This window comes from Thermobia domestica, chromosome 5, assembly GCF_964235325.1.
Source record: "Thermobia domestica chromosome 5, izTheDome1.hap1.1, whole genome shotgun sequence".
Lineage (NCBI taxonomy): Eukaryota > Metazoa > Arthropoda > Insecta > Zygentoma > Lepismatidae > Thermobia > Thermobia domestica.
In genome coordinates, this window is record NC_137458.1 from 58341226 (window position 1) to 58485404 (window position 144179).

Here is a 144179-nt window from a genome sequence, read left to right on the forward strand (position 1 = left end):
TTTTCCACTTGCACTGCACTTTGGTTACTCCCATTTACCACATCTTAGGTTGTTTCTACACTTTTAGACCACAGCACTCAAACATGGAATTAATCCTTTGTTTCGTGTGAGCTGTATATATATATATATATATATATATATATATATATATATATATAGGGCTATAGATATTATACGGGAGACACAGGTTCGAAACCCAGTAGTTGAGAATTCATCATTTAATAGTGAAGTCAGGATCTAATTATCATAATATTCAACAAAAACACATTCCTCAATTTTAGAAAAGGTGAAAGAGTATTGTCAAGCGTTAAGCTAATTTTTGTATTACGTTTCCAACTTTATTTTTAGGCCAAAGACCTAGGGTTACTATGTCAAACTTTAGAAAAGAGGATATTTCTAAAGTTTATAACTATACGTACCAGCGATCTGAGGCACAAGACTGACAATCGTGACGTGAATCCTGTTAGGGATTCGACCTCTTGTGAAGACTATGGGCGTTTTTTACTAATAGTGAATAAGGTTTTTGAAAACAGCAAAAGCTATCAGTCAATGTATTCGTACGTATCTATCAAAACAGCAAATGTAAGGAAAACCAAGTTTTGAGAAAAATGAGAAAAACTATACTACACAGTATAGTTTCTCCAAAAACGTCTATTTATTTAAAATATAGGCTACCAAGTGTAGCCAACACGTTGACAGGTGCAGACAAGGGCGCCGATCCTGGGGGGCCGGGGGCCCGGCCGCCCCAAAGCTCATGTGGGCCCTCTTATTGTATACATGGATATACAATATTTGGCATAATTTGAATACAATTTGTCTTAAAATCCTCATACATATTCCTTCTGCATCTGAACGGGCCCCCCAAATTTAAGAGAAATCGGTGCCCTTGGATCTCACAAAATGTGTATCTACGCGTAGTAAACACAATACAAGGTGGCCTATAACCGTCACCAGGCTATAGAAATAATTTTTGCGGACGCTCTGTATGTTTCGTAAATACAGCAATTATTCTTCGGTATATACTTTATTTCCGCGACGCAATAATTTCTGTCTTCGGTGGGAATTGCTTGCTTCCCACGCAATAGAACAAAAGAGTATTTCATCGTTCACTCATATATATATATATATATATATATCTGAAACGTTATTCTGTGGTGAGATAGAATATTTTAGTGAGCGACAAAGAACACGTTCATTTTCTGAAATATATATATATGGTACTTGTACCGATTATGGCCCGGATCCCTAATATGGCTCACCCACTATATCTCTGCAGATCTACGTTGTTGCTACTAGATGACAATATAAACTATGTCCTCTGAGCCGCGCAAATATGTATACGCTTTTCATAAGGACATAGTTTATATTGTCATCTAGTAGCACCAACGTAAATCTGCAGAGATATGGTGGGTGGGCCATATTAAGGACTCGGGTCATAATCGGTACAAGTACCATATATATATATACTTTGATATACCATACTTTGATTCTCAGTGTTTCTTCCTTACCTATTAATATGCAAAGACTACGTTATATAAGTGCTTACACGTTAGAACTAAATCAAGTGCACTCTTCAATCACTTATGGAAATACTAGCAGACCAGCTGCGATCCAGCCACAGGGGCGACAACTGTATCGTTCAGTCAATTTTTATCTGAAAGTTCTCATAACAAAGTTATAGCAATGTTTTGTGCATCGTGGCCAGTGAACTGTAAATTAATGCCAATTCTTTTAACATTTAATTTGCATATACATACAGGTGATTTAACCTGATTGCATTTTAGAATGAACTGCCAACATTGACCAGTCGGTCAATCCGGCTCGGACCTCGAACATCTTAACTCGAGGAGTTTACTCCACGTCTTCAGGTAAGTAACACGTTCGTTAGGTTTGATATAACAGTATGTAAAGGTGAAGCAGATAAAGGACTTCCACAACGGCTAGCCCCTAATTAGTGAAATCTTTGGTTCACAAACCCCGTGCTAATAAGAAGTAAACGGGCATACCAAATATTTAATTAGTAGTGAGAGTGTCTACATTCATTTGCTGGAAATCATAGTCAACTTTGCGGATTTTGCAGCAGCTACAAAACTACTTCGTGTGATTACCCCACTGTTACTTCACAGTGCTAATCCCCCACGTGCATCAGCTAATGGTGTGAGAAAAGTGTTCTAGTGAAACCCCAGTTATAATCTTTCATTCATACGTGACACAAAGGGCTATGATATAATAAAATGTGAAGTGTGATTTTGTTGTGGAAATAGTTAAGTGCTCAGTGCTTGGTGTAGTGATTGTTTTTTCTCCTATATTTTTTAAATAGTGATTTAATAAATAAGATAGTGTCATTTTATTTAATGTGTTTTTGTTACATATACGAATGATGTTTGTGTGCGCTGTGGTCTGAGCGATCATCTGAACGACCGTAAGGATTTCGAGACCAGACATCCCAACCTCTCGGTGCTCAATGCTCATCTCATTATTGAGATCGGAGGGCGATCCGGGAAAAGGTCTGTAATCCCTTTTTGGAAATGTTCTTTGATGTCTTAACCAGGTAGGTTCAGGTCTCCTGAAAGTACTGATTGGTGGGACAGCAGAAGGGCAGATCCTGAAAGCGGTTACAGGCCCACAACTACGTATACAGTCCCGTAGTGATCAACTCATTGCTTTTTATACCATTTCTTATTGTTATCCATCAGGTACACTTAGTTTCTTTAGTAGTTATTCTTAATGTGTTTTTACTTATATCTTAAGCGCGGAACAGCAGAAGCAAATAAACATATGAGCTAGAATGTTATACTTGATCAATGCAGGGGTGTATACCTATTTTTGGGTCACCCTATATTGTCGTTAACTTTGTGTCTGGCAAAACTTTATATGTGTCGTTTTACCAAAAAAAAAATGAATTCGAAGATCCATTGATTATACCAGTTATTACATTTTTACTTTCGAGCGACGGAAGGAGAGAAGAAGGTTTGGTGATCGTGAAAAAATCGAATTCTAGATTTCAACGGATTTACACGCCTTATGGCCCCATAGATACCGAAAAAGCGACTTTTCGAAATCTGTTCGTCTGTTCGTCCTGTAGTGGCGGCGTTAGACTCTTAATAGTAGGGGACAACAGAGGAGGCAAAAAAAATTTTGGGTTAGAGGGCGACCACAGTTGTTTTGCTTTGAATATTATTATTATCGGTTGTACATATTTTTATCATTATTCACTGGTTGTATATAGAAAAATGGGGGACGAAGAAGGAGCGAGAAAAAATATTGGGGTGGCGGTCGCCCCTTCTCGTCCCCCTGTAGCGCCGTCACTGTCGTACTGATGTACACTCATTTAGAAGTCTCAACCAAATTTTTAACTTTACATGTGATCCTCACGGGATGTTTTAAGATTTTCTTCCTGTCCCCAAAAAATAAGGATACAGTACTTTACTTAAGGGTAAAAATCAAAAACTATTTTTTTTTTTCAAAAACGGCTCTAACGATTTTTTTTATATTACATAAATCAATTCTAAATTATGGTATGTCATTTCTGTGGAAAAATTGAGAACGGGTAGTTTATTCTTAGGGTGAATTTTTGAGGCGATTATCATCATATTTCTTCAATAACCAGACAACATAGTATAATTCATTTGTCCTGGAAAAATGTACAAGGAGTAATTCGTTTTTAGGGGTGATTTTTTCGGACTATTTGCTGAAAAACGACAGGCAATTTTGTTCATATTTCATAAATACATATTTAATTAATAATTTATTTATTAATTAAATATATATTTATTTAATTATTTATTTATTTAAATAATTAAATATATATTTAATTAATAATTTGTTCTCTAAAAAATTACTAGTAGTAGTTTATTCTTGGGAGTGATTTTTTCCGGACGATTTTCTCAAGAATGAATCATGCGATTCTCCTTATATTTCATAAATAAATATGTCATCAACAACCTGACAATATAGTACTATACAATACTATACTATAGTACTATAGTAGTAGTATAGTTAATTATACAGTTGCGCTGTAAAATTCTACGATGGGTAGTTTATTCTTGATAGTATCTTCTTCGGACGATTTACTCAAAACTAAACTGGCGATTTTCTTGATATTTGATAAATAAACATTTCATTAAGAGTTATAATATTGTGTAAATTATTCCTTACGGAAACGATTACAAGGGGTACTTTTCTCTTGGGGACGAGTTTATTTTCAGACTACTTTTTGAAGAACGACATGAGTGATTTTGTTAATATTTCATACCGTAAATATTTTTTTTTTATTTTTTATTTTTATAATGTTGAATATGTCACTTCTATCAGAATATCTACAAAAGATAGTTTAATCTTGAGGTAATTCTTTTTCTGACAAATTTGTAAAATACCACTCATGCGATTTTTTTATAAATAGATATTTCATTAATAAACTTAATATGTGGCATATTAAAAAAATGTACAAGGGGTAGTTTACTTTAGAGGATGAGTTTTCTTTCAGTGAAATTTTCAGTAAACGCGTTATTCCACAAGTAGGTTCGTATTTCACAAGAAAATATTTCACGAATGACTGCAGTGCAACATGTTTTAGTTTAAGCAATTGGAGCGAGGAAGTTTAGTGCGGTAGCCCGTACCTTTTATTATTAGTTGAAGTAATCAATTTCAAATTTGTCCATTAAATATGATATAACAGAATATTCAGGGCTTGAATGCATTTATCAGCTATATCTAACAACGAATTCAATAAATATCGGACTAATATTGCCATAAATTAATTATTTTATGTATCGAATGTAGAAAGCACTTTTTTTCTTGTATTCGAACTCCTCCGTGGCTAAGCGGTTAGCGCACGCGCCTTTGGCGTGGAAGACCCGGGTTCGATTCCCAGCGAGCTCGTGTGGTTCGGATTCCACGTTAATTAGTAGGTCCACGTCTCGTATAGCCTCGCTGCTGAACGGGACTTTAAACTCAAAAATCAACTCAACTTATTGAACAGAGCATAGTGGTCACTGATTGAGGCTTTTGATCTCTTGTTTAATTAACTCAAATATTATTAATTATATTATGTAATTTCTCTTTGTACTATATTATGTCCGTTATTGGTAACTTTTAATTTTTATATTATTGTTTGCCATAAACTTACTAATATTATAGGAAAAACAATAAATAAATCATCCTATTTATAAAAGCATGATATGTCAGTGTGTTACGCTGATTTGTAATATCAGTCACGCTAAAAGGTCTCGCTGTCTGCGCTGTTTACCTCCTAACCCAAATAGGTGTCACTAGCATGCAGGCAAGTTTGGAAATTTAAAACTATTTTAACGATTTAATTGCAACTATAGCTACTGTTTTGATTTAATCATTTCAAACTAGATGGTGTTTATTCTGAACATGGCAATGCTTTGTTATTTATTATTAATAGGAACGCAGACAAGGTTGGACGACGACAAGCCTGGACACTTAATTTTGGTCGCTCCCGACAAGGTTGGACAACGACAAGCTTGGACACTTCTCAATTTATCCTCTTGCGCCAGACTCGAACGAATTCCTGAGGTGTCCAAGCTTGTCGTGGTCGATCCCGATAAGCCTGGGTACATCTCATTTTGGGTCGTTGACGACAAGGTTGGACGACGACAAGCCTGGACACATTCCACTGGGCCGATTTGGTGCATTCAAAGCACGTAGATCTGACAAATACAACTGTTTATTTACTTGTACGGGTGTACAAGGGCAGTTAGTGTTATCAATGTACAAGGGCAACTGTTCTCTCTGATTATACTGCAGTGTTATTTTTATACCACCGTGGTACTCAAAAAAATCGTAAGAAGTACCACAGACATGAGGGTTCAAACCTATTCAAGCCATCAGGCTTTGGGGCCGCTACGTTTCGACGACGCTGTTTCGGCGCCAGCTCAGTTCGGCGAAAATTTTATGTACAAGGGCACACATCCCATTTAATAATTATTTAAGTAAAACGAAAATTTTGTAAATAATAATAATCTCTTTTAATAAAAGATAAATAAATTTAAAATAATTCGAAAATCCTCTAGTAGAGGGCAGTAGCTGACTGGCGAGAATCAGCCAATAGCGATATAGATGCGAGCCATGCAACTCTATATTGAAGGGCATGTATGTATGAACTGGAAACGCCTTAACTGGTAGAGTTTGTTGGAACAGACATTTCAAATTGGATCGTTGACGACAAGCCTGGACACATTCCTGGGGTGTCCAGGTTTGTCGTGGTCGATCCCGACAAGCCCGGACATCTCATTTTGGGTCGCTGACGACAAGGTTGGCCAACGTCAAGCCTGGACACATTCCTGAAGGTGTCCAGGCTTGTCGGGATTGACCCCGAGATGCTTTGACATATCTCATTTTGGGTCGCTGACGACAAGGTTGGCCAACGACAAGCCTGGACACAAAAAGTGTCCAGGCTTGTCGTCGTCCAACCTTGTCGTCGTCCAACCCTGGCGCGGTCCCGAATAATAACAGGCGTAACTATATTTAGATTTTGAGAATTAATGTTTGCATAACCCCATGTTGGTTTGTGACATTTTTTTAATGTAAATTATTAGAGCTCTTAGTTAAGCACGGTTTTAGCCTATACAGTAGAGTGTCCAACGAGCCGAAGGCTCGAACGCAACAACTACTAATTCATATTTTTATGAGGCATATTTTTGGAACTGGGGGGCCAGAATATTTTGCTTAAAGTTCGTGCTTTCTTGCTATATTTTCTGCATTTTTTGATGGTTTAGGTTAGGTTAAGTCAGTTTAGGTTGGTTTGGGTTAGTTTAAGCTAAGTTAAGTTAGAATTATTGGATTTTGGAGGCCAGAATTCTTTGCTTAAAATTCGTACTTTCTTCGTATATTGTCTGTGTTTGATGGTTTAGGCTAGGTTAGGTTACGATAAATTAGGTTAGATTCTGTTATGTTAGTACTTAGTAATTACCCTTACGTAACATCAACTCATTTCTCCTGTAAAAATAGTGTTTTTTACCTGATTTTGCTCCTCCCCCCCCCCAATTCCAAAATGATCCCTTAAATAATTATGTATAGGGGAGGACATTGTAACTTTGAAACAATGTACCTTTGAACACCTGTGCTTTTCTCGAATTCAGAGCTATCTAGGTGCAGTGATTAAAATTCGTTTGAAAGATTAAATGAAAAGAAGCACTACAAACGCGTTTAGCTGTTGTTTACTGAGTGTTCTGCCGAGTAATGTTCCTTTTAATTTTTTCACCCCCAAAACGAAGACTTTTTTAGTTACCTTTTGAGTTTTGCTCTTCGATTTTCGCAACTTGTGATATTTATTTGTCCAAACTTGGGGTAGAATCATTGGTGAATATAGTAATATTTTTAGTTTTAACATCCGTTCAATATTTAAGCTAGTGGAGAACTTTTTTTCGTAATGGTGACCCTCTTGTACCTATGAATATTAATGTATTGTGTACCTTTGAACGATAAATAATACTGTTTAAAGCTACACAATGTAAGTAGTTAAAACAATTGATATATTTTATATAGGTTAGGTTAGGATATAAAGTTATTAATTATAATTTTAAGTAGTTTCTATATACTCGCATATTGTATAACAATGTTAAGAGTTGTATATGCTCAACTTTATTGTTCGCAAGTTTTTCTTAGAACTTCTCTTCATTTTTAATTTAATTAATAAAATTTCAATTCTGGGGAACTTTTATAGCTAAACCTGTTATTGCAATTTATAACTGTTAATATTTACGGTTTCTTTTTATATTATTGCCTCAGAAACGTTGTAATTATCACTTTGTACAAAGGTACAAGAGGGTCTGTTCAATGGTACACGACCATAATGTACCTGTGAACAAAACGGATATGCTCTTGTTATATTCTATAAAAGCTAATGTAATTATGTAACACTTTAAAAATCATTCTATCTGATAGCAAAGAGATGGCACTTCAAATATACGACAAAAATTGGGGAAAAAGTGCTGAATATTAGCACCAAAATTTCGAAGACTCTAAAAGTGTTCACAGGTACAACGCCTTCCCCTATACGTCTTCAAGAACTTCTGTACTATTATTAACATGCATTTTTCTTTTACAGGGAAAGCCTAAAATGATTTTGCCATGGATTGTTTGGCAGTCAATCGGAGTAATTCTCGTATGTATGTTGTATGTTTCGTTAGCAGCAGCCATATTTCAGGACAAAAAATCAGAAGCTGGTGGTGTAATAGTCCTTGCTTTGGTCATAAGTGAAGGTAATCACTCTTACAGCCATAATACCTAGAGCAGTATAAAAACAGCAATTTTTGGATCAAAAAATCCAATATATTTCAATCAAAATTTTTCTCATATGCCATTATATCCGGAGAACTACATATAGCGTAGCCAAGCCCAAACTATTACGTAACTCAGTATGATGTGCTTATTCCATTAAAAAAAAGAGAGAGAGAGAGAGAGAACTCGATTTATGGGCCATTCAAAAATTTTATGGCCCCTAATCCAAAAACTAAGATTGCAATGTTTTAATCCTTTTTTTTTTTTTTTTATCATTCCTAGAATTCTTGTTTTCACTCTGATAAAATTAATTTCTATGCAGTGAAATATGCTTTCTTTTATCTTTACAGTAATAACCTGCTACTGTTTACTCGTCGTTTACAGCTTCTATCGAGAGTTGAAGGAGAAATTAACAAGAACAAATCCTATCCCAGAAAGTGTATGGAATCTCACCTTCTTTCGGCAGGCCAAAAGGTGACGAAGGTATAAGTGATCTATTCCAAAACAAACCAATAGCATTATGGTACTAAGTTCCAAATCTGTGAAGTTAACAGTTTCAAATAAACACTATCATGAAGAAGCATTTGACAAATTTATTTCTTTAGTCCCTTAAAACACGTTGAAATTTATCACCCATCATTTTCTAAATTTGTAATCAATCTGAATATTTCATTTTAATATTTATTTAAGTCCTGACACTACAGTATGTTTATTTGTGAACAACGAAATTCAGGAATTTAAGAAGCTATATTAAGTATAAACTACGTATGGAAGATTCTCCTATGTACGAGCGTAAGTAGGAAAATAAGTTTCTTCTGGAGGTTTAGTCAAGATAATACAGGGTGTTTCAAAACAACACCGGAACGTTTGGGAGGTGATTCCTGACACCAAGATAAGACAAAAAGTATTGACCAACCTGGGCGCACAAATGATTCCTTTGTTATAGGCTGCCGAAAACATGAAAAAATGAACTTCAAAGGTCCATAGCTCCAATACCATAGGGCCTATCGTAGTCGGGTCAAATGGGGTCCTCGGTTTGATACGTAGTCGGGTCAAGATTTCACTGAGCAACTAATATGTGATCTATCCTAAAATGCATGTTTCAGAATCCTACGGTACTCACGAAGCAATTTTTATGGAGAAAGTTTGGCTACGGGTATATAATTTGAAGTACTCTCCAACTACCTCTATACAAATTGTTGCGGAAGTACCACAGGATTCTGTAACTTGGATATTTGGATAGAGCACATATTAGTTGTTCAGTGAAGTCTTGACCCGACTACGGTAGGCCCCATAGTTTTGGAGCTATGGACCTTTAAAGTTCATATTTTCATGTTTTCGGAAGCCTTTAACTCCGAAATAAAGCATTTGTGCACCCAGGTTGGTCATACCTTCAGTGGTAGAGCGTTCACCTCCGGTGCAGGGGTCCCTGGTTCGATCCCAGCTCACGCAGTGTGGACTTTGTGATGGACAAAGACCGTGCTCGTGGGTTTTTCTCCCGTTTCCTCCCACTTTCTTTATTCCGCCATTTTTTTTCATTTCTCACAATCACCGTCTCCTTTAGCCTAACCGGCATAAGCGTGTGACGTAAAACTTAAAATTTTCATTTCATTTTTGATACTGGAAACACTTAAATTATACTGGAATTTAATTTTGATACTGGAAATATACTGGAATTTTGATCCACATACTAATCATGAAACTGGTAATTTGTCAACAACACTTTTTTGTAATTGTTTTAATAGTCGTAGAAACAGTTTTGTATCCATTGAGATAGTAAATTTTTCCAAAGCAAGAGTTGTATACATTTTGTAATTAGACATTTAAAGCAATGGGCGGAGTGGAGGGCTGTAAGGGGAGTTGGAAGGGCCTTTAAAAAATGTTAAAAAATCATTTGTATTTCAAAAAAGTCAAGGATAACTAAATTTATTAAAAATAAAATATTCTTTTGATGGTAAAGCAATTACAAACATCCCAGTTTTTTGAGGCACAAAAATAATCTGACATTAGTTATATATTTTTGAAAATTTATAGTAAACTCATGATATACCTATCATAATCTGAGTTGTGACTGCCCCTCCCCAGTTTTAACCTTCTAGATCCGCCATTGGCTGAGCGTGTCTTGTATTGTTGTCCAAAAAGAGAACCCCATGTGTCAGTCTTGTCAGTGTCTGACATCATTGAGCATTGACTGATCCAACCTCTACATCTTGCGGGCGGAGAATGAATTGCTCATCCGACCTTTCCGCTAGTACTGCGATAGCGCCATCTGAAGGATCTTGATCGTTCTAAATTATGTATGGATGATTCTCGCACTAAACAAATATCTTACTTGCGTCATTGCTGTACGATTTCTCGAGAAAAAGAACAGAAAAGGAGTCTTATTTTTCGTCTTCCCCTCGTATTACAGAAACACGGATGGATGAAGCATATATCAAACTTTATCATAGACCATCATGATCTAGTCTACTGTGGCAGGTGCTCTTCCTCCTATTCCGATCAAAATATGCTTAAACATTGAACTAGGAAACATGTACAACTGATACATTTTATCATAAATCAGGGTTACTTTGATCATTAAAATTGTAATCGATAGTGTTTTTTTACGAATAGTGAATTTCTACGGATTCTTCTCTCTCTCTTTCGCTCTCGGAACCCTACTTCGACGTTGACCTACAGACAAAGAAAATTATAATTGCTGAATCACAACCACGCCTTTTAATTAACTCTAGTTATTATTATTATTATTATTATTATTATTATTATTATTATTATTATTATTATTATTCCAACTTCGATGGCAAGATTTATTTGGATTTCTATATGCAGAGCCACTAAGTCAGGATAGGATGACTAGTTCCCTTCTCTACACGGAATAAAGAATAAATTAAGTGAACTGAAATGAAATCTTTCAGTTTAACGTCTCACGATTATTCCCTTCAGACTAAAGGAGACAGATGATTACATTAAATGAATGATGATAGAAGAATTGGTAGAATAAGAAAGTGGGAGAAAACGGGAGTACCGCGAGAAAACCCACAGACACATTGTTGTTCACCACATAAACTTATTAGGCCGGGGATCAACCTACGGACCCCACACACCAGAAGTAAGCGCTCTACCACTGAGGCATCGTGTCCCCCTAAAGGATTAACTGAGAACTAGAATAAAGGATATTGTGTATAACAAAATCTGAGCAATGACGACGCCAGCTTCAATTTCTTGTGGGAGGGGCAAGTTGAGGAACAAACATTTTGGGGACAGCTATTTTCTGTATACCGAAAATAATAGTTTCATATCACTTGACCAACCTTACAATATAAAATATCTAGGGAGAAATCGGGGGACGGATAACCTCTAGTCTCGTCACTGGATCTGAGTTGAGGTGATTTTGAGTTTAACGTCCCGTTCAGCAGCGAGGCCATACGAGACGTGGACCTACTGATTAACGTGGAATCCGAACCACATGAGCTCCCGCCGGGAATCGAACCCGGGTCTCCCACGCCACAGGCGCGTGCGCTAACCGCTTAGCCATGAAGGAGCTCTATCACTGGATCTGAGTCATTAAAATTTCATTAGATTGAAGTTCAGATTACGTCAATGAACATCTCTGGATTTTTTTTATTTTAAATTTATTTATTTAAGTCTAATGAGACCAGATCCCTAGTAGAAGTTGTTCTGATCTTGGAAACACTATATTATAGATTGGAGTTGAACGTTCCTTTCAGTTATATGCAGCATGAGCAGTTGGCCTACAACTTAACCACAATCCACACCCAGTGATAGACCGCTCACCTCTGGTGCGTGGGGTCCCTGGTTCGATCCCAGCTTGCGCTAAGTGAGCTTCATGAAGGATAAATATCGTGTGCATGGAATTTGTTGGAGTTCCTTCATTTCTTCGAGTGGCTCATCTAAGTTCACTTACTCGGTTGAAGAAAATTTAAGGATGTTCAGATAATTGAATAACACTTTTTTTTTTAAACTTCACAATAAAAGTTTTACATGAATATTGAGATTTAAGTTTATAAATTTAGCTCGGAATATCAACATCAAGCTAGATATACTTGTAAGTGTAAGTCCAGGTAGCACAAGTAGGAACCAGTGGTGTATGCCGAAGGGGTTTAATGGGGCCTCCGTCCCTCTCGGCATTTTTAGAAAATCAACATTTTCAAGTGAATGAGTAAAAACCAGAAAAAACAGACAATGAGAAAACAGTCTTACCCTATCCCATTGCACTGAGGAAAATTTTCTATCGAATCATGTCCAGTATGTAAAAGAGGCAAAATTCAAGTAAATATATATTGGAATTATTATTTTAGTTCGTTCTTTGTACGCTTGCCAAAAAAATAAATAAATAAATAGGAGGGTACAAAAAGTACACAATTCAAGAAAGCAGCAGTTCCAATGGAAGCAGTACCTTTTATTGTGTTTTATTTTGTTTCATTCAACAAAAGTAATGCAGTCCGTAGGAAAAAAAGGCCTTGTTGTTCATAATTTAAATATAGGTAAAACTTCTGTAACTCCAGCACTAAACTAAAAGCAAAGGGATGGCATTTAGTATCTCCCCCAACTCTTTAATTTGCCTATTTTGTGTATTTTCTGGAAAATGGCTCTGATTTTGTTTACTCAGAGTGGATCAAAATAAAAAAACTACCGAAACCGAAACCGTGAATTGATAAGATTGATTTATTATTTTCTGGATTGTTTAAGTGCTTTTTGCATGGTTAATGTTAAATTGAACGTACCAGTGTACGTCGAATGGTGAAAAGCATTGGTACTTGTTCTTATAAAATACAGGTGCTTCAGCAGTTGAATCAAACAGATTTCCATGCTCGGTTGCAGTACTGTGGCGCAGTACATCTATAGTGGTTTTCAAAGCTAAACCAAGTTTTCTTATCAGCAGTAAAACTGTCATATGGTTGTTAGCGGCCACGTGCGGTTTGTCAACCAGTTGGATGTTGCCGGTATTACAAAAGCTTAGCCGCTCTCCCTGCCGCCAGGGTAAACAATGAAGTCTCGAACTATTTTTATCTGAGTGTTGCAAACCAATAAGCAGATACATAAAACCAGAATAACCATTTAAAATAGGGATAAAATACGTACAAGTCATTCAACAAGTAATTTACTCTCCTATTAATATAATAATAATAATAATAATAATAATAATAATAATAATAATAATAATAATAATAATATGATGTTTCCGAGCCATTTCGGGCTACTGTGCATTTGCGGTAATGCTCGAAAAATAGAATAGAAACTGGACCGCACGTTAGACCGATATTGTATTTTTACCCGTATGAATCGGGTTTGCCCGATTGAACCGTATGAATAAGGATGACCTGATAATCCCGTTTTTATGAAAACAAGCTTAGTCTGTCATTATTGTAAATGATGTGTTGTTTCACTTTATTATCATAACACAAATTGTTCTAATTATTATGTACGAACTCATAACGAGTCTATCGGTTCAAACGGTCCAAACAGGGCAAACACGGATCAAACGGGTTTATCAGGTCTAAGGATCGAGTAAACCAAACGCAATGGGTATCGGGCGGGTACAGTTTACCCGAAAAGTTCAAGCACTAATTATAGGTTAAAGTCAATACTTAAGAGCTCTAATTGTTTGCATTCACTTTTTTTCTTTTTTCTTTCTTTTTTTAAGGTATCCGACCAACGAACTTGCTGATACATAAATATAAATGCTCAAATCTAAATTATTGCATTATATTATTTGGTCTAGGAATTAATTCGTGCGGGTGGACAAGAGATGGCGCAACGAACGGAGCGTCCCACAGTTCCGTGTATCCACACATGTGTTGCAAACCCCTGTCATCGCGTATCGTTCGTAGTATAGGGCAGTGGATTAAAGCGTCAACAACACCAGTTTGTAGTTAAGTGAACATGGCGCAATTTGTGCCTGATAAAGTGTTTTTGCGGGGTGTCCTGCTGCATTACCTTAACATGCAGAAAAGTGCGACTGAAAGTCATCATATTTTGGTGGAAGTGTATGGTGACCATGCTCTAGCTGAGCGAACGTGTCAGAAGTGGTTTGCACGGTTTAGAAGTGGTGATTTCGGCTTGGCAGACCAAGAGCGAGCTGGACAGCCAAAAAAATTTCAAGACGAAGAATTGACAGCATTGCTCGAGCAGGATTCGTGTCAAACGCAGGAACAACTTGCAGCAGCATTAGGCGTTGATCAAACAACAGTCTCCAAACGCTTGAAAGCCATGGGAATGATTCAAAAGATGTCACATTGGATTCCACATGAATTGAAAGACAGAGACGTTGAAAGACGAAAAACCATTTGCGAATTGCTGCTTCAACGACAGAGCAGAAAGGGGTTTCTGCATCGAATTATTACGGGTGATGAGAAGTGGATCCATTACGAGAACCCTAAACGAAAAAAGGCCTGGGTGAAACCAGGTGAACCAGGTCCATCACAACCAAAACGAGATATTCACTGTGCAAAGGTTATGCTGTGCATATGGTGGGATATGAAAGGTGTGGTGTACTATGAGCTGCTGCAACCGGGTGAAACTATGAATGGAGAACGTTATCGACGACAATTAATGCGTTTGAAGCAAGCTCTGGCCAGAAAACGACCAGAATGGGAGAACAGGCATGATAAACTTATTGTTCAACATGATAACGCTCGCCCACATGTCGCAAAGCCGGTCAAAACCTATTTAGAAAATGTCGGATGGGAAGTTTTACCCCACCCGCCGTATTCACCAGACGTTGCTCCTTCGGACTACTACTTGTTCGATTGCATGAACAACGATTTGATTGGACAGCGGTTTACTTCTTCAGAAGATATCGAAACATGGGTCTCTGACTGGATCGCTTCCAAGGATGAGGACTTCTTTCGCCACGGAATCCGTACATTGCCTGACAGATGGGCGAAAGTGGTGGCTAGCGATGGACAATATTTTTCTTAAGGTATTTATGTATTTTGTGTTTGTACTACAGCTTCAATGTGTGCGTACCAACCGCACGAATTAATTCCTAGACCAAATATTGCAATGAGCATCAACGTGATTTACTATTAGGAGTTGGCGTGATGCACTAATGTTAGTCTTTTATAATAATAATAATAATAATAATAATAATAATAATAATAATAATAACAATAATAATAATAATAATATTTGTTTATGCCCTTCATGCAACTTAGAATCAATCTTACATAAAGCACTATATCAGACCTGATTGAACATTATTTTGAAAATTCTCACATAAATAGATAAAATAAACAATTGGAACTTAACACTTCAAGACTTCAAAACTGTCCTCGTTTTCGTTTTCCTCACTTTCTGAGGACGATTGATCTATCTCCATGACAACATGATCTTTGTCTCCATCAAAAATATTTTGCAAGACATAACTTTGTTCAGTGTCCTGGGAAAACATTATTATTATCATTATTATTATCATTATTATTATTATTATTATTATTATTATTATTATTATTATTATTATTATTATTATTATTATTATTATTATTATTATTATTATTATTATTCGACAGGCCATCTGTCTATAATGACAATTTAAAATTTTCTTTTCAAAAAAAGAAATGATTAAAATGCATTCCATTAAGTACCTAAATCCTCATATGTATTAATGTATGCAGGTTAATATCTGAGTAATAAAGCTATCACTATTATTTCCCTGTGTATAGTATCCTAATTTGTAGTTTGTCCAGTTTTTATATACGTGACGAATCACATTAGAAAGAAACTGATCAATTATATATTGACCTGTATAACTATATCTTAAAGTTAGAAATAATATACTTACAAGTAGAGCAGATAAACAGGCAGAATCTTTATTAAGCCTATTACTAATATTACATATTATTATTAGCAATAATAATAATGATAACTAAATTCCTGGCGCAACAGCCTTTAGAAGGCCTGGACTTATGGCACTCATTTCTGTGGGGTAATGTGTTTAGAAGTCTGCACGGGCTCGGGCTACTATGATAACCGTAATGGGGTTAGCCATACTGAGAGCTTTATACAGTTCTACCTGAGTTGGAGCGGCAACGCCGGAATCTAGTTACAATGAAGGATTTATGGTAGGGACAAGTAAACCCTTAGATCTTGACCTTCGAGGAAAAAATTGGTTATGTTTTGTCGCGAGCTATACATCAGAACTCACATTCATGGGCACTTGGTGGTTTGGTGATGTCATGTTCTTCTCAGTGGTCACGCAAACAAACATAACATGCTTTTTTTTTTACGTTGGGAGAGGCCCGATGAATGCGCACAAAGACTATTCCATCCGGCAAAAGTAACCGTATGGGCAATCATTTCAAGTCATGGTGTCATCATCAAACCTTATTTCATCAAAGATGATCAACATGGTAACACAACAACAGTTACAGATAAGAAATATAAAGAGCAGGTCATAGTCCGATTTCATACATATTTATAGACAAACATTTTGTGCTCTGCATGGCCTTGATTTCAATCAGTATATTTTTTTCTCTTCAACAAGACGGAGCCAACGTTCACTAAGGAGAATAAGAGGAGGCCAGCAGAATAAAGTAATGTTACAGGACTCTTTCCGGAATGACTTGTTCCCAGAAGCTTTCCTTTTCCCCATAGAAATCCATACCTCACGATATGTGACGTTTCGTAGACACACTGTACTTCGAACAAATTTATTCATCCTCAGAACAAATACGTAAAAAGTAAAAATAAAAACAATACGCAACATAGTTTCACCGTCCAAACAAAAAAAAAAGAGAAAAAGTAGAAATAAAATCAAAACAAAACAGTTTCACCGTCCATACAAAAAGAAAAAAAAGAAAAAGATGTAAGAACAAGGTAAAGCAGTTTCAACGTTCATACGAAGTTTCATAATTACTTCTATGTCTGTATATTCATAGGTAATGTATATGTTTGTTACTTCTACTATGTTCTTCTATGTTTGTATTACATTCTGCTTTTACCTCATAATTTTATCTCTGTGGTTTTTATTTCTTTGTCCTTTAGTCGTAACGATGAATGATTTTTATGAAATTTTGGAAGCCTCACAAAGTAAATAACTATCAGCCTCCTTTCGCCTTATTCCTGCATTAATAAGAATAAGAGAGTTCATTATTTTGAGACGATGATGATATTGAGATTACGAATTCACAGTGGAATAGTTCCAACATTTACGTGGCATTAAAATTTAGAAAGCACAGGAGTTTGCGGTACATGGTTGAACAGTACAGTCGATGATATGACAAAAAGTTCTCCATTTGTATAATCGAATTCGAGATTTCAATAGATTTGCCTATTGATAAGACATCAATTTCAACTTCTACAAGTAGAAACTTAGAAAAATACATTTCTCGATTGGAAACAGGGATGCTAAAGGGATAATGTTTTGTGAGAATTTCATGGAATAAAATAGTAAGCTGTAATAAAAAATATATATGTATATATATATTTACATTTAAAATATTAATATAGATACAATATATATGATCCACTTTATACATGTACGTTTTTTATATGAAGTCCTATTTACACATATAATACATAATTTCTACCATTCCACTCTTTAACTCAGCTACGTTCTTGTAAAACCAAGACACTTAAGTACTGATAGCACCTTCTATATTGAAAGTTTGGTATAGTCTGTATTAATCGAAACACAAAGGAATGGAAGAAAAGGGTAAAATTGGATTTGTAGTTTCCACTTCCAGCGCTGTCGCCATACAGTCACTGGCAGAATCAAATTCACCTAAAGATTCCAATACTTTTCCTAAGTTGTACCTAGAAAAGAAATGTATATTATTTTGATGCATCGTATTTGCGAACTGAGATTTTTTTTAAAATCTATTATTTACAGTTCACTTCTACAAGGAAAAACTTTTATCTTTATTATTGAAAATGTGACTTCGTTTTTTGAAGCGGAAAGCAAGAACATCACATACTATGAAGAGTTTTTACTAATAAATAGAACAAGCATAAATACAACGAAAAAATAGGGATGCCATACTGAAAGAAGACAACGCCGATCCAACTACTAGATTCAAATTACCAACCAAGGAATCTAAGAAGGCTGTCGGACATTGATCTTTTTTATTTCAAGGTATAGTAACTAAAGTGTACATATCAGATATAAGTATTGAATCTGTGGAGGTCAAAACTGATACTACTTTAATTTTGATTTAAAAATAACACTATGGCCTGAAAAAGCTGTTACATTTTCTCAACCGAATGCCCTACCGAAAATTGAAACCGGCCGCTTGCACCAAAGGCAAGAGAGTTAGCGTCTACGCTACGCGGGGCCACTACTCACTCACTAGATATGGCTTCCACAACAGAATTTAGAAATTTGCAACTACTTCTTACTTCAGATGTAAGTCCCGTTGGCCAATGTTATTTATATCGGAAGCCGAGGACTGGCGTTTAACAATAAACAAGAATATGCACCACAATACATTACGTATTTGCTTACCACGTTTGATGTGATACTGGATCTATCCTTGCTGCATCTCGAAGTGTCTTCTCTGCAAGACGTTCATTTCCTAGATAATGATATATCAAGCCCTGAAACAAATATTAAATAGTGTAACAAAATCACGTGCTGCTTCATGATTATATTGGTATTAATAACAAAAACAAAGATATGACCACACTACTACTTCAATATTGCAGTATTTAATGAAGAATATTCTTTTACGGAGTAATTATTTAATATACACAAGAAATAAGCATTAACTGAAAATATGTTACTTCCATAAAAATGGATCTTACATTCTAGTTAAATACCAGAGTATGTCATCTCCACAATTTTAAAAGCTCAGGATACAAATGCCATAATTCGTCTTTAACAGGTAATAACAGGGAACAAAAGCGAATGTTACATCTTAATATAATAAAATTCAAAGTGAAAAAGTGAGAGACCGAGTTGAGAATCGAGCCTGGGTATCTGGCTAATGATGGCGGTAAGCTAGAAACTACCCTATCCAGTCCATTCCCTGAACAGCCACGTACCTTTTACTCTTAAGAACGGAGATTAATACTGTTAAGATCAGGTTGTTCATAAGCAACACTGATGCGTCTAAGTACAACAGGAGTTGTGATGCACTACATGTGATCTATCACATCTAAAAACTATGAGCACCGAACTCAAGAGTAAAAAGTGTATGACTGAGCCGAAAATATTGAACATATAGTATAAGCAGAGTTCACAATGACTTTCCCCGAATTTCCATGAGTAAGTAAATTTTCCCTAATACGTGACACCACTATCATATGTGGCTAAATTTCGTGAATCAGGATTTTTTTTTTTAATTTCCCTTCGCCATCCCCAGAGCAACCCAAAGCTCTGGTTATTTTTTAAATACAGTATAAGCTTACTTTCTTACTGTAAATACTTATTATGAATAAAATTTCTTGGATCTGCAATACAACATAAGCGGTTAGCGTACGCGCCCTTGGCGTGGGAGGCCCGGGTTCGATTCCCGGCGGAAGCTCATGTGGTTCGGATTCCACGTTAATCAGTAGGTCCACGTCTCATATAGCCTCGCTGCTGAAAAGGAACGTTAAACTGAAAATCCAACTGCAATACAATACAACACTAGTACCCAACAATAATTACACACTAATATCTCAGCGTTCTGAATACACTCAAATAAAAAGTAAACATATATCATAATTTGGCCTATATCTTTGATTATCTACAACCAGCGCACACATTTTTTTCTTCCTTCTTCTCTGGCATTTGAATTTTTTAATTAATTTATTTTTCTTTCAAAGCTTGAAGTTTATTACTTTTATGCCCCTTAAAATTATTTCTGATGATAATTTTCTATTTTCAACCTTTTTTCTTATCAACTTTTTGAATCTGTCTTGATTCTCTGTGGCGTTCTTCTTATGGGCATATAGCTTAAAAAAAAAAAAAAAAAAAAAAAAATCCCTGACTTTTTCTCTGATCTCCCCAACTTTCTGTAACTCGTTTTAGTTTCCCAAAAGGTCAAAGTGAACCCTGTAAAGAAAATCTGCTGATTATATATTTATTTATTTAATTTATTTTATTTTATTTTATTTTCCCCCAGATAACATATCTTAATATACCTAACTTCTACAAGTAACAGAAATGTTGAAAGAGGGGGAAATATGAAAATGAAATTTCGTAACTTTTTCGTGACCTTTTCTTTACTCAGTCATAAAATTTCTTAACACTTTTAAGAGCGAATTTGGATGCGAATTAGGCCTAATTTTCATCCATGAGATAGAAACGTACTTTGCTTGCGATTTGATAGCGTCTAAAGTTTACCATAAACATTTTTGGTGGTGAAGTTTGACGTTTTACAGAACAAAATTTTCCGATCTGTACTTACATTTGCAGTTTTAAAAAAATCGTGACCCAAAAGCTAAATTTCGTGACTTTTTCGTGACTTTCATGACAGTTTTCTGATTTCGTGACTTTTTCGTGACATGCGTGACTTTCGTGACCGATAGACACCCTGGTATAGTCCCGATTTTGGTCTCAAAAGATGGTCCACTTGCGCTTTCAATCTTTACTTAAGCAAACAAGTGTAGTTTCTTACAGAAATAGACACTGCAAAATGAATAAAACAGTCCACTCTTTGAAAGTATTCTAACTGCAAATATAATCTCTCTGGAATTTATATATTTCACTAACATATCTAAATACCACAATTGTTAAATATTATTATCCACACCAAATAAATCTACCTCACTTTATATACTTCACACGCAAACAAAAATCATAGTGCTACTTCACTGAATATTAAGTCGAATTTAATCGATTATACAATTATCGAATGTTTACTCCCCTGTAGTGATTATCTTTAATTCGTGTTGATCCGGGGTTCGATGTATGGTGACAGTACAGAATATTTAGTATTAACTCGTAAGAAATCGCAAGGCAATTGGAGAATTAATTAGATTATAGAACAGCACAAATAACAACGACAGGATCAAATGTGCCACCCATGTATCACCCAACTGTCCCATCCCATTTATTTATTTTATCAAAACTGAAACAGATAAATGGTTTTCCTATATTTAAAGAAAATAAGGCATGAACTTGCGATATTCAAAATCTCATTCCATTTAATTTCACAAAATAAATGTTTTTTTTTAAGTTTTCAACGTTTTCAAATTATGTATCCATTACGACTTTCCAATAAAATAATCATATAAGAAGTTTCAAACCCGTTGATGACAATAGTACATTAGTTAACTGTAACTACTATTCAAAAGTGCTGTATCAATCCAAAAGATAAAAGATAAACTATGCTCCAATTCTTCAATAATAAAAATTATAGTTATTTTTAGAACATTATTTTTGCTTAAACCCTGCATAAATCTATTGGCTTTATGCAACGAGAATAATTTCTGAAGTTTCCAAGTAAAGAAACATCTTAAAATTAGGTGTAATGACAGTAAGTAACACTCGCCTATTATTATGCACTCTGAGAATCCTAATTGGATGATTGATTATATTACTGGTATGACTTCCGCAACCAACTGTGCTACCTTCGACAGCCAGACACTAATGAAGAGTGTCACAAATATTTCTGAATGTTCTTAACGGAGATTTTTTTTTTTCACAGGAAACACTAACATTAGCAATACCTTTTTAAAAATGTTTATGATCACCATACATACTAATTCACAACTTCATATAGAACAAAAAAGGATGCTACTATTAGCACACACTTTGTTCAATGTACAAAACGAAACGCTAAATCGTATAAAGCGTGTGTAAGTAGTAGCGTCTTACAGGGTGAGTTCACAAAGTTCCAAGACTGAGTGTTATCTGAGTAGGGGCGCGCACACAGACCCGTTTCACCGACAGGGTGCAGAACTGGAGGGTGTCAGCTAACCGACCGCACGAGCGTCAGTTGCCTCCGAGACGCGAGAGTGAGTAGATCGCCAGTGGCGTAAGTGCATGTTAGTGATCCCCATCGAAACCTGAGTGAGTGGAAAATGCAACGGCATTTGGAGCAGCGTTATGCTCTAAAGTTCTGTGCGAAATTGAACAAAACAGCTACAAAAACTTTTCGTGTGATTCTAGAGTCCTACAAAGAAGACGCTATGTAACATGCTATGGTTTTCATGTGGCACGAGATGTTCAAACAGAGCCTCAAGGACGTTGAAGACGATGACCGCTCTGGGAGATCTGCAATAAGCCGAACTGATGAAAATCTGATGAAAGTGCATGAAATCTTAAACACTGATTGTCGTCTTAGTGTAAGATTAATTGTTGATGAAGTAAGATTCGTTCCACTCTCACATGTCACTCGCCGCTGCCAAAGTTTTGGCGCAGTTCAACGTGGCAACACTGCCGCATCCACCCTACAGCTCCGACCTAGCTCACGGCGACTTTTTTTGTTCCCCCGAATCAAGAAAGATCTGAAAGGGGAGAAATTCGACACGATTCCAGCGGTCCAGGAGGATTCGACGAGGTCCCTTCACAGCCTTGTGCGCGAAGGGAGCTTATGAACAATTGAAAACATGCTGGCAGCGGTGTGTTGCTGCCCAAAGATCAGATTTTGAAGACTTTTAGTTCGCTATACAAAAACGTGTAATACATTTGTTATTCTGAGACCAATCTTGAAACTTTGTGAACGCACCCTGTATTTTTTGATAGATATATATTGGTAAATGTAGTGATAACCAAAATTTTAAAACGTTTCGCTAATTTTAGTGTTTTCTATGAGCAAGGGACTACGTTAAATAACAGGTAAAAATATCTGTGAAGCCGAAGCTCTTCATTGGTGTTTAGTTGTCGAAGGCAGTATAATAGGTTGCTGAAATCATACCAGGAATATAATTACTCGATTACGATTCCCAAAGCACGTAATAGGCAAGTGTTAAGTTAATCCTAATAAACTGTGTCACACTATATCAGTATTAGAGCATAACGATAGTAAATCCTGATCACACACAAAACTACTAATAGTACTTCCAAAGTGATTTTTTTCACTTACCAAATGTTGAAGGCTTTTTACATGAGTAGGATTAATTGCTATTGCATTCTGGAAACAAAGTTTTGCTTCTGCAAATTCTTGCTTATATTCATGAACTAAGCCTCTCTGAAAAAGAAGAAAAATGTTACAATTGTGGTCTGTAAAATAGATTTCTATACTTCAATACACATTTTATATATATATATATGTATGTATGTATGTATGTATGTATATATACACATGGTGTTTCAAAACAACACCGACAACGTTTGGGAAGTGATTCCTAACACCAAGATAAGAAAGAATAGACCAACTTCGGTGCACAAATGCTTCGTTTTGGAGTTATAGGCTGCCAGAAACATGAAAAAATGAACTTTAAAGGTCCATAGCTCGAATACGATGGGACCTACCGTAGTCGGGTCAAGACTTCACTTAGGAACTAGTATGTGCACTATCCAAATATGCATGTTTCAGAATCCTAAGGTACTCACGCAGCAGCTTTTATGGAGGCAGTTTGACTACGGGCATGTAATTTTAAATACTCACGAACTATCTCTTAAAAAATTGTTGCGGAAGTATATACTTTTGTAAATCTTACTTTTGAACTTTTGTGTGCGTAAAACATCAATACCTTACATTTCATTCAAAGAGCAAAACAGCATGAAAGAAAGAAATAAAAATAGTGAAATAACGAGAAACCTTGATTTCAAACGAATATTCAAAAATACAACCTTCAGGCATGTAAATATTATTACCAATATACGTACATACTACATCTAGAATGTTAAAAGTAGGATTTGATTTGCACATGATATCGGACAGTCCACATAGCTTCTGCTACTTACTCTTTTCACTTCAATGTAATATCTCGTCATATTACTGCTACTTATCCTCATATACATATTGATGCAGATTTATTTTCAAACACCATAATAATTTGGAACAAACCGCAACAATATACACATAACTATGCTTTTCTGGAAGGTGAACGCATATTTCACCATCAATTCTTTAATTATTATTGGCTATCAATCAATATTACACCGAACAAAAAAGTAAAAAATTGTAACAACATATGCAAATATTAAAGATTGAACATTGTGCAACACTCATTTGGCAACAATGACAATAGGTTCGTAATTTCAATCGCAATGTAGTTCCTTTCTTTGTACCGCTACATGAAAAAGTACGAAAATTCGTATATGGGAATTTCTTAATAATATTTTGAAAATTTAATCTCAGAAGTGATGCGAAAAAGTAGAGATGAATTTAGTATGAGGAATGCAAGGAAAGAGAAATAAGCTAGAAGCACAGACAGAAATTTGGCATCTCCGAGACTTTGGTATAGAGCTATCATTTCCAACTAGATGCCCTGTGAAGTTACAGTTTACTGCTTGTATTCTCAGTAAACAACACTGAGAGAGCAAGAATAAGATGGCATTGATAGAAGACGTGGTGATAGGTAAACGAGACTTTTTTTTTCAGATACACTACTCCTATTTCATGACTAATCGCACACTGTCAATACTAGTTTCATTCCACTTCATCTGTCGCATTTCCTCCCCTTTCTTACACAGCCCGTTCTCTCTGCCCTTTCCCTAGTCATAAAGGCCCGCTCCTACGTCATACATGGCCAGATGAAATTAGTGGCATAGAGAATACAAACACAAAGGAGTACAGATAAGTACCTAGAATAACATCATCCTGTTAAATAAAGGTCTCCTCCTACGTCATACATCGACCAGTTAAAATTATTAGTATACAGAATACGAACACGAAGGGGTAGAGATAAGTACTTAGAATATCCAGCCAAATCTGTTCTTCATTCATTACTCCAGCACTTTGTCATAAATTTACAGATTCAAGATATCAATAGCTTACAATTTAAACTTCAATATCAAATGACATACAATATCCTACAGATACAACACTGATTCACGCCTATTTTTATTGAATTCTTCGCGCAAAATCGCAAGACATACTCACCATATACATGATGTGGTGGGATAATGGAAAGATGGAAGCTGCTTCTTGAATGCACGCAACGGCGGATGCTGTCTGTTCCAGAGAGAGATAAATCTCCGCAAGTAAAAGCCAGATTTGCAACTGAAGTAGCCAAGCTCTCTGAGGGCCCGGTCGTGGTTGAAATGAACTTAGCGACGACGCCACTTCAGATAGTGCTTGTTCTACACGAGACACGACGAGGGAATGAGCATGAAGGGAACCTGGAAACATCATACACACATACACATCAATGTACGAAAACTGGCTTCTCTCATGCTTTTATATTTCACCTCCAACTTTAAAATACAAAAATGACAATTTACCCTGATATCATGTTAAAACTAGTCATCATAATACTTTACCTAAATCAGTTACACTTCAATATCTAATCTTCCAACAGTAGCTGCAACGTATACCCGTTACCCTGTTTTACGATTTTTCTAACGAAGCCTCACTAGATTAGGCATAATATTGTAATAGTTATATTTAACAATATCTATGTATGCTGCTTTCATATTTTTAAATTCACATTGATGATTTATTGTGTTTCAAAATTTGGTGCTATGCCATTGATCCTCTCTTTTAAACAACTACATTATTTTGAAGTGAAAAGTACTTTTACTGTGTTGATTGGAATAGACGAACTAAGACTCGTTCGGAAGGCCACCGATTTGACTCATGGTCCATTTTAATCTTAAGTATGTCTCGAGTCAGTTCACAGAAGGAAATTTTAGACTACAAGTGAGCATAGCTCCAAGACAATGAAACGCCCAATTGGCGTATTCGAGTTATTCTGTAGTATGTATCTAACACATCTATATCACGTATTTGTCTATATAAAAGAAGTACTGACTGACTGATCAACACCTAGGCGAAACTGCTTCAGCTAGAAACTTGAAAGTTAGATAGTACATAAGATTGGGACGTAAGATACCTTAAGAAAGGATTTTTAGAAATTTGACTTGGAAGGAAGGATAATGGGGATAATGGCCGTTGTAATATTATAATAAGATATCCATATCTCACAATCCCTTGGACACATGAAATTTGGTACTTAGACTTTTCATTTAAAACAATTCAACATGCGTTTCAGCGATTTTCGAGAGTTGATTAGAAGCAAAGAGAAAAGACGAAAAGAAACGAGTGGAGGTTACAATTATTGTTATAATAAGATCTCTATATATCGGAAACCCTTAGCGTTACATAAAATTAACCTTAACGAAACATAAAATTTCATATTTAAACTTTTAATTTAAAATAATTAAAGACTAGAAGAAAAAGAGGTGGAGATGGCTCACTAAGATGCCCATATGGGACATTCGCATTTTGTGTGACACTGAGTTTAGGTGAATTCCACATGAAAGGTGCGGAAGGAAGAAGTCAAAATACTGCCCGCAGAAACACGTGGTGGCATTTCCTAGTCGTTCTATAAAAGTAAAATTTCAAAATGCTCATTACCAACTAACAAATGTATACCTAGAAATTGTGCAAGTTTCTTGAAATCATTCAAGAAGATGATGATATTAACCACTAGTTAAAATATGAACAATGTACTATTTAAAAGTTAATGTACTTACATGGTTACACGTAATTAATATCAATTATGCTACGAAATCACACGTTACGGAAGAGATGTTACAGATAATTAGGAAAAGGATCTGGAAATAGGATAATATCAAGGAAGGCAAGAAGTTAAATAACGAATTACAGGGGGAAATGCACAAAGCGAGGGAAAATTTCTACTGAACAAAATGAGAAGATACAGAAAAATTACAGAACAGAGAAATGTTGGTAAATCGATATACGATAAAAGAAACCAGCTGAAAACAACATACTTTTTATACAATATGACTGTTTCTATACTGTTTTTATCCCGTGAACTGTTACGGGCGGTAACTCCTATTTATTTCTATCCGTTTATTCTACTTAGTGTTTAACTCTTACAGTATTTAAAAAAAAAAAAAAAAAAAAAAAAAACGAAATAAACTTTAATAATATACAAAGAGCGAAAAAGTGGATCTCGACGCCAGGATCCTGAACTGGAACTCGAAGCCAGAATTTTTGGCGTCCCGTGCTAATGCGTTTACCACTACGCTATTCAGTCCGCTTTCAGAGCAGTTATACACTTGATCATTCTTGAAGTCGATGTTCATTCACTCAGACCACATGGCTTGTTCCGTAACTACCTGTTGTGCTTCGACAACCCTGCGTTCATTCTGTAAAAACGCCCTCCTAGCCTAATTAATGTACGGAATTTAAGACTTTTCTCCTACAACGTTTTATCATCAAAATCCAGTCATATACAAGTAAAACACAACTATAACTGTGGCCCGTACACCAATAGGAACCCTTAAATTCGGTTGTTGGTGGTTAGTATGTCCCAGAGCCCAGTCGCAGCTAAGGAGTAGGTTAGGGTGATCTCATGGCCCATTCGCAGCCAAGAGATGGATGCATGACGTATCTCAAGGGTCAGGCGCAGCCGAGAGAGAGAAAGGAGTCCTCACAGTCCAGTCGCAGCCAGGGCCCAGGCAAGCCAAGGAAGAGGTAGGTAATCTCAAGACCAGCCGCAGTCAGGAGACTGGGTTAAGGTAGTTCTCCAGGCGAAGTCGCAGCCAAGAGAGAGCAGACAAGGTGATTTATGTCATTGGAGGTCGTGTGGCGACTTTTTAAACCCTCTTCTTGGCGGTGGTGGCGCCAATGTTCCTCTTCGTTCATGTGTCCTGTCGGTGAAGGCCGTCGCTGCTGGTAGTAGTGAAGCAGCATGTGTCTTTATTTACAAACATGAGGTACGTGTAGGATATAACCCCCCCCCCCCAAAAAAAAAACAGTTTTAAAAAGGTAAGACTGAGGGTTATTTTTTTGACTGCACTGGTGAGAAGCAATAGTTCTGAAGAGATGCACTAAAAAAAATATTATTCCACTGAACACAGACACTAGCACTGGTGAACGCTAACACTGTTGCCATAAAACGAAGGTTGTAAGAGAAAAAGCATTAAATAATTAGTTTTTTGCCCAAGACAGAATCTGTGACACACATTTCATTTCCCTCAAGGAAAAGGCTGTTTGAGCAGATAATTAATATAACGATACTAATCCACTAATGATGACGAGAAGTACTTGTAGATTGTATCTGCACATCAGTAATGACACTGTTATTAATAATGTCCAATGGAATTGGTTCGGAGAGGTCAAGTCTAGGACGATTTTGCACTAGTCGTCGCGAACGAAGTTGATGATACAGCACATTTAGGAAAATTAAAAATAAAATCATTACGAAAGTTGTACAAGTCACTGGTACAATTAATCTATTCATACTGGGAAAAGCAAAGGTTGGCTAACGATATGGACGCTAATGGGCCTGATTTTCTGGAAAGTTGTACAGCACAATGTCTTTGGCAACATGGAGGTCGCTCCAAGGAAGCGAACAAGTATTACTGCTGATCACATGTAGATCAGTGACTAGACGCGGAAAGAAAAATTGCTGAGACTGCAATTTGATCGTTGAATGAAATTGTAATTAAGCAGCCAATATGAAGAACAGATAGGGGTAAGCGTAAAAAGCAAAGTGTTAATTTTAGTGTGTTTCAATGGTAAGTACATTAATATTTGTTTTCTTTTCGACATATGATACTTCAGGATAAAAATGCGTTTATTATATTTTATTAATGTTTTTGTTTTTGCTAATAATTCAAGTAACATCTGTTGCTATCTACAGAAAGCGTGTTCCTTTTCTTTAGATCATCTTTTCTGTATGTTTGTTTTGATATTATGATCGTGTACTTTCGTTAAAAAAAAAAAAAAAAAAAAAAAAAAGTTTCAAACCGTCGACTGAAATGTTCTTAATTGTATTTTTAAATGAATCTGGCATTTGCACTTTATATAAATTCGGGTTTAAATTGAGATAATGGTTGTAGGTCCACAGTACCACTTAGACCAAACTTCAGCTTGACCTCGTTTGAGGAATGGGAAGAAAGTGAGGACTTCATCAGAAGGTTGGAAGTTACTTTGCTTGTGTCTTCTCTCAAAATACTGCTTCTGATGTTTATACGTTTGTGAAAGATTTTGTTTTACACTGTCTCTTATCTTCCAGAAGCACCCTTTCAATTCGCAGTTGGAGAGTTGTGTTTAACTTGCAGTCCGTTGTTCTGGGTTCGTACCCATGCATCAAAAACAAGGCAGATAAGGTAATTAGTCCCAGATAGAATAATGCTGTTAAAGGTGCTCCGGCAACTTTTATACCCTTTTCGTGGGAGATTGCGTTGCTAGTGTTCTAATTCAGTCATGTATCCTGTCGGTGAAGAAGCCTGTCGTCTGCTGGTTTGTAGTAGTAGTAAAGAAGCACGTGGCTTTACGAACATGAAGCATGCATAAGATATAACAATATCCAGAACACCTCTGACAGTTGTATTATCATTGTATTAACGAATGAAGAAAATAAATTTTCAACACACCAACTTCTCTAAAGGTGCGAATAAAAATACAACCGTCAGAGGTGTTCTGCAATATGGGCATTGGATTGTACAAACACAACAGGAAGTTGTAATACAAACTATGTAGTCTGAGTGAACGCTGACATCAAAAAAGAGAAAGTATATGGATGTTCTGGAAACAAACTGGATAGCGTAGTGGTTAATGCATCGGCACGCCACGCCAAAGATCCCAGGTTTAGGTCCCGGTCCAGTCGTGCACATTTTCACTCTTTGTGTATCATTGAATTCGCGCCTTAGAAAAGTTGGTGTGCTAGAAATCGGTTGTTTTCTCCATTTGTTAATACACGCTTTAATTAATTTATATGTTTATTAGCCAGAGTAAGATTACAAACTTATTCCTCAAACATAAATGTATTAACCCAAGTACTACAGTATGGTAGTAACGACAAGTTCCACACTGAAAATCAATTCTGCGATTCTGTGTGCTAAATGAAACTGTGCTCAGAACTCGAGAGAGAGAAAAAAAAAGGACTTTTAATAATGCATATTTTGGCCATTTCTAAAGACGTTATATTTAGTGTATGTCTATTACATTTTTCCCCTCTACTTACAAAAATAAATTTAATATCTGCTCTTCTCAAACATGCCGTTCTCTTGTAACCAGTAAAACTCATTTATTGCTATTGCATTGAATAATTACACTGTGCTTTTAGCATAATAAAATAATTTTAAAGCAAGAATAATTAACATAATACTCTTAAGAAGACTAGTAATATATTCTTTACAATTTCTTTGAACACAATCGAAAATTTATCTACAACGTGACAACTCTTACTTGAATCTTTATCCGACATTTCTGAAGAATACAACTGGAATACGCTTCTGCTGTCGCTCTTCTTTTCGGACTGATCTTGAATCTCGATATTGGTTTGATCTTCATATAATACTTTCCAAAGCCCCAACATATGTTTCGCCGTAAACAAAGCAACCTAGAGAAAACAGGAAAGATACTTAATGAAACAACAAGATGAATATCAAACTAATAATAACGAAAGTTCTACACTCACCTAAGCATCCGAGATCCAATCGCAGACTTTTTAGCGATAAATTTTTGCCATCAATAATGCGTATTAAAAAACTTTAGGAATTACATTTTTGATAAATTATCATTCTTGCAGAAATATTGGTTGCGGGTTAGTATAACATTGCTCTTGGATATTTTTGTTTCAAAATTTCTGTTGTATTTCTATTACCTGTACCCAGATTTTAAGTCGATAAAAGTAGACATATAGGACTATAGTGGTGTCGAACGTTTCAATGTTTTCGTGCACAGATGTGTAATACGTCGACTTCCATTCATTTCAAATCTGGACACAGGTAATAAGAATAAGGGATTTATGAAAATTCTAGTTCTTCGAGAGATTTTTTTTAATGCATTGCTGTTGAAAATTATAGCTGAAACGTTTGCGACTGGTTATCTGGTGCTTAGATGAGTATTGAGTTAACCTTTCGTTAAAATTTATTGTTACATTGCCTCAGTGTCACATTGGAGTAGGGTCATATACTAAAGTACAGCAGACAATAACTGTATGGCAATAATTAGAATCACGAATGAATTTATTCCATTTGGAGTAGATATAGAATTAGTTCACCTATCATTATGTTCTATTATTCAAATATTTCAAGATTCCAAAATTTCTTTTCGTACTATATCTATCTATTAAAATGCTACAATAGCAATTAACAGCGATTAAGCTCCAACCTATAACTTTAGCTTATAAACCTTTGATTTACGGTTATTTGTGATTTCACGTTTATAACAAAGACAAATATTTTTAAAAGGTATACTTTAAATAAATTACTTAAAGAGATCTTTTTCACAAAGCCTATCGTTTAAAATTATTATTCAAAGCCTTTGCATTTTAATAAGCCTTCTCCGAAATAAATGCAAATGAATTGTGCTGCCATCTCTGGAGTTTTTTAAACTATACGTTTGTGGACGTTTATATGTTTGTGGCAAATCCTTTCGACAGTGAGATCTCGGAAACTACAGGCTCTAGAAAGATGACGTTTTCAGTGATCGATTGCAAACTTTGCGTAGATTGTCCAGTTCAACTCAATATTTAAAAAAAAAAAATATGGTCATTATTTATTTATTACATTTTTACGGGTACACTGGAAGTGTCGAAATTTTAAAAAAAATCATATCCTACCTATTATACATTCCAAAACCATATAATTGTATATAGGGCCTGCATATCTCTCAGGTGTTTGTATCATGGTCAAATTATAATGAAATACGGAGGATAACCATTTCTCCAGTCTAAGTTGAATCTTTATTGTTTGGAGTGTTTTGCCCAATGAACACTGCATATCACTGACATTATAATTGATTGTATGTGTAATGTATTAGCTTATTTTAAAATGTATAAAACGATAATCATGCCTGTTATTCTGCATGGTTGCGAAATATGGTCTCTCACTCGGAACAAAAAACATAGATTGAAAGTATTTGAGAACAAGATCCTGACACGAATATTCGGACCCAAAAGAAACAGGAATAGGGAATGGCGGAATCTTCATAATGAGGAACTACATAATTTATACGGTTTATCCAACATTTTTAGGGTCATCAAATCTAGGAGGCTCAGGTGGGCAGGTCATGTAGCCAGGATGGAAGAACGAACGAACGCTTTCAAAATCTTAACTGGAAGACCAGCCGGAAAACGACCATTAGGAAGACGTAGGCGCAGATGGGAGGACAATATTAAGATGGATCTCGCAGAAATATGAATACAAAGTAGAAATTCGATCTAATTGGCTAAGGATAGAAGTCAGTGGAGAGCTTTTGTGAACGCGGCATTAAACCTCATAGGTCATAGAGTTACTTAGTTTATGTATTTGCTTATTACATACTACATGCAAGAAGAAAGAAAACACAGATCATACATAAATTAAAAACTGCAACCGAAAGTAGGCTCAAATCTTGCAAACGGTACGAGATACTGAAAAAGTAATCGAAAAAATCTCCTCTTTACGGTATTTCTTGCCGATTTTTACCAAAAGTTCTTTCACTTGTGTCTGCAACGGGACATGTACAGATGTGAGGAATAACAAGGAGATTTATACTCATATATGAATGATGCGCTGTGTAAAGAGCGCAGGTTCAGCTAGGCATATATTAAAATGCTAGGTTTATATGTTTGTCTCCATCATTTCAACAATGAGATTTCGAAAACCAAAAGTGCTAGGAATGTGCAGTTTTCACTGGTCTATTCCAAATTTTGTGTAGATTGTTCGGTTCTAATTGAATACGTAAAAAAGCATGGCCATTATTACTTCATTACATTTTTTGAGGTACACTGAAAGTGTTGAAATTTCAAAAAAGTAAAGCACTATATCCTACAAGTTATACTTCCACCACCACATATTCGTATACATGGGTTGTATATCTGTCATGTTTGTATCATGACCAAATGATGATAAAAAACTAAGGATAACCACTTCTCCAGTCTAAGATGAATCTTTATTGTTTGGAGTGTTTTGCCGAATGAAAACCATATATCACTGATATTATAATTAATTGTGTGTGTAATAGAATTTGCTTATTACATACTGCATGCAAGAAGAAAGAAAACACTTATGATACATAAATTAGAAACTCCAACCGGAAGTAAGCTCAGATCTTGCAAACTGTGCGAGATAATGAAAAAATAATCGAAAAAAATCTCCCCTTTATGATACCCCTTGCCGATTTTTATCAAGACGTCCTTCACTTGTGTCTTGTAATGGGACACGTACAGATGTGACGAATGACAAGGAGATTCATGCTCATATGTGAATGATGCACTGTGTAGAGAGCGCAGATTCAGCTAGTCGCGAATTAAAATCGACAGACGCTTCAGTTCTATTTGATCTGTAGAAGGTATATTTGCGTAACAACACACATACACACACAAAATAATAGTTGTGTTACACAAAATTGCAGAATTCAATGCCTACATTATAAGATTTAGTTTATATTACACAATTTACGTCTTGAAATAAACAAACATCCACGTCTAAAATTGAAAGTATTCTATCTGTTAAAATATTTAAGTTCTCTCTATAATTAATTGGTATCATTAACTTCGACCATAACGATGGAGGAGATAATATTAGCAGTAAACTGCGAATTTTTACGAGTCTGCACTGATGACAGAGTTTTATTTCATTTTTACTTCTTTTTCATTCTCCTGGTTATTCTTCTGATGCTGCCCTCGATAAAATACACTGATGCAGCATGAAACGTTGGAAAGTGCATATTTATGAAACAGAATGTAAAAATATAAAACAAAACTTGTTCTCTACGCATACAAGTTTTCGATTTTATCTCCAGTATCTGATTTGTAGGGTTTATTATTATTATTATTATTATTTAATTCTTTTTAATCATTTCCTAAAGTAGATCAACAATTACAGTCTCGACGTTACCAAATTATTTCCTAACATTACGAAGTTTACTCTAGAAGACTTGATTTACGATAAAGCAGCTCTGACTTCCTGAAATTCCTTTACACTAATGTTCCCACGTGTTCTCACTCATTATGTGTAACATTACAGAAAAGCTAAGTGACTTCCTCTTATGCATACACCTTTGAATTTTATACCTGTTATAGTTGGTGTTTTGCTGGGAACAGTATGTCCTCTCTCAAAATTTCATCAATCGAACACTGCTTACCTCACCTCCAATACAATTCTGTTCCAAGTGAGCTTTCACGTAGAGAAGATTCAAATTATCTGGATATTCTTCTAGCGCGGCCTCTACTAGTTGAAGGGCCTCCTGATTCTGTTTCTGAGCTGATAACAAAAGCACCAGAAGGTGTAAAGAAGGTACATGCTCTGGTCGCAAATTGAGAGCTACCTTCACGTGACTCATTGCCTCTCCTGTCTGTCTGCCATAAGCATATTGTAAGGCCAAGTAGTATTCAGAAAGATGATCATTCGGATCACATTGCTGAGCTCTGAGAATAGTAAAGAAATATAAATTATGAATAATCCGAGACAAGCAAAATATAACTAGGAACAAGTGCCTCACACTACAAACAAAATGTAACTTACTAAGATACCCTATTCGGCAAAGAACTTAGGAAATTTGGCACAAAAATCCATACTTTATAAGATGTAATAATGCAACAGATAACAAAGATTAGAAAGCTAGTAAATGATCGTAAGTTACATTTTATTTACAATAATTGAAAAATGGCTCCATGCAGGCCCGTATTTAGGTAAGTGCTATTCTGTACTCGAGCACAGGGCGGCAGAATTTAGGGGGCAGCAAAATTTTGGATTATTTTTAAAGATTCAAAATAAAGTAATATTTAAAATTAGCAACCCGCAGACTCCCGCGCAAGCACGAAAAAAATATGTTAATGAGTTTAATTCGCTCTAATTACAGTAGTTACTTTTTAAAAAGTCATCCTCTTCCACACTCACCCCCTCCTCAAGGACTGAGGATAAACTTGAACGTCATGAAAACTGATACCGTTAAACTTAGCGACCTCGAAATCTATTAATTCAACACTAATATCTGTCGTTTACGATTAGTTTTAAAATACCACCCCCTCCTTGGGGAATGGAGTATGACCTTGAAGTTGAATTAGGTTTAAAAATGTCACTATTCATCTCACCGACTCCAAAAACTATTAATTCAACTCTAATATTAATCGTTTCCGATTATTTTTAAAATTCCTCCATGTTATTCTTACGGGGACTTTACACCCCTATATCTCGGCTCAAGGGACCTGGAACAGGTCATTTTGATTATTTCATCGAGAGCCTTAAAACATATTATTAGAAATGCATCTATCTATCTATATTATGGTTCTCGAGTTGAAAAGCGCTACAGAGAGACAACTTATTGTATTATTAATACAGATGCTGTTAAACCTGTACTCATGGTGAATAATGTAAACGATTATTTTTCTTATCAGTTATCACAAATAATGATTGGTGTCTTACAGTGATGTCCACCAATGTATGTCAGCCAGTTCCAACTTCAAAACAACGCTCCAATTAGATCTCTAGTGGGCTGCTCTAGATAATATTTGATATATATATATATATATACAAAGTAAATATTTAAGAAATTCAAAGTAAATACTTAAGAAATTCAATCATAATTCAAATGAAATTATGAAATATAAAATGACATAACGGTTGATTAAGAATTAATAGAATACATTTTCTCCGGACAGTAAATTAAAACCTACATGAATAAATTACATGCCAGTATTGAGAAAATGTGTTCCCAATGGATGAGTGGTTAAGCTCGTTGTTTTGCAATAAAGGGATCCCGGGTTCAGTTCCCTGTGGGGACACAAGTGCTTCGGATTCCAAGTTAAGGTGTAGGTCCTGTCGTTGGTACTTCATCATCTTCCCATGAAAGGCAATGGCAAACTACGATGAGTTCACATTGGCCAGGGACCTTCGGGCAGAACACCACATCATAATCATCAATCATCATTGAGAGAATTAAGCCATTTAAAATTACGTTGTAACTTTTGAAACTTGTAATATCTAGTTATGCCTAGCTGGTATGTTTGCAAACAAGGAAACGGTTTGTTTCCTTGTTTGAGACATAAGTTTTTGTGTGTGTGTGGGGGGGGAAGATTTATTTATAGCACAGGGGTGCACAATATATAAATACGGGCCTGGCTCTATGTAGTACTTACACAGTAAACCCAAGTTCTATTTTTAAAAAATCAATTATTTCATATGACATTACCCTAGTCGCGCGTATCACATCTTTTCTTTTCCTTCTTTATTAAAAAAGAAAAGGAAAGAAAAGGCACGAAAGGAAGAAATTAAGAACACAAATTACATACACTGAGAAATACATGTACAGCTACTACTAGAAAAGTAAAAAGTTACAAGGCTGAGTCATAAATCTTGCAATATTCTGATACAGAACATATTTGTATTTATTACAGTACAATGAAAGCAGGTTAACATTCAAAGTATAGCTCCTTATGTTGGACTGTCTACAAACACCTTCCTGCCAGTTCCTCCATTCCACGTCGAGTTGAGTTCAGTTGATTTTGAGTTTAACGTCCCGTTCAGCAGCGAGACTATATGGAACGTGGACCCACTGATTAACGTAGACTCCGAACAACTTGAGCTCCCACCGGGAATCGAACCCAGGTCTCCCGCGTCGATTCCACGTCGATACCATGTATTGTCCTTAGAGGAAAAGAAGCAAGTCACTGGTGTTTCCACCTCCCTACTGGTTGGTTAGGCATTCTGCTTTCAGAAAGTTTGCCATGGACAGAAGCAGGTAGTAATCAAGGCCAACATTATATGCTGGATTTGACATTAGTTTGACATCATCTAGTTCCTGAATTTTTGGTTAAGTTTTTCGAGTCAAACGTGATTTTGCGTTAACCTGTTGCAGAAGGGCGCGCTTCCGGTTTACCAATGCAGGATATTTTTGGCGTAGTGCAACATACAATAGCTACAACTGTTTGGAATAAAAAGTACTCACTGATAGTACGATGGTTAGGAACGAACTCTTAAGTGAATTACCCCTTAAGTGAATTCCACCACACACAGAGCATAACTATGCTTGAAACGGCTCTGTTTGACAACTGGTTATGGAAGTTGGTCTGTGCTCAATTACTGCCTCTGCACGTTCGAATTTCGAAAAAAATTTCGTCGCATGTGACAATCAGTTTCAGGAAACGCAGATCATGTGGATTTTGTAGCAGTCATTGGCATATATCCACTCTCCTCTGGGCCTGAGCTGGGGTCAACTCATGAGGCAGTTTCTGAGGATTTCGTAAGCATGCGTAGGTGATGCAAAACAGTGGACTGGGACAAGCCGAGTTGATTTGACAATGGTAGTGTGCCGGTGGATTGCTTTTCCTCAATGGCGTTTCGTACGATCTTAAAATTTATCATCCTGGGGCGGCCCGACCTTGGCTGATCAACATTTCTACAACCTGCTCGAAATTTCTGGAATAAACGAGTTGCTGCTGCAGCATTGTGCTCTAGTTCGAACACACAGTAACAGTTCACGTATCAGACGTTGAGTATCTATCGTCACTGTCACTAAAACTGACAGAAGATATTGACGAAGTGGCGGACTCTATGTATTGATAAATATTAAGCTTGTCATACGCCTCTTGGGCTAGTTTGACATACAGTCGAGCACGGCGTATAGACGAACCTACTGCTTAAGTTGTGAAAATATTCCAAGACTTATGACTTATCCTTCTATTCAACACAATGGACACCCATTTTATAAAAATAAAATCTTACTAACAAGTATTTAATAGTACAGAATCAGGAGGTTACATTGTGCAATGCTACGTGCTGCATTCTTCATCTGGATGAAAACTAGTACAAATCGGAAATTTAAGATAATTTTGATTAATTTAAACATTGGACGATTCAGGAAAACGAAGCAGGATCACAGCTTCCAGGAACACGTCAATACATTTATTTTTAAATGTATTAACGTAATTCTTAAGTCATCCTATATTCGAACTACAAATTATCCTAAATCTGAAACTTATCCTAGTTCCGGCTCAAACGAAGAATGCAATAAGTAGCATAGGAAAATTTAACCTACTGGATTTGTACTGAACTTTTAAGATTTGTTCTACTACAAATACAAGTATATATCATATGTTACTTTATTTTTGCATAAAAAGACATTCTTAAAGGCAAATATAATACCAAAGATTGAGAACTCTATTAGTAATTTATTTATTATTAATGCTAGTGCTAGTGCTAGTGCTAGAAAGGTCAAATTACTTTACTAATTCTTTTCTGCGCTTACTCAGACTCTTTGTGCTGGTGCGAAAATAGTGTTTCAAGTGCTAGATATAAGTAAGAGATGCTCCTGTAATTTTTGTAATATTTATTAGACTTTTTTTTTTTTTAAATAAAATCATGTGGCATACATAAGAGAACACATTTTTTAAATCTAGGTCAAAATAAAGGGTACAGCTTATGCATGCTACAAATCAGACGTTAATTAAATGCTATAGCGATTGTTAGTGTAAAAGTACGTTATCTCCTGATATTTTGATGTAAATTACTGTTTCATTTTAAAATATATGTCTCAGCTTTAATGATAAAATAGGTATACCGAATATAAAATACGTTGCGTAGCTTAACGGAAAATTACTTATATCCGATGCGAAGCGCTGCAACTTAACTTTGATAGTGCGCTTCGCGGTGGGAAAATCACAATATCTTACAGTAGTTCAACTTACTTCCAATTCTTAACCATCTCGTCAATTTTTTCACCACGTATTTCCATTTATCATATATCTTTTTGAACTTGATTTGAAAAAAATAAAATTTAAATTTAAATAATTGTTGGTGAATATTCTTACATAGATATTAACTTCAGCATTCATCAGACCCCTACTACCTCCTTCGTGGCTAAGCGGTTAGCGTACGCGCCTTTGGCGTGGGAGACCCGGGTTCGATTCCCAGTAGGAGCTAATATGGTTCGGATTGCACGTTAATCAGTAGGTCCACGTCTCATATAGCCTCACTGCTGAAAGGAACGTAAAATCAAATCTATCAAATCAGATCCTACTGATAATAAGCCTGAACCTTGAATACAACTAATTAGCATATTAGGATCAATCAATTAGTAGTACCAAATACAGCTTATTAATATACATATATAGGAAAACTGTACTCACCACCACACCTTGTTAACAGAGTTTGAATAATAATTTCAGCATCACTTTGGCACTATTTTCGGGTCCAAACACTTATAGGCGCCTATGTAATGTCGATGGATTTACTTAAAAGATATGATGGGATATGTTTTAACTATTTAAGAAGATAGCTCTCTTGCTTGAAGCATCCGACAAAATATATTTGTGTGAACAGTTAAGGATCACTTCATTTCTTCATTCGCTGCTACATAAACAACATGTTACATAAATTCTCTCCTTATTCATCGTACGAACCAAATTTGGTGGAATAAACTTGAAATTTGTTACTACGTTAATTCCCATCTTCCTGAATTTTGTGAAACTAAATCTGTTGATAAATACTGCCCTTATTTGCTCAGAAACAATGGTTAATGTTTTAAACTGCGATGTACTAAAAATTAATAATACTACATTTGATTAATAAGAAAGTTTTACACACCGCGTCATTTATGTTGCAGCGAGTATTTTTTTTCATTACAATTAGGATTACAAATTACATTTCTCGTCTTTCGGCATCTATGGCCATGTTAGATTGTGACGTGAGAGGAACGACATCCCTCGGCAATCACACCGCCCCAGAGAACTGGGTGAAGAAGAAAGGAATGGGGAACGACAGACCTGGGACCATTGTGTGAGGTGCCTTGTGTAAATGTGGAAAACACAGCAAAACCTCACTCAGCATGGCTAGTCTGATAAAAACTTTTACATTTTTTTCCGTGTCTCCACAGGGAATCGAACCCTCCTGTGCTGACAAAGAAGTGAGAATGCTCAAAAACATTTCGCACGAATACATTACCGAACGCTTGAGGTAAGTAAAAGGTCTTCTCAATTAATGTCGATGAGTATTTTGGTAATGAGCACTGTTTTCGTCTAAAGAATTACGTAAGTTTTTATGAATGTTTACTAATCAAATACTTTTTATAAACTTTTAATTTTAGTGTAGGGTTTGTACAAATATGGATTGGTATCAAGCAGCTCTAACATGACTTACGATAATTGAAGGTAGAGGGGACGTATATTCAATTTGCTTTTTACATTTAAGAAATTGAAATTAAACTAAATCTTTGAGCTTTACGTCCCACGGTTATGCCGGTTAGGCTAAAGAAGACTGTGATGATGAGTAATGAATGAAATAGTGGAATGAAGAAAGTTGGAGGAAACGGGAGAACCGCCAGGAAATCCACGCACACGGTGTTTGTTCCACCACAAAGTTTACATGGTGGGGACTGGGATCGGACCCGGGACCCCAAGCACCAGAGGTGAACGTTCTACCACTGAGCCACCGCGTAAAGAAAATGTAAAAACAGGAATCAGAATTTCTAGTTTGTAACTATCTGGATTCGAAGATAGCATCAGGGTGATACTGAAATGATTAACCTAATAAAATTAACAATCCGAAGTCGAGAGTACTGTTTCTTTTTTGAAGCTAGCATTAAGCCCTCCTCTCGCGGAAAAAAATATTGAGGCAGAAACTCCTGTATCCTCTCTACTAAAATTTCATTTAAATTAATCCAATGATATAACGAAGAAACACATACGAACAAAGTATTGTTAAGAATACTATACTTTTGAAATGACTCCAACGCTGAATTCACAAGTATTTGTCTCTCGTTCTTCAGGTGCATATTGACAGCTTGCAAATTATACCCAATTCCAAGATACAAGTGGCACCGTGACTGCAGGCCCTGAGGACTAGCCACTTCACGAGCCAAAGCCTGCGCACTCCATTCAAGACCCTCAGCCACCTAAGGAAACAAAGAAAAACAATTTTAGAATAACCATCTACCTGAAGAAATATATACAGGGCGTTTCCAAACAACACCGACAACATATACGAAATTATTTCTGACACCAAGATAAGACGAAAAGTATAGAGTAACCTGGGTGCACAAATGCTTGCTTTCGGAGTTATAGGCTGCCGAAAACATGAGAAAATGAACTTTAAAGATTCATAGCTCCAAAAATATGCGACCTATCGTTTTCGGGTCATGACTTCACGTAGAAACTATTTGCGCCCTATCCAAATATCCAAGTTTCAGAATCCTGCGGTACTTCCGCAACAATTTTTATAGAGGTAGTTCGTGAGTACTTCAAATTATATGCCTGTAGCCTAACATCCCTCTATAAAAATTGCTGCATGAGTACTGCAGGTTTCTGAAACATGTATTATTGGATAGCGCACATATTATTTCCTAAGTGAAGTCTACACCCGACTACTCTAGGTCCCATAGTTTTGGAGCTACAGACCTTTAAAGTTCATTTTTCATGTTTTCGGCAGCCTAAAACTCCGAAAGGAAGAATTTATGTACCCAGGTTGGTCTATACTTTTTGTGTTATCTTGTAAGGAATCACCTCCCACACGTTGTTGTATTGTTTTGAAACACCCTGTATATAGAGGAAGATTATACTTTTTAAATAATTTTAGGATAGTACATTAGACTGCTTTTTGGCTTATATTAATGGTGATTCAAAAATTTAATATTCCTATTTTATTTTTTTTAATCTCTCCCCCAAAACGTCACCTTCTATCCAAAAAAAAAAAAATGCAAAATTTTATCAAAATTTCAATTTTATTAATATTTGGACATCGATCATCAATCATAAAGTATGTCAAACTAGAGCAACGCTTTGCATAGGTACAAAACGTTTCAGAACGTTGCACTTTGGTCAATCAAGTTTCATCAATCTTGACATCGATTGTCATAAATCTTTTTTGTAGTTTCATGCCTAAATGTTTAAACTTTCCTTTACATGTTTTTAGTTATTATTGGTAGTTATTATTTGTTTTATTTGTATTATTTTTAGTTATTACTTATTATTTGTCTACTTCTCATGGATCTGGCAATTACACTGAACAAGTGAAAAAAATGAAATGAAATCTTTAGTTTTACGTCCCACAGTTATGCCGGTTAGGCTAAAGGAGACGGTGATGATGAGAAATGAATGAAATGGTGGAATGAAGAAAGTGGGAGGAAACGGGAGAACCCTGAGAAAACCCACGAGCACGGTGTTTGTCTCGCACAAAGTCCACATGGCGCGAGCTGGGATCGAACCAGGAATCCCAAGCACCGGAGGTGAACGCTCTACCACTGAGCCACCGCGCTCCCAACACTGAACAAGTGCAAGTGCATGGAAGAAGAAAGTAGAAGAACGGCGTATGTATAAAGAAGTGAGTTAACGAGTTATTGGCAAATTTGTGTTTGGATTCAAGAAAATCAAGAAATTTTACTATATAACCGTCACCAGGTTATAGAAGTATTTTTTGTGAATGTTCTTTGTATTTCGTGAGGACCGTAATTATTTTTCGATTTATACTTTATTCTGTGACGCAATAAGTTCTTTCTTCGATGGGAACTGTTTTTCTTCCCACGCAACAGGACAAAGAAATTTTTCATCGTTTATTCATACATACGCGTATATCTGAAACGTTACCTTGTGGTGAGAACATTTTAGTGAGCGACGAAGGTTCTTAGTGTTTCTCCCTGACTTATTAATAAGTTAAGAATATGTTCTATAGTTATTTGGAACTGAATTAAGTGTATTCTCCAATCATTTATGGAAATACTGCGACCCAGAAGTTGGAGCGACAGAACGACGCCAGCCACATCGCTTTACCAGTTCGTTATCTAAATGTTCTTACAATCAAGTTTAACGCAATGTCTTGTGCGTCGTGGCCAGTGAACTAAAATTAACGCTAATTCTTTTTTATATTCTATTTGCATGTACACTCATGTCCAAAATTATTGTCGCATGTCTATAAATCTGTTGTTGTAGGAATATAAATTGATAACGAATTCGCCTAGTATTTCTTATAATGTTAGTATGTGTATAATCGGCGAAGACATGTATGTGGCAAATTTGATGTCAAAAGGGCAGTAAATAAGAACAATAAAACAAAAATAAAACTTTCTTGTCCTTTAGCAACATTTTGTTTAACTCATTATAACTTTCGTATTTATAATTCTTTTCCTATGAAATTTACCACAAATATACATTTCCTGATTATACACATAGTACCGGTATTAAAAGTACCCTGCAAAATTATTAAATTATATTCTTACAAGACGACAGTTATAGATATGCGACAATCATTTTGGACAAGAGTGTACATACAGGTGATTTAAACTGAGTGTTTTTGGAATGAACTGCCAATAATGATCAGGTGATCAGTGTAGCTCGTATCTCGAACCCCTGAGTTCGAGGTGTCTTACTCCGTAACTGTGAGCACTAACCACGTACGCTGCATCGGGCATCAAGTATAATGTTGTGCTAAGCGGCATACGTTATTAGCCAGTCAAGGACCTAGTTATGGCTAGCCACAGTCAGTGAAATCCCAGGTTCACATACCTAGTGCGTCTTAGTTATAAACGCGCCCTCCAACATTCTCATTCCATTTTGGCGACTGTCTACATACTTTTGTTGAAGACTAACGTCGACTTCCAAGGATTTTTTGGAGCAACAACCACATTACTTCGTGGAATTATCCCGATATTATTCCTACAGTGCTTATCCCCCATGTTCATTAACGGTGTGAGAAAAGTATCTATAGTGGAATCCCAATCATAATCTTCCATATATATATATATGGAAAATAAAAGTGATAAAGGACTGTAGTGTAGTGAAAAATCAGTGTGATTTTATTAATGAAAATAATTATATATATATTCAGTGTTAAGTGTTGTGATTGTTTTTCTACTACGTCATTTTTTAATAGTATTTTAATAAATAAGCACAGTATCGTTCAATCCAGTGTGTTTCTGTTATATTAATGAATAATGTTTGTGTGCATTGTAGTCTGAGTGACCCAAGTAAATGGAGCCCCAACAGGGACACTGTTATAACTACAACGCGATTTATAAAATTGGGAAACTTCACTCATTGAAGATCGACAAAACTCGTCAGATTCTGACCAAACCCGGAAGTTGTACACTTTGAGCAGGTTAGTACGCATGTACATTGTTTATTGTTCACTGAAATTGAAAAAATTGCCACACAAACAAATGTAATGTACATTGATATTCAAAAGATGAAGAGATATTTTGTACAGAAATCAACTTCCAATTCCTTATGAAGATTACCAATCAAAACACAACTTAGGTTGGAAATAGCAGACTTTTGCATGTATGAAAATACCTATATTGGCTAGCCTTTTATTGCATTGTATGACAATCACTGATGGACAATTTTTTCTCGCTTTAGTTGAACTTGTTTGTATAGGTAATTTATACTTTTAGCTATACAAATTTTACTTTTAAGAATGTTACTCTTATGAAAATTAGTTTCAATACCAAAAAGACTAAGTTAAAGTCAAAAACACTTCTAGTTTATCCTAAATCTAAAACCAAACGTTTTAAGCATTCGTCTGTAACAAGGATGTGTCCCACCTATAATAACCTTTTATCAAAATACAAGGATCTAGATTTCAGTCTTCCGTCTGACAAATAATTACAATTACTTAGGTCACCAATTAAGATGATACATAGGGACACGAGTTTTTCGCACTATGAATCTGAAAATTTCGCGTTTCGTTTATCGTATTTCGCGTTTTGTCGCATTTTCCAAATAAAGTTTCGCATTTTGTGGCTCTTGTGGAAAAGATATTTCCTGACATTTTTACAATTGTTCCTTTTATTCATAGATCACTACAGGAACAAACCATTAATTGCCTAAAAACAAAATATACTGAATATTTCATTTGACATTGTAAATTTCACTCATAGAAAATTATATTTTTTTAACAAAAATAAAGGAAAGTCAGTAAACTTACTATGAGTAGGAAAGTTTTGCTGTCTTCTGAAAATACATAGGCAAATGTTACATTTAAGCATTAAATATAAGCATACTTGGAAGAAAACATCTCACAATTGGCATTACTTGTTGGAAACCACACATGTGTAAGTGCACTCACAACAAACTTCAATCATCACTTCGGCACTTTTGTCCATTCAAAACATTCATTACACTGCACTTTCCAGACGAATCATTTGTCAAGAGTTCATAGGCCACTTTGTAAAACTCCAAATCCGGTACTTCATAATCAGATGCTTGCATTTTTTTAAATGAAGGCAAAGCTTTAAAAAATTTCCTTAACATTGTCTGGTTCACTACTGCATGCAGTTACAGAAGGATCAAACAGCTTTTCCAAAGCATCACATATTTCTGTAGTTTGGGAATCCTTTCTTTGGGGAGAAAGCTTCAAGAATGATCTTTCGGCACATTTTTTAAAGTCGCATTCAACACTAGCCCTCTTGTCACTTGGTAACAAACGTAAGTGTGTGCGTTAGTTTTTTCACCAGAGGTCCTGCAGAAAACCATCCAATTGATTACTGAGTCTGTCAAGATGACTACTCAATAAATGTGCTGTACGAGATTTGTCCGTTTCAGTGGAAGTTATAAAATCAACAAGGTTACTACAATTATCACTGACAAAATTTAACTGAGCCTTCAAAATTACCTTCTTGTCTTTCAAATGACTTTAGAGCGTTTTAGCTTGAGAATTTAGATCGTCGCATTTTGAAAGGAACTGATCTAGTAGTTTTAAGTATTTGTCTAAAAACGCAACAGTATGGAACCAACTACTCTACTTAGTCAGAACAGGCTCGGGAAACAACTTGGGTTCAAGATCAGGATACTTCTCTTTAAGGAAACTCTGGTACTTGCTTTTGAGTTTCCTTGCGTTCAAAAATGCATTTTTCATTTTGCACACAAAATTATTAAGTTCTTTCAAGTGTTGTGCCAAATATCTCCAATCAAGCTTACCTTGTGTGACCAGCACTGTACTGCACATGAACCATATGCGCTCCAATTATCACAGATAACATGTCGAAGCACTTGTACAATCCGCGGCAAAAAACCTGCAACATGAGCATATAAGTTTATTGTGAAATGACAAAGTCTTTTGCTCCAAAATAAGTGTGCACGGGAGGAGGCCGAGGTTTATCCTGGCGTGATTCGTTCCACTTAGACGTTATGTTCATTCTCTGTGCTGTTAGGCGTAGTTTCACAATAAACTTACATTCTCATGTTGCAGGTTTTTTGCCGCGGATTGTACATATAACGTGCACTGTCCGAGATAAAACTAAGAATATTCTCATACTCAATGCTGTAGCAGTGTGCTTACTATCACTTGAGAACATGTTGTTGCATTAACTGCATCCAGAAAAGTAACACTAAGCAAAAAACATTCTTGCTCCAACAGGGTTCCTACTAATCTGGAGAAATTCATTTTCCTGACTTCTCCCTGACCTTTGGCAGGAAATTCCCGGACTTTCATAAGTGTCGGATGACGCTGACATATAAGTAAGGAATAAATAATAAATAATAAATTCTCAATATTTATATATGAGAACATTTATTCTATAGAGTCAAAATAATAATCAATTGCTCATATATACTTTCCACTTACCATCCATAAAAATCTGAGCAACGTTCCATATTGTGATCATTAACGGTTTCCGTTTGCTAAGCTGAAACTGGTGTACAATTGCTGTTAGAAAAAATATTTTTTATAAAATTTCCCTGATTTCCAGTCTTTTTCCCTGAGTTTCCCTGACTTGCACCATTTTGTTTGACTTCCCTCACCAGTAGGAACCCTGTCCAATGTTCCATCCATTGTACGGGCCAAAATTACAAAGACAGCTCTTGCTTTGCAGTGGTCTCATCGCACATTACTGCCACTTTTTTCCCCCACGAAGGGATTCTCTGGCTAATTAATTAAAACGGCTCCTCCCCATCCAGCTACGATGGTGAAAGCAAATGCGCAACATGTTCTCTATAGCAGTGTTCGAATCACCCAAATTGCACCGTTCATGCCACATTCTACCGTTCCGTCAGCGAAAACTAGAGTTTTTAAATTAATGAAAACGTATTTTTAAAATTTCTCGTTATATCGCGTATTATTAGAAATTTCGCGCAAAGCTGACAACTTCGCGTTTTATCGCGCAACGGAAACCAATGAAAATGCACATAATATATCATAAAACGTCAAGAAACTGAAAACTACTTAATTCTGACGCATTTCGTTTTATCGCGCATTGCGAAAAACTCGTGCCGCTAATGATGCATATGCTTTGTAATACCCACAGCTACTTATTGTATTTTATGTATGTATTAATACAGTCAAACTTGCATAAGTGGGATCGCAAGTGGGTGCCAACTTAATCCCACTTTAGAGGTATCTTACTTGGCAGCTTCAAAAAGCCGATGTCTCACTTATAGAGGTAATGTTGAAGGACAAGATTCCCAGTAATAGAGATTTTTCAGTTATTTAAGTCCCACTTATTCAGGTTTGACTGTATCAGATTTTAATGTTCATTTTTAATTTCGGATCTTCTCTTTCCTAAGGGTAACATCCCAAACATGAGAAGTTTGTGAAGTACTTACTTTTTTTAAACAAATATTTTAAGCCAAATCTCCTCCTTTGAAGTTCCCTCCTCCCCTTTAAGATAAAGACCAAAACTTCTCTATAACTTAAGGTCTCTTCCAAACTATGGTGTCTTCGATAAAATTACTTTGGCGTGTACCAAGTTAACGGTGTATATTTGTATACCGGACAAACACAAAAACATATACTCATGTTTATATATAAGATTTGGATATGTGGAAATCGAAGTAAACCCTCTTTAAATAAAGTGATTTTTCTCTCAGAGTAGAGTTAAATAAATAAATTCTGGGTCCTTAACAGTGTAGAAGGTCAGTGCTTTATATCGGATCAAGATAAATTGATATATACAAGGAAAATGCCTGTGTAATAAATCTATAATTACATACTTCTTGTATATATGGTATCCCTAATTCTATTAATTCTCAACTAATTCTCTAATTTTTCCAATTTGCCAGAGCCCTTTTTAAACTACAGGAAAAAGGAACTAGTCATCCTACCCCTGTTTTACTGACTTATTGGACCCGCCTAGCTACATCAGAGTATGTGTGCTAGAACCTGCCTTCGGACAAAAGAGTCAAAGAAACAAAAAAATATACAAAAAAGTGAGAAGCGTTTTCTGGAAACTATTTTGAAGCACCCTTACAGACCTCATATCGTAATGTTTTCTTAGGAAGAGTAACGTATACACAGGATTTGTATTTTATTCCCTTTATCCTTTTCTTAAAAAAAAAAATCTATAATACAGATTCTTCTTTTCACAAGACTATGTCCGAAGCCTATTTATGTCCCTTATTTCAGGTTGTGGTCTTACCCCACATAGTTAAACAGGGTATAAAGAGTGTTAGCATAACTCCACGATCCCAGAGGTCGATTGGAGTGGATAATTTCGATAGGATGTTCCGACCCAAGCATTCGGAACATGGTTCTCCCGGCCCTCGCAGCCAAAGAGAGACATGAGGATTTTATCAAGATTCAAGCAACCAAGAGAGAAGTGAGGAATTTCTCAAGGTCCAAGCAACGAAGACAGGAACGGTCAATTCCAAGCAGACTGATCTCGAGGTGTTTGCTGCACCTGTTTGGTGGATTTTCAGGATTCTTCGTCCATTCTCGTTGCTGACGCTGCTAGCGCTAACGTATCCATATACTTCCGGATCATGTGATGGCTTGTTGATAGTTGAAGTGTCTTCTGCTATTGTTTATTGCCAACACATGGTCAAGATATTACAATATAGTTTATTGAACTGAAAGCGAGGTATAATGGAAATAGTTACCATAATACTAAATTAATAGTACGTCTATACAGATTTAAGATGGAGAAAGATTAATAAACATTGTATATTACGAGTAGAAGTAGCAGCGTGCCTTTTAGTAAAAAGTTTAGTAATTTAAAAAATTAATACATAGCAAGAAAGAAAAAAATGAAAAAATGAAATCTTTGAGTTTTACGACCCACGCTTATGCCGGTTAGGCTAAAGGAGATGGTGATGATGAGTAATGGATGAATGGTGGAATGAAGAAAGTGGGAGGAAACGGGAGAACCCCGAGGAAACCCACGCACACGGTGTTTGTCCACCACAAAGTTCATTTGGCCTCGGGACCCCAAACACCAGAGGTGAACGCTCTACCACTGAGCCACCGCGGCCCCCATAGCAAGAAAGGAGTCGTATATTACTTCAGCACATGATATCCTCTCTATAAGAACTTATGTGGTATAAAAGGTCACTACTAAGAAACTAACTTTATTAAGCGTGCATACTTATATTGTGAAAATTTTCAGGAACTCTTGTTCCCTTTGTCCGTCACGAGATACGCTAAAGCCAAAACAAAACTCTCATTTCTACTAGTCAAATGTACAGATTTCATGACTTAGTCATGCGTAAACAGAACATAGTACTCAAACTAATTTGTGAAGACCTGGAAGACATAAAAGTAGAATATAACTGAATAAAGCGAGCATTCACAGGGTATAAAGGCAGTAAGTGTTGCGTTTCACAATTCTCAATGTTCACTTGCAACTTTGAGAGAGAACATTTTTAAGTGTTTATTTTTACAAAACATCAAGGTGTGACGAACTGTTAATGGTACTATCTAAATACTTATCCAGATTTAATAGAGGTTTTTTGTCCTAATGAAATAATATTCATACAAGTTCCTGTCTATTGAAGAAATTGTCTGGTGGATAATTTTGACATTCTTAATACCGTGGTTGGACATCCCCAAATAATATCACTTTAATGAAGTTGGACATCGAATACTTTTCTCTCTCGTACATTGTGACTGACTAAGACAGTAGTTCTCAAGGAGGTCCGCGACGCCTAAAAATTGAAATGTAAATGTGTTGTAATAAAATGGAACTCTCAGCTGTCATGCAAGAAGTATTTTTTTCAGTTATTAAAAAGAAAGGAATTAGACATTATACCTACGTTTCTAAATTTTTGCCCTGTGAGTATGAAGAGTTGTCAAAAAAGGCATTGCAACATTTGATGCCTTTCCCTACCACTTACTTATGTCAGCAGGTCTTTTCTGCTCTTTGCAGTATTAAAATCTTAAAGCAAACTCGTCTTAATGCGGAATCGGATCTAAGATTGGCGGTGACAAACTTATTCAAATTGTAGAGAAACAGAATTTTATTCCTCACATTAGTGACCCCATATTTGAAAACATTGTGTATCAAGTGAATTTCCTTTTTTTCACAAAAACAACATTGATTTTCAGTCTTGAAAGTTACTGTATTTTCAATTGAAATTTCATTTACTAGGAAACAATCATGTATCTTTAGAATTAATTACTTATTGCAATATTTTTCTTGGCCTTTATCATGTCAGTGGTAACTCTAATTAGTATATTTTTTAACACCATGTGAAATTTCAGATAGCATTGCAAGGGGGCCCAGATCACTTTCCGAATGAACAGGGGGGTCCGCGTTATCGGAAAGTTTGAGAACCACTGGACTAACGGAACAGAAGAGTTTCTGAAAATTTTCACAAGATAAATATACAGACATTTAAAGTTTGTTTTTATTAAGTCACTTACGGTATGTTTTATATAAACTTTTTATACTAGTGAAGAACACATTCATGAACACACTGATATTCCTACCTGATTCAGATGTTCGTAACATATTCGAGCTGCTATCAGGCAAGGTATAACTTTAGTTGGAAGAAGGCGAGTGACTTCTTTTAACACTTTCAAGGCATGAGTATATTGTCCCAATCCAACTAAGCACATCGCATGCTGCATCCATACATGAGGTTCCTCGAAAGAAAACTTCATCGCTCTCTCGAACGACTATAATGAAAATGAACATAAACTGTGTTAACTATTCGTCGTCGGAAACATTTTAAGTAATATTTCAACTGAACTCCTGAACATATTTTATTTTCAAACTGTTAATATTAAAAAAAGAAAAATAATATAAAAAGCAACTTGTTTAGTTCTTCAAAACTGATGACTAATAATGGTTAATATTTCTAGGAGACCCCTCTTTCTTAAGTAATGTATGTGGTAAGTGAATTGTGTTGTAGTAATTTTGAGTACTGCTCAGTAAAGAGTAACTTGAGAAAAAAAAAAAAACTTCAATAGTATTCTTTAGTTTTGTCAGCTTGAAACTGAAAAAAAAAAAAAAAATATTGTGTGAATCTCAGTAAGTATCCTTAAGAATTTGTTTCTACATATTACAAAATGATATAATCAATAGAAGAAACATGAATCACTTACTGCATATCAATACATTAATACAAATGTTGAAGCAATCATTCACTTCTCACGATATTTTGTACTCTATTCACATATTAATTTCACATTTGATATTTTACATTTGTATTCATGACTCAGAAAATCTCTCATGTTTTACTATTAAGTAATCTTAGTTAATGTGCATTCAATTAAAAACAACTATTATATCTCGTATGGATTCTCATAAATTGCGTATATTGCGATGGTAAGATAGTTATTATTCATTTTATGTAATTGACACATTTCTCCGCTTTCACACAATGTTAGTGCATATGAAAATGAATGTACAAGCATAGAAACATCATCACTGAGATGATGATAAATTCTACCCTAGTTACCAAATTTCCATCTCTCATTTAACTACTGCTAACATGCTGAACTTTGTAAAACGAAATAAAATGAGATCTCTAGCTTAACGACCCGCAGCTAAGACACGTAGGCTAAATGGGACTAATCATGAATACAAACGGATGATTATGAAAGAATTGTTCAATGAAGACACGAAAGGGCATGGAAGAATACAAAGAAAGGCACGATTATAATTTATTCCACCACAATGCCACCCGATCTGAAATCAATTCACGCCATATATACACGAAACGAATGCTTTACCACTTAGCCACTTCCCTTCTCCATAACTTCTGCAGTCAGCTTTGTGTTTTTTGTTATTTATTCACTGGACCTCACAAACATTCAGATTCTGGTAATTAATTAAGACCACGAGAAAGAAGGAATGGCAATTATTTTCTTTAATTCAACGTACCACGGTTATGCCCTTTAAGCTAAAGGAGACTGATCACTAATGGAAGTTAATGACTGCAAAGTTAAATCTTCTGTGCTCTCTCACAGGAAATAGAGTCCAGTACCACGTGCATGAAACGCACAGACGCTAGCCATTAGACCAGGGGAGGACCAGAAAGAAAGAAAATGAAAGAAAACAAAGCTAAACCGGTTAATTCAGTGGTAGAACAAGTGACTTACGCTTCTGTGGAGACCAAGTTTGCCTAGCCACAGTCAACCAACCTGTATTTCTATTCTCCCAACATTTACGCTAATAAGTTTCTCTTTTTCCATCTTACAAATAATAATAAATACCTAACAAAAGAACTCACCTCGTGCAAAACTTTCAACTGGCCCCACCTAACTAATGCTATGGTTAATAAATCATACACTGCTGTTGCATTATCGTACGCATGAATCCTTGCTTCTTTAAATTCAGGAGATTGACTTAAAACAGCGTCTCGAACGGCCATCGCTTCGCTGAAAGCAACAATATTCGAAGTTAATAAATTAAAATGACTAATGTTAATCATAAGCTAAGTATAAAATGGCAAGAAGCATTACTACTAGTCCACCTCCCAGGACTAATTGTACCAAAAGTAAATTAGAAACAATTGATTTTCGTTTAACTTCGATTGTGAATCTACGACAGATTTTCTTAGAAGGGTTGGACGTCTTGAAAATCTAAAATGAATATTACTTTCTGTGAAATTGAAACATGTTGATATGTACTCCTGTTCACTCAGAAAGAATAGACATTCAATTAACGTTTTAGACTGCGAGGTTTGTATAAAATCTTCCCCTCTCTTTCATATACTATATAATGAACTTTCAGTGTATTGCATTAAGTGTCTATCATATTTGAGCGAACAGGAGTACAAATGAACAATTTCAATTAAAAAAAAAAAAAAAAAAAGAAGCTTACAAACAATCTCTTAAATATATTTCATCACATTCCGATTATAGGATGGATCATGAAAGAACTATATCATTTACATAGCAGCGAGTCTTCTACCGATGTGCGATGAAGGGGAACGAGTAATCCTAAACAGCTTGCAGGAACATATTTTGCTGGATGCTCGTTGTACGAGAGCTGTCATTTTACCTTACTATTATTATCTGTGTTTAAATACTATGTTTTAACAACCTAGTTCACAGAAATAAGGTTCTATTCCCTGAATCATCTAATTCAAATACGGTGGCATTCTCCGCGTTACCTAATTCAACGCGTTACAGGAAATTTTCCAAAGACTTGTGCTCCTCGAGTTAAAACATAAATAAATAAATAAATAAATAAATAAAAAATAAAATAAGTAACAACATAATAAGGTACTTCAGAGTCCATACTATACACTGAAAAGAAGAAAGCAAAAACTACTTATTACCCCCCAAAAAAAAAAAAAAAAAAATGGTGAGAATAGTTCATCGCCCCTTATTCTGAGTTGAAAACAAGCAAAAAAAAAAAAAAAAAAAAAAAAAAAAAAGAAAACAGATCCAGAACTTAAAACTAAGAAATAGTCGTGCAGTCAGAGCCTTTACACTTTTCTTAGTACGTCTCACGCTATATAAATCTGAAGGTCTCCGACTATATGGCTATTTCTTAGTTTTCAGTTCAGAACAAAGAGCGAGGAATTATTTTCGCCGTAGTGGGATTTTTTTTCTAATTTGTTAATTAAATTTACTTTCTCTTTTCAGTGTATAGTATGAACTATGAAGTACATAATAAAAGGAAAAGTTATTTAATAAATTAATAATCCCTTATGTACTACGGATGACTGTGGATAGTAAATTCTCTCTCTCAATTCAATTTTATCGATATCCTTTTCTCTCTTTACTAATATATATACCCTTTCTTTACTGAACTCCGCCATATTGACCGTTTTGTGATGTCAGCTAACCTATATTACGCGGAGTGTCACCACGATTCCAACGATAAGTCATTTATGAAAATCTGTTTTGGCACTTGAGCTCCACAGTGGAACTAATGAACATGAATACATATCTACATATGGGCATGCTAAACATAATTCAATCCTTTAGGTTTACCCGTGGTCGGGTAAAAATAATAGAAGCATATAAGCGAAAGTATATAGAAGAGAAAGTATACAGGGTGTTTCAAAAGAACGCCGACAATGTTTGGGAGGTGATTTCTGACAACAAGATAAGACGAACAGTATAGACCAACCTGAGTATACAAATGCTTCCTTTCGGAGTTATAGGCTGCCGAAAACATGAAAAAATAAAAATGAACTTTATAGGTCCATAGCTCCAATACTATGGGACCTACCGTAGTCAGGTTAAGACGTCACTTAGGAACTAGTATGTGCCCTATCCAAATATCCATGTTTCAGAATCATGCGCTACTTCCACAACAATTTTTATAAAGGTAGTTGGTGAGAAATTCAAATTATATAACCGAACCAAAATCACTCTATAAAAATTGTTGCGGAGGTACCACAGGATTCTGAAACATATTTGGATAGGGCACATAGTAGTTCGTAAGTGAAGTCTTGACTCGATTACGGTAGGTATCATAGTTTTGGAGTTATGGACTTTTAAACTTTTTTTCTTTTTTTTTCATTTCATGTTTTCGGCAGCCTATAACTTCGAAAGGAAGCATTTGTGTACCCAGACTGGTCTATACTTTTCGTCTTATCTTGGTGTCAGGAATCACCTCCCAAATGCTATCGGTGTTGTTTTGAAACACCCTGTATAAGCGATATAATCAATGTTACTTTGAATATGCATTTTTTTTTAGCTTAATGTCAATCAGAACAAAGGCTTATTTCGTTTGCAACAAAATCCTTCAGCTCTAGAACACAATACAGTATTATCTGTGTAAATTTATATATATATATATATATATATATATATATATATATATATATATATATATATATATATATATATATATATATATATATATATATATACCTTATCAATAGAAGCAATATTATTTCTTCATTTTCATTCTTTGGTATAAAGAGATTCAACCCAGTATATTTTCGAGGTTTCCACGGGCTTTCAGTACCTCTGTCTCGTCGATACTGAAGTTTCTTTGGTCCTGTAGAAGAAAGGAAACAAAATAATAAACTTAACATACGAAGAACATATAATGAACATTTGTTACTTGGTACCACAAACCAATCTATGAATTACGATAACTATTTACATTTATCTGTAGATCAACTCGAATTACATCAATCGAATTATTTTTCTCCTATGATTTTTATTTGAAGCACACATGTAAATATGTACCAATTAGCATCACCAAAACCGTGCACAAAAATAAGCGAATACTACAAGCTATAAGAAGTAATTAAAAAAAAAAAAAAAAGTGTATTAATACGTACAGGTTGAGCAGTAGTCTATGAAAGATCACTACATCCGAAGTCATGATTTGGTAGTAAGTGACATCAAGTACAACTATTATTTTTCAACGATTAAGACACGATAAGCAATTTATTCCTTTTTATTCCTACCTCATCTTTCTTATACTTAGAGAATACATTGTACAACTGCGTAAAAGATCAGCACAGACTATGGTGAGTAGTATGTGATTAGAATAAAAAGACAATTTTTATTCATTTATTTTTATTATTTTTTTAAGGTATAACCTGGACTTGCTAATTATGTTAAAAAATATTTGGACGATAGGGGAACATTCGCCTAAAGTGAAAGAGTTGTGTGGTGGAAGTAAGCCTCAGAGAATGGACCATGTCAGAGAATAAAAGAATAAAGTCGAACGTAGTAGCAATAGTCGGGAACATGTTTGATAGTTTATGTAAATTGAGATTAGTATTTAGTTAAGTTAACAGAAAGATGTGTGCATCAGCTTTATTAAGAATACGTGGAAGACTGCAACCCAGCCTCTTTCTACTTTATAACATACCTTTTTTCGGAAAGCCCCGCTAAACACAATTTTTGGAAATATCCATTAAACTCGTTTATCGTAAGAAAAGGGTTTCTAGAAAAGGAAGGAGCTTACATGCATTGTCAATCTGGCAGCGCAGTTGAGCAGACTGAGGATACCAGAGAGCATGGAAACTGTAAAGGTTTTTAATCCTTAGACACAATCTTTTAATCTTGAGTTGATGGAAATTATTTTAAAAAAACAGAGTGAGTAGTGACCAAAAAAATAAGTAAAAAATCCAAATGAACCACAAAAGCTTTGCTCGTTCAGCTCAACAAAGAAAGATACAATTTCACGCGTGAAGTGAACCATATGTGACAAACAGCAAAGCCACGTGCCAAAATATTACAAAAATCATTATATTTGGTCCGAAAAACGTTCCTTTTTTTTTTTTTTTTTTTTACTTTCTTTCTTTTTTTTTTCGGATAGAGGAGAATTGAAAACGTTGAATGAGTGAGCAAAGTCATTAAACACATATTTGCATCTCGTGACTTGTCTGAATAGTATCTTTCCAAGGATATTACAAGAATTACAGAAAATATATTTAAATGCTAAGAATGAAAAATTTTGGTGATATCGTTATTCTTTGCAAACTATTACTGACAACACAAGTTTTCTTCTAACTACTTACCTGGCTCACTTGCCATTTCTGGACTCGTATATACAGTTCCACTGACCCCTCTTAACAATACTTCAGCTAACTGTCGTGTAAGAGTAAGGCGCAAACTTTGTGTGGCACTTGATTCAACCGCACTTAACATAGTTCTAAAAAGGAAATAAACAGAATATGTTTTTGAAAGCTTTTACATATGTGGATTTTGTTTCACTTATCTATTCAAATATTAATTCACTTTAGGGGGTGGTTATAAAACCTGAGAAGAAATGTGCCTTTTTATCCAAAAATCATCCCTGTATTGGCAGTGTTGCCAATACAGGGATTTCCCACCAAACTAGTGTTCTTGCTTAATGAAAAATTAATTCAGACATTTTCACCCAGGGAGAAAATGAACCCTTCGAAGAGAAATAGAAGATTTTATCCTGTAAAAATTGTTACGATATTTAACCCTCAAAGGACGAAAGGTCAGCGCATTTCAGTGCGAAAAACGGGGAAACGAGGGAGTAAACGTGTTCACCGACATTTATTCAAGCGACATTTTAATATTGACAAATTTAGTTTAATTTAAAAAGTAGTACTTTTCGATTGAACACTGCCAACCATGTTTTATTCTTTCTACCCACTTCGTTTCCTTCCCTTTTTCGCCCACTCGCTCCTACGACATACACTGGCGAGTTGAACTGATTGATTGGTTGTTTCGGAGTTTAGCGCCCCGTTCAGCAGCGATGCTAAATGAGACGTGGACCTACAGCGTAACGTGGGATCAGAACCACATGAGCCTCTGCCAGCAATCGAATCCGGGTTTCCCGCGCCAACTGGTAAGTTGGAAATGACTGCAATCATATATCTTCCCGCTGAAGCTTCTTTTGTTAATACATACTGACTTAATTGATCTGCCATATCCTAATAGTTTCCACTCCTCTAGTGTAGTTAACTTTATTGAACTCTACAAGACATTAAGCCTACAAAACGAATAAAAGAGAGTATTTACTTTTCTTGATAAACTATATGAGTGGCCTGAACAAATAAGTGCTCACTTGATCTCCCATTCCCAATTATCGACTAGTCTTTTTTCATGTTCACTTCTTTACTTACGAACCTAAAGTAACTGGCGAAGATTACCTGTAACGATTAACCGCATTTAGAACTTTCCCTGCCTGGATATGAAGAATGGGAGCTCTTTGCAAAGCTGTTTCAAGGACTGGTCCTATTTGCCTTTCAGGACTTGGAGGCTGAGGAGAATTTGAACCTGAAAATATAAAAGAATATACTGCAAGTTACAGCTTTTATTCTTCATTAAACATCAGTAAATGTTATAATAATGAAAAAAATAAACTTATTTACCTTATAGTGAGAAATTCTTGGAGATTTCTGAGGAGAAAATATGGGAATAAACTAAATAACAACACATTATCAGGTAAATAAGTTTTATTGTTATAAAAAAAAGATTGCTTTATTTATCCGGTGATGCAGCATAACGTGAAGTATATGCTACCACTTTCAGTAAAACCTCTTATTACCAAGACTAATGAAAGAATTGAAACTACAAGTGGATAAAAAACATAACTCTAATCGTTGTATTCTATGGGTGTTATCGTTAATTAACCAAAAAATAAATAAATAAATAAAACGTAAAGATTTTTTAGCAACGAAATTTAAGTACATAAATAAATAAACGAAATTTAAGGTAAACATTTGCTGCAAAAAGAGATGGGTTTAACAAGCGGGTGAATGAAAATACAGAAAAATGTATAACTTCACAATAACTTAGGACTGCCAACAATTACTGAAAATAACAATACTTTTCACTGTTTTTTATGTGTCCTAGAGATTCTAATCTGATAGTAACTATCCTAGGCTGATTTTGGTAGGCAATGCTGCAGCCTTTAATTTCCAGACACTAAATGAAGAGCTTCGGTTTCACAAAGAGTTTCATGTACTGTTTCACTATTACTCCTTTCAAAGGAAACAATGAAATCAGCTAATAATCACCTAGACATACGAACTCACTACTTGGTAGCACCTATTATCTATATATATATATATATATATATATATATATATAAAACTAAGATTCTACTATTTACACACGCATTTATATTTTAAAATGTGAAACTGCACCTACCAATCTAACTACCACTTTTGTTCACAACAGCTTACCTGATTGACTCTGGGATTGTTGTATTTTATCCTTTTCTTGTAGGTAGAGTAGCGTAAGATCTCCAGCTAATTCAAAGCATTGGACTACTTGTTGCTCCCATTCCGCTTGTCTGTATTTTGATGATGATGAAGGAGGAACTTTCTCTAAACACAAACCTTGTAGGAAAAAAATACAATTAACAGCACAGGTTAAACAAAAAAAAAAAAAAAAAATGAAAAGAGAAAGAAAAGAAAAAACTTCAAAACTAACCCCTCTGTCCGAAAATATGGTAAATATTTGGAATTATTTTTGTTCTAAATTATGGTATACCTTTCAAACACTTAAGACTTACTAAGTAAATCTTAAGTGTATAAATGAAGTTTAATTGATGTTGAATTTTAGTTTATCCCGGGCTTGTTATGAATGCACTAAAATAGCTAGTAACCGTCTCTCATAACAAAGCTTAGTCTTATTAACATGAGGAACCTTATAGGAATTACCTCATTTAAGCATACAGCTCTGCAATGTCAGAAGAACATTATCAAGCGTCTCTTTCATTCGTTAAAGGCATTTGCAACACACATTCGACCAGTTCGTCAATTGTATGTGCCGAAACTTTATGTTGCAAAGATTGTACGAAACTGAAAAAGCAAGATTCAAAACGCATACATAAGGACTGTTAGGTAGTTAAGATTTAAACTGAATACGCCAGCCATCCTTAGAACCATTAGCTAGAAGTTGTTCATCGTCGTCATAAGAATGAGGATTTGCATTATTCTCTTGTACATGTTTTTCATTCTTCTTATGAGTTGCGGGAAACTTGGACTTGATCGCCGGAATTAAGTTCTCAAGAATCATTTTTTTTACATTCTTCTGAATTGAAGGACTCTACATTTTTTGTTACCAAGGTTCCTTTACTTCTTTTTCTCGAGTTTTCTTTACCGTATCTTGATAAACAGAAGATCATATACCAATTTTTTCATCAAGAAAGATTTTTCGATATGGATTATAACGTGGTCAGACAACAGCAGCCATAAAGATCACTTTGACTATAAAACTTTCGCCTTTGCAAGATCGGTGGGGTTCTTGGTCTAGCATGATTTAATAATATCTGTTCTGCGTTAAATAAAACTATTTCTCATCTATGTGGACATTACTCTTAAAATGTACAAACCTTCAAAACATTCACCCGCTTTCACTTTTGTTCAGCAAAACTTTAATCTCTTTAACTTGTTTTGATTTGTCAGCACAGGTTTAACCACGGATGTTATAAAATAGAGGATCTGCCCAGACGTATCTTCATCCTATGAATCAATGAAGCCAAAAATACAACCGAGCATCGTCTGAGCCGGCACGTCTGATTGGCTACTCTCGTTTCCGCCATGATTGTTGGCTCGAAACATTGCGATCTTAATGGCGCGGAACGGGCAGAGTAGGTGTTGCGAAACCATGACGTATTACTTCACGATTTTGTTTGTATGGGACAACACAAACCACAAATTGATTCTCGACGATCGTTCTTAACTTTGATTAACTGTTCAGAATAAGCCTTACGTTTCCGTCCACATTTGCTTCTTTCTTGAAGAAAGATGTGAACAGATTTGACTTTCTTCGTACTGATTTTGAACTGTGTCTGCAAAATTCTAGGCAGATGTGTTAATTCAAAATCAGCTGCAACTTTATTTATAGCATCATGTTTCAGATTCTGACCTTATTTCAATCGCAACAATTTTTGCAATATGCCATTATGCTGCTCAGCAGTTAATCGCTTGAACTTCGAATTCATTTTCAAGACTTTATTATTTGTATGAAAATTTTCCATTTTCTACGCAAGATTAGGATAACAGTAGAAATATTTAACTACTCACATAATTTTACACACCGAGCCGTCGAGATTCGACGAGCACGTGTCTTTACTCTCTATTGAATACGGATATCGAACCGGGTTTAGCAGGATGTTTGAAGGAAAACACAAGTTTTCCCTTCCACACCCGCGGGCAAACCCAACCCCCCCCCACCACCACCACCACCACCTGAGCAGTAGCGGGTCCTGCCTTATATCTTTCCATTCACAGCTCGCAACTCTGTTTACATTTTTGACGGATACAATCAAACACCTTGTCCGTTATTTGACTGAACTATGAATTTACAAATAAGAGCACTACATTCTGAGTAGTTCTTTGTGTCTCATAAATCTTTACAAACTTTTCAAATGTATACCGTATTTTCGGACAGAGGTAGTACAAATTTACAAACGTAAGTAACATTTTATCCATGTCTGAACCACCCACATATAAGAATTATCTTCATATTCGAACAACCACAATCAAGAACAGTTCAATTTATTTCTGTCTTAAGAGTCTTCTACACTAAAATCCTAATAATAAAAGATAAATGTCTCAGTCTGTCAGTGTGTATCTGTATGTTACGCTAATTTCTAATAGTAAACAGTCGCACTAATATACGTCAAATACCTGCACTACCTCTTGCTTGCCTTACGCTAATATATATCGTTAGCTGCTATCACATGCTACTCTATGATTTAAATCAACACAGTTACGTAGAATGACATCCTTAGATAACTGAATAAACATGGATGCAGTTTGGGGGGGTTGTTTGATTTGAAGTTAGCATTCCGTTCAGAACCGAGGCTATCTGATGTCGACCTACAGTTTAATGTGGGATACGAACCACATGAGCTACCACCGGGAATCGAACCTATGACTCCCGCGGCAAAGGCACATACGCAAACTCTATAGCCACTATGGAGATCTGGGGTGGTTGGTGGACAAACTCCAAATAAATAAATAAATAAATTTGTTGATTGTAAACAATTAGAGCTTTCGATTAAGCGTGATTTCAATCTACAATAAACAGCGAACCAAAGGCTTAGGGAAACACAGTATGTTTAAAAAAGAACAAATTGTAATCCAAAAGCGGAGATTCGAAAGACAAAACAGAATCTCCTATCAACTGTCAGAACTCTACATGGCGGTTTAACTACGTAACTATAAACTTACCCAAGGACTACAATATTTTAAACACGAATACACAGATTACAAAATAGAAAGTTATGTTACTTGAACAGGGCATATTTCGCGGAAAGAAGAAGCAGATAAGCCAAGCTTTCCACCTTAACGTACTATCCCGGAATTTCAGTGCTGACATTGTGGAATCACACCAAATCTAAAGAAGTAACCCCAAAACTCTAAAACCTAATACAGGAAGAAGAAAAAAAAAAAAAAAAAAACTTTGATACACTTGTAGCTTCATATTTAACGAATCTGCTTCTTTACGGACAATTTTAAGAATGCTAGAACAAGTCTGAACACTCGAACATCTGATAACTTTCTTTCCAAAACGGAAGATTGAATGCAGAAATCGCAGACGTCTTCTCAGAGAACTGTCTCAGAAATTAGTTTCTAAGGATGGGCATATGTACTGATGTACACGATTACGATTTTGAACGCGTACAAAGTTTTGTGAGATTCAAAACTTGTAAAAGTATCAATCAAAAAAAAAAAAAAAAAAAAAAAAACGTAACTAGCAGCGTAAGAAAGAAAAGGAGGAAGAGGGGATTAACCTCTTCCTTGCTGAGCTGGAAATTATGGAAAAATAAGCATTTACAGGGCTCATAGTGGTCTTGTCTCTTGTAAATAGTTAAAGTGACCAAAAGCACACGAAAAAGTGACCAAAAACACAAGAAAAAGTGCCCAAAATCTCATCATGCCCCTTTTTTCCTTTTTCAATTTCTCCATCACCTCTTTCTTTCTTGTTTTGTTTCATTTTTTTTTCTTTACTTTTTCTTTTTGAGCTTCCTCTTTTCTTAAGTTTTCTAAGTGTGCTTTGTAGTTACTGTAAGCAGACTTAACTTCTGAGTAAGTGGAACCAGTTCTGGCCTATTTCTGAATTTCTTCATCTCAGACATCATATTTAACTTAGCACTAAAAGTTTTCAAAGCCATGAAATATTCAAATTCACCACCTACTCTTAAGAAGAACATACAAGAAGCATAACACAAGACGAACATGATGAACCCCATAAACACACACAGACACAACGTTGAGCGGAGCGTTAACTATTACGAGAGAAAATTAAAAGACTATTATGATAGAAGAAAGAATAGACACAGAAGGATTCTCAGCCCCACCTTGAGAGCTTAAGCATGCACCAACCATCCACTGTGCTTTAGAAAGAACGAAAGTTAAAGTGGGAATAAAGCTGACTGTTTCACATGTGGCAGCAAGTACTGAAGCTTTCAGAAGAGTAATGAGTAACGAATTAATGCCTTTTTTCATTTATTTTTATATTTTTGTTAGAAAAGAGGCAATGAAAAACATAAATCACACGAAAAAGTCACTTTTAGTTAAAATAGTGACTCGCTATGAGCCCTGCATTTACTATAGTATGATACATATATATACTAAAATAAAAGTAAACTTGTCCTAAATGGACATGAGACTGATTGCTTGAAATCCCCCGCCTCCCCTGGTGAAATTCTCCGTCCGCAACTAGACATGACAATAGTGCTTTTGCATTGCGACAAACAAAGGCAACGAAAATAAACACTGTACACGTACGTTGGATACACCTTACTTTGAATGCATTCCAGTGGTTGGAAACGGGAAAACTGTTCAATAAATTTAGGAGCTCTAAAAGAAAAGTAATGAAATGAAGTGGAATTTCTAATTTTACGTTCCTTTATTAAGTTCTTTGGGGTAAAGCAGACGGATAATTACTGAACGTAAAGGAATTGCTGAAACGACAATGTGTGACGAAACAGAATAACTCAGAGATAACTCCTGGACAAAATGTTGACGCTACAAAATCACGAAGTTCTTTGGGGTAAAGCAAACGGATAATTACTGAACGTAAAGGAATTGCTGAAACGACAATGTGTGAGGAAACAGAATAACTCAGGGATAACTCCTGGACAAAACGTTGACGCTACAAAATCACGAAGTTCTTTGGGGTAAAGCAGACGGATAATTACTGAACGTAAAGGAATTGCTGAAACGACAATGTGTGAGGAAACAGAATAACTCAGAGATAACTCCTGGACACAATGTTGACGCTACAAAATCACGTGGCCGGGGATCGTACCAGGGACCTGCAGCACCAGGCGTGAGCGCTTTACGAGTGAGCCATCGTGACCCCGAAAATAACTTTACTGAAAGTACAGCACAACTGACATGTCTAAAACGAAAAGAATGGGCACAATAGCTCAATAGTAGAAGAGTCACCAACGTAGAAAACATTGTCCTTCCAGATTGGGTCATTCCTTTTACGCAACATACTCCCATCGAAAATGTACCAACAGTTCTTGAGTGCCAGTGGCAGTCGTATAATTCCATAAACTCTCAAAGAATGGCACTCCAGTCGCCTGTGTTAATTTATCGACTAACTCATATCTTCAGTCTACTTCTTCTTAAAATTCTAAACATTAGGAGTAAAATATTTACAAATGATTAATGTACTCACGTTGCAAAGTAAATCTCTACATCTATTCTTATTGGTAGATGACATAAAAGAATATAAGTATGAACCATATTGGTTTGAATGTAATTAGCACGTTGGATTTTAAAAATTATGACAATGTAACTATATCAAACCGAAACAAATATTTACTACGTACAATATGAAAATTCATGTTGTAGCACGGCTTTTTCTCTACATACATTGTTTATATGATATAAAATAATACTATGTAATTAAAGTTACTACATTAGAAATATCTATTGCCACCTATAATTTATTTTGCTACAAAAATACTCTGTCAAATTTCTGTCAATTGAGCATGTGTCTTAAGTTGGTCACTTCTACTGGAACCAGCAATGACCAACGCAGACATGTATGCTTACCTTTAATAGCATACGATTCCGCCACAATTCTTAAGCTTCTGCTTGGTAGCTGCTTCTCAGTAAGGGAATGCAATTCAGCTTTGTTGTAGCTATTTAATGATTCTTCGAACATACCCATGGCGAAGTTGAGCTTTCCCATTAACAAGTATGCATCCAGAGCAACGCCCACCTTTAAAATAAGTTACTGCAATTAGTACACTGTAATTAATTATTATTTAATTGTAAATTTAAAAATATTACCACAAAAATGTCGAAAAAGAAAGTATTATTTTATGTACAATATCATACTCAATGGCGGCTTTTAAGGGAGATCACATCCGCAAAAATATAATTTTATCGCTACAAGCTACGTATTTATTAAGAGCATTTTTTTTTTCTAAATGCAAACAGGCAAATATAAAAACAAATACAGTAAATAATATAAAGAACATATGAAAATTATACATATATTTGTTCCAGAAAGAAAAGCGGGAGCAGCATTTAGAATTAACTGCACGCCTCATTTTACACAGAAACAGTTTAAATATATACTTAACGAACTCTTGATCATTCCCTGTAGTATGGAAGTGTGCTGCTTCTACTAATATGAGTGCAATTTCATTGAGAGGCTCTTCAATTCGTACAATTTTTTTTTGCGGTCAATTTTGACGCTGAATTTTTCTATTGTCTTTCAACTGTAGTTTTCTACGAAGTAAAGTCGTATCAATATTTACAACTTGTTAGAGTGTTATTTCTATATACATACTTGTTTGACTTCGTGTCGTTTTACCTATTCCCTCCTATATAATAAACACTATTCCCTGCGCTTTGATAAGGAATGTGAAAAGTTTCGAAGTATCAGCAAGCAGAATAAGAAGTCCAATAAGCGATGTGTAGACCTGTATACTGCTGTTCATTGAAAGCACAGCGAAAAGTCTTTTCAATATTTCACTTTTTCAGTATAAGAAATATGGAAAGATTGATTTTACTTAATGAAATAATATGATGCATATAATATAATAGAAGTTCTTACTCATCTAAAATATACGAACAAATACCTATTATAAACGGTTTCAGTGACAAATTCGCGCCATTGTCGGTGTGATTTTTAAAAACCTATATTGCTAGAAAAACTATACTTTTCTAAAATCATAATCTGTACAAATAATGGCTGTAAGTTGGTAAAGAATTTTTCTTGGGTTTCTTTGCTTTATGTTTATAACCTGAGATGTCTTTCCATTTCTAGTGTCCAGTCTTGAAATAAATAGACGTCGAAAGACTACTCATCTGTGGGCAGAAACACTAAATCACTCCACACCATTTAGTTCTGAATGGCGTACATGTAACAGTTACCGCCACTTTTGAAATACTAACAACTGAAACCTTATGTTGATAGTTGATCTATCTTATAGTAGATATCTTCAGTGCGCTTGGACGGCGTACATTTGAACCACGAAAGTACCTATAATTTTGATTTTCGTAACTCCGCTTAAACATTTTTGTTATATATATATATATATATATATATATATATAAAGGATACAGGGGAAAAACACACTAAGTCTCATTTCGTAAATTTTTCAGGTTTTAAAGCATGGACAAAATGGGTTCTTCTTTATATAGAATTTCTTTAATCGTTTAGAAAATGGGATCAAGCTGTTACTTTCACAGTGTTGTTAAACTATTGGTAAGATGCCACCTTTAGATCATGTAATTTGGACTTAGCGTATTTTTCTCTTGCACCTTTCATATATAAAACGACGAAGCAATATTAAATCACTATAATGTCCTGAAACTTTTCTTTCATGATCAACAATTTTCGTACAAAACTTTGACTTAACTCGTAATATGTAATCTAATAATCAAGAGTTCTAACCAGTTGACAAGGATATATTGTACAATCATGTAAATACTTGTAACAGATATCACATACGCACTTACCTTCACTCCCTGCTCACTTGCTGCATACATAAGGTATCTTTTCGCTTCAGCTAAACCACTTTTAGCTTTACCAATATTAGCTTCTATCGGAGGAACTTCTTCCAAATATGCTTCTAACTTTCCTTCTCCAATCAAAAAATTGGCTAAGCATTCTGGAATGGAAACCACAGTAATGAAACTAAGCTCAGCGAGAGTTAAATTCAATAAAAATATCAACAAACCTAAGAATTATCATACTGTTAGTGTCGGTACAAACATTCAGGCACTTTACATATATGTGCCTAGGCGAAAAATGCTTTAGAAAATGATACTAACTTCATTTAAAAAAAAAAAAAAATTAAAAAAAATTAAAGTTGTTGATTTGTTGCTGTTGATTTAGTGGTGTCCTTAAGGTTGGAGAACTAGCCATTATAGAAAGAAGTATGTACGTTAGTTAGAGAACGTAATATGATATTCAAAGTAGTAACAATTCCAGGGATAGGAACTCAAATATTGCTGACAAATATTTACGTAATAGTGTAAGTATTTATAAAACGTGGTAACATTATGAAAGACCGTATCTCCAATGGGTAGAATCATGATATGAATAAATATTATTATGGGATCTTACATGATAAATGGACCAAATACAGTGAAACCTCTCTATGTTGGCCACCATCGGTTCCATTGAAAAATGGCCAATTTAAACAGGTGGCCAACTTACAGAAAATAAGTGTTTTTGGTGTATTTTTAGAATAGGATATCTAGTATTACCTGATTGTAAAATTTTAATAAGCAATGGCACGACAGCTAGGCTACTTTTAAATAATGTATATATAGTAATCATAACAATATACAATACTAGAAAAAATTATTACCGTATGTTTAATATATGTACCTTTCTCTTCCTAGAAACTAGTTTGGTACACTGAATTATTCAGACTGAAAACACAATAACACGAACAACCAGAAAACAGAAACATATATACGCAGTTTATTGAAACTGATATTGTAGCACACTGAATTATTCAAATTGAAAACATGAGATGCAAAATTATAAAGTGAGCAATTTATATGACTTCTTTTCGACAGTGACAAATGTTTTCTGTGCCTTTCCAAAAATAGCGAATCAATTACTAATAATAAATTTATTCATGGTGGTTTATTCTAGATGTATTTGTTTTATTCTTTTTTTACCACATATGCACATTCAAATTTTGTAGTTAACTACCTCTTGTTAATAAGCTACAAGTGTTTCCCTAGGAGCAAAAGATGTTTTGAGAAAATCTTAAGGAAATTCATATCTCGAAACCTCCACTACCTTTCGATAAGCCGTCAGGTGAAAATAGTTGACAATTGAGATGGTTAGCTTTAACTTTGCCAAGTTTCCGGAATTACTAAAGCTCTCAGCTGATGAAAGAAGCCGATATAGCTAATGGTTTAATCAAAACAAAGGGTAAACAAATACGTACAACTATTTTCTGAATTCCTGTACGTGCCTTTTCTTGCTCACATCTTCCTTGACCAACCCTTTATAACGATAGTGTTCTGACCATTGACCTCCAAGTACGAACCGTGGGATCCATGCTTCTTTGTCTCCACTCACAAATACAGAACATCTGCTTCTCATATGGGAATACGAAAGAAAAAACTGAAATCTAAGTTTTACGTCCCGCGGATATGCCGACTAGGCTAAATGATACTGTTGAGTTGAGTTTAACGTCCCGTTCAGCAGCGAGGCTATATGAGACGTGGACCTACTGATTAACGTAGAATCCGAACCACATGAGCTCCCGCCGGGAATAAATGATACTGTGATGATGAGAAATTAATGAAATGGTGGAATGAAGAAACTGGGAGGAAACGGGAGAACCCCGAGAAAACCCACGTGCGCAGTGTTTGTCCACCACAAAGTCCACACGGAGCGAGCTGGGATCGAACCAGGGATCCCAAGCACCAAGAGGTGAACACTCTACCACTGAGCCACCGTGAGCCCCAGGAATACGAAAGAGTTATAAGAAACAAACAAAACGGTACCTTGCGTGGCCACGTGCAAAACGGTACGCACGTAAATTTATCACCATAGGGTAAACATTGCTTCAACGCGGCTAACTTCCAAGATAGACAGGTGGCCAACTTACATAGTAATAAGTAACCAATGGCTTATGGGAAAATGCAGGTTTAAGACGAACCAGACCAAGATGAGCAGGTGGCCAAGTTGACAGGTTTTAATGTAACTGATTTTATCTCACATCAATTCTTCTATAGGTGACAATTCAATGATATACAAAGAGTGAAAAATGCACAGCTGGACGATAGGTATACGCATAAACGAGATCGCTTACAACAGTTCACTGTAAGCCGACACCGGAGCCGTCGATGGATGTGGAGGAGACACCAAATGCAATCCACACATTGTGTAAGTAATCAAAATATGTAGCGATCATTCGTAATAATGTATCGAAAAATCAACCAAGTGGAAAGGCTTTATGCACGCACTTATCAATAAGAAAGCTATTACGAAGTGAATGCAGTGAAATAATTATGCACAAAACATTGAAGGTAAGATCTATTTTCCAGATTTCCCTTCTTTACACACTTGTGTAGGGGAGGCTGGGGTAATAAGAGACAAAAAAAATACTCTTGCACTTGCACTGATTTCTTGAGGAACTAGCAAAAATATGATTGTACTAAAAAAAAAATGAAACCAGCTAATGTATTAACACATTTTTCGAGTTCTCCTTTCACACCAAAAAGATTCAGGAAAAATTTTGTTGAAGTCAGTGTCTCTTATTATCCCTAAGGGGTAATAAGAGACAAGGCTCTCAGTGCTTATATACATAGAATAGAAAATGAGCAGTGGTTTAAGGAAAAATCTTCAGACAATTCTGAACAATTTACTTTTTTCAGATCTGAAATATGTGCATATGTTCCCGAAATATCAAGATTTCAAAAATGAAATTCAATAGTTCGTTCGGAAAATTTATTTGATTGACTATTAAATATCAAAAACCATTAAAACAAAGTATAGTTGAGTTTTAAGGAATCTAGATACATCATGGATAAAACTCACACTACCAAATAAAAAAGAACGGTGACAAGATTATTTTTTTTGGGGGGGGAATGTCGAAAATGAACACAAAAAGTGCCTAAATCCTCAATGAAGAAAAAACATCGCATTTGAAAAATAGTTTTAGCCAACTTAACTAATGAAAAAGCTATTAAATTGTAATCATACAAGAAGAGAACATTGAAAAATGTTGTAAACCTATTGTTGATCAAATTTTATGTAAAATGTAGCCTATGTAAAACTACATTTTCGAAAAATATGTAAGATGAATATTGAACCTTTTACGATGTACAGTCGAACGAACATATGAAAAATGTACAAAAGAGTTTGGAAATGTTACGCTAGCCTATGTAAACCCAAATTACCATTTAAAAACTTCAAAAATATAATTTAAACTTCAGTTTAACATAATTAGGCCTATAGCAGGTAAGCCTTATTAATTAACTTAGGCTGAACCACTTAAACATAGGAAAAATATATAGGCCTGAGGGTAACAAATATTAAGAATAGTCCTACAAACACCTAGGCCTACCAAAAGAGGAGTCATGTTTAATCTTTCTCTTTTGGTTTCAAAAGTCCTTTTCACTTTGCTATAAACACAACGAATTTTTTTGAGCTATCCTCTGGAAATCTGGAATGGACCATTTCCATTTTCATCCAGTTTGATAGATTTATAAAACACAAATTTGGATGCCACTGTTTGAATGTCATCATAGGCAGGCCAACTGAAACCACTTAATTCTGTTTTCAAAAATTTAACCTTGCACGGTCCTTCATCTGGAAAAGCAATAACCCTCCCAATATACTAGTCAAGATCGCAGTACACGGCGTTATACATTTCTAAGCAAGATTCTGCTCTAATTCGATCAATTTCTTCTGGCAAACCTTCACCACTTGATGATGAAATTAGTTGATCCAAAGCATATTCTCCACTGTCACTATCTATACACAGACTCTTGACTGAATTGCCAGAGTAGGAATTTTCCTATTTACTTCGTATATACAAAAACTAGCAGGTTATACTCGTCACATGCGCTAAATAAAGTTGAATTGGGGTAACAAGAGACATGCCCTCAATTGACCTGAAATGCAATGTTTGAGCATTTTCCAAAATTTCACATGAATCTTCATAATCCGTCACAAAGTTATATAGCAGTCATTTCCAGATTTGTAACTCACTTTTCACAATAAAATTTGATTTTAAAACGGTCACGAACTTGTGACAACAATATAAAAATTCATATTAGTTCATAAGTGCAAGTAGGGTAGGAAAGTAAAGATATTGACGTTGAGATTACTTATTATATATATATATATATATATAAAATTCTGATTTGATATTTAGGGTATTTCTTGGCCGTGTCTCTTATAGCCCCTGTCTCTTATTACCCCGACCTCCCCTACATTAAATATAAAAACTTGTACAGAAATGTCAATGAATATTATATGATCAGAATGCCTTCAGCACATGGTACACCTACCTTTAATACGTTGGATCGAGACATGAAACTCTCTGTGAGTTAACCTTATATATGTCAAAAGTGATTTTGTAGACAGGTTATTTATGCCTTTATACCCATAATAATTAAGCAGGTATGATGGGGAACATATAATTTGCGCAGCACATTGAACGGAGAATACTTAGTAGTTCCCGTCACTACCTGGCTCCGCCCTGTATCTTAGGCACATCGTACTCATCCCGCGCTATTGCGCGACTTCTAACCTTGGGATCGAGATACGAATCCCTTTATGAGTGAAACTAGTATAGGTTAAAAGTGATGTTGTAGACAGAGTGAAGAAAATAATGTATTTTTGTATTTACACCCACAACGACTTAGCCCTCCTAAAATGAATCTGCAATTAGAAATACTGCTCTTTCCACAAGAAGCAATATTCAAAAGGAGTTAAGTGATGCAAAATAGGTCCAAGAATATTAATTTTAACTGAACTTAAAATTCAACCTACTTTAAGCTAACCTCAGCCTTAACATGCTGAATCTACTCTGCAGTACAAAGGCCTTTAAAAGTACTAAGGGTTCAATTTATGAAAAAAGAATATATCAATAATCGATGTAAGGTCTCAGAACTTGTATTTGCACTGTATATAACAGAAGTAAACTACACTTAAATTAACAATAATTTTTAAAGAACTATTTTTAAAAAGGACAGAAATTCGGTTAACCCCTGTCAGCTTTTAAAACAAGTTGGGTTAGGTTCGGTTTACCAAGATATAAGGAATCGCGGTGGGGTGTAACAGAAGTTAACCTTAAAAGTAAGGCTAATCTCTAGACGCCATGCTCATATTACATTATTCTCAAAATTCTACAAAGGCTAACATGAGTACAAGGGCTAAAGTTACAATTCACACTGTCATTATCATGCATTAAAACCATATACTCAATATTGCTGCAATATTCCTAACTCGGTTGAATAAAAATTTATTATACATTTCTGTGGGTGTACAGCTTTGAGAAAAGTATTTAAATTGTTACATAACATTTGAAGAAGACACGGAAGTATACAATCGAATATGCAGACGGAGAACTTTTTGCCCTGATGGATTAACTGTCCACGACTTACTAATAATTTGCTTTCTTAACTTTTGGATCCCGGCTAAAACATTGTTATTACATATCATCTAAACAATTAGTAATTCTATCAATCCAAATCTTTATACTTACCGTAATTAGGCGACCTTGACTTCAACTGTTCCGCTAATTCTATTACCTTCCTCCAGTTGCCTTCTTCTCTATTTTTCTCTATTTCCGTTTCAATTCGGACATTCCCTTTGCCTTTCCCAGTCATGATTATTATTTAAATCAGACAAGCACAAGGTTTATAATCAGTTTAACCTCTCACCACATACCCTACACCTCTCACGTACAACCCACGAAACCCACTGACTGACTGAATGAATCAGCTGAGAGTAACTTTACAGGGGTACCACAACCACAACTCCTTGTATCGTAGTAGTTTACCATTTCAGAACATATACAAAATAAATTGTTTGTTGTTTTTATTATACAAATAAATAAAAGATAGTTCGAGTGCATTTCTTTAGCACATAACAAAAATATTTAGGTAATAATTAAATGAAGAAAAATATTAATTCGTTCGAAACAAGTCATCCGTCCTTTAAATCCTGAATATAAATTGTGCTTTAACAAGTTATTTTTTGCGCTTTTTTTTTCCGAAGTTGGAAAGTTGTAAATAACTGTACTTTAATATTCTTGTTTAGTTAGTTTGTATATAACAACAATTGCTGAGCATACAAATGTTATATCTGTTTTCATATGGTGAATAGTATCAAAGATTGAATCTGGTACTTCTGTAAAGCCGATCAATGTTTGTAATTGTTGAAGAAAGTGGCGGATTGGAGGAAGTTGCAGCTAACGCACAATGAACTTAGAAATGGGTAAAATAATATGAATAAAATTCCAGGAGTACAGTCACAAAAATATTTGGAGGAGTTCGCCAAATCAATTAATGTGTTTGCAATTAGAATTCTTTAATTAATGTTTTGGCTATAAGAATAGCAGTAAGAAAATGGGCATAAGAAATTGGGAACAGAACAATTGTGTCAAAGGCATAAAAAACAACGATAAGCAGTGGTGCCCACCCCCCTCATGTCCATGACGCACCCCCCTCAATTGTCTATCCGTAGGTGTTCTTCCATGATCTTTTCGATTAATTTTTACACCCCCTCAAACATATTTATATAGATTTTTAACCCCCCAAATATTTCAATGACGCAGTTTGCGTCATAGCCCCCCTTTGTGGGCACCCCTGCGATAAGAATAAGAGAAATAAAAAAATAAATATTTTAATAAGGATTCAGGTTCTTCTTCTTCTACCTCTTTTTAGGTATCTTCTTGTCTCAGGAAGATAGCTCTTCCAGCAAATTATAATTAGTATCTTCAAAGCACAAATAAGCCTATAAAGTAAAGAGAGAAATCTTGAGAGAAAGTTATAAGACGCATAATAAAACATATTGTGATAAATATAGGTAGTACGCTTTAAGAATAAATGGATATAAGAAAAAAATCAGAAATCCAATGAAAAGGGTCAGAACCATGGAGCACTGAGAGAAAATGGATATGGTGTCGGTAAAGAGGATAGGAGAAAATGAGATGATTGGTGGTGACCACAATTACAGAGGAATGGCATGTTTTCGAATCACGAACAAGCTCTGGTGGGTAGAAAAGACATGAAATCTATTGCGGAGGAGAAAATGGAGGTAAGAGGGAGGAAAGTCGTGTTGAGTGATCAAAGATGAGGAACGGAGAGAACAAAGATGTACCAATACCAGCGCGCCGTTGTGCGGGGAGCGTTATAAGAAGTTCAGCGTTAATAATGTTGGGTAGTGGAGAGCAGAGAAGGATCTACTGGAGATACTGAGAGATCACAGTGGCATATTTAGAGGTTCACCCGGCTCGAGTCCCCCCCCCCTTCATTAAGTGCAAAGTTTTTTTTAATATACTTGCAACGATAAGAGAAAACTCATGAAATTTTTACTTAACGTCTCTTGTCGGAATACACAATAAAAGGCTGCATATCTGCAACAGAATGACCCATCCCTCTTCACCTCCATCCACAAACACACACACCAACGAACACTTTTAAAAAGCGAACATGTTATTGCAGCGGAACGCTTTAAAGACCCACTCATAACTGCACACTTGGATTCATGTTCAACACACCCTGAGAGTTTTGCCCAAAAATTTTCACCCCCCGGCCCCTATTTATACATAGTGCGCCCCTGTGCTCTAAATAATTTGCCGCTCCCGAACAAACTTATGTCTTAAACAAGGAAACAAGCCGTGATTTTGCAAACATACCAACTCTTGTTGAGTAGCAGGGTTTTTTTTTTTTTACGTTAAAATTTTATAAACTTGAGCATTTATTTGCATTTATTTTAGTTTTATAATGGTAAATTACAATTATATTTGCACTTATATTGTATTGAAAAACTGAAGCTGGGCACATACGGTTGATAAAATATAAGTACCGTAAAATAGAAATATGTGTAAATGATTAATTTTATAAATAGCACAAATATTAATGAATAAAAACAAGTAATTATCCTATGATACAAATTAAGAAAACCTAATTAAACTGTGTAAAAAATATAATGTTGTTGAATATGAATTATATAAATTAAAAGAACATTAAAAGATTACAAGTGGTTAAGTAATTTTTGTTTGATATTTTTTGATTGTTTTAATTTTTCTTTTATTTTTATTTGCTTTTTTTAAAAAAAATAAAAAGTGGCTAGGTGGCTTGAATAATTAGTTTTACTTATTTACGATAAATTTTTGACCTGTTAGTTGTTTTACTGCTGATATTATTTGGCGTTGAATTTGCTGGATGTAAATAAGATTTACAAAAGTTTTTGTATTACAGCTGAAATAAGCTTGGAGTTGTGTTAATTAGTTTTGAAGGTTTAATGTAATTTTTTGCTGGCAGGAATAAAACGACCATTTAAGTTGAGGCCACAAACGAATATTAAAGTGCTAATACGTATTACGAGTTACTTTACATGAGACTTTTACACATTGTTAGAATGATTATTTTTGCACGGATGCGTAAAATGTTACTGCTGGTAAATTCTGAAAATTAACTTTTACATATGTTAATGGTGATTTAATGTGCGAAATTTAATCCATACAAGGGGAGCGCTTACGTGTTACTTTTAAAACAATGCACCCTACTCGCTTTGGTGGGTGCTTTTTGAAGTGACAAACAGGCACGCATACCGACAGTGAAAATCCCGATATTCACTCCTAGCGTTGGGACTAAAATTATTGTTCAATGAGCTTTTGGTTATAGAAGTGCGTAGGTGGAAAGTGATTGTTCCGAAAATTAGACTTAAAGGAACATTTACTAAGAATGTTATTATTACGTGAACAGTTTTTGTTCCTCGACCATATATGGCCGTAAAAGTTCAAGTGAGGCCTACCAACACAAATGTACAAAATATTAAACTGATGAAGAAAGCTTTAAGATTGTTTTCTTTTTTATATACGAGGGTTGGTTAATAAAGTTTGAAATTAATTTTGTTTTTTTCAATGTTTTTTTTAATTTGAAAAGAAATGAGCTTCGGGTCGGTGATACAGTTTAGGTATTACAAGTTACAAGAGTTACAACGTAATTTTAAATGGCATAATTCTCTCAATGATGATTATAATGTGGTGTTCTGCCCAAAGGTAGGTGTTTGACTTGAAGATTCCTGGTCAAGATCAACCCATGGTAGTTTGCCATTAACTTCCATGGGATGATGATGACCTACTAACAAGGGACATCACCCAATTGTCTGGCTCCGATTTGAATGAAATTTTTCTAGGTGATAGAGGACATATATGTATTATTTGTGATGACAGAAATTTTTGCCATCGTGCACGTTTTCTATTTTTTATAATTTTTAAGAGTTGTGATGTGGTTATTAGAGATTACTCCAGAAGTCCCTTACTAACCTTTGTAAACGCAGCGTTAATGAAAGAATAACCATGTAGATACATATAAGGCCTAGGGGGAAGTTGTATGGTAGGTATGACCTTCACCGCAGCCATCTTGAAATCCGCCATTTCGAATTAAGGTCAAGTTCTTTAAATAGGAATAGGGTAATATGATACATAATTTCGGGCTAGAATTTAATCTGGAAGACAATGGTGAAGCTAGTTTTCAGATACACCTATTTGGGGAAAAGTTACAGGCATTTAATTGTTCACTTACTACGTGCGAGAGTCCCTTACCTCCGCTTCTAACCCGCGTATTAATGATAATAAGTGTATAAACGCTTCGGTAATACATATTATGCCTAGAGGGAAGTGATACGGTCAGGGTATCCTTGATGGCAGCCATCTTGAAATCCGCCATTTTGAAATAAAGTGTTGTTTGAAAAATGAAAACCATAGAATGTGACACCTCATTTTAATAGCAAATTTTCCCAAAAAGCCAATGGAGTGCTTATTTTTGTTCTATAATTAACCAGTGTGAATTTGGCAACACTCCTAATTTTCACCGCATGTTTTAAAATTCGAACTGGCACTTTGCAGTTGTTGCCATGGCTCGTGTTTACTAAATTTATTACATTTTTTAAAGAATTTTGATTTATCAGTTCATTAATAGTGTTGGGATAAGCATCCAGCAATCTTTCTGAATTTTGAAGACTTGCCATGTAATTATTTATTTCCTATACCTGCCATTCAAAAACTCGTTTACTGACATGAATCATCGCACAACGAATCAACTCCAATTTTACATTCAGGTAATACCGAAGACGTAGCTTGTGTAGTAGATGAGACGAAAAATCAAATGAAAATTCACTTCAAAAAGGAAAACGAAATATGATTGTTTTGTAAGTCCAGAGTCTTTCGTTTTGTTTTATATTTATTTCTTTATTGTATATATATTTATTTATTTATCTATTTATTTATTTATTTATTTTCTATGGCAATTTTTTTAGCTAGTCAGGCAAAAAAGTCATTCGTTTTCTAGCGATTGTCGATGGTTCATGATTGTAAAATTTATAATCAGTATTGATCGGGCACTCAATTAAGTTACACCTCTTTATAAACAAGTTTTCATACTATGTTCATGGCACAAACAATGTTGTGGAAACAGTCATATTATGCCTCTTTGATATTTTCTAGCATTGCTGCTTTTTCTTAAATGTTGTATTTATAAGAAATATTTTATTGTTTGTCGATTGCGCAACATGTAGGCTACGTATCCTGATAATTTGGTGTTCGTATAACACCAATTTCTTATAATTTCATTTGTATTTCTTTACGTCACATAGGTCCATAGGTTCTTCATGTATTCTCGTTTAAAATAAATAATTACATTGCAAGTCTTCAAAATTCAGAAAGATTGCTGGATGCTTATCCCAACACTATTCACGAACTGACAAATCACAAGTCTTAAAAAATGTAATAAATTTAGAAAACATGAACCATGGCAACAATTGCAGAGTGCCAGTTGGAATCTTAAAACATGCGGTGAAAATTAGGCGTGTTGTCAATTTGAAAGATCGAATACGGTAATGGACGTTTGGTGCACATTAGAAGCAGTCCTAAATTCACACTGGTTAATTATAGAACAAAAATAAGCATACCATTGGCTTTTTGGGAAAATTTGCTATTAAAATGAGGTGTCACATTCTATGGTTTTCATTTTTCAAACAACACTTTATTTCAAAATGGCGGATTTCAAGATGGCTGCCATCAAGGATACCCTGACCGTATCACTTCCCTCTAGGCATAATATGTATTACCGAAGCGTTTATACACTTATTATCATTAATACGCGGGTTAGAAGCGGAGGTAAGGGACTCTTGCACGTAATAAGTGAACAATTAAATGCCTGTAACTTTTCCCCAAATAGGTGTATCTGAAAACTAGCTTCACCATTGTCTTCCAGATTAAATTCTAGCCCGAAATTATGTATCATATTACCCTATTCTTATTTAAAAAACTTGACCTTAATTCGAAATGGCGGATTTCAAGATGGCTGCGGTGAAGGTCATACCTACCATACAACTTCCCCCTAGGCCTTATATGTATCTACATGGTTATTCTTTCATTAACGCTGCGTTTACAAAGGTTAGTAAGGGACTTCTGGAGTAATCTCTAATAACCACATCACAACTCTTAAAAAATAGAAAAAATAGAAAACGTGCACGATGGCAAAAATTTCTGTCATCACAAATAATACATATTTGTCCCCTATCACCTAGAAAAATTTCATTCAAATCGGAGCCGGACAATTGGGTTATGTCCCTTGTAAGGACGGGACCTAGAGCTTAACTTGGGATCCGAAACACTTGCGTCTCCACTGGAATCGAACCCGGGAACCCTTGATTACAAGGCAACGAGTTTAACTACTCATCCATTTAAGACACAATGCTGGCATGTAATTTATTCGTGTAGGTTTTAATTTACTGTACGGAGAAAATGTATTCTATACTTCTTAATCAACCGTTATATCCAGTGGCGGCAGTTGGACGTTAAAAGTGGAGGGGGGCAAGCCATAATTTGAATATTTGTATATCAATGTTAGTTTTCCTGGTTGCTTGTAACAATTTGTTTGACGAAAGGTTGTATAACTATTAGGATACTGTCTTTTTCAGTTAAAATACCGTATGTCGTGTTTCATATTAAGTAAATTGATAAGAGCAACGCAAGTAGATACTAGCCCTTAGTACTCTTAAACAACGAAGATGTAAAAAGAGATTTGATTCCTTGCTCATGAACAACTGAAAATTCTGTCTGAAAATTGTGTGATCAGATTAGGGGCGTATTTAATAACAAATTATCAAAACAAGTAAATAGAAAGGATAATATTAATCAAATTAATCAGTTAGGAACAGGGTTTTTCGTTCATAAACGTATATTACCAGCAATTAAACGGGTTGAATTTGTTACTGACAGACTTTCTTTTATTACTCTTAAGGGACGGTGGTGTGATATTATTGTTTTAAATGTACATGCCCCAACTGAAGATATGGATGACAATATAAAAGACAGTTTTTACGAAGAAGAGAAACGGATATTTGACAACTCCCGCGATACCATATGAAAATTCTATTAGGGGATTTCAATGCGAATGTAGGACTAGAGGATATTTTCAAACTGATTATAGGGAACGAAAGTCTGCATAAGGGAAGTAATGACAACGGTGTTAGACTCGTGAACTTTGCAACATCCAAAAACCTAATCGTGAAGAGTACAAAATTCCCTCATCGCGACATTCATAAATACACTTGGACATCACCAGACGGGAAAACACATAATCAAATTGATCACGTTTTAGTAGATAGAAGAAGGCAATCTAGCATAATTGATGTCCGGTCGTTTAGAGGGGCCGATTGTGACACTAACCACTACCTGGTAGCAGCGATAATACGAGAGAGGTTATCGTTGAATAAAGGTAATATTCATTGTCCGAAAACGGAGAGATTCAATTTAAAGAAATTAGAAGAGAGCCAGGTAAGAGAGGAATATCAGATTGAAGTTTCGAATAGATTCTCGGCTTTAGAAGATTCGGAGTGCACTAGTGTTGAGGATACCTGGATTGAAATTAGAGATAGCATTAAAATTTCAGCAAAAGAAAAATTGGGACACGCGGAAATACGTAGGAGCAAACCATGGTTCGGCCAAGAATGCATAAAACTAGCAGAGAAGAGAAAACAGGCAAAATTACGCTGGCTACAAAATCCGAATGAAATAACTACACAAAATTTCGCAGATATCAGGCGGGAAACTTCCAAAACTATTAGAACAAAGAAACGCGATTTTCTGAAAGCTAAAATTAAGGAACTTGAAGATAATAGTAAAAATAAAAACATCCGGGACATGTATAAGGGAATCAACGAATTTAAGAAAGGCTATCAACCTCGTGCTTATATATTAAAGAAATCTGACGGTACAGTTCTCACTGACACGGATAGCATCTTAAATAGATGGAAAGATTTCTTCGACGATTTGCTTAACACGCAACCAAAAACTAGTGTGCGTGGAGAAAAGGAGATACACACCGCAGAACCGTATATTCCAGAACCCAACCGAATAGAAGTAGAAACCGCTATAAAGAAATTAAAGAAACACAAATCTCCGAGTGTAGATGAAATTCCGGCTGAGTTAATTTTAGCTGGAAGCGAAAAATTGTGGAACAAGATACACAAACTCATTCTCCGTATCTGGAACAAGGAAGAATTGCCACAAGAATGGAAAGAATCAATCATTGTTCCAATTCACAAGAAAGGTGACAAAACTGACTAATAATTACGGTATCTAGGCATTTCTCTTCTGTCAACATCCTATAAAATCCTTTCAAATATTCTATTAGCAAGACTGACTGTAACATACCTTGTTTGTTACAGACAAGTTAATAAGCTCAATGTGAATTTCGAATTATATTACTCATATTATTATCGTAATTTTATAATAGGGCAATTTAAAGTATCCTTATGTTTATTATTCTTTCGCAAACATTGCGTTGAAATGCAGATTTTGTTGTGTTTAGACGTTGGTTCTCTTAGTAAACTGCTCTTGAGTTTGTTTGTCAATGTTCTTCTTCTTCTTCTTCTATTGAGTCGCCCATAGTAGGAGAATATACAGGTTTAGGAGCATTACGGAATGAGGCCAGTCTTTAACGTTGATTTATAGTTCAAATTAAGGTTGTAGTCCTCTTTCTTAATATAAATATTTTGTTCATGAATGTCTATATTCTATGCGAATTATCTTTATTTTGTTTAATAAAGCTGTAATAAAGTTTTAGCAAAATTTCCAACAGAGAGAATGAGAGAGAAGCGAAGCGGTGAAATGACTGTCTTTATATATACTGTGTACTTCACCACAAGCCGAACAAGATTGGCGTCGTAATTTCCTTTCTTCTGTTAGAAGAAATTTTATTTTGTGATGGACTGAGAGTGAGTTGGTCGTTTTACTCTACATAATAAAACGCTCCAAGGAGTGAAATTATAGAGAGAACGTTATCCTCCCTAAGTTCAGGATGGAAGGGAGATAATTCTAACATATGGAAAGTGGAAGTTGATCACGCACATGGTGATTCTCGTGTAAGCTGAACAATGCCGCAAAATTAATTATTTCTTCTTCTTGTAGCAGCACTTCAGGTAACGTGACTAACTTTAAGTCTATCTACAATGACTATTCTGCATGGGAGCCTTGAAGTAAAGTGAACTTAACCTTGTTTTATTGGAAATTTTAGTAGTAAAACTAGAACTACTAAAAGTCAACGGATATATATTTAGTTCAGTTAAATTATTCTGGGACAGGAACATACTGAATGAAACTATTCTTTCTTCGTATTAGCTACAGGGGTTTATCCGAGTTAAAATAAAATCTGCAGTTGTTTATTAGAGTTGAGATAACGAAACTAGTGTTCTTCAGAAGTATAAATTAATATTTGTGTACTAAAATGTATGGCTTACAGGCATATCTTACACACGGCACAATGTCCGAGTAAAGAGTTCCTATGGGGGAAACCTCCTCCCAAAGGGGCCTAGCCTGTGCGCGGCCCCGAATAGTCTTAGCCAGCCCTCTCATTATGTAAGTCGTAAGTAGCGTAAATCTCTCTCTCCCTCTCTCTCTGCTGTGAAGTTCATTAAGTATTGAGTTGAGCGTATTAGAAATGTATGTGAATATTTTCTATTAAAGCTCCAGTTCAAGTGAAATTTCATATAACATATATATATATTGACAGCGTTTACCAGTGCTTCTCGCTATTTGTTATAGGTTTAGATGTTTATAGTAGTAAGGTTGCCAAGATACAGATGCTGTTCTCAATAGTGTTTTCACGTTCCAAAGTTGTGGACATTCCAAGCTATGTCGAGTCCAATCGCTATCTGTTAGTTAACTGCAGTGATGCCAGTTTTGTAACCGCGAAATTCCCGTCTGAAGCCATGAAGTTTCCCGATTAGATGCAAAATTTCCCGTCAATCTACGTAGATATAATTTAGAATATGTATAGCAGGGCAAAATTTTAAAAAAAATACCATGTACAGTTTTTTTTTTTTTAATGAACACTATGTTGTTTTTGTGATTTGGGAGGGAATAGTATGTTCAGCAAAGCAACACTTAATTCAATTGTATTCGCCTTAAGACGATTCTGGTGTTGCTTGTACAGAGGTTGTTCCTTGCCACAAAAATAAATAAATAAATAAATAAAAAATTAAGAAGTTTAAAAATGTAGCGTTAGGCAGGGTATTTTGCAATTGCTTTACATTAGCTTGATGTTTCAAGCCTTTTAAGTGCTTGTAGTGTTCACTTTTACCAAGAAAGAGCTCAATATTGCAGGTCTTACGCCTAGGAAAGTTGAGAATGCCAAAATTTCCCGTTTTCAGCCTATTTTAAAGAAAAATTCCCGTCAGTGCTCAGAATTTCCCATTTTACGGTAAATTTCCCGCCAACTGGCATCACTGGTTAACTGTCTGTCCGCATATGTTTCTTGTCTATCAATTCAAGGTTTAACTAGTTAATACCTAAATAGCTCGTCCAATCGGCATTTACAAAGTGTGCTACAGATCCTATGGTTCATTGTTTACTAAATTCAGATTATTTATCTACCGTCTACTGTCCATACTATCCGTCCACCTTGTCCGCCCGTAAGGGAACATTATTACTAAACGTCCAAGTCATTAGTTGCTGTGTCGGCCCAGGAAAGGTTCGGCTGTACATATTATTATTATTGTTGTGGCGGCGTATTGAGTCAAGTAAAGTGTATAAACAGGAGTTCGATTATGCTGAAGTGGTGACTAAGACGTCAGGTGTGCTATATTTGACTTCGTATAATTTTTATGACATTATAAGTAGTAGTAAAGTGCGCCCATGGCTGGAGCTGCCGAACGGGGATGTCTGTAAATATTACCTCCGTTCCTTTATTGATTGTGTTTCGGCACCTGAACTGAACCGGAAGCGGTAACACTTCTTTCAGCTGACGCTCGCGCAGGCGAGAATCACTCTGTTCTGTTATGATGTCGTGCCTATGACGAGTGATGTGAAATTCTTAAACTTTATTTAGCTTTCTGTGACTGTAATCAAATTGTTTCTCTTAAGTGGTGTGACGAAGTGCCAGGTAATGGTTTCTAACACTTACGGTGCAATCTACTTCGACTATTGGTTTATGGACAGTTCTGTAAAAAAAAAAAAAAAAAAAAAAAAGTGAACAATAAAATCTCATAATGGTTGATATTGTAAACAAATTGGATATAAGATTGACAGACAGAATTCTAAATGTATTCTCTTGAAGTTTTTTTTTTCTTTCTTCATGATGGTATGTTACTATCAGTCTAAGTTGGTAGCAGTGTGGTTAACTACCACATCAGTCTAAGTTGAAGCATTGTTAATAAATCGTCTCTGAAAATGATTTTTTTTCAAAGCACTTAATCTAACTAAAGTAGAATATTTATATATATATATATGCATGTTTAAGTTGAGCTTTATTAAAGGAGTTGAGTGAAGCTATTACTCTTTCTTCTAATCTGCATCCACCGGAGGTAAGTTTCTGGTTCTTCATTTTTTTTCGTTTTCTTATTTTTCCGTTGCGCGTTGAGTCCCTTCTCGGTCCCTTTCGAGGTTGCTAGGACTTCGAATCAGGGATCAAGAAGGTGAGTTCAAGGAAGGCGGTCGTTACGTATTAGCGATAATTAAAACTTCCCTTGAACTAGGCTTTTAGATTGTAGCAGTCGTTACATGACCCCGTACGCAGATGAAATTATTGGAGATTATCAGTGCGGATTTAGACGAAATCGATCAACTATCGACCAAATATTTATCATTCGCCAAATACTCGAGAAAAAGTGGGAATACAATACCCCGGTACATCAACTATTTATTGATTTTAGAAAGGCGTACGACTCAGTTAGGAGAGAAAGATTATACAACGTTCTTACAGAACTTGGAATACCGAGAAAGCTAATTAAATTAATTAAGATATGTTTAAATGAATCCCAAAGTGAAGTCCGAGTAGGAAGATTTTTGTCCACGAGCTTTCACGTCGAAAATGGCCTGAAACAAGGAGATGCATTGTCGCCATTATTATTTAACTTCGTTCTGGAATACGCTATAAGGAAAATCAAAGATAGCAACCAGGGCCGACAATTGAACGGTATTCACCAGGTTATGGCATATGCTGATGATGTAAATGTAATAGGTGATGATAGGAGAACAATAGAAAGAAATGCAGAGATCTTATTAAACGCTTGCAGGGTCATAGGTTTAGAAGTAAATGCAGAGAAAACTAAATACATGGAAGTGCGTCGGAACCGTAATACGGCAAATTATGGATGCGTTAAAATATTAAATAATACTTTTGATAAAGTGGATAGTTTCAAATATCTAGGATCAATATTAACAGAGGAAAATCATATTCACGGAGAAATTAAATGTGGACTAAAAGCAGGGAATTCGTGTTACTATTCGCTTCAAAATCTTTTATCGTCGCGAATTCTGTCGAGGAATTTGAAGCTTAAAATATACAAAACGATAATCATGCCTGTTGTTTTGTATGGCTGATAAACATGGTCACTTACTCTGAGGGAAGAACATAGACTGAAAGTACTTGAGAACAAGATCCTGAGACGAATATTCGGACCCAAGAGGAACGGGAATAGGGAATGGCGGAAACTTCATAACGAGGAACTACATAATTTATACGGTTTACCCAACATTGTTAGGGTCGTCAAGTCTAGGAGGCTTAGGTGGGCGAATCATGTAGCTAGAATGGAAGAAAGTAGAAACGCTTTCAGAGTCTTGACTGGAAGACCAATCGGAAAACGACCATTAGGAAGACCTAGGCGCAGATGGGAGGACAATATAAAGATGGATCTCGCAGAGATTGGAACACAAAGTAGAAACTAGATGCAGTTAGCTAAGGATAGAAGTCAGTGGAGAGCTTTTGTGAACGCCGCATTGAACCTCCGGGTTCCATAGGCCATAGAGTTAGTTAGTTAGTTAGTTAATATTAATCAAATAATCATAGTAATGAATAATGAGGCTTGTTTTGCAAAAGTTATATTGAAACTGGGAATTAATGAACAACTTACATACGCATGCTATTATATGTGATATTACTCTTAGAAAGACAGTAAATACTACAAACATATGCTGCGACTACAAGGGAAGGAAGAAAGGATTGGGGAAGGAAGGAAGCGACCTAGGACCTATAAGTTAGGTACCACCCCGGCATTTGCCTGGTGTGAATGAGGAAAACCCAGGAAAACCTCATTCATGGAGTTGAACACTGTAACGATCTTCGTTGATGGTTTCACATCGCTTGAGAACGACATGATTAATCGCTCTCACCATAGACCACCCTACCATCAACACCTTCTGTGAATGGAAAGATGGCTTAGGAAACCATCCTGAACATTGACGATTCAACCATTGTCCTCACCGTTTAGGATTGAACTAACAGATCAATTTTTCACCTGAAGTGACAATCCAATACATGAAACTTTCCCAGTTATTTTTTACACTTAGAGAAATGCACATCTGCATACAGCGATCATTGTTGCCCGGTTGCCTCAACTCATATGGCACTGATGAATCCAACGTTTTCACCTTATCGATTGCACGGAACCGCTGAACTACACAGGTATAATGTATGTCCAACTCGTCTGCAAAGACATGAACATTTTTCAGTGATTGTTTCCACGGTGTGTTCCTGCGAGCTCATCCGAACATGATGTTGGCCGGTGCTCAGTCTGTAAGGTTGTATCACCCGAACGACGACCCACAACCGAATAATACAGACCCTGTCCATAAGACCCCTAGGAATTTTGAGGTGGACTAAGTTTCTCTTCAGATCCAAGTAAGACACGTCTCAGTGATGGAAAAAATCTTGGGTGATCATCTGGCAACCCGGGCATAAGTTGGCAAATTAGAAATTCAATATGGCGGCCATGCGAAAATGCCATATTTACCTAAAACACGAATATCTCATCATTAAATGAAGCTAGAAACTTCATTCTTGCACCGAATTCAAGATAATGAACACTGTAATCAAGAAACATTCGTAACGTCGAAACATAGTGCCGCCATTTTTAAATATGGCGGCAGGTTTTTCGAAATTTCGATTTTTTTCGTACAATATTATCATTTATTCGAAGATAACTACGAAACTATAAGAGATACCATAAACATACCTCAAATAAACGAGATAGAGCATAATGAGAGCTTTCCAACGGTACCAATATCTTTTCTCTATCTTTCAATTTGACGGAGTTATTGAAATTTTAGTAGCTCAAGGTGTTTGGCTTCAGATTAAGTTAAGAAAGGTTAAGCGCTAAAGCAAAACTATCCATGATTTTTCTGCACAAGTTTTAATGCTGATAAATTACTCTAAGATCTTACAGTGAGATTTCTAGGTAAAAGTGCAAATGGTTAATAATAATAATAATAATAATAATAATAATAATAATAAATCGTGGTTGCTAAAATAATAATTCAACAATTTCAGTAGAAAAAAGCAATATAATTAAAAGTGATGTAAAGTTAATACACTAATACAAATAATAATAAAAGCACCATACTTATAATATAACAAAGCTTTATGAAATTACTTGGTTTTGGTTTTCTTACAATCCTGTGATGAAATATTTTGATTGGTCTTGTTGTTGAGGGCAACTAATTAAATGTTATTAATAAGTTCGTTGCATATTTTGTCTACATGGATTGAGTTACAGTTCGTAACGCTACCGATTGTTACAAATCATTTTGCACTTACAGAAGGTCGTACAACTAACATTTTTTTAGGCATTTGCATCGTCTTGTAGAACAGCTCTTGCAAGTACATGTTCGAATAACATCTTCTGGTAGCTCATTAATGCTAGTATCCGGTGTGAGCGATGAAGCATCTGCATTGTATGTCCATCCAAAATCCGTTGGATCTAATAGTTCTTCTGCGCCTAACACTGTAGAATACGAATATACAATGTAAAAGGATCTTTTCAGGTTACCCTGTAATGACGAACTGGTGCAAGGTAATTCCTGTAAGCTATGAAGACTACTTTGATTCATAATTTCGAACTGGAGAGTGTCAAATGTCTTAGATCTTGAGCCTGATTTTACAACCCTGACCAAATATTCTTCAGCAAGTTCCAAGCACTCAGCACTTGGAGGAAGACTTCGTCCAAATTTGCACATATACTTTTCCGGTTCTGCCTTAAGAATATATACCAAAAAACAAATAGTCAATTAATGGAGGATAGTCGACTACTTTTTCAGAACATTCTAACTAATGGCTATGGCCTAACCCTTTCTGAGATTCCTGATTATGTTAACAAGCAGGCTGGAGAGAATTTAATTACTAACAAAGAGGTCAAACTATACATGAAAAATATATTTGGTGATTCTATTCAATTTTGCCAACCACTACAAAGAAACCAGTTCCAACTTGTTTATTCAGCAAACCTCACTATTGATGAAATAGCTGACAAACTACGTTCTGTTTCTTCTGTTGGAGAGGCTGGAAAGCTAATTAGAAAATCACTTCTGGAAACAGACTTCAACCTAGACAATGAATTTGAAGATGCGAATCAACTAGAAAAATCATGGAAGACAACACCTATTCCCCAACCGCTAATTGACTTTTTCTCTCATGTATTCAACGTGGATAAATTGACACTGTTCTCTCACATCAATGATAAAAGTCAAGGATTTATGAACTCAGACGAAGAAGAAGCAGAATGCAGTGAAATTGAAGACAACAACGATAGAAGAGAAACTCCTATAACAAATCAAGTTAAAGTCCTTTTCCAGATAATGTTTTATAATGTTCATAAGGGAAAAAGGAAAACCCCTTTGCATTTAGTGACTGGCCATTCAATTCATGAAAACTGTAAGAGCCAACAGCTGATAACATTATTCAATAAAGCTGGGTTATCAGTCAGTTATAATGAAGTTATGGAATCTCGTCATAATCTTGCACAATACACTATGATGGCATGCTCTTAGAACCTTGCACTTCCAAGTCATTTTGTCAGTAGTAACTTTACTGTAGGTGCTATGGATAACTTTGACCACGAAGAGGCAAGCCTTTCCGGTCTACAGGGTACGCATTATACTGTTATGGTATTATTTCAGAAAACTCCAAGTGTAAATCCTAGTAAGCCACCACTATCTGAAGTAGCTCTTAACAAACTCAGAAAACGAACTGGTGTCCTTTTACCATGTCAACAAATTAGAGATTACCAGAAACCATCAACACCGCTGAACATTCCACAGGATCTTAAAATCATTGAAGATGCTTACACTTTGCCGTGTGATGAGGTCAAGAAAGAAGAGGTAGTGATAAGTATATTGCAAGCTGTTGAAGGATTGACAAACAAAAAAACATTGACATGGTCTGGAATTCATGCTGTTATTTCAGAAGTTGATGTTCCACTACAACAAGTTAGTTTTCTCCCTATTTTGCCTTATCCAGTAACATCTTATCATACTGTATATTCATGTATGAAAAACTTTCAAAGCTTGCTTTCAGTTCTCGATCAACCAGCTCTGCCAATTTCATGTGATGAAGGCGTTTTTCATATTGCAGCAGAAATTCAGTTAGTTTCAAATGAATTTCCAAACCTAGTGCTGCTCTTGGGATCTTTCCATATGACCAAAATTTTACTTTCTTGTATTAGTAAGTACATAAATGGGAGTTGATTAGAAAATGTTCTCATCGAAAATCACGTGTTTGATGTTAAAGTTGCTGAAAGTGTCCTTCAAGGGAGTAATTATGTAAGGTCACTCAAAGGAATGTTAATGTTAGCAGAAATTGTGGAGAGATTAAAGTGGAAAGCAGTTTTGCATACTTCTGACGATGATTATCAGTTATCTACAAGAGTTGCAGAAGTTCTTACTGCTATGAATCACTCAACAACAGAAGATGCGCAAGCAAAGTTTAAAGAGCTGATTGCAGCATCACAGGAAGTTTTGGAAGCCTCAAATGTTTTCACTGAAGAGCAGATGAGGATGTCTGAGCAGTGTCAATTCCTTGAGGGGTCCTTACATTTAATAAGTGTTTTAAAGAACCTCATAAGAGCTGACAGAGAAGGTAATTGGAGTCTCTATCTTCAAACACTAAAAGATATCCTTCCAGTTTTTCAGGTAATTGACAGAATAAACTATTTGAGATGGGGTTCACTATTCTTTGAGCAAATGCTGAATCTTGAAACACGCCATCCTAAAATATATAACAAGTTCAAACAAGGACATTTTTTTGTACGAAGGACAAGTGGAAAATTTAACGCTGTGGGTATTGACATGGCTCTCGAACAGACAATAAATCGTTCTCAAAAATCAGCTGGAGGGATTATTGGCCAAACAAAAAGGAAGGAATATATTGTAGAATGGGAGCTTGCTTACCATGAAGTACTGCTCATACGAAAAACATTTCAGTCAGTTCTTAATGTTATACCGTGTGATTATGAGTTAAAAATGCATCATGAATTAATGGGAAGGCTCAGAAATAAAATGGAAGAAAGCATCCAAAACACGTTCCAGTACATTGAGAGCAGAAAAAAATCATATATTGTGAATGGCGAACTGAAGCTTCACAACCTTCTAACCAATGAGTGTGCCGGAATCGAGTGCTAAGAAACTTTTACAATTTTTGATGACTGCCGAAGAAGCTTCTGCCACATTCCGACAGGAAAGGTTTATATCTCGCTCGAAATCACTGATGGCACCCATTCACAGACAAAATCTTCCTACATTTCGAAATATAACACAACCTAGCATGTAGATGAAAAAGAAAACTGTGAGAAGCGTTATTAAGGATCAATTACTGGTTCAAAGAAAAGTAGAAATTGCCAAGGAGAGAGGATTGTCGATGGCAGAAATTCTTAGTTATGATATTTCACCTTCACCCTTACTAGATGAGAACGGCGCCACTACGAAACTCTCAAAGTCTCAGCTTATGAATATTTTGATAAAAAGATTAGATACCACGGCCATAAATTTCCAGAAAAATGATACTCTCGAAACCTGTGTTGTAGTTATGTAATGAACCAATTTCGAAGACTGAAAGTTAAAGGAAATGTTACATTTAAAGACTTGTTCACATCACTTGACACCATTGTAAATAATGCCTGCAAATTCAGCCGTGTCGACTATGTGTTTGATAGCTATCTTCCAACATCAATCAAAAGTGCTGAGAGGGAAAGAAGATCTTCTGTACAGCCACTACCATTGACATCAATACGCACTACCACAACACTTCCTGTACAGATGGACAGATTTTGGGCATCATCTGAGAACAAAGTTTTGATTCAGGCTGCTCTGGCTGAATTTTTGAAGACAGTTACAATAAATCGAAATTGGGACACTATTCTCAGTGGCGTCTTGCTTGACGGTGGTCCTACTCCAGCTGTATTAATCAAAGATAAGAGATTCACGGAAATATCAGGAACTCTCAAAGTAGCTGTTGAGGAGGCTGGCATACGCATTATCCCTCACGTTTTCCATGCGGTTAAGCATGGGATGCAACGCGTTGCAGTGCTCTCAAATGACACAGATGTGTTTGTTTTACTGATTCATTTTTACAAGATCCTACATGAAAATGGACTTTCAGAATTATGGATGCGAAAATCGAGATCCGATATTATACCAATTCACACACTTGTCAACGAAATATTTGCAGCAACAGATGCCCTTCTTGCAGCACACTTTCTTACAGGGTCTGATGTTACCAGTAAGATAGGTAACAAAATATCCGCTCTTAAGGCAGAACCGGAAAAGTATATGTGCAAATTTGGACGAAGTCTTCCTCCAAGTGCTGAGTGCTTGGAACTTGCTGAAGAATATTTGGTCAGGGTTGTAAAATCAGGCTCAAGGTCTAAGACATTTGACACTCTCCGATTTGAAATTATGAATCAAAGTAGTCTTCATAGCGTACAGGAATTACCTTGCACCAGTTCGTCATTACAGGGTAACCTGAAAAGATCCTTTTACATTGTATATTCGTATTCTACAGTGTTAGGCGCAGAAGAACCATTAGATCCAACGGATTTTGGATGGACATACAATGCAGATGATTCATCGCTCACACCGGATACTAGCATTAATGAACTACCAGAAGATGTCATTCGAACATGTACTTGCAAGAGCTGTTCTACAAAACGATGCAAATGCCTAAAAAAATTGTTAGTTGTACGACCTTCTGTAAGTGCAAAATGATTTGTAATAATCGGTAACGTTACGAACTGTAACTCAATCCATGTAGACAAAATATGCAACGAACTTATTAATAACATTTAATTAGTTGCCCTCAACAACAAGACCGATCAAAATATTTCATCACAGGATTGTAAGAAAACCAAAACCAAGTAATTTCATAAAGCTTTGTTATATTATAAATATGGTGCTTTTATTATTATTTGTATTAGTGTATTAACTTTACATCACTTTTAATTATATTGCTTTTTTCTACTGAAATTGTTGAATTATTATTTTAGCAACCACGATTTATTATTATTATTATTATTATTATTATTATTATTATTATTATTATTATTATTATTATTATTATTATTATTATTATTATTATTATTATTATTATTACTATTATTATTATTATTATTATTATTATTATTATTATTATTATTATTATTATTATTATTAACCATTTGCACTTTTACCTAGAAATCTCACTGTAAGATCTTAGAGTAATTTATCAGCATTAAAACTTGTGCAGAAAAATCATGGATAGTTTTGCTTTAGCGCTTAACCTTTCTTAACTTAATCTGAAGCCAAACACCTTGAGCTACTAAAATTTCAATAACTCCGTCAAATTAAAAATAGAGAAAAGATATTGGTACCGTTGGAACGCTCTTATTATGCTCTATTCCGTTTATTTCAGGTATGTTTATGGCTTCTCTTATAGTTTCGTAGTTATCTTCGAATAAATGATAATATTGTACGAAAAAAATCGAAATTTCGAAAAACCTGCCGCCATATTTAAAAATGGCGGCACTATGTTTCGACATTACGAATGTTTCTTGATTACAGTGTTCATTATCTTGAATTCGGTACAAGAATGAAGTTTCTAGCTTCATTTAATGATGAGATATTCGTGTTTTAGGTAAATATGGCATTTTCGCATGGCCGCCATATTGAATTTCTAATTTGCCAACTTATGCCCGGGTTGCCAGATGATCACCCAAGATTTTTTCCATCACTGAGACGTGTCTTACTTGGATCTGAAGAGAAACTTAGTCCACCTCAAAATTCCTACGGGTCTTATGGACAGGGACTGGACTACAAGTCCGAACAGTGTGTTCATTCACCATTGTTGGTACAAATGCACTATTTTTATGTTTTGTAGCGCCTTGCAGTGCAGAATGTCTCAGCTTGAATTTGTAAAGAGAAATTACTCGTGACTGTACGTTCTTCATGGTGTAATTCTATACGACTCTACTACCTTCTTACTAGCTTGGGACCCCAGCCTGTTTGCTGCACTTTTAGATAGTTTATGACGTCAGATACATGACTTTACTACATCTTTTTATTACGTTGTTTTGATGAGTTTCCTAAAGGACATTAAGGTGGACATTTCATTCGCACCAGCCAAATATAATTTCTTTGGACCTAAATATAAGCGTTGGCATGTTTAAAGATATAATTTCATTTTCAAAACTGACACATTTCTATGTTTTATTTTGTATAAGTCTGTGATCATTTCGTATGTTTTATGCATTCAGGTCACTATCAAATGCGTGACGAATGTCTTTTCATGTTCGATTTCATCAAATGCGAAAATAACCTTATTTCTTGGAAACGCCTCTCCCAACATTAACACGACCAAACAACTTATTTTTAATATTTCGAGTTCATTTTCATTTTTCACTTTCAAGAGACGATAGACAGGAGAGAAAGTATATCAATAATTTTAAAAATATATTTCTTTAGAGAGTTTTAACGGATTTACACGTTTCATGCCCGCTACTTGCCGAAAACATTGTTTTTGGATGTCTGTTCGTCTGTATGTTTATCCAGATTTTTAGTACACACGCCTAGGGGCCATATTGTTCAACGTATCCCGACGAAATTTTAAAAAGATGTATTTAATAAGATTCTTTATCTCTCTTCACCCCTTAAAGTAGGGGTAGTTTACAGTTATTGGCAGATTAGTCCATCCCTATAATTTTCGACAACAATGGCTAAGGCCTTGTGTTCATATTTCAAAAATACATATTTCCTAACAACCATGTAGTATAGCGTACACCATTTCTCAGGGGAAAAGATCCACAGAAAGATTCTTTACTTTTACGGGTTGATTTTTTCCTTCAGGCACATGACCATAACCATAGGTTTTCAATATGTATGTGCACAAAAGTAATTAATGCTAGCCCATCTCTTATTACAACATTCTCACATGTTTATTTTATTGGGTTTTAAGCGTATTAAAAATCACAAAATATTATTTCAACGAATTGATGACATACAAACAACATCATTTTAGAACGCACGGTAGCAAAAAATAAATAAATAAATAAATAAATAAAAATAGGAATCAAACCTCTTCATTGGGATGTATAATACCAAATAATAATACTAATTTTATGTACCAAATAATAATGTCATGAATTTATTGCAGGGGCGGATCCAGGGGGGCGATCGGGGCAATCGCCCCCCCCCAAAAAAAGAGCAAACTTTTTTTAAAATTTTATATATAAATAAAACCCATCCCAGAGTTTGGAGCTCTTAAAAGTAGCTCTAAGTATAAGTATTACAACCAACTGCCCCCCTAGAAGTCCCTCCTGGATCCGCCTCTGATTTATTGCATTATAAGGAAACATCAAAGAAAGTCGAAAATATGCGATTCTATTCACAATATAGCTTCATCTTTTTTATTGTGGGGATTACCTTTGACTAGACCAGAGACAAGCAAGGAAGGAGGAGTGTGTTGATTCGTTGCCTTTGCACAATCACGTTTGAAACAAACCTTTATGTTTCATTTCCATCTCAATGTTTTAATTGTTGTGGCTGCTTGAGCCCCGGAGCACCCACGTAGTCGGCGTGCATGCGTAGCATACATATAGCAAAAATCAAACGCCTACTGTTGTCGGTCCTCGTGACCGACATTATTAGCAGCTGCAACAAGGATGTTATAAAATAGAGCAGTGCTTCACAAAGTGTAGGTCGCGGGCCGTTTTTTGGTGGGTCACAATAAGTTTTTCCTTTCAATTATGAAAATTTTATTTTGATACAGAAACATATGTTATGAAGTATTATTCAGAAAATGTAAAATTGAAAGCGTTTGTTAATGAGGTGAAGAGTAAGTGGTTACTCAGAGCCCTGCCCTGTTATACAGTCAGTAGAGATGCTGGGCTAGAATGGAAAGAGAGTGAGTGTGTCAAAATCTGTCACTGGGTAGGGCGTTGCGTCGCCAGTAGTGTTAATTCTGTTACCTTTCAATGGAAACACTTTAACACCCTTTGTGCATACCAGGGGTGGATCCAGGACGGACTTCTGGGGGGCGGTGGGTTGTAATACTGCTACTTAGAGCTACTTTTAAGAGCTCCAAACTCTGAGATGGGTTTTATTTATATATAAAATAAGAAAGTTCATCTGCGGGAGGGGGGGCGTTCGTCCCGATCGCCCCCCCTGGATCCCCTCCTGGGGCATACGTACAATTTCATGTGATACAGTTATTAAGAAAGAAAATTACATTACGCTTGCTTGATCGTCACCGATTGATACTATTCTCGTACCGGCAGAACCACTATATTCATAAATTTACATTACAATTTAGTTTGAAAGTAAGATATTTACGATAGACATAAAAGAAACCAACTAAATTTTGATTTATTAAAATTTAAGCATCGAGCTCTACTTTGTAACATGCATGGTCGCTCGGGGTTTTCATAACATCCCCAAATAAATCTCATGTTAATCACTCATATGGACTGTCATTGAACGAATTGGAATTAGATACGATTTTTAAAAAAATAATTGCTTTGAAATTCACAACAATTACATAGAGTGCCAATGTGTACGTGAACAAAAGTAGGTCGGCCACAAAATTTCTTTTATTATTTAATGTGGGTCGCAATAACAACGAGTTTGAGAACCACTGAGGATTTGCCGGTAGCTATATTTGTCTCCGTAACTCGGTGAAGTCGAAAAACAAGAGAAGATCGCTAAACCTGATTGGCTTCTCTCTTTTCCGCCATTAGTGTTCTCTCAAACATTAGGTTCCCCGTATGGAAACATCTAATGTTTATTGCGTTTATTTTAATTTAAATCTTTGCTTTAACGTTCAAAATGGTTACATATGCAGCTTACAGGTTCGTGTTCATACCTTCATGTGGCTCGCGCCCCTACTCCTGTCGAAGCTCGAGTTTGCGACAGGATCGCTAGCCACCTTGGAGCTCGCGCTCACTACTTTTGTTGGGGCACGCGTTTAGTTGGGATGGGCTTGCGCTCGCGCTCACTACACTCAATAAAGCTCGGACTTACTACTATCTTGGTCACGTGCTCAATGACGTCAGTAGGGTTTGCATTCATTTGTACTCATGATCATTACCTTCAGTGGGGCAAGCGCTCACTATTCTTGTTGAAGTTCGTGCTTACTCGGGCTTGAGCTAACATTCTTCAATGAGACTTGCACTCAATAACTTAATTGAATATCACGCTCATTATAGAGCACGTGCCTACTTCGGATTGAACTCACAACATTCAGTGAGGCTCGGATTCACTACTCTCAATTGGACCCGAGCTTACTCGTGCTCGACCTCACTTTCCTCTATTAGGCTATAGTTTACGATCATCAATCAGGCTCGACCTCACTCACGTCAGTTGCGTTTGCTCTCATTTGAGTTAGAGTTCATTACCTTCAATGAGACTCGCACTCAATATCTTAATTGAATATCACGCTCATTATAGAGCACGTGCCTACTTCGGATTGAACTCACAACATTCAGTGAGGCTCGGATTCACTACTCTCAATTGGACCCGAGCTTACTCGTGCTCGACCTCACTTTCCTCTATTGGGCTATAGCTTACGATCATCAATCAGGCTCGACCTCACTCACGTCAGTTGCGTATCCTCTCATTTGGGTTAGAGTTCATTACCTTCAATGAGACTCGCACTCAATATCTTAATTGAATATCACGCTCATTATAGAGCACGTGCCTACTTCGGATTGAACTCACAACATTCAGTGAGGCTCGGATTCACTACTCTCAATTGGACCCGAGCTTACTCGTGCTCGACCTCACTTTCCTCTATTGAACTATAGCTTACGATCATCAATCAGGCTCGACCTCACTCACGTCAGTTGCGTTTGCTCTCATTTGGGTTAGAGTTCATTATCTTCAATGAGACTCGCACTCAATATCTTAATTGAATATCACGCTCATTATAGAGCACGTGCCTACTTCGGATTGAACTCACAACATTCAGTGAGGCTCGGATTCACTACTCTCAATTGGACCCGAGCTTACTCGTGCTCGACCTCACTTTCCTCTATTGGGCTATAGCTTACGATCATCAATCAGGCTCGACCTCACTCACGTCAGTTGCGTATGCTCTCATTTGGGTTAGAGTTCATTACCTTCAATGAGACTCGCACTCAATATCTTAATTGAATATCACGCTCATTATAGAGCACGTGCCTACTTCGGATTGAACTCACAACATTCAGTGAGGCTCGGATTCACTACTCTCAATTGGACCCGAGCTTACTCGTGCTCGACCTCACTTTCCTCTATTGGGCTATAGCTTACGATCATCAATCAGGCTCGACCTCACTCACGTCAGTTGCGTTTGCTCTCATTTGGGTTAGAGTTCATTACCTTCAATGAGACTCGCACTCAATATCTTAATTGAATATCACGCTCATTATAGAGCACGTGCCTACTTCGGATTGAACTCACAACATTCAGTGAGGCTCGGATTCACTACTCTCAATTGGACCCGAGCTTACTCGTGCTCGACCTCACTTTCCTCTATTGGGCTATAGCTTACGATCATCAATCAGGCTCGACCTCACTCACGTCAGTTGCGTTTGCTCTCATTTGGGTTAGAGTTCATTACCTTCAATGAGACTCGCACTCAATATCTTAATTGAATATCACGCTCATTATAGAGCACGTGCCTACTTCGGATTGAACTCACAACATTCAGTGAGACTCGGATTCACTACTCTCAATTGGACCCGAGCTTACTCGTGCTCGACCTCACTTTCCTCTATTGGGCTATAGCTTACGATCATCAATCAGGCTCGACCTCACTCACGTCAGTTGCGTTTGCTCTCATTTGGGTTAGAGTTCATTACCTTCAATGAGACTCGCACTCAATATCTTAATTGAATATCACGCTCATTATAGAGCACGTGCCTACTTCGGATTGAACTCACAACATTCAGTGAGACTCGGATTCACTACTCTCAATTGGACCCGAGCTTACTCGTGCTCGACCTCACTTTCCTCTATTGAACTATAGCTTACGATCATCAATCAGGCTCGACCTCACTCACGTCAGTTGCGTTTGCTCTCATTTGGGTTAGAGTTCATTATCTTCAATGAGACTCGCACTCAATATCTTAATTAAATATCACGCTCATTATAGAGCACGTGCCTACTTCGGATTGAACTCACAACATTCAGTGAGGCTCGGATTCACTACTCTCAATTGGACCCGAGCTTACTCGTGCTCGACCTCACTTTCCTCTATTGGGCTATAGCTTACGATCATCAATCAGGCTCGACCTCACTCACGTCAGTTGCGTATCCTCTCATTTGGGTTAGAGTTCATTACCTTCAATGAGACTCGCACTCAATATCTTAATTGAATATCACGCTCATTATAGAGCACGTGCCTACTTCGGATTGAACTCACAACATTCAGTGAGGCTCGGATTCACTACTCTCAATTGGACCCGAGCTTACTCGTGCTCGACCTCACTTTCCTCTATTGAACTATAGCTTACGATCATCAATCAGGCTCGACCTCACTCACGTCAGTTGCGTTTGCTCTCATTTGGGTTAGAGTTCATTATCTTCAATGAGACTCGCACTCAATATCTTAATTGAATATCACGCTCATTATAGAGCACGTGCCTACTTCGGATTGAACTCACAACATTCAGTGAGGCTCGGATTCACTACTCTCAATTGGACCCGAGCTTACTCGTGCTCGACCTCACTTTCCTCTATTGGGCTATAGCTTACGATCATCAATCAGGCTCGACCTCACTCACGTCAGTTGCGTTTGCTCTCATTTGGGTTAGAGTTCATTACCTTCAATGAGACTCGCACTCAATATCTTAATTGAATATCACGCTCATTATAGAGCACGTGCCTACTTCGGATTGAACTCACAACATTCAGTGAGACTCGGATTCACTACTCTCAATTGGACCCGAGCTTACTCGTGCTCGACCTCACTTTCCTCTATTGAACTATAGCTTACGATCATCAATCAGGCTCGACCTCACTCACGTCAGTTGCGTTTGCTCTCATTTGGGTTAGAGTTCATTACCTTCAATGAGACTCGCACTCAATATCTTAATTGAATATCACGCTCATTATAGAGCACGTGCCTACTTCGGATTGAACTCACAACATTCAGTGAGGCTCGGATTCACTACTCTCAATTGGACCCGAGCTTACTCGTGCTCGACCTCACTTTCCTCTATTGAACTATAGCTTACGATCATCAACCAGGCTCGACCTCACTCACGTCAGTTGCGTTTGCTCTCATTTGGGTTAGAGTTCATTATCTTCAATGAGACTCGCGCTCACTATTCTCGTTGATGCTCGCGTTTACTCGGACTCTGGCTCAAATCCTTTAATGAGACTTGCAGCCACTAATCTCAATTGCATTCGCGCTAGAGCTCACTACCCTCAGTGGAACTTGCACTCAGTTGGACTCATGCTCAATTTCATTCGGACCTCCGGTCATTACCTTCAATGGAGCTCGGACTCGCTCTGTTTGGTGTTCATTAATTTCATTTTTCTCGTGCTCAGTCAGGCTTGGGCTACGTACCCTCAAATGGGCTCGTGCATTAGCTCATTTCCCTCAAGTGACCTCGAGGTTACTACTCCCAACGCGACTCGCGTTGACCACCCTTTAAGGACTTGCTCTCACTTGGAGTCGCACGCAATAAGTTCGTTTGGGCTTTGAATCATTGTCTCCTCTGAGACACGCCCAGTCAGGCCGTACACACTAACCTCAATATTGGTTTCGTGATCGAGCTCACTTCCGATTGTTTGCTTAATTTTCAAGAAATACCACATAAGATATTACAGTTTCTAATTTTAACTTAGGTAATATTGATTATTCGTTGAGCCATCAAAGATGTGGTGTATGTCTTCATGAATTTGCAGTATGAGCACATTCTCTATTTTATAACATTCTTACTACACAGTGTACGATAATGGCTAAAAAGTGCAAGCTGTAGAAAATGATGTTGAAGACGTTTGCTCTAAATAGTCTATGGGCCAGTATAGGTAAGGTGAGTATAATTTGGGGTATCAAATTTCCTTCAAACCACAACTATATTGGAGCCTGAGGACCACGAAAAACTATGATGGCCATCTCGGAACAGTAGCTTTTCAAGATGGCGTCGAATCAAAGATGGCACCCAAGACGATTTATAAAACTGGCAATACCTCGGCTCCTAATTATCGAATTTTAACGTTCTTTTTTAACGATAGCTCATTCTATTTGCAATAAATATTGTTTTCATCATTTTTGCCGTATCTTTGACGATATGTGAGGAAAATAACAAAAAATGAATTGCGAAGCGCTTTAAGTTTCATTTAATCTATACTAATCGTGGCAACAAAAGATTTTATGAAAAATACTTTGAGCAAAAGAAAAGAGGTATTAATTAGCTTTCATTTAAGGTATTTGTGAACATTCTAACAATAACACAGCCAGAAATATCAAGATTTGATTCTTCAAAGGCGCGCGCGGCAGCACTACAATTCAATGCAATGAATAGTGAGGTGGAATGTTTACATAAACACTCGCACACTGTTAGGCTGTTGGCGAATATTTATGAAGTTTATGGAGTGTTTGTGTAGTTTTTCATGGTAACATTTCATCTCCTAAACGTATTTTGCTGCCTATGACGGTAAAAACCTTAATTAGTATTGTCGAAGCGAATGGGTTATGGTTGTAGCTACTCGAAACTAATATTATTTGAAATAGACACTTCATTATGCATGCAAAAAAATTGCACCAGTTCGAAACAATAAAATTCCTCTGCCTAGCAGTATTCATTCAGAGGATCCGACTATCGTTACCTTTAATAACATCGATAAGAATGAGGAGACACTCAGCGGAGCAGGAAGTCTCACCGAGTTAATGGCATTATAATTCAGAAAGCATCAGACTCGTGTTTACCTCTGAAACTGTATTTAATGATAAGAAGAAAAGGAACATGATAGTTCATCATTCAGCTTTACCAAACTATTTTACATGTAAGAAGATTGAACCTCCTAAGATTATAACACACCCAATTTCTGATTGCCTAAGGTTGTTTTCGGAATCTAAACGGAAATTTTTACTTTGGATTCTAAGTCGGCATTGCAACTCTGGAAATCAGACAGTTGGACTGAATTTAATATACAAAACTAGTCAGGAATAATGTTGAAGTTAAACCAAATACAATAGTTTATTTGCCTTCCATAGATCACTCAGCAACTGACAAGTCAACAGTTTATGAAATATTGACTGATTGCGATCATATAAAGTCAAGCCTAAATTTGAAAAATATTGTCGTTGTTGTTGTAGATCAGGCCAATTTTTCATAAACAACAGAAATTAAATGGACACATCTCAATGAATTTGACAGTATTTTCATAATGTTGGAACCTTTTCATATAGTTTGTAAAATGCTTTCTATTATTAGGAAATTATTTGGTAATTCTGGGCTTAAAGGTTTAGCAGTAAAATCAGAAACAATTGCAATTGGCTCCATTTCTCAAGTTTTAGACGGAAAGCGATACAACCGTGCTGTAAGATTCAACAAATCCGTCTACGAAACCTTAATGAGAATAATTTGGAATGAGTTCTTGGATCATGTCGACGTCGAAAATATTCAGTTTCCTTTTACAATTTCGGAATTAAATTAGCTATTTTGTTCATTTGCCGAAAACATATCTCAAAACAGTTTTGACACGTTGTATGAAGACGACAAAATCAAAGAATTATTTATTCTTTTCGAAGGCTATATGAATCATTTGAGACATAAGTATGGAGCACTTTCGTCTTTCTGGAAGTTTTACATAGATTTGGTGGTCTTACTGTTCGGCTTGATTCGAGCTCATAGGGAAGGTAATTGTTACTCTACCTTTCTTGTTTACAAGAAATGATTCCATTCTGTTTTCTTTAGATAAAATAAGTTATGCCAAGTATTTATCAATTCATTTGGCTGAACTATCCCAATTGGAAAATACAAATCCTTCCATTTTTGAGTATTTCATGTCTAGAGAATTGTCTATCCAGATTAAAGTATTCATTTGCACGAATTCCGCTTGATCATGCGTTAGAGGAGACAGTAAATAAAGATACACAGACAGCATGTGGGATAAGGATTCAGTTTAAAACTTGGAGCAGTCAGTAATTATTTAACCGTAGAATGTCGAGTTTCAGCACTTGGGAAGATGCGAGAATTTGTTGAAATCATTCCAGACAAGAAATACCAAAACCCGGATCTTTAGAAGACTCGTGTATCTAAAGACGAAGAACAAGTCTCGGTCTTAGTTGAGCTTCTGCAGAATGAGTGGGCCAATCCTTTCGACAAAAATTCTTGCAACATTGTGCATATTTCAATAGGCTTAGAAGCGCCGACAGAAGTTCAAAATTATTTATTATTTGCAAGACAGAAAGGGGAAAAGCTTATGAAGACTTCAAACATGGAAATTTAGAAAAGAATAAATGTTTATTTGACCCTATTAAAAATTCAGTTGCAAACTTTCAAAAATAACCAGGAGATTAGGCGTAAAACAACCAACAAGGAAATAACTTTAAAAACAGATAGAAATGTTTTCGGAAATATGATTTTGATAGCAGAAAACCGTAACCTGAAAAGGGAGGAAGTTTTCAGTCATCCTTTGGGTCCTTTTCCATGGAGTCTAGAGTATCCTGATGGTACTTTAAGGAAAATTAATAAAGCCGCACTAGCGAACTATCTTGAAGGTATGGTTTCGCCTACTGACCATCCACAAGGTAAATCTACAATAGTTATTAACGCAATGGAGCTTATATAGCTTATTTATAAGTTATGTAGAGAAAAATATACTTTTGATTAAATATCTCATTTAATACTGCTAGAAGTTTTAAAAATAGGTCATTTTAGTGACCGAATGAGCATAGTTTTTGACACATAAAGAGAAATCAATTAAGTCCGCTGAAAGAACTTTGAAAGGTGTTGATGAAGGGCTATAATTTCATGTTTCGAAGAGTGTACATAAAGTACAAATCTGGAAGCGACTCTTAAGAAGTAATAACAGTAAGAATAACCTAACAACATTCCTAGCAGAAAGTTGGAAGCAAAAGGAAAAAAGAATGGATTTGAAAGAAAAATGTCCGTAACGTATGAAAACAAAAGGAAAAAAGAATGGATTTGAAAGAAAAATGTCCGTAACGTATGAAAACAAGTGTTTAAAAATTACGCAGAAGATATCAATGAAGTGCCAGAACAATCATCTTCTCAAGAAGAAGCTGATACGAGAATGATGTTACATATTAAACATGCCTTACAAGAGTTTTCATATGTCATATGTATACTCACTTATCTCCTTTTGATTTCCAGCCATTATAAAAATCGGCATTTATTTTCGCGTTTCTAAATGGCTGCCAACAAAAAGCTACTAGGTGACTCATGATAACGGTACCTCATGCAAAATAATATTCTCTAAAACGATCTTGTTCCACATTTTGATTATCTTTTATCTATTTGAAGATATCATAATTACTGTAAAATTAGCGGCATTTTAATTTTGCAGTGATACGGCCTCTTAAAAGGTTTTCTGTAAACGGGCCAGAGCCGTTTTGGAAATAGACTATTCATTTGTTTTCTTCCTTTCGAACACAATGGAACATAAACAGCGAACTTTTCAGCCAACTACAAAAGTTTATTTGCGTCCTGTATTTGAGAAATAAGCATATTGATCAAGTACATAAAGCACACTACCAATTAGTTCGAAGCAAACGAAGTGTAACCGATACTGTTCAACTTTCTACTTGCGAAGATTGCTCTTAGAGCAAATTACCAATCTACAATTTGGAAACGATGCCTGGAGAACTTTCCTTCCGAGCCTGAAAACCGGTTTGACGAAAGTGGACATTTATCTATTCAGTGGATGGCCGGATTATCAGCTCCAGAAACTGTCTTGAGCCTTTTGAGTTACCCTTGCTCTCGTTCCAGTAAGCTACCTAGCAGTTCTTGTTTCTTTAATAACATGAAGTGCACACCTGCTTGTAAGCTAGTCTACTGTGACAATCTTCCTCAAACAGACCCTGAGGAGTATACACTTAACGAAGAGATTGGCTTTCAGACAGTAAAGAGACCTAAAATTCGCAAGATAAGTTTATATTTTAAGATAGTAAAATAATATGAAATATAGCTCATGTTACATGCTTTTTGCACAAAGAAATTTTATTTTAAAAATTAGATTTTTATTTGAGTTTTCTGAACGCCGCGGACCTTTGAACATTCAATTCTCGATATTTCCGGCTGTATTATTGTTAGTAGGGTCTATGTTCACAAATACATCCAACGAAAGCTAATTAATTTATCTTTTCTTTTATCCGCAGTATTTTTCCATAAAATCTTTTATTGTCAAGATTAGTATAGGTTAAATGAAACTTAAAGCGCTTCGAAATTCATTTTTTGTTATTTTCCTCACATGTCGTCAAAGATACTGCAAACATGATGAGGACAATATTTGTTGCAAATACAATGAGCTGTCGTTTTTTTTTTTAAAAAAAAAAAAAAGAGCATTAAAATTCGATAATTAGGAGCCGAGGTATTGCCAGTTTTATAAATCGACTTGGGCGCTATCTTTGATTCGACGCCATCTTGAAAAGCTAACGTTCCGAGATGGCTATCATAGATTTTCGTGGTCCTCAGGTACTAATACACTTGTGGTTTGAAGGAAACCTGGTACACCCAAATTATACTCAAATCTTGTCTGACCTGTAGACACCTCTTTCAAGTCTCTTGCACTTGATTGAGATCTTGTGAATTGATACTGCAAGAAGCGTGAAAAACATTTTTGTTTCCTTTTCTTTCCAAAACGTAGTGCTTCCCACAACCCCTCTATCCGTTTTTCATCAGAATCTCACTTATTACTTACAATATCCTCATCATATAATAAAAAATTGAGCTTTGGTATGATCTGTCAGGAAAGTAAATGTACACCTATTTTTCGAGTCTGGCATTCCTGCGCTCCATCCGTGGAGAGTATGAGAATTAAATCAATCAAATGTTTACTGAGGGGCAAAAAGAAAAGCTTAATCTGAATAAGACATTGCAGAGGGGCACAAGCTGTGAATACGAATAGTGCATTGTGTAAATAAAGGACGACACCGAAAGAGAAAGCCAGAAACAGCTGTTAAACTTACAAAAAAAGAGTAAAAATTGTCGAAGTGGGAACATAAAACACAAATACAACAAATACGCCGACAACTAAACAGTAACCATGCCATGATCTTGGTGTAGTGGTTAAGATGCTGGCTTACAAATGCAAAGGACGTAAGTTCGAATCCTCGGCAAGGACATTTTTAAAAATTTTTGTTAATAATACATACAACTCATGAGAGATGGTAAAAGAGGTCGTATTTAGTTTTTCGTAGCAATTATTATTGGTAATGTTTAGTACTGATAATACTTTTTGTCTTTGCGTATTGCTTTTATTCTTTTCTTCATTTCCAAAGAGAAGAATATCCTAACAAATGCCACCAAAATTTCTCATATTTTGAATGTAAACGCCATTTGCAATTAGTAAAGAATAAAAATTGAACGTTCCGAAGTAGCTGCAAAAAGTAAAAGGAAAAACATGGAAGTCGACCATACTCATGGTTACTAAAAATACAATTTCTACATGCCTTACACCTCCCGACCACGTTTCTACGTTAGCAAGTAAGAGGCTTGTGTTTAGGTTAGGCTCATCAATACGTTTTGCAAAGGGGCCCGGTTTAGCTCTGACGCACCACAGGTGCGAGAAGGGAGAAAAACACCTTTTCTCTCTCCCTCTGTGTGTCTATTTATCTATCTATTTGTATATATATAACGCTATTTGTGAATGCCATAACCACCCTAATTTTCAGCGGATTGAGACGAAACTTGGCACAAACATTAATTGTTGAAATATCTTGATGAGTTCGTTAACCAGAATAATCAGATGAAAATGTTCAAAATGGTGGCCCTTCAAACTCTTAAAAAGTTCCAAGGGAACCAAATTTCGCCCATAAATAGGTATTCAGAAAGTTTGAATAAATTTTCCTCTTTTACTGAAATATTTGTGTGCAGAAACTTATTGAAATATTGGACCCGATTAATCGCCTAAAGAAGGTTCACGCCCTTTCGCTACGGTCAGTTTTTTTTTTTTTTTTTTTTTTGCAGGAGGGGTTATTTTCCTATCGGAACAAGATGATTGTTACTGATGATATGAAATTACACATTGAAAGTGAAGTAACTTGTGAAACGTGTTATTTGAAAGAATAATATAATAAATGTGCATTCCTCTAACACAGAGAACTCATGTATTTCGAGTTTGGGAGCCTGAATGGCGAGGAGTGTTATTTGATTTGCTTTTTAGTAACACATTGCATTGCAAATAAAGGTAGGCAACATTAGTGGTAAGTAAAACAACAACAATAATAATAATAATAATAATAATAATAATAATAATAATAATAATAATAATAATAATAATAATAATAGGTGTTGTTTGTGGCAAGGCAATATCTTCCTCAGTTCTTCTTCAAACGTAATGATTGTAACGCCATATCTCCCTTACAAACAAAATATTAGCAATTTATATCGAGAGAACGGGAAACTGTAGAGCGATGGGAGCAACGTTGGACAGTATGCACTCATAGTACTCAGAAAAGTAAGCGATTTCAATGCAAAAGGAACGAAGAGTCATTGTCATGGGTACTCATGGGACCACGGCAGAGCCCTCTTTAGGCAAAATGTCGATAGCTTATATCGAGAAAACAGGAGGTGATACTGGGATGGGACCAACGTTGGACACCGTGGACCCATAAGGCGCATCGAAAAAATTAGGGAGGCGGGCGCCAGCCAGCCTTACTTATTTCCACATAATAATATAAAATTATATTGTCGAAATACACACACGAGTTAGCTACTAACATTTCATATTATTATTATTATTATTATTATTATTATTATTATTATTATTATTATTATTATTATTATTATTATTATTATTATTATTATTATTATCTACAGCGTCTTTTCATTACGTGTGCATGTTTGACATGAAACCAAAGAGAAAATCCATCCTGTAGCGAAAAGAAACAATACTTTCTCTCAAATGGATAAAATATCAAGCCGAGATTGATTCGAACTCGCATGGACGGCGCGAAAAGGCAGTGCTTTGTCCACTATTTTTTTAACTGACTCACCGAACGCGTTCAGTAACTTACTGATTGCTAATTTTACTTGCTTCACTCGTTTAACTTCTTTTTCTAAGAACTTATAACGACAGGGACACGAACACAGAAACATCGAGAACAGTTAAAAATGATAGATGCTCTCCCGCCGAGAATCGAACCCGAGACTCCATACACCCAAGGCTCACGTGCTAGCCTCTAGACCAGCGGCGATGGCAACGCTCACTTCCTGTGTCGTTAGGGATTACGACCACTGTATTGCCAGCTATCACTTCTGTGGGTTGTATACTATGATCACATGTTTCTTCTTTGCTGGAAGAGTAAAACCTACATTATATGTAATACATGAGGTATTTAGACCTACATGCTCTTCATATAATGTAATAAAAGGGTCATGGTGTCGGATTTTAATACATGACGTATTGCAGTATACAACATGCTTTGCATTACTTGTTTGTTTGTAGACAGCTACTAGCTTAGTGTTCTGAAAGGTTGTGTATAAACTAGGGATAGCCCGTTCGGGAATTATTAGTTTTCGGACTCCTGAAAGTAAAGCCGGACAAATTCCGGAATTCGGAAAATTCCAATTTTGTAATAATTTCGGAATTCGGAAAAATCTGGAATTTAGAAATTTCTGATTTCGTTAACATTCCGGAATTAGGAAAATCCGGATTTTTTCGAAGGTCGGAGTTTTTCTCAATTCCGGAATTTTCTAAATTCCGGATTCTTTCCGAGTTCCGAAATTCTTCTGAATTCCAGAGTATAACTGAATTGCATAATTTTGCGAAATCCGGAATGTGAAAGTTCCGCTTCCGAAAAATGAATATATTTTGGTTAATATGAATCGTGGCGGAAATAAGTCTTTGACCAGGTAATGGCGACTGCTTTGAAAGAAATGGGGAGTATGAGAATTCAATCTGTCATATTTGTAGTTTCGTGTGGAGGAAGAACGAACTTGTGAACCAGTGGTTTAAGAAAAACTCAAGTTATTAATATAAACTTTGCCGACTTCATAAAAGAAATACGAAAGACATTTTGAATCGAAAAATATAACATACAAGTTAGCAAGCGGAGACAAAGAAACCTAACGTAACCAGACTAAAGACGGATCGTTTACCGCGTAGCGATCGCGGTTCAGTGGTCAAGGTGCTTCTGCGAATGCACGTTGCAATTTTTTTTTCTTACTTTAGAATTTTTGATGGCGATTGATCAGCGATAACATACGTTTTATTATATTCAGATATTTGAATACTCGGATGTTTCAATACTTGAACAATCAAATCTTCAGGAATAATAATAGTAATAATAATAATTATTATTATCTCGTAGAAGATTAAAAGCTAGAAGCTAAATTATCGCTCAGGTCATACCATTACAAGGAGAAACGTGACATTTGGAAAGAATATTTCGGTTTGGTTTAATGTTGCTCACGAGAAGAGGAGTTTCTCATCTCGTTTCTAAAACAAATAAAATAACATGAGAATTAACATTTTACATTCGAGATGGGTCAGGGCTAAATCAAAATTTTCGTCTCTCTTTGGAGATGAGAATCCAGACGAGACGAAAAGTGTCGTAAACATTTCCCGTCTTGTCTCGATTCTCGAAATAGTGTATGTCCATTCTTTAAGTAACAATTGCTCTGTAGACTGAATCTCATAGGCTATTTCGTTACATTGTATTTCAGAGCTAATTGAATTATGCTCTGTGTAGGTATTTTTGTAGCAAAGCTTTTATATTTACCTCTGCATATTCTAAAAATTAGTTTATTATATGCCTTACTGTCGCGTGATATTCAGTTATATTTATTACAGTTATTTTCCTCAAAACATACTTTCTACATGAAACTTCAATAAAAGGTTCTAGTTTAAAATGTTGGTAGTTGCAGAGGTGTGTCTTGAAGGTACGGAACCCTTTCCCCGAAATCTCTACTTTTAAGTAAGTTTTGCCAATTTTCAGGGCAAGTTTAAAATTATTATTATTATTATTATTATTATTATTATTATTATTATTATTATTATTATTATTATTATTATTATTATTATTATTATTATTATATCAACTCCATGTATAATCTTTATACGGTTTGTATCTGAATAGTAAAAGCTAATTGACTGTCGATCTCGGTCGTCTGGAAGTCTTCAGGAGGCAAGGACATCGGTCACGTTCTGGGTTTGAGTTCCGAAGGGGCAAGTATTCGGGCTCGAGCAAAAAATTGTTAAAAGTTATAGGCTTCATCCAAACATATTCAAAACAGCTGGGACCGGGTTTGGGCTTCTCAACGGCTCGAGCGGCTCGGCTTACAGCTCATTCAATATCGAACCGAATCGAGAAGTGAGCCGAGCCAACAGCTCACCACACCGAGCCGATTTGAGCCATCGGCTTAGTTGAGCTGAGTCGAAACGTGCTGATGAACTAGTTTCAACTTAGCTGGCTCGAACTGGTTCACATGAGCCGAGTAGGTGACCCATCCCAACCGAGAAAGCTCGAGCCATCGGCTCAATTGAGCTGAGTCGATGGCTTGTTCCAACTAAGCCAGCTCGGGTCATCGGCTCATCCCAACCGAGCCGACTCGAGCTGTTCGCTCAGTTGATACGAGCCGAGCCGGTTGATATCACTACCCGAGTTGGTCTTCTGCTTGGGCTCAAGAATTCGACCGTGCAGATCTCAGCCTTGATTTTAAGAACTACAGTATATACTTATATTGGTGATTACGACATTTGAGGCTGTCTCGTAATAATAATAATAATAATAAACTCTTGTCTTCTCGTTATCTAGACGAGACGAGATACACTAAAATTGCCCCACGAGATGCACTAAAATTACGAGATGAGACGCACCTCTGTCGTGAGCAACACTAAAAGTATTCCACATTACTGCTTACATTTCTCATGGCTTTTGCTTTCCAGTCTGATCCGGCCAATATTTCAAAACGAGTTAAAACGAGCTGAACGAGCGAGAGAGCCATTATCAAACTCAACTCAACTCGAAACTAGACCTCGAAAACAGCAACTTGGCTCGGAACTCAATTCAAGAAAATTACCTTTGACTCGACTCAAATTGTACTCGAGTTGAATTGAATTTTGGCTCGACTTGTGCTCATCCCTATTCGTTTTTGTATTTTATGTTTCCACTTCAACAATGTCTACTCTTTTTTCTCCTTTTACCTGCTGTTTCTGGATTTCTCTTTCGGTGTCGTCCTTTATTTAGCCCGTGCACTATTCTTATTCCCAGCTTGTGACCCGCTTCAATGTCTTATTCAGTTTAGGCTTTTCTTCTTACATTGACTTCACATGTGATTGATTTAATTCTCACTTTCCGCGCACGACCGATGAAAATGTTTTATTATTATTATTATTATTATTATTATTATTATTATTATTATTATTATTATTATTATTATTATTATTATTATTATTATTATTATTATTATACTATTGAACTTGCACGGCGAAATTACTGTATAATACGATATCATTTCTGTAATTTTACTCCATTGTATGTTATTTAATTTATTAATGGGCACTAAATTGTCTCCAGATCAACGAATAAATTAACTACGGCATGCACTTTGGTGGAAATATCATTGCAATAAGATTATTGGTTCGTTCCAAACATGTTCATGTAATGATATTTCCACCAAAGTGCATGCCGTAGTTAATTTATTCGTTGATCTGGAGACAATTTAGTGCCCATTAATAAATTAAATAACATACAATGGAATAAAATTACTGAAATGATATCGTATTATACAGTAATTTCGCCGTGCAAGTTCAATAGTATAATAATAATAATAATAATAATAATAATAATAATAATAATAATAATAATAATAATAATAATAATAATAATAATAATAATAATAAAACATTTTCATCGGTCGTGCGCGGAAAGTGAGAATTAAATCAATCACATGTGAAGTCAATGTAAGGAGAAAAGCCTAAACTGAATAAGACATTGAAGCGGGTCACAAGCTGGGAATAAGAATAGTGCATGGTGTTAATAAAGGACGACACCGACAGAGAAATCCAGAAACAATAGGTAAACGAAGAAAAAAAAGAGTATAAATTGTTGAAGTGGAAACAAAATACAAATACGAATAGGGATGAGCAGGAGTCGAGCCAAAATTCGACTCGACTCGAGTTCAATCCGAGTCGAGTCAAAGGTATTTTTCTTGTAGTACTTAAAATTATACTGTAGTTCTTAAAATTAAGGCTGAGACCTGCACGGTCGAATTCTTGAGCCCAAGCAGAAGACCAACTCGGGTAGTGATATCAACCGGCTCGGCTCGTATCAACTGAGCGAAGTTGTTGTATTACTATACATCTGCTTCCGCCCGTGTCAAATCTGGTCGATCTCGTTGACGCGACATATTTGCTTTTTTTATACCCCTTTCTTCGTTTACTGAAAAAAACAGTAACTATTCTGAAATATACTACTGCGCATGCCTCGTAGATAAATATTTCTGATGCCAATAGTTTCCGTTTTGTCCAAGGAATGTTCTTTTTCTTATTCCCAGCATGACCCTTTTATTACATTATATGAAGAGCATGTAGGTCTAAATACCTCATGTATTACATATAATGTAGGTTTTACTCTTCCAGCAGAGAAGAAACATGTGATCATAGTATACAACCCACAGAAGTGATAGCTGGCAATACAGTGGTCGTAATCCCTAACGACACAGGGAGAGAGTGGTGCCCTTCCCGCTGGTCTAGTCGCTAGCACGTGCGCCTTTGGTGTATGGAGTTCCGGGTTCGATTCCCGGCGGGAGAGCATCTATGATTTTTAACTGTTCTCGATGTTTCTGTGTTCGTGTCTCTGTCGTTATAAGTTATTAGAAAAAGCAAGTTAAACGAGTGAAGCAAGTAAAATTAGCAATAAGTAGGTTACTAAAACACGTTCAGTGAGTCAGTTAAAAGAAAAAGTGGACAAAGCACTGGCTTTTCGCGCCGTCCATGCGAGTTCGAATCAATCTCGGCTTGATTTTTTATCCATTTGAGAGAAAATATTGCTTCTTTACGCTACAGTTAGTCCACTCTTTTCGTATTTTTCGCTGTCGTTCACAGTTAAAGTAACTGACTATTATTCTTTCTACGAATGATGGATCTTCTCTCTGGCTTCATGTCAAACACGCACACGTAATGAAAAGACGCTGTCGATAATAATAATAATAATAATAATATGAAATATTACTAGCTAACTCGTGTGTGCATTTCGACAACATAATTTTATATTATTATGTGGAAATAAGTAAGGCTGGCTGGCGCCCCCCCCCCCTATTTTTTTCGATGCGCTTTATGGGTCCACGGTGTCCAAAGTTGGTCCCATCCCAGTATCACCTCTTGATATAAGTTATTGACACTTTGCCTAAAGAGGGCTCTGCCGTGGCCCCATGAGTACCCATGACAATGACTCTTCGTTCCTTTTGCATTGAAATCGCTTACTTTTCTGAGTACTATGAGTGCATACTGTCCAACGTTGCTCCCATCGCTCTACAGTTTCTCGTTCTCTCGATATAAATTGCTAATATTTTGTTTGTAAGGGAGATATGGCGTTACAATCATTACGTTTAAAGAAGAATTGATTAAGATATTACCTTGCCACAAACAACACCTATTATTATTATTATTATTATTATTATTATTATTATTATTATTATTATTATTGTTGTTGTTGTTTTACTTACCACTAATGTTGCCTACCTTTATTTGCAATGCAATGTGTTACTAAAAAGCAAATCAAATAACACTCCTCGCCATTCAGGCTCCCAAACTCGAAATACATGAGTTCTCTGTGTTAGAGGAATGCACATTTATTATATTATTCTTTCAAATAACACGTTTCGCAAGTTACTTCACTTTCAATGTGTAATTTCATATCATCACTAACAATCATCTTGTTCCGATAGGAAAATAACCCCCTCCTGCAAAAAAAAAAAAAAAAAAAAAAAAACCTGACCGTAGCGAAAGGGCGTGAACCTTCTTTAGGCGATTAATCGGGTCCAATATTTCAATAAGTTTCTGCACACAAATATTTCAGTAAAAGAGGAAAATTTATTCAAACTTTTTGAATACCTATTTATGGGCGAAATTTGGTTCCCTTGGAACTTTTTAAGAGTTTGAAGGGCCACCATTTTGAACATTTTCATCTGATTATTCTGGTTAACGAACTCATCAAGATATTTCAACAATTAATGTTTGTGCCAAGTTTCGTCTCAATCCGCTGAAAATTAGGGTGGTTATGGCATTCACAAATAGCGTTATATATATACAAATAGATAGATAAATAGACACACAGAGGGAGAGAGAAAAGGTGTTTTTCTCCCTTCTCGCACCTGTGGTGCGTCAGAGCTAAACCGGGCCCCTTTGCAAAACGTATTGACCAACCTAACCTAAACACAAACCTCTTACTTGCTAACGTAGAAACGTGGTCGGGAGGTGTAAGGCATGTAGAAATTGTATTTTTAATAACCATGAGTATGGTCCACTTCCATGTTTTTCTTTTTACTTTTTGCAGCTACATCGGAACGTTCAATTTTTATTCTTCACTAATTGCAAATGGCGTTTACATTCAAAATATGAGAAATTTTGGTGGCATTTGTTCGGATATTCTTCTCTTTGGAAATGAAGAAAAGAATAAAAGCAATACGCAAAGACAAAAAGTATTATCAGTACTAAACATTACCAATAATAATTGCTACGAAGAACTAAATACGACCTCTTTTACCATCTCTCATGAGTTGTATGTATTATTAACAAAAATTTTTAAAATGTCCTCGCTTAAGATTCGAACTGGCCACCTTTGCATTTGTAAGCCAGCACCTTAACCACTACACCAAGATCATGGCATGGTGATCGTTTAGTTGTCGGCGTATTTGTTGTATTTGTGTTTTATGTTCCCACTTCGACAATTTTTACTCTTTTTTTGTAAGTTTAACAGCTGTTTCTGGCTTTCTCTTTCGGTGTCGTCCTTTATTTACACAATGCACTATTCGTATTCACAGCTTGTGCCCCTCTGCAATGTCTTATTCAGATTAAGCTTTTCTTTTTGCCCCTCAGTAAACATTTGATTGATTTAATTCTCATACTCTCCACGGATGGAGCGCAGGAATGCCAGACTCGAAAAATAGGTGTACATTTACTTTTCTGACAGATCATACACCGTGTACAGGAGTGTCATTTCAGACTTTGTTTGAGGAAAGCAAGAGCACCACCGACATAAGATGTTTCACATTTTGTACTAGTATATTAAAGTATATATATTCCTCGAGCTCTTGGAGAGGGAATTGCCCCCTCCTGGCCCTTAAATGACGCCCTTGACTGTGTAGACTGGAAGTGGAAGTATAACACAAACACTAAATACACAGGCTACGTCTGCATGCAATGGATGCGTAAGGAGAACTAACCAAGATATAGAACACTACGCGCAAGCGACTTGCACAAAACCGATCCACCTCTATGCCCCTACCGGCCCGTATCCAGGGAGGTCTAGAGGGCCGGGCCCCCCTAAATTTTTATTGGCTCACCTAAAATTTTCAAGGTAGTCTTGCAAATAAACTATAATATGGAAATGAACTATAATATGATTGGATCGCCCCCCCCCCCTACTTTTTTGGGCTGGCTACCGGCCTGGCCACTATTCATGTCTACAGGTTAGTGTGTTTGTGCACCAAGACCTTGGTGTAAGTGCGCCGAGGCTGCCGGTGCGGTGCCCCAGAGGTTTGGGGTGTTTGGTGGCTCCCGGCTCCGTCGAAGTAAATGAAAAACGCAAATGCGAAATTCAGTCTGACACAAAAAGTATTTTGGGAAAAAGAATATATATATATATATATATATATATATATATATATATATATATATATATATATATATATATATATATATATATATATATATATATATATATACAGAAAAAACGTGATAATGATGCTACATTTCTTGACCTCCCTCCTTAGTACGTGATGACGGCCTTTTTATCAATCAAGACTACTCGCGATGTGTTTCATGTTAAAATGAAAATAAACATGCTGTTTACTTGGAATAATCTCCTTGAAATAACAGCAGCAGGGGCCGGTATTTAAACGAGAAAGAGACGCTATTTTATGGTTTGTTGCTTTCGGATTGATTGTTACCAAATATTTCTTCGTTCCACCCTCCGCCAGGAGACGGGGGATTGTTGTCAGCCAGGGGTGTAGCCAAGGGGGGGCATCGGGGCCAGGCCCTCCAAATGGTTTCCTGACCCCCCCAAATGACCAGCTTTTAAAACGTCATAGTAAAATTATCTCGCTTCATTCATTTAAAAGTAACAAAGTTTATTGACAATTAATAACTTACGGTAAAATAGTATGGAGAAATATTGTTTTTCCATACCGATCGAAAAATAGTATAGTCTTCCTTATACCGATCGAAAAATAGGATACTTTTTTTGTGACAGCAGATTACACAATTTACTGCGATTTATATTTGACAGTTTGAAGACAAACATCTTAACAAGGTACTTTAAGTACAGCCATAAAACAAAGGTACTAAACTGATTTGTAAGTACAGTATATTTTTATATGCTTTAACAACTGTTTTAAAAGGCATAGAGGATGGAAAATTTGGTGAGAAACAATGTTTTTATTCAATTAGGATTTCATTCGCTCTCTGTTTTATTTCTACTCAGTGTAATAAATAATTATGTTTTTTTTTTAGTCACGAGTAATAAAGAAATATTTTTGTCAGGAAACCGTAAAGAAATTAAGTGAAATTTCAAAGAAAATCAATCTTGTGTAGTTCTGTATACAAGGTCTTAAATTTAAATATAAAGGTAACCAAGAAAAGTTTTGTTGCTTTTTCACCCACCACCTTCCAACATCGATATGTCACCTAACCTGGAAGATCAAAAATAGTCCCTATCAGCATCGACGACCTTCTGAAAACGTTCTGGAAGGCCATGGAATCCATCGCGGTAGAACTTGGTGGGTCGTGAAACGAAGAAAGTATTAAGTGCATTTTGGACTTTTACTAGGGATTTGAACTGGCATTCTCTAAGGTGATTGTCCAAAGAATGGAACAGGTGATAATTGGAAGGTGCAATACCCGGGGAACATTGTGGTTGCAATATTGTTTCCCATCGAAGGCGAAGAATGGTGTCCTGAGTCATCCTAGCCAAGTGGGACTTAGCGTGGTCCCGTAAACGAGGACCCATTTGCAATTCAGAAGTGATGGCTCCAGAGTTTTGAGTTTTTGTTGAGCACAGCTCAATTGCTGACACTACACAGTTGCATTGATACTCTGACCAACTGGTAGCAGTTCCCGATGCACGATGCACCAAACACATAGAAGGACCTTTTTCTGGTACAGTGCTGGTTTCGGCTGTTTTAAAATCGGTTCATGGGATGCTAACAATGATGACGGCGCCGTGGAGCTTCGTATAGGACCCACTTTCTATCACATGTCAACGTCCTGTCCAGATATGGCTCCGAAACAGTAAATAAACACAGGCGACTGCCGTGTTGCCTTCTGGCCCGGAGTCAAAACATGTGAGACCCATCGACCCAACTTGTAGTGCTTCCCAAGTTGATGGATGTGCTGCCGAATGGTTTCTCTACACACTGAATTGTAGTCCAAGTTCCTCTTTGTACATGTGTTGGTTTTCTGGCACGTGGTGTTTTCGGGTGTTTCGTCATCGTCCTTAAACCTGTTAAACCATCGCTGCACTGTCCGCGTCTTCACGACACCCTCACCAAAGGCCTGGCATATCTTCTGTCCCGCTACAGCGGTGTTTGACCTCCATTTGAACTCGTTCAGCATACATGCTCTTATGACGCTCTGTGGATGTCCCATGTTCCCTGTTTCTTTACGCAAGTTCATTGTGTATCTGGATTGCCACAACCGGGTATTATATTGGATATACCCACACCAACAACTGACGTTCGCCTTATCTCCACTCGCATTCAACTCACGGTGTGAGTCCAATTGAAGACAGACCTCCACGAAAAGAGACAGCATTTTCTTGGTTACCTTTATAGATATGCACAAAAGTATAGCGTTTGGTCCCGGGCAGTAGTTCCTGATTAAGCATAATAAAAACTATCTTGAATATAATTTTCGAAGAATAATACTAATAATACTAATAATAATAATAATAATAATAATAATAATAATAATAATAATAATAATAATAATAATAATAATAATAATAATAATAATAATAATATTAAGAAGAAGCTAAAATAGTGTTTTTAGTTTTCCAGAAGGAAACCAAAATTTTCCTTTCTTTCAGGCCTCAAGAACACTAGCAGCAACACATTTTCTTTTTTGGCTTTGTACATTGTAGCTGGCCCCCCTCAAAAACGACGGGCCCCTCCTACACAAACCTGCTGGTTACACCCCTGTTGTCAGCACACACCTGTAATATCAGAATCTAAAAGCTGTTTGTCATGTCAGGTCAATGTCTCCTGTAGTCTGCACATCCTGACCGAGGGACCTCTGAGTCAGCTAAGTTCTTCTTTACTTTCCTTTTTCTAAAACTTGTAGATATTAAAGCCTGTCGCAAAATGTCCTGGAGTTTGTAATTCTGCAGTTAGTTAGTTTTTTATGTGGTTTCCACAAGAGGCCACGCATCGCTGAACCCTTGGTGGATAGTAAATGTTAACGACGCATTTCGTGGTTCACTTCTGATACGATTAACGGCGAAATTATTGCTAATTAATGGGTAAACTAAGTGGCGTAGCAAAGCGTAGAAAGAAGAAAGAAAGAGAAGAAGAGGTGAACAGAAAATGTGAAGATTGATTGTTGTTTTACGACTGTTCCAGAAAATACGAGAAGTTATTTTTCATTAGTTTCTGGTAAGTAAAGAATTATAGAGAGGAGTGCGTAACTATGTTAGGAAAAAAGGATAAATACTTGATGTCGATGTTGATGCACTGTTCTGGCCGAAGAGAAGTATCAAATCAAGAAAACTTCAATTTAATAAAAGTCCTCTTCAACTTTGGTTAAATGCAACTAGTTTCAGAGGTGTCCAATGGAACAATGGATTTGAGAGACATATATTTCCAAGGGACTCTTCGAAGGGACTGTCAAATCGACAGTGAATTGATTGTCGGTTCGTCAGTCCCTTTCGGAAATCTCTTGCCCATGCATTGCAGAGCTTTGAAACAAGCATTTACAAGTAGACCAGGTGTGATGCTTTAAGCCACAGTCTCTACACTAGATAGTATTTTAAATATAGGCTCTGAAATTCGTTTTACCACGCTTTCGACACCGTATATCTCCAAAATTAGTGGCATCAATCTGACCAGCATCAAGTTTCCACTCTGATGTTTTCCAATGTGGTCACGCGTTCGCCCTATCCTTTTAATTGAGATAATCGATAGTTTTTTTTTTTTTTTTTGTCAAAAGAACGAAAAACATCAGTAAAGTGAGTTCTCATTGTTATTGTAACATGAAACCGTTGTTTAATCATGCATATTAAGCTCTGACTTACAGACACAAAAGTGTATGTACAAAAGCCATGTTGAAATATTTTGATTTACGTTGTTTCTGAAAGGTATGACGGAGTACGAGAAATGTATTTGACAAGTCCATATTGTGAAAAAGAACCTAGATTGTATTAAAATACTCTAATGTATCTATAGCGAACTAACTCAGTTGGTAGAGCGTTGGCTTCGCATTTGGGGGGTCGTGGGTTCGAATCCCGTTGCCGACTATTCTGATTAGGGTTTCCCTCAGTTCTATCAGTCAAATTCCAGAACGACACGTAGTAAATAGGCCCTCGCCAATACCTACCAAAATCCTTTATTTTATTGTTATTGTTAAATACGCCGTGTAAAATTGCCATTCAGCTGTATGGGGTGATGAGTCAGGAACGACTTTCTGGGTTAGAATTGCTTTCAGTTGAAAATCACAGGGCAAAACAAATTTTTCTAAAATAATTGATGCATTTGCTGACAAGAAAGCAAGAAAAAGACCTTTTAAGTAAATTGAAAGCCCTATTAATACTTGAAATTCTTTCAAAACTATCAAAAGACCGCAATTGAAACCCGTATACAAAAAGATGTTTCGGAAGCTAATGCTTCCTTTATCACTTTAGTGAACAACAAAATAAGATCAAACTTACAAAGGAAGCAAGAGATTTCGAATGATCTTTTTGTATATGCCTTTCAACTGCTATTATTAAATAGTTTTTGAAGAATTTAACTATTAAATTGTCATCATCGCTCGCTAAATAATATGTTTGTGAAAGTACTATTGTTACTTTACATGTTATTACAATAATCCGAATACTGTATATAAGTTCGCGGGGTGTATTTTAAGTTTGCACTATTTGTTTCTTCCACAAGTAGCGTAATATTTTGAAATTTACCAACAAATTTTCCATTCTGGCTTCTTTGTAATGTTCAATGATATAAGCCTATATTATAGCTACAATACAAGTTTTACATATTGCACAGAATGCAAAATATTAGTAATATTAAGTTGAACAAAAGTCCTATATTTGATGTTTTATTTGTACAATTTACATAATGTTCATGAAAACATCAAATAAATGCTGAACACATCTATCAAGTTTTGAGTTATTTCATCCTGCTTGAAAATTAATTTTAAAAAATTAAAAATTCTTATAATACAGCCTGTTTCAAAAAGAATATACGTATTACGAAGAATTATTTTGTCCAAACTATCGATCGCTGGGCCTCGGCTCGGCTATTGGAGAAACGAATACATAGTCTAGTTTATATTAATAGCCGCTAGATGTCAGTTGTCTTTTGCTTGGTAACCGTCATATGTTTAAAATGGCTGCTCCGCAGCAGAAATCATTTTGTGTTCTCGAGTTTGCGAAGTGCAATTCCGTGATTGCGGTGCAAAGACGTTTCAGGTTGAGGTACCAAATTAATCCTCCGAATGGGTGGAACATTCGCAGATGGTATCGACAGTTTGTAGATACAGGATGTGTATGTAAAGGAAAGAGTCCTGGTCGCCCTCGTGTTCCTGAAGAAAATGTTGCATGAATTCAAACTGTTTTCCAACGAAGCCCTTCAAAATCAACTCGTCATGACAGTCAGGAGTTACAAGTGCCGACAACAACGAACCGGCGTGTTTTGAGACGTCGGTTGTTTATGAAGCCGTACAAGTTACAGCTGTTACAAGCTCTGCGTCCTGATGACAAACGCAAACATGTGGTATTTTGTAACGAGATTCTGGATGCTATTGACAATGATAACACTTTTGCACAACGCATCGTGTTCAGTGATAAAGCGACTTTCCGTGTTAGTGGTCAGGTAAACATGTTCGAATTTGGGGCCTACAGAACCCACATGCAGTCATTGAACATGTGCGAGATTCGCCCAAAGTCAATGTGTTTTTTGCAATATCCCGATCATCTGTTTACGGCCCATTCTTCTTTAATGGAAACACGGTTAACAGTCAGCACTATCTCGCTATGTTACAAAACTGGTTGTTTCCGAGGCTGCACGAAGACAACTTCATTTTTCCACAAGACGGGGCACCCCCTCTCTGGAGTCGCCAAGTGCATGAATATCTTAATAAAAGTCTACCGAACCGTTGGATTGGTAGTCAACGAGCTGGCGACTTAGCATGTCTCAGCTGGCCTCCACGGTCACCGGATTTGAACCTTGTGACTTCTTCCTCTGAGGTTTCGTTAAAGACAACGTTTATGTACCACAACTCCCACAGAACCTGGAAAAGTTGAAGAACGATCCGTACTGCCATAACAATAGTGACGCAGGACATGCTTGCCCGAGTATGGGAGGAATTTGAGTATCGATGGGATATTGTTGCTGATGGAGAACATGTTGAACATCTGTAATTTGAACTTTGAACTGTAATTTGAACTTGAGAGGTTCGTAAATATGTGTGTAAAATTTCATATTCGTATGTCTTAAAGTTTAATAAAAATATGCATTCGAAATACGTATATTCTTTTTGAAACAGAGTATATTTTATTTAAGTTTATTTATTTATTAGTACAGTAAACGAAGCTCAAATTTTAATGAAGAAAAGAACAAATAAGTCAACAAGCATAAAATTGGTACAGATGTTGGGAATGATGTTCTAAACAAAATACTAAAAGTCCAGGTGACCTTCGCCGCCATATTGGAAAATGGCGGCTGGAAGTGTCAAAAGATCAATACACAGATAAAAATAACAATATCTTCGCTATGGTTGAACATAAAGAGTTAATGTCGTTTTATACAACATAGATAACAATGTTTTTTAAAGAGAAACAATTTTTCATAAAACGCATACTTTTACAAATATTTAGCTCTAAATTCTAAAATTCCGCAAACTACCGTCAAACTGATTTACAATTTTATTGAACTTAAAAAGTAAATATGAACAAGTTAAAATTTGGCTTAGATGTTGATAAAGATTATTTAAATGACATACTAAAATCCCACAACTTCTTCGTTCGCCATATTAGAAAATGTCAAAATGTCCGAAGTAATTGAAAGAATGTTTTGTTAAGTGAAATACAAAATCTGGACCGGGCTAAATATTTGAGAAACTGTAAATGCAGTCGATCCGAAGTTAATTGCGATCAATGGTGGTGCAAGGGGGGAAATATTATGACGTGTTTAAGGTTGTCCTCAGCCATCTTGGAATCAACTTGTTTATTTTAAATGACAACATGGCCATGTGACATACTAAATAACATCCTCGTTCCAGGAGAAATCCAATGGTAAGATTATTTTTCCAAAACCTGCATCAGTTTTGAAGTTGTGAATGGATTTAGGATATGTTATGTGTGAATTGCTGTGAAATGTGCTGTGCGAAGTTTCGTATTGAAAAATAAAGTAAAAAACTAGCTTTGTAACATCTCGCATTACGTATTCTTTTATAACTAGGAAAAGAGAGAGCTAACACACATGAGACAATTACAATCACATGGCATGTTCAGCATGCCCACCGTTCTGTTCTATGCATATCCTTAACCGTGAGATCCAGTGCTTGTGTTCTCTGCGAAGCATGGTTTGTGTTATTTGTTCACATGCCGTAATGATTCTCCTTTTCAAGTAGCCAATGTCAATAATTTTACACTTTTAGACAATAGCTTTAAAGTGTCCCTAAAGGTAGAAATCCAAAGGAGGTATGTCGGAGGACCTTGCTGGCCACTCATCTGGTCCATGCCGACCTATCCAACAACCGGGAAAGTGTTCATTGAACCATCGATTACATTACCACCACAATGTGGCGGTGCCCCATTTTGTTGCAAATATTGACGAAATTACCCTTCCTCTTCCAACAAAAGTGGCATAACAGTGTTTTCAAGCATATCTCCATATTGGGCAACATCCCAGGTCCCATCAATGAAAAAAGGTCCGATATCACCACACCATTACCTTACCTGCATCTTGCATCTTTGATGCATCTATCCAATTATGATTTGTATTAGCCCAGTATCGGACATTTTGCTTGTTAATCTCACCTGTCACATAGAAATTTGCATCATTACTGAAAACAATGTTATGAGGAAACACTGTGTCACGAGCTATCTGGGCCAACACCTACTCACAAAACTCCATTGGTCTATCCAAATCATCCTCTGGGAGTTTTTGTTTCACCTTTAATTTTTAAACGTGCCACTTTTCCCTTTTTAATATTCTTTTAACACTTTTGACACTAACATTATATTCACTTGATAGTCGTCGCACACCATTCATAGGATTTTTCACCAATACACCCAACACAGCTGCTGGTGTGTCTAGATCAGTTGCATTTCTTGGTTGTCCTGATCGAGGTAAATCATCAACATCTCCCTTTGTCATGAATTTGCGGATTAGCTTTCGTACAGCACTGTCTGTCACCGGCTCGCGATTAGGATGTCGCCCTTTGAAGAAGGATGTTATTGCTGAACTGCATCATATAACCAAAAGGAAAATTTCGATTCTTCCGTTTTGAGTTAGCACACTGTCCTACCTACAAGAAAAAAGAAAAAGACACAGTCGGTTCCCGTCTATACAATGTTCCACACATAGCAAAATTTAAGTCTAAATGATAACATATTCTAGCTTAAATCAATTTACAACTTCAAAACCGTGGCAGATTTCTTTAAAAAAAAAAAAAAACTCTACCATAGGATTTCTCGGTATTATGCAAATGTTCGGTACAGGGATAATACAAATTTTAATTAGATAGATGCATCAAAGATGCAAGATGCAGGTAAGGTAATGGTGTGGTGATATCGGACCTTTTTTCATTGATGGGACCTGGGATGTTGCCCAATATGGAGATATGCTTGAAAACACTGTTATGCCACTTTTGTTGGAAGAGGAAGGGTAATTTCGTCAATATTTGCAACAAAATGGGGCACCGCCACATTGTGGTGGTAATGTAATCGATGGTTCAATGAACACTTTCCCGGTTGTTGGATAGATCGGTATGGACCAGATGAGTGGCCAGCAAGGTCCCCCGACAAACCTCCTTTGGATTTCTGTCTTTAGGAATACTTTAAAGCTATTGTCTAAAAGTGTAAAATTATTGACATTGGCTACCTGAAAAGCAGAATAATTATGGCCTATGAATAAATATCACCAACCATGCTTCGCAGAGTGCACAAACACATATACCTAAATAGGAAATTTACCTAAATTTATAATGCAAGAGGTTCCAGTAGTAATAATTTCCTATCTAAGCGGTACTTTGGACCGGTGCAAAGTAACCCTGAGTAGAGGCTGAAACAACCTTCTCCCAGTTTTATTTTTTCTATGATTTTAAAACGTTTCACACTTCAATTTCAACTATTGGTTCAACGTCCCATTGTACACAGTAGTATTCTACGAAACTGACTTAAGTTTGACGGACATTCTTGTACGTGATATCCTTCAAATTTTGGCGGCCTTTACAGTTACTCTTTTCCATATCTCTACAACAAACCCTGCGGGTAATTATGTTAACCGCCAACATTATTGCCAAATTACAGTTAGATGTTCTATTTGACGGTGCCAGTTGAACCTTTCTCTTTACAGTTCATGGTTTTACCGACAGAGGGCTCTGAAAGTCTTTTCATATTTTGTGGAAAGTAACCCCGTCTTACGGTATCATTTAAGGCACACCACCGCAGCTGAGTCAAGTTTCAAAACTATAAGATTTATATTTTTCCAATTTACCTTCTTTGACTGGGCGATAGTTATTATTATTAATATTATTATATTTCCACCATGGAAGTTGTTATGAACGGAATATGTGTACGTGTGTTTCTGTATTGATGTACAGAAAGTATACAAATTTCACAAAACGCATTAAAGTTTCTCGTGATTTTATTTAGGGGGATTTGTTTCTCTTCGATTTAATGACCTTTGGAGGAAGTTTGCAATATCTTAAGTGGTCATTTTCATTAATTATGGGGTTCCCTTTGTGCAGTCTACTTCCACTGCATTATTTTCAGTGTTGATCATATGACTCACGGGCCATGATAAATTCGGCTATGGAGGATTTCTATGGTATCCCCTTCCCTTGATGCCCTAAAGCACTTGTTTATTTTGCTTAATCGTTAATCCACCCCTGGTTATATTATAGTTACTACGTTTGTACTATTGTTATCTTATACTCCTCCAACCTTGATATGTCCCTCCAACTTTTTTATATTTTTTCTTAATAGATTTTACCTATAAAATTTCCATTTTATGCTGCGGTATTCACATCTTCACTATTTAATTACACTGTCAAATAAAATATTTCTATGGTAGTCTTGATGGTAATACAATTTTGATATAATATTTCCATGAAATTCTTCGGTTTTAACAATTGTGGGAAAAATCCATTCTAGGGAATTTTCTTCTCACGAAGTTAGTAATCTGTGTTGTGTGTTAAGATGACAGATAGCAGATAGCCTGCGGTGCAGATACCGTAGATCGTCGGCTGTAAATATAGAATACTAGTCTCATTAATTTGATAGGTAAGCGGTATGAAGCAAGTTTTTATTTATGTAGTTTTATTCTAATCAGTTTTTCAGTCATTTAATTCGTAAATAAAGAATTTTATTTCCTTGTACATATTTCCAAACGAGTTCAATAACATGCTTACTGGAGAAAATGACGCATAATTCCCATATTTCTAAATATATATTTTGGTGTAAAAACTACAATGTGCATTATTTTCTGTTATTTAGAAGTAGATTAATAAATAATGTGAGAATAATAAGTGAGAACCGAGAAACTGACATATGAGATAGAAAGTAGATAAATACTACAATAACAAATCATGTAGATAATGTCCTGAGGGCGTGATTCCTTTATTTTGGCCAGCTGGGGGATATTTCCACGGAAAGTTGTGTGTGCACGCACTTATGATCCCTGTGCGTATTGAACTTGGAAGAGTGTAATGAGGTGGAAGTGTTACTTAAAATAAGGAAGATTAGTTAACCGGAAAAGACGTGGGCATATAACAGGAAATTTACTTGTGCACGAAAATATTATCCGGAAACCAAATGAAAGTTGCAGATAAACCTTTCAGATGGATATTTCTCGATGTAGAAATACTTGCAGTAAAATATGATTGTTTCATATACTAAGTCTTGGATGTGAAAGTCATTGACAATTTTTATAGGAATTAACAATTAATAATTTACATTTTGGGAAAGAAGTATTATTATTGTGAGTAGTTTTGGGATGAGTGCAGGTAAAGTTTCGAATAGCGTGACCCAACTTTTAAAATGAAGATAAAATATGTGTATAGTTTGAGAATACGTGCCCAGATTTGTGCAAGAGTTAAACTAAAAACTTCTTGGTGGTTAATGGAATACTATATTATTACCATTCAATCTTTGGCATATTTTTGGAATTAGGCAGAACTTTTTGGTGCTGGTTTACTTTCGGCGCACAACATTTTGAAAGATTTACAGGTAAAATTATATATTTTACAATTAAAGACATACTTGTAAAGAACATTTCTTTAAGCGATAGAATTAAATACAAAGTGACACATCTGTATTTTACGTTTACAAGTGTAGGGTTACTAGTGTAAAATCACTACAAGTGCTTTACTACAGATAAAATGAGTTCATATGAAAAATGACAATATTAGAAACTATTTTCCACCGGCGGTGTATTTCTGCACAGTGTATGTAAGTTCTATTTTATGTTTACAGGCTACTAGTATAAAACCATGACAGGTGCTGTTGAAACTCGTATCATTGCCAAAACACGCTAGCTTTAACTATCTTCGCTAACGCCCGGGTCCGAGCTTTGCCCTGCCCTGACTCGATTAGGTAGGATTCGTGCTATTAGTGGCCACCTGTGTACTGTGTTTTTCTTGCATATATCCAGACGCCGTATTTATACGCAAATCGCAAAAGAATTGTAATTTTTCAATAATTGCCTATGGTGGTCTCCTTGAATGTTATCTATGCCATGTAAGGTATTTTCATGTCGCTCAGCGCAACTCATTTAGGAAACAATAAGAAAGAAATTAGTGAGGAAAAATAATGGCCTATGTTTGGCAGAAGGGGTCCAGATCTTTTCTCTAAAAAGTGTTACAATTTTAGTAATTTCTGTTCACATTAGATTAGTTTAGGGTAGGTTATGTTAATTTAGATAAGTTTAGGTTAGTTTATGTTATATTACTGTATGAGTCCAACATACTTTTCCAAGGAATGATAGAATTTCGCTTATTTTTACTAATAGTAGGTTGGTTTGAATAGTTCAGGTTAGCTTAGGTTACTTTCGGTTAGGTTAGGTTAGATTTGGTTACGTTCTGTTACGTCTAAGTACTTGCATCATTCATTTCTCCTGTAGATTTTCTGTTTTTTACGTGCTTCTGGACCCCTTGTACTAAACATACTCCAAAATAATTTTTAAACAATTATTTCGAGTGGTGACCAAAAGTAAATCTGCACGAACTTTTGCTTAAAATTCATACTTTCGTGCTATATTTTCTGTGTTGTTTAAGATTTAGATTGGGTTAGCATAGGATTTTTGGGTCTGGGAGACAGGCTACTTACTAATTACCCTTACGTAACATCAATTTATTACCCTTACGTACATTAGGGCTTTCCAACTTAGGCATTATGTACCGCGATGGCTCAGTGGATGAGCGATCACCTATGATGCATCCGCTCGCATCATGTTGACTTTGTGGTAGAAAAATACTATGTGCGTGGGTTTTCTGGAGGTTCTTCCGTTCGTGCAAGTTTACGTTTGGCACACCACTCGAAATAATTGTTGAAAGATTATAATGCTTTCACTAATTTCCTTCTGATTGCTCTCCAAATGATTTGTGCTGTGCGACATGACATTACCCCGTGTAGCATAGATAAAATTCCAGAGAACCTCCAGAAGTTTTTTAAATTACAATCCTTTTACGATTTACGTATTAATACGGTGTCCGGATGTATGGTATAAAAACACGAATCAACCTGTGGCGCTAAATGGCGCAAAAGTTATCTAACCGAGTCAGATTGGGGGAATCTGGTGGGCCCGCGCGAGGCTGTGTCCGAAGGGAGGATGTACGTCAGCGATAGTGAGTATACGCGTAAGCGAGGGTAGTGAAAACAAGTGTTTTTTGCAATTACAGGTATTTCAATAGCACTTGTCAGGGTTTCAGACTAGTAACACTCCACCTGTAAACATAAAATACAGCTTCTGTAAATACAATGCCGGTGGAAAATAGTATCGAACACAGTCATCTTTCATGTGCACTCACTTATTTTATACTTATAATGATTTTACACTAGTAGCCCTACACTTGTAAACCTAAAAGATAACTGTAGTACTTAGTATTTATTTCTGTCGTTTGCAGATAAATGTTCCGTATAAATGCGTCTTTCCATGCAAAGTATTAAATTTTTTCTATGAATTTTACAGAACTAAACTAGTACCCTTCCGTGTCCTCCTACTTTCTTCATTCCGCCATTTCATTCATTTAACCTACGCGCTGATCTGTTATATATAGTGACCACTCAACTACCCCAACTACCAAGGCCAGTAATTCAAGTACTAACGTCAACATCTCAATATAATCGTATATTTTATTTGTATTCTTTTTAACTTGTACCTCTGTTGCACAATAATCCTATATCGAGGGTTTTCTTCTGACCCTACGTCAATGACTAATTAACTTCCCTTTTTCAGCTTTACATACATTACATGACAACGGAATCAATAACAGAAGTAACTATCAATTGTTTTTTTTTTTTTTTTTTAAATACAATATTTGTTTTCTTCCTTGCAAGATATATGTATGTATATTTTCCTGAAATACATTTTTACCTACTTCACTACAGTTTATATCTGTAAAAAGGGTGTTTCATATATTGTGCTTGGGAAATCTTCAATAAAGAATTAACGTTTCTTTGAAATAAACCATCTTTGTTCCAGAAGTCTTTTGTTTTGTGTTTAATATCAGAGAATAAATGTCGTGTAAAATTATGTCTTAATCGGGTGTCGCTTCAATAGAAGAGTTAGAAAGCAGTGGTCTACAGTCTTATATTCCATATATAATATGCGTGCAAACGTGTGTACCGACAATTGGGAAGCAAAAAGTATCAACCTGTACTATGGTACATGGTCACTACAAGGAGCTTTGCAGTCTGTTCTGGACAGGACGAAGGAAACGTCAGGGGCTCCCGCGTTTGCACCAGTGAGTATGCGCGTAAAGGAAGAAGTGTGGGAGAAACACAGATGAAAGTAAATAGAGAATGACTATAAATGCTTTAGAAACTGTTATTCCTTTGGTTACTGATGTACTTCTGCCAAATATGCTTTTTTTTTTTTAATGAACTTAATTTAATAAATAATCGGGAACGTGAGAATCTGAACGATCGGAGGAATCGGAACGAGGGGACGAACATCCCATTTGTCATTAAGGATGCTAGAAACCGACGGATTATTTTGAGTGACTAGAAGAACTACAACCTATCTGATGTTTACATGCATTTTCCGTTTCCGTATATACCCTGCACAGTTTGCCAATCTTTCATTCTGACGGGCTTAAGGATCTGTAAGGCTGTATCTTCATCTTCGCAATCTCTTTTTCTTGAACATTATAAGGCAAAATAATTCATGAATTCCTTCTGCCTACTGTACTTTCGGAATGATTCCGTAGCAATAATCAAGAAGAAAGATTAAGAATTCCATCAGCAGTTGAAGTTTTTAATTTTTCTCTTCCAGTTCTAGTTTTACCTTGCTTTTAAGTTTCGACTCATTATACAGTAATTCGTTGATTTTTTATTTATTTATTTATTTATTCTGTTAAACCTGGTAACTTGACTGCATGGAAACTGCGTTCTGTTTGCTGTACGTTATAGGTTAAAATCATGCCTAATTAAAAGTTCACTAATTGATTGCATGTATCTTTTGTTTATAGTTTGTCCATCAACTTAATTCTCTTTACATAGAATTAATACTCAGATCTCAATATGATTACGGCCTGTTAATGGTAAGATGCTTCATGTAGGTTGGCGGTAAAGCTTGTTGAATATTGCATCGTCCTAAAGGTAAACGGTAACAGCTGTCTGTCGTTTATATACTGTGCACATGTTGCTAGTTACTAAATTATATTGTGTTTGACAGAGTAAATGCCTCTGATTTTATAAAAGTAAATACAATCTTATTTACATTCAATACATCCTTTGTCTTAATATTAAACAGCAAAGCACGACCATGTTCTGCATCATTACTATTCATTTCCAAATAAAGGCGGGCAAGTAACAACATAGTGAAGCGGTGATTGTTAACTATTTGAGATTAGCGTTCCTCACAGACAGATTGCTGGTCAAGTGAAGTAAAATTAGAACTTTCATTTCAGTTTTACATCCCACGATTATGCTAAAGACGACGATGATGATGAAAATGAATGAAAAGGGGGAATCTGGGGAAAACACACGGTGCAAGTTGCGATCGAACCAGGAACATCCCACACACCGAATATAAACGCTATATCATTGAGCTATCGCCCCCCCCCCCCTCCTGTTAGTTATATATATATAGTGGCGGATCCAGGATATGATTAAGGGAGGGGCTAAACCATAGTTTGGCGCTTTATCCAGTGCAAAACAGGACTGAAGCCCATTGTATCCAGTATATATCTGGGCGTCAAGGGGGCTATAGCCCCCCTTGGATCCGCGCCTGACAGTAATATAAATATTTCCATCTTTCAATGAGGGTTACAAATTCTGTTCTTTATTTTAGGAGCTGTTTGCGTGGTGAGTGACAATGAAGTCAATGAACCATTGGCAATGCATTTAGAGTACCTTAACAAATCATCGAAGTTCCGCATTTGATAGTAATATTGGTGTTGTGACCTACAGGAATGTCAGAATCTTATGGTGAGTATAATTTAATAATCCATGTTTAACTTGATGTGCTGGGAGATAAAAACCTAGCCTTATATAAAAAAAGAAATAAAAAAAAGTGGGAGAGACTTTAGGAGTCAAGTTTCTTTACCCTCTGGCAAGTTGGTCAATGTCATTAACTACGCTTCTAGATTAAAATCATGTAAGCAAACTTCTTTTTATCCTTGAATTTCCTCTTCTTGAGAGGGAAAAGTAAATTTAATCCTTATTCAAGATTTGTATCCTTTTGAAAACATGTCATAAAACCGCGAGATAATTGACTTGTTGATGACTCAATTGTATATTTGTACATATCTGTAATGAGGTTACTGTACTAGTATCCCAGTAAAATTACGGTGATCCTATGAGCTGTCTACTTTCAAATGTGAGTCTCGTAGAAATATTTATAAAGTTTCTGTTCTTTCTCAACATACAATTTGAATACAGAGTTGGACATCCAATAAGATTGCAGTATTTGTTGCTATCGAGCAAGAGTGCATAACGAGCCAAATCCTTTGAATTAAGTACATGAAATATCATATTAAGTACACTAAAATAAGAAAGACTGTTAATACATAACTCAATAGTTAGGAGGAGCCAAGGACGTGACAAGCTTGTGGATGGAGGTTATATCTCCTGTATATGATATGCTAATATGTGCTCTGAGTATGTATATAGTAAGAAATGTATGTATGTAGTATTTGAATTTGTATTTTATGGACTGTAATTTTTACTTACCGTATATGTATTGTATCGGAGTAGTATTGAGAATAATTAACTTCTTTTAATCTTAAAAATAAACACTTAACCTTGCACCACGAACTCTGTTCTTGCTTAAGATTTTCATAATTTTTCGTATGATCATGATACCATGCGGTGTGAGCTAAGACTGAACGCTATAATTCCACTCAAATTAATGTTCCTTGTTCTGTAAATAGAAAACAGCCCCCGAATATTCCAGAACCACCTCATTGTTAATTTCAACAGTCTAAGCTACTTCTTTGAACTACACTCTGTAGTAATAGGAAAAAGTTCTTGATTAAAACAAATCTGGTCTGAATAACACTATCCTATATATACATTTCTGAACTGTTATTTAAAGGTGTTGTCTATAGCGAATAAATTCTACTATTCACTTCGATCTATAAACGATCTTAATTAAGTTTTTACCATTGTTTTTTTTTTTTTTTAATTTAAAGAGGAGACGTATGACTGTATGCGGTTCGAGTCCTGCAGTTCCCTTTAAGGGCTTAATGTTTATGATAGTCCGGTATTCGATCCTCTATATCCTAAACGTATCCTTTTTGGCTTTAATAGAGGTTGGAAGATTTACCAAAGCCGATCATATAACCACTGGACAGTATGGTTCAGAGTTCGGGTTGAAACATTTTGGGTAATTGATATAAAGACTGATTCTAATCATGTTCTCAATGCCGATACAATTTAATAATGCGAAAATTGTTACGTTGTATGGGCGTTAATTATTTATGCTGAAAAAAAATTAATTAGGTTATCTTAAACTCTAACATACAAATTTAAATCATGGTGATAATTTTGATAAATTATGATGAAAGGATATGTGTAATTAGATTTTCTTGGTTTAAACAGTTGGATATAATAATAAAATTTAACACTTAACCCAATTATCTTCACTCTGAGCGCGGAAGTCCCGGGTTCCGGCCCCATTTTTGTGATCTTTACTCCATAGGATGGTAATCCAAGTAGAGCAAACATTACAGTAGATCGATCGAACTTTTCACCCGAGCGTTAACGACGAACCAAGATATTACAAAAGAATAACTTCTTTTACCGCTAACTACATATAGGCAAAAATTCAAATAACAACCTTAGACTTACGAATATGACAACATTTCAGCATCATTTAATCTGAAAAACAACTTACAACAATAATTTACTAGCATCAATATATATTCCGTACCATGCACAACAAAGCGAACGAGCATGAGGCAGCTATTCTCGGATCAGAATAACGCTAATGTTACGCACAAATTGGAGATTATATTTAATATTAACGCTATACTTACATTTCTTTACAAGTAAAAGGTAATATTATAACAGCAAAAGATGTTGATGTTTTTAGATTGTGAAAATACAAACGGATGTGATCAATATTACATTTTATATTAGCAGCGATGAGAAGGTGAGTCTCTTCCTTGTAACTTTCTTGGCACCTAATGATGGCTACCTCTCTCGTTTTCTCCTTGTACTCGCTGCTCACGCGAGTTCCATCTACCACAGTGACGTAAGCACAAGTACGACTATGATTGATTGCCAAGGCCACTGGCTGCTTCGTCTACTTGTTGCTGATATAAATCCATTGCGAGAACGTACAATGATTATTTACACTATTTCTTTAAAGGTAGCATACTTTTGAAATAAAAAGGATTAAATTCCCGAACTTTCCCACAGTCACTTAGGCAGATCCATGCTTTGTTATTATCACAAATAATGTCCAGGGGAAGGGGGGCAGTGATACAACATTCACCTGTCCAGCTCTCTCCAAGTAAACTTTGTGATGGACAAACACCGTGTGCGTGGGTTGTCTTGAGGTTCTCCCATTTCATCCCACTTATTTTGCCATTATCATCTATCTCATCATCACCGTCTACCTTAGCGTTGGTGCATAATCGTGGGACGATAAACTCAAAAAATAAATAAAATATTGTCTAGCGGTCACCAGCTAAGGGAGACTTGTATAGCCTCCTGCTCATATTTTCCGCTCCCCTGCATGCTACGCATGAACAGTGGCCCTTTCGGAAAGTTTGCAGCCTCAGTTTGTAATAGATTGTATAATTCATTGTTGGTTGGGCCACATATAGTCTTTTATCTATTAATGCTGTGGTAATGGATTCTCACAGGCCACCATATCCCGACTCGTCTTAGCAAAGGCCTTGAGAGTTGCTTGATTTTTCAGTCACATCTTTTATTTTTTAAAGGTAATTATTGTTTCGTGTCATGTAAGTTTTGCCTAATAATTTAAGGTTTTCAATCATGCTTGTTTACACGTTACGAATGACAGATTTCCATATTAACTGTAAAATATATTGTCTTTTTTCAGATTTTCTGTTTAAATTCCTTGTTATTGGAAGCGCTGGTACCGGAAAATCATGCCTGTTACATCAGTTTATTGAGAACAAATGTAAGTATCTTCGATCGAGAATGATTTGATATTTATTGTTATTATCACGAAGTACGTGATACATAGACGTCTGAAGGAGTAGAGGGTGTAGCCTCTCCCTAGAATTCAAGTAAATCAGTAATTTTAAGTACGTTTCCGAACTCCAAAAAATACATTACAAGTTTAATTCTGCAATATTTTCTTTGTGTTTGCACATTTTGTTACAGAAGTATCTGTTATATAATTCTAGGTGGTCAGCATAATTTCCCTTTTTGCTAAAAACTATGTCGTGATTATTGAGATATTTGAATAATTACTGTAGATGTAACTGAGACTTCCAAAATAGAGAGTAAGGTCGGTCATCTTTTTGAGTACTACAACAATACCTGCTTTCATTGTTGGATTGGTGATAACGGTAATGTACAGTGAAGTTCTAGAGCCGCTTAGAAATGTAATCCATAGTGTCTAATCATATTAGGCGAATGTGGCTGGATTGTATCATACAAATCAGCTCCTGGGTGGCTCATTTACACATTCTTTTTTCTTCATTAACATGAGCGATCCTTAGATGTCGATAAGCCATAAATAAATTAAAATATTAATAAAGAAAATGAATAACCATAGTGCTACAAACTTTCCCGCCCCTGCAGAAACTCTGTGAACGCCATACATGTAAGCTAAGTTTTGTATGCTAATTTTGTTAATAAAGGTATTTTCTCCTATGCTGCTTTTAGATTTTGAATTGAAAGAAGCTTATGCGATATGTCGTTTTTCGAAGAATATACAAAGTTTCTTCTGATTGATTACTTCATATAAACTCTACGTTAACACTTGTAACATCTTATTGTTATACAATTTACCATAAAACAGACAGATGATTAACGAGTTATTGTGGAAGAATTGTTGAACCGGTAATATGGAAGAAAATGGGAAAGTTCTTAAATAGGATGTCTATCGGTCACGAAATCAGAAAACGGCCATGAGTCAAGAGGAAGTAACGAAATTTAGCTTTTCGGTCTTTTTTTTTTTTTTTTTTTTTTTTTTTTTTATCTGTACAAATATAAGTAGAGACTGGAAAATTTTGTTCTATAAAAAGAGTCAAAATTCACAGCCAAAAATGTCTTATGGTCGGCCTTAAGACGCTACCAAATCGCAAGCAAAGCACGCTTCTATCGCATGCATGAAAATTCGGCCTAATTCGCAACCAAATTCGCTCTTGAGATTGTCCTTCGGTTGACATTGAGCGGTGGCGATGCAATTCGCATCGCATCGCTGAAACCACGTACTCATCCAAGTAGTTTATTTAACTGTGAGAAACATCAAAATTTTATCGCTCCAAGGAACAAACTTTGAAAGTAGGGATAAGATAAAAATAAGTGCTAAAGAATATAGGGACTTTTATTAGTTTCTGAATGTTACGGAATTTTATTGTTTGGTAAAGAAAAGGTCACGCAATTTCATTTTGGAATTTTAGTAGACATCTTGTTAAAGGAAAACGTATGGATGCAATGCTGGCCACCATAAATTGATGCGAGACATCGCTCCCTCTTCCCCTCTGCTTGTAATATACTAGTAAATTACGTGGCAGTAGACATGAATTCGTAGAAAGGAACCGGGAAAGGGATTTTAAAACCAGTGATCAACGGGAACTATATTGCAAAAATAGACGAACAAATGGTAAGCGTAGAGCTCTCTCGTGAATGTACTCGTCTTCGGCGCGGTTCGGTTTTCGGCGGGAGCTCATGTAGTCCGGATTTCACGTTAAGCAGTAGGTCCACGTCTCATCTAGCCTCGCTGCTGAAAGGGACGCTAAGCCCCAATACAAGTAGCCAAATGGTAAGCGGAACTTCACAATAGAGGCAGGGTTTAAAAAATTTTAAATATATATATATATATATATATATATATATATAGTATAAAGCAAGGTTTTAGTAAATTGTACACTCATTGTCTTCTGTGTAGATTTCGTATAGTATTTTGTTAAAAATAAAATAAAATAAACAAATAACAGTTCTGTGTTTCTAATATTAGGGACACACATCTCATCTCATCGACTCAAGTTTAACGTCCCACCACTTGCATAACAGATGCAAAGTTATAAAATAGGATATAACCAGAGAGGACACCCTCGCACAATGTAGCCGTCCACTTCGCTTTGTGACTAATGTACTATTTGCGTACTTTATATTTCTTCTTCTAGTTATAGCTTATACTACTATCAATCACACAGATCTATTTTGAAAGTTTGAGGAAAGAAATAGCGGAGTTAAGTGTCTACATTCATCGTTTAAGCCCTTTATTTTTTTTTTTTTTTTTTTTTTTAGATTGAAATTTTTAAATTGATGTTTCACTTTGTTCAGGAGGCGCTTGACTCTGATTAGTCGATTTACCCTGGTTCTCTCGGGGAAGAACTGTCCTCTCCTCATCACGTACGACTTGTAACGAAAGTTCTCATGAGTCACACTTTGGATGGCGGCCTCATGAATCTGCAGCTTGGACAGAACAGACAGATTCCGGGGTCTTGATGTCCGAGCGCCGACAATGTCGTTTTCTATGTGAAATTGTGGCCATATCACCCTTGGCAGCCTCTAGTTCTTTCCGAACTTCGAAGACGAATGACAGGATATCATTCAGAAATGCAGCGATCTCTGAATCGGAGTAGTCTGCAGCCAAGAAGACGACAATGTCTTTATTTGGTGTGTTATCCTAGATCTTCCTTGTTTACCTGCAAAAGAAAGGATTTGTAACTATGACATATATGATACTATTTCACATATAACGTCTATTCTCAAATCCCTGCCTGGGGGTGCAGTGGCTCAGTGGTAGAGCGTTCACCTCCGGTGCTTGGGGTCCGTGGTTCGATCCCAGCTCGCGCCATGTGGACTTTGTGGTGGACAAACACCGTGCTCGTGGGTTTTCTCGGGGTTCTCCCGTTTCCTCCCACTTTCTTCATTCTACCATTTTCACTCATCTCTCATCATCACCGTCTCCATTAGCCTAACCGGCAGAACCGTGGGACGTAAAACTTAAAGATTTCATTTCATTTCATTTTCAAATCCCTGCCGCATCCGGCTGTATGTAAGTTCTATAGAGTGTTCTAATGCTGTGGTTATACTTCAACTTGTTCTCTTCCAATTTGTAAAAGCGTCATTTCAAACTGTTTGTGTTAACAAAGTAGTAGGAGTTTGAGTCGTTACAGTTTTCTGTTCATTCGTTCTTTGAAGTTTAGCTTCATTTTCCAGCAGTAAGGCTATATGGTACGTGGACTTACAGTTCAAGATGGAATTCGAACCAGCATAATGAATTCAGTGCTCTTCCACTTGGAATCGATCGTGGGACTACGTACATCAAATGCGCTCGCACTAGACCAGCGGAAGGGTTTCTATAGTCTCGTGAAAAGTACGTTTAGCCGCATGTATAGCTGTGATTATGTCGAAGTTCTTAAGTTCTATTCATAGTCTACTTAAGGATCAACATTCATCTGCCAGTGAAGCTCAGGATTTGAATTCGACAAAAACATTTTATTTTTACTTTTTACTTTCATGTTGCTTTTCTTTCTTTTCTCTCAGTGGTCGGTTAATTATAAGATATATTAGTTCTCAAAGACATTTTAATACTTTTATACTATTCTTCATACATTTTAATGTTTGTAATCTTCTACATTTCTATTTACAGTTAAAGAAGAAAGCAGTCATACGATAGGAGTGGAGTTTGGTTCGAAAATTGTAAATGTTGGAGGAAAATGCGTAAAATTGCAAATATGGGACACAGCAGGACAAGAGAGATTCAGGTAATTAATTTAATTTACATTTTGAAATGAAACGAAATAAAACTTTATAGTTAGCCACTACTCTTTTCCCCACCCCGATAGTTCCGTCCGAATCCAACTGTTATGTAACTCAAACTACCTCAATTTTACATGCTGAGGTAACATGTCACTTCCGTACCCAAGGGCACGTACTAGGCGCCCGTTTGGGAAATAATGCCAAAGCCTGTCTTCCCTGGCAGGATTTCTAATACTTGGACATCGCATTAACTGTTAATGCTATTATTTCTAGATTACTTGACTTGATTTCATCTTTGTTTTCCATATTTTACCTCATGGATCCAAAATATTTTGGACACTTGGCGGAAATCTTAACTTGTAACCACCACACTGAAGATGACTGCCACTACATAAGCCATATTACAGCTCATTCTTCTGGTGTAGTAGAAGTTTATTTCATTGAATGTCTTTCTTCTTAGAAATTCTTGGGTGTATACTTTGAAAAGCTGTCGATTAACAATTCAGAATTTAAGTGGTATTCTAGCAGGAGTCGTTGAATTCAAACTTAACCACTGCCTTAATAATATAAAAGTAAACACAGAATAATTTCCATCAACAAGATTCAGGTCAAAAGTCGCAATAATGTTCGTAATTAAAGAGAGAGAAAGAGTAAGGGCAATTAATCCTGAAAATCTGGCTGCTAGTAACTCGGGGACTAACTCTACAGGTACTTGCGTGACATCCTGATTGGAATAATGTTCGCTCACTACCTTTATTTTAACAGGGTGTCTACCAGTCAGGGGATTTGCAGGGGCAGGGAAAGTCAGGGAATTTCATTGTCTGTCAGGGAAAAATTTCCCAGGCTGTGAGGGGTGAAGGAATGCCACTAAAATAGTCATAAATTGGTTCGTTTGTACGTTTGTAGAACATGGTATAAGCATATAAACAATGATGAAAACTTAGAGTTCACTTTAAATATAAGTTATTTTTCATGAGTTATACTAAGAAAATAAGAATGACAGTCAGAGAAAAATTATAATTTTGCCAGGGAATTTGATTATGCTTGCTTGGTAGACACCCTGTTTAATGGTTGGAAGATATAACGCCATTTCAGAAGTGTCAAACTGAATAGATTTTAATGCAGTAATAATTCAAGTTATATTTTTCTTTTCTTCTTTCTTTCTTTCAGATCTGTGACCCGAAGTTACTACCGGGGTGCCGCTGGTGCTCTTTTAGTCTATGACATCACAAGTCGTGAAACCTTTAATGCTTTAACAAATTGGTTGACTGATGCTCGAACTTTAGCAAGTCCTAATATAGTCATCCTTCTTGTTGGAAATAAGCGAGACATGGATGCAGAGCGAGAAGTCACTTTTCTAGAAGCAAGTCGTTTTGCTCAGGAAAATGGTAAGTTAATAATAGTGATAAGATTTTTATGAAGTTCAGTTTTACGAAAAGCTGTACCTAAAGTAACGCAGAAGTGAGCATAACTCTTCTAGTAATTGACCTTGATTGGAAAAGAGTATTACATATTGATGAAATAGCTCTTCCTATAATAAAAAGATGCTATGCATCTCGCATGACGGGCGATGCATTTACTCATGAAGCAAATTCTTTAATCCTGTTTGAGAATTTGGATGTGCATTATTATGCTCTCCTTTTCACTGCCGCTTTCATCTTGTCTATGTCGTTAGGTAGTTGGTCAAGATTATCTTCCCGAAAGTCGAATAAGTGAAAGTAGTAGCGTCAGATTCGGGCTGTATTGTGGATATGGAATCACTCATCAATCCAGTATGTCGAGGGTGCACGGTGGTTCAATAGTAGAGCGCTCACCTTGGTTCTATCCTCAGTATACGAGTTGATGGTGGACACCCTTGTGTTCGCGAGTTTTCCTGGGACACTCCCGTTTCATCAAACATTCTCATTTCACTAATTCTGCCATAATCATTCATTTTCATTAATCGTTCGTCTTCTTTAGTTTAAAGGGCATAAGTTTGAGGCGTAGATCTAGAAATTTCATTTCATTTCATTTCCCAGCTTGTCGATTACTTGATTTGTTGATACAACGAAACACGTGTGATTGCACATTATCATCGTTAATGAAGATAGTTTTCAGAAGCATGATCGATCTCTTCCTTCTAATGACACTTATAAGCTTTCTGAGTGTATCAGTTTACCATTTGCTAGTTACGGTTCGAGAAGATCAAGAAAAACTCCATTCCCCGCCTCCTTCCAAATAAATAAATTTCACTGTGATCACCGGCTCTTTAACGTATTTTAATTTATCTAAAGAGGCTTGGCGCCGTTATGTGAACTAACCCTTTCTTCCCAAACACAGAGATGTACCCATGCTTCATCTCTGTTACAACAGCTAGAAAGAGGAGAAAGAAAGAAAAAATGTAGTGAGATAAATCCGATAACTATACTGACCCAAGTTTCCAGCTGTCACACTTCCAATTGATTATGCCTTGCAATAATACAGACTCAGTGAAAAGAATTAAACTTTAACCTTTTGCTACAATAAAAAATATAACTCTTAAAAGAAAAAACTTTACATAAATAGCAAAGGATGCCAGTATTTTCGATAAATTGTCGTGGTCATTTTATTGTCCGATTATGCTAATCGATAGATATATAATCAGAAATCTCAAACGTGTTTATCTTGAAGGTTTGATACAGAATGGTTAGATTCTTACCTTCATTGAATCCGTAGCGTTGTTTTCAATAATAATTTTAGTACATTTTGAGTTTCATGCACTTGGTTGAATGGACTGTTCTATATATATAGACGAATTTATACATTTTCTTTTGTATATTGATTGTGACCTTGTTGATTGTGTGATGAATATCTCATACCACTCATACTAGCTTTGGAACTTCTTGTATAAATTAACAGACCAAAGCATATATTATTTATTAGTTAATATATCCTTTGGTCAGAATTTGTCTGTTAATTTATACATGAATGTATGTCTGTGACCAAAATGTATAATGTTTTTGTTACGAAAAAAAATTGTATTTTTCTTACAGAATTAATGTTTCTGGAAACTAGTGCAAAAACGGGAGAAAACGTGGAAGAAGCCTTTCTTAAATGTTCGAAGACTATACTAGCGAAGATTGAGACAGGTAGGAGATTACTAGTACATATTATCATTAACATAGAATCAAATGTTTTGTCACTGCTTTCCCCTTCCCGTCGTGCCATTTATATTGAATTCGTGCAGTACACAAGAGATGTGTATTCTTAAAGCAAAAAACACAGAATTCGCACCTTCCGAACGTATAATAACACGTAGTGAAATTTCCCATCTCTAGTGTTCAACAAAAATGCTCCCACTTTCGTGCCTGTACAGCCAACAGCTGAGAAAACGCTTCGTTTTTTTTCTTTCTTCCCTCCTGAAACAAAATTTCCTGATTGTAATGCTGTAGTTTCAAATCAAAATGTGGAGTGAACCTTCTGTTCCCATCACTTTTGAGGCTGAATTTTCAAAAATTGGTTATGCCTGCCTCAGATGGTAGATATCATATCAAAAATGACAACGCATTATATTTACTATACTAGTTTTAGTGTGACTATATGACCCACAAGCGAATGTTGCCTTTTATATAATAAGTATATTGCTGCTTGAATTTTTCAGATAAGGGAAGTTAATTGCAATAAATAAGTTATAATAGATTATATACAGAGAAGAGAAAAATGCATGACGAACAAGAATCGAACGCTGGTCTCTGGCTTACCATGTCGATGCGTTGACTACTACGCTACCCATCGCCCTTTGTAAATTGTTAAATCCTCATCTATAGAGGAATTGATGTGAAATAAAATCGATAATTTCTTCCATTTATCTTTTTTTTTTAGTGTAAACTTTTAATTTCCATACAGCTATCCCTACCTAAATACAGTTCCTTATCTTGATCTTACAGGTCCTGACAGATATCAGCTAAAATTCGGCGTTCAACATTATATTTTGAACGACCTGTAAGAATTTAGAGGAACAGAAGCGAATACCTTTATAGTTTATTAATAAAATTTCGCGTACGAGAAGTTTAATAAAGTTATTTGAATGATATAATTAGCATGCAGTTTCGAAATTACATTTGTGAGTGCTCAGAAGTACATCTTTTCACAGGGTGCAACGAACAATTAATATTGACTATTCAGTATGTTCCTTGAACACTTTAAGATAAAACATTTGCATTGGATATATATATACAGGGTGTTAATGAACTATACCGACAAACTGTTAAGAGGTGATTCCTCACATCAAAATAAGAGAAAAGGTTCATATGGACCTATAGCGAAAAGCGCATAGTTTCAGAGCTAGGGCGTCCAAAATTGCGAAAAAGCCAAATTTCAAGAGGCTCTATTTTGAATTCGAGAGACTGTGGATGGTGGTCCTTATCAGCGTAAAGGAAGCCACGCATACGCAGTCCAAAAATGCATATTTCTTTAATGTTCAATGAGTGTACAGGGTATTCCGTGCAGGGTGAAATTCTCAGAAATGCCATCAACCGAATTTTGAGATATGCTCTGACTTTGATTGGTCCAAAGTAGATAAACGATGAGCCTTGACAGCAGTGAACACGGAATCCTTTGGCGCAATGTGGAAAGTATTAAGGACCGTCAGCAGCACGTTCTCTTGTACTCGAGAAAACGCATGCTACGATGTTTTCTTACACGTTTATAAGTGAAGAAAATGTGAAATATACCGTGACGAAATACACGTTATTCCGAACACAAAAAAACATGGAGCTGCCGGTTCCTAACACTTCCCACTTCCCTCCGAAGCATTGGATATCCATTGTTGTCAAGGCTTACCTCTTGCCTACTTTGGACCCTCCTTGAAATCTAGGTATATCTGAAAACTCTATTGAGAGCATATCTGAGAACACCCTGTAGGGAATACCATCTACATCTATTGACAATTGATGAAATATGCACATTTGGATTGCGTATGCGTGGCTTCCTTTACGCTGATAAGAACCACCATCCACAGTTTCTAGAATTCGAAAGAGGGCCTATTGAAACTTAGCTTTTTCGCAATTTTGGACAGCCCTAGCTCTGAAACTATGCACTTTTCGCCATAGGTTCATATGAACTTTTTCTCATATTTTGATGTGAGGAATCACCCTTTACAGTTTGTCGGTATAGTTCATTAACACCCTATATATATATATTAACATATTTGATCACACATGTTTCGGGAGGCTGATCCATTTTATAGGAAGTTGGTATTTAACTAAACTATTGAGGTTAAAAAATAAATAAATAAACTCAAAAGAAAAATAACCGACTTTGGAAACACGTTGAAAAGCAGAAAATAAAACTTTTATAAAAAGCTATGTTCACAGACTTCATCAAAACAAAACGAAACAAAAAAAAAAAAAAAAAAAAAAAATAGTAGAAAATAAAAAAGGTCTAAAATGCAGAAAATAATAATAAACCGCTTAAAACCAGAAAATAATTACAGTAGAACTCCTCTAATCCGTCATCTTTGGGACTGGGGGTATGGTCGGAACGCAAAAAAAAAAAAAAAAAGGTCGGATTATCAGAAACTACACAAGATTTATTGTATCACCTACATTGAGTCCCTTGGCTATTTTTTGGGATGATTTCCCTTTGTTCGTAGTACTGCTAATATTTCATTTAATGAAAGAGTAACGTGTGTACGTTTCACTCCTGATATGTTGAAAAAACACTGTACTGTAACGAACACAGAACAATACTGTCGTAAACCAACGAACGGTAAGCACTTAAAGCTGCACAGTATAGTAGAGAAAACACACACAACGAAGTAAACGATACATGAGATGACGGAGTACTAAAGCGCACAAGCAGTAACAGCAAGTAAACAATAATGCCGCAACGGGCCTCGTGAGTCACCAACGAGTCGGGGCAAGTTCGGCTTGAGCACGGTTGAATCAACCGGAGCGGGAGCAGCTGAGAGCGGATGAGACGGGTTCTACTGTACTATTAGCTATAAAAAAAAATGTTAAAATCTATGTCAAGCTAAACAAATTAATGCCTGAAAATTAATTTCCAAACTATTTTTATATTAGGCACTAACTTGTTTGGCTTGAAACAAACTTCATTTTTTATATAGATAATAGTAGTGAATTATTTTTTGGTTTTAAGCGTTTTACTATTATTATATTCTGCTTTTTACCACTAAGTCAGTTAATCTTGTTATTGTAAAAAAAATTATATAGAATTTGCCTAATATCTTATACATAGGACATCAGTCTCATCTAGGCTTATTAAGGTTTATGATAAAAGGATTTGGAACTGTAATATTTGTTTTTTGAATCTAGATAAGCTTTCCTTCATAGAAGGAGAAGCCAGAAAGTTCTTACCCTCACCATGATAGAGATGAGGTACGGATCTGCAATTTGATCCACAGACTCTTCCTTCTTTACATATTTCCCCTCATGCTGCCTCACATCTCGTACATCTTTCGATCAATTCGTTAAAAACATCTACATAAAAGTGTGCAGAGTTTGACGCAAATCAGGTTCTCAACCGCATTAATTACCTCTTCGTCATCCGCAAATATTACGGAATATCTGGGAAGGGCAAGTAATGGGAGCCCAAATCGGGTGAATATGATGTATGAAGCATAGGTTCGTAGCTATATTGGCGTACAAAACTGAGTGTTGCTGCTGCTCCATGTGTTAGTGTATTGTCTGCTTGCAGCAACATATCTTTCGAGAGTACATTTTGTATTTTTGCTTTTATGAATCCCTAACTTTTGCAGCAGGTTCCTGTAGTATTCTTCTGTGGTTGTAACTTCTTTTTGTAAGTAATTAGACAAGATCACACCATTATATAGTCTATAAACACGGATAGCATGACCTAGCTGGATGAATGACGAACTTAATACCGTTTTGGGGAGTGGGGAACAAGATATGCGTCCGTTTTTTTACTCATTTCTTTCGTTTCAGAGTCAGATGCACCCAGCATTAATCCATATTCACTAATCCTTTTACAAAAGCACCTATGTCCCTGTGGCCTAGGTCCAAAATGCGTTTATGCACGTTTCTCATTTTGTTATTTTCTGAAAGCTGTCAATAGTCAGGGTGCCCATCTTGCTTCCACACTGCCTACATTCACAGTGTCAGGTATTATAGTATGAACGCACC

The 144179-nt window shown here is 36.0% G+C and overlaps 2 protein-coding genes and 1 long non-coding RNA gene across 4 annotated transcripts in view; 2 read left to right on the forward strand and 1 right to left on the reverse strand.

Annotated features, from left to right (window-relative positions):
* The first annotated feature begins 8078 nt into the window (after window positions 1-8078).
* Window positions 8079-8806, forward strand: LOC145684653 (uncharacterized). Its single transcript, XR_014131348.1, has 2 exons — window positions 8079-8228; window positions 8598-8806. It is a non-coding gene; the product is annotated as an uncharacterized LOC145684653 (long non-coding RNA).
* An 8860-nt stretch (window positions 8807-17666) lies between these two features.
* Ttc7 (tetratricopeptide repeat domain 7) lies at window positions 17667-72682 on the reverse strand. Its single transcript, XM_081758690.1, has 16 exons — window positions 72432-72682; window positions 66703-66854; window positions 64783-64951; window positions 58942-59097; window positions 57904-58030; window positions 56797-56930; window positions 55187-55316; window positions 52585-52732; window positions 50837-51025; window positions 40921-41099; window positions 34356-34638; window positions 30471-30624; window positions 25188-25426; window positions 23223-23327; window positions 18713-18804; window positions 17667-18024 (listed from the first exon to the last, which is right to left on the reverse strand). The coding sequence occupies exons 1-16, from the start codon at window positions 72553-72555 to the stop codon at window positions 17892-17894; spliced, it is 2514 nt and encodes an 837-aa protein (XP_081614816.1). The 5' UTR covers window positions 72556-72682; the 3' UTR covers window positions 17667-17891.
* Window positions 72683-124603: 51921 nt separating this feature from the next.
* Rab4 (RAS oncogene family member Rab4) overlaps window positions 124604-144179 on the forward strand; it is a 20963-nt gene continuing 1387 nt past the window's right edge. Inside the window, exons 1-6 of one of the 2 annotated variants that reach the window (XM_081758691.1) lie at window positions 124604-124761; window positions 129992-130128; window positions 133214-133294; window positions 136949-137063; window positions 138229-138446; window positions 140070-140165. In XM_081758691.1, coding sequence (XP_081614817.1) covers window positions 130113-130128; window positions 133214-133294; window positions 136949-137063; window positions 138229-138446; window positions 140070-140165 — 526 coding nt within the window. In that variant the 5' untranslated portion in view covers window positions 124604-124761; window positions 129992-130112. Of the gene's footprint in view, window positions 124762-125088; window positions 125239-129991; window positions 130129-133213; window positions 133295-136948; window positions 137064-138228; window positions 138447-140069; window positions 140166-144179 lie in introns of those variants that run through there. The other variant, XM_081758692.1, reaches the window with a different exon arrangement.

Coding starts and splice junctions, on each gene's coding strand:
- Ttc7 (XM_081758690.1), bottom strand. CDS start 72,555: ATGACTGGGAAAGGCAAAGGGAATGTCCGAATTGAAACGGAAATAGAG. Junction 41,100..50,836: donor GTTACGAACATCTGAATCAG/GTAGGAATATCA, acceptor TTGTTTCCTTAG/GTGGCTGAGGGTCTTGAATG. Junction 18,025..18,712: donor CCAGTATCACATCAAACGTG/GTAAGCAAATAC, acceptor TTTCTTTTCTAG/GTACAACTTAGGAAAAGTAT.